The 143,859-nt window shown below is 41.9% G+C and overlaps 7 protein-coding genes across 19 annotated transcripts in view; 4 read left to right on the plus strand and 3 right to left on the minus strand.

Moving 5' to 3' along the window:
• The first annotated feature begins 10,012 nt into the window (after positions 1-10,012).
• On the plus strand, positions 10,013-23,260 carry ankrd55 (ankyrin repeat domain 55). Its single transcript, XM_061263533.1, has 11 exons — positions 10,013-10,390; positions 12,766-12,885; positions 13,760-13,890; positions 14,231-14,340; positions 15,767-15,827; positions 16,387-16,515; positions 18,104-18,288; positions 18,618-18,785; positions 19,164-19,831; positions 22,086-22,187; positions 22,529-23,260. Exons 1-11 carry the CDS (start codon positions 10,351-10,353, stop codon positions 22,813-22,815), a joined length of 2,001 nt encoding a protein of 666 aa, XP_061119517.1. The 5' UTR covers positions 10,013-10,350; the 3' UTR covers positions 22,816-23,260.
• A 1,544-nt stretch (positions 23,261-24,804) lies between these two features.
• On the plus strand, positions 24,805-43,153 carry il6st (interleukin 6 cytokine family signal transduce). Of its 2 annotated transcripts, XM_061263036.1 has the most exons (16): positions 24,806-25,000; positions 30,055-30,135; positions 31,078-31,395; positions 32,019-32,157; positions 32,790-32,953; positions 33,030-33,190; positions 33,859-34,015; positions 34,336-34,418; positions 34,531-34,735; positions 34,829-34,996; positions 35,710-35,811; positions 38,506-38,649; positions 39,027-39,167; positions 40,197-40,293; positions 40,723-40,804; positions 41,083-43,153. In XM_061263036.1, the coding sequence occupies exons 2-16, from the start codon at positions 30,075-30,077 to the stop codon at positions 41,665-41,667; spliced, it is 2,607 nt and encodes an 868-aa protein (XP_061119020.1). In that variant the 5' UTR covers positions 24,806-25,000; positions 30,055-30,074; the 3' UTR covers positions 41,668-43,153. The 2 variants fall into 2 exon arrangements, with proteins under 2 accessions (XP_061119021.1, XP_061119020.1); XM_061263037.1 differs by lacking the exon at positions 31,078-31,395 and having other exon boundaries at positions 24,805-25,000.
• Positions 43,154-47,709: 4,556 nt separating this feature from the next.
• On the minus strand, positions 47,710-64,156 carry LOC133142320 (interleukin-6 receptor subunit beta-like). Of its 2 annotated transcripts, XM_061263472.1 has the most exons (17): positions 64,019-64,156; positions 62,907-62,961; positions 62,388-62,453; positions 59,196-59,504; positions 58,644-58,764; positions 57,958-58,118; positions 56,259-56,404; positions 55,631-55,778; positions 54,852-54,931; positions 54,320-54,527; positions 53,898-54,065; positions 53,006-53,101; positions 52,753-52,905; positions 52,529-52,669; positions 51,703-51,787; positions 50,275-50,356; positions 47,710-49,859 (listed from the first exon to the last, which is right to left on the minus strand). In XM_061263472.1, exons 1-17 carry the CDS (start codon positions 64,019-64,021, stop codon positions 49,434-49,436), a joined length of 2,448 nt encoding a protein of 815 aa, XP_061119456.1. In that variant the 5' UTR covers positions 64,022-64,156; the 3' UTR covers positions 47,710-49,433. The 2 variants fall into 2 exon arrangements, with proteins under 2 accessions (XP_061119456.1, XP_061119458.1); XM_061263474.1 differs by lacking the exons at positions 62,388-62,453; positions 62,907-62,961 and having other exon boundaries at positions 64,019-64,136.
• A 1,023-nt stretch (positions 64,157-65,179) lies between these two features.
• ddx4 (DEAD (Asp-Glu-Ala-Asp) box polypeptide 4) lies at positions 65,180-80,642 on the minus strand. Of its 6 annotated transcripts, none has more exons than XM_061262387.1 (22): positions 79,942-80,127; positions 79,490-79,571; positions 78,198-78,223; positions 77,940-77,976; positions 77,768-77,830; positions 77,362-77,421; positions 76,869-76,913; positions 75,724-75,786; positions 75,515-75,565; positions 75,335-75,352; positions 73,686-73,760; positions 73,107-73,145; positions 71,701-71,843; positions 71,147-71,299; positions 70,286-70,440; positions 70,053-70,182; positions 69,792-69,958; positions 68,884-69,029; positions 68,068-68,167; positions 66,897-67,167; positions 66,140-66,247; positions 65,180-65,939 (listed from the first exon to the last, which is right to left on the minus strand). In XM_061262387.1, exons 1-22 carry the CDS (start codon positions 80,122-80,124, stop codon positions 65,862-65,864), a joined length of 2,193 nt encoding a protein of 730 aa, XP_061118371.1. In that variant the 5' UTR covers positions 80,125-80,127; the 3' UTR covers positions 65,180-65,861. The 6 variants fall into 6 exon arrangements, with proteins under 6 accessions (XP_061118371.1, XP_061118369.1, XP_061118372.1 ...); XM_061262385.1 differs by having other exon boundaries at positions 65,181-65,939; positions 73,686-73,763; XM_061262390.1 differs by lacking the exon at positions 79,942-80,127 and adding an exon at positions 80,627-80,642 and having other exon boundaries at positions 65,183-65,939; positions 73,686-73,763.
• A 775-nt stretch (positions 80,643-81,417) lies between these two features.
• On the plus strand, positions 81,418-100,477 carry slc38a9 (solute carrier family 38 member 9). 2 transcript variants are annotated; one of them, XM_061263705.1, is made up of 16 exons: positions 81,418-81,516; positions 83,355-83,389; positions 84,019-84,160; positions 86,662-86,791; positions 87,182-87,300; positions 87,819-87,882; positions 87,984-88,077; positions 89,527-89,697; positions 89,851-89,910; positions 90,849-91,049; positions 91,299-91,406; positions 91,969-92,075; positions 95,764-95,877; positions 96,161-96,309; positions 96,683-96,772; positions 97,366-100,477. In XM_061263705.1, the coding sequence occupies exons 3-16, from the start codon at positions 84,063-84,065 to the stop codon at positions 97,529-97,531; spliced, it is 1,671 nt and encodes a 556-aa protein (XP_061119689.1). In that variant the 5' UTR covers positions 81,418-81,516; positions 83,355-83,389; positions 84,019-84,062; the 3' UTR covers positions 97,532-100,477. The 2 variants fall into 2 exon arrangements, with proteins under 2 accessions (XP_061119689.1, XP_061119690.1); XM_061263706.1 differs by having other exon boundaries at positions 81,421-81,505.
• A 527-nt stretch (positions 100,478-101,004) lies between these two features.
• Positions 101,005-115,868, minus strand: sh2d4a (SH2 domain containing 4A). Of its 5 annotated transcripts, none has more exons than XM_061263711.1 (9): positions 115,780-115,868; positions 113,606-113,962; positions 112,802-112,961; positions 107,471-107,666; positions 106,523-106,670; positions 104,687-104,885; positions 103,913-104,043; positions 101,871-102,088; positions 101,005-101,544 (listed from the first exon to the last, which is right to left on the minus strand). In XM_061263711.1, the coding sequence occupies exons 2-9, from the start codon at positions 113,778-113,780 to the stop codon at positions 101,452-101,454; spliced, it is 1,320 nt and encodes a 439-aa protein (XP_061119695.1). In that variant the 5' UTR covers positions 113,781-113,962; positions 115,780-115,868; the 3' UTR covers positions 101,005-101,451. The 5 variants fall into 5 exon arrangements, with proteins under 5 accessions (XP_061119695.1, XP_061119692.1, XP_061119693.1 ...); XM_061263708.1 differs by lacking the exon at positions 115,780-115,868 and adding an exon at positions 115,263-115,685 and having other exon boundaries at positions 113,606-113,890; XM_061263709.1 differs by lacking the exon at positions 115,780-115,868 and adding an exon at positions 115,319-115,514.
• Positions 115,869-130,349: 14,481 nt separating this feature from the next.
• Positions 130,350-143,859, plus strand: part of LOC133141573 (uncharacterized) — a 35,303-nt gene continuing 21,793 nt past the window's right edge. Inside the window, exons 1-2 of the mRNA XM_061262139.1 lie at positions 130,350-130,903; positions 137,705-138,735. Coding sequence (XP_061118123.1) covers positions 137,821-138,735 — 915 coding nt within the window. The 5' untranslated portion in view covers positions 130,350-130,903; positions 137,705-137,820. The remainder of the gene's footprint in view (positions 130,904-137,704; positions 138,736-143,859) is intronic.

The raw sequence follows: 143,859 nt of genomic DNA on the forward strand, positions 1-143,859 counted from the left end.
TGGGACGAAGGCCCTTGGCAGACCGCCACTGACTGTTGAAAAAAAAAAGAAATAGCTCCATTTTAGCTCTTTTTAAAAAAAGGCTGGGCCGGCATCCACCCCCACCTCTTCAATGGAATGTGTTAATAATTCACTTCATGGAGATGAAAGGCCCTTTGATAAAAATTGCATAAACACATCTCTGCAGCTCAAAGGTCTCCCTCTCACAATGGAGACTACAGTCTCTCAAATATTAGCGCAGTTGGAGGAAGCAGACAGAAGCTAGGCTCACTTGTGTTTTACGCTGGTCTCTGAAGGGCCTGGGTCACTTCGCTGAGGATCCAAAAAGGTGGGCCCAATCACGAGGCGGATTGTCGGGAGATCTGGAACCAGGCAAACACACATAACCTGGAAGAGTTTTCACATTAAATGACATCCAAAAACATCAGTAATACACAGTAAAATGTTCAGTGTTAAATCAACTCTTACAGACTACAGATGGCCCCTACTGGACTCATATGTACTCTGCTCGAGTTTAATTAACACCCTTTTAAATTTTACTCTGCAGGCTAAAGCATGAAAAATGGCAATACAACAGTAAATCATTGTATTACACAGCAGGAGAAAATGAATAATGTTTTTCACACACAGCACAGTCATGGTTTGAGAATATAACAGACTGTAGAGGCACAATTTGCTAATTATATTTGGACAGAAATTGTAACTCATCAGTTTTACATTCGCCTCTGTCTAAAGGAGCCATTTTAGTAGGCAGAGTACGGCAAAATTCCCATGAGTATGTTATTATGTTTCTAACTCAAAATAAGAGGATAGATTTGATATTGCGTACATACTGTAGTTCAGTAAATTAAATCTGAAATTATCTGTAAACATCACATTTGTAAGCAGGATACAGTTGATGATGCAGTTATTCGGGTACAACAATCATAGTTAATTTTACACTGGTAATACACTACAGTAAGGCCAGTGGAATCCATTTTAGCTTTAACTGTTGAATTCAACCTGAAAACCCGTTACACTGATGAGGTTATCATAGCCAGTGACCTTTAGTTAGACAGGGGCTACTGAAAACTATAACAAAATGATCAGCCCATTTTAGTACAGTGGTACTCTAAAGACATGCCTGTTGGCTAGTTATATATTATGTACATGTGTGGGTGGGGGTTCTGTCTATTCCTAGAGTGAGGCAGATTACAGGATTACTACTCCATTCATGGTTCCAAAGGTAAACGTGGTTTTAAATTATGTTCCAACCTGCACTCCATTCAGAAGTCCCTGTAACTTATTTATTTTCAAATGTACATTTTCTATTTAGACTAACAAAGATTACGCTTGGATAGCTGGTGAAGTTGGATATTTCCTGGGGCAATTCAGGTTAAGAACCTTAAGGTGTGTAATGGCAGCTCCCCAAATGGGAAGTCGACCCACAGACTTTGAATTACAAACCCTATTCCCTATCAATTGTAGTACATTGCCGTCCAATGCATTCTGTTATGAGATTTGTTTAGTATAAAAATCAGGTCCCACCAAGGATGGGAACCCACTTGGACCTGACTCCATGGTGCAGTTGTGCATCCTGAGCCCCAAGTGGCTAATTTGTAGCAAAACTATGGCACAGAACACACAGAGAACAGAACGTTCACACGGGGCACAACTGCTCCCAGAGCCCTTACTGCCACCCCGCACTGCAGTTCATATGCTTTCATGCCGGGTTATGCCCGGATCCCATTTATTCATTACCAGAGAAAGTGTATCAGCAGGGCAGTGGAGAGGTCATTTTGGGAGCACACATTAAAGTTTTAGCAATCCGCAAATCTGGCCGTTTCCAAGAAATGCTTAAAAATTCAGCGCGACATAAAATACCACATTCCGATTCACTGCTGCTGACCTTTCGATCAGTCAATATGCACCTGCAGCTAAGCATGACCCAGAAAAAACCTGTTAATTATTACTTCAGAGCTGTTGTGCCTGACACCCCAGGCCTCATGAAATATTCAATGCAAACATAAATCATTTAGCTTTTATTTCTACTTCTGCAATAAAACATTGTTTCAGTTTCTGTTACCTAGGTATCATTAATCTGTTGGCCAAAAGAAATACCCTCAACCAGACTGCATTTCAGATTATATTGAAATAGATCTTATGTTCAACTTCATTCATATCACAAATGTAACATATACCAAAATCAGAAGGCAGTTATTATAACTATGCAAGACACCATATAAATTGTAAAGAAGCATTTGGAACGCTGTTATCCTCTCTTTTCAGCAGTCTATGAGTGACCCTGCCCTGTCTAGATTGGCAGTAAAAGACCAATGGGAACACTAAAGATGGAAAAATTACTTTGCTAATTATTAATCATTTTTAACACAATTAGATCATTATTACTGTGTTAAAAAATATATATTTTTCATGAAATATTGTTAAAAGTGTCAATTACATGCAAAGTTGCATATGAGACAGAATGTGCACAACACTGAGGAGCTCTTAGTTTCCATATAACTGTAGCTCTGCTGCATGTACACAGGCAGGCGAGAGCCGTGGGGCTCTGTGTTTACACAACGGGAAACACTTTGGTGGATGCAAATGGATTTTAAATCCTACTCTGGCTCCGACTCTAAATTACAAATAGTAAATTATCAACCCTCCGTCCGATTCTCCCAAACCTCCTTTCATCTCCGCCAGTACCATCCCAGCCTTCCCACGTAACTCACTCTCCTCCTGCTCAGGCTGGTCTTTTCACCTTAAACGTGGGATGCACAGCCCTGGGATCGTCTGCAGGCTACACTTCTGCCATTCACGCTGGCCTGTGGGAGCAGCGTCGGGGTCATGCTGACAAGAAACAGGACTCGGTTGGCTCGAGCGCTTTGAGCCGCGCAGCACTTTTATCTCAATATTTGTTTTTGCCACATATTCACACAGCCCCAATGAACTGAACCCCCCAACCACTGCTCCTTTATTATTGCCTGCCTTTCATTTGGAAGAGTGAAAACCGCGCTCGGTGAAAGCTTAGAGTATGGGGGTGAAAGTCTGACGTCATTCGCTGTCGTACTACACAGCTGGACAAAGCAGGTTTTCAATTTATTGAGCGAATAAATTAGAGGTAAACAACGAGTTCAAGTGGTAATATTTCAAATTTTTAAAAATTAAATGGATAACTTGCATATTATTACAAAATATGATGTAGTATTAACCCCTGGAGAATCCAAACATCTAAACACACACTCAAAATAATATTCCCCATAGGGCCTTCCTTTCTGACTCCATAGATCACTAATGTGTTCTAAATAAAATTATTTTGCATGGTAAACATTTTGCGGACAAGTTCTTAGAAGAGGACCATGTTCTGAATTGCAATTTTGAGCTTAGATTTCTATACCAACAATGCAGCTAAAAACACATCGTATTCCACCTCTATTGGAACCAGTCACTGTAAATATAAGCCGCCAAATTTGCAACCATACCTGAAACAGAACACTAAAGAAAAGCATGTCATTCCAGCATTTCTGAGCAAAATAATCGGTCTCTGAAAAACTAGTGAGGGCCAGTAAAAAGTCATCCTTAAACAATAGGCTTACCTAAAAAATGGTGGATATACATATTGTTTATATGTTATATATGTTTGGGATGCCTTGGGCAGATAACATCCTTCAAAACACTTCCGAATTCATTCTGCTGCATATAGCAGCAGTTACATTATCAATGACGACAAGTGAGCCAGCACTTGTAGCAGCCATACATACCCAAAATAGAACACCCCCACCACCATGTTTCACAAATCAGTGGAGGTTGTTTTGGTTCTTTGGCAGCTTACCCCCACACTTTTCTCTTTCCATCACTGTGGTACAAGTTGATCTTTATCTCATCCATCCACAATACCTTTTTCCAGAACTCTACCAGCTCATTTAGGTACTACTACTGGAACCTGGTGATCCTGCTTTTGCTGCTAAAATGTGGATTGCATCTTGCAGTGTAGCATCTGTTCTGTTTGTGAAATCTTCTGCAGACAGTAGTCACTGTCACATCTACAGGTGTTTGGGGGTGTTTCTTCATTTTGACAAGAACTCTTTGCTCATCAACTGTAGATATTGTCCACTGTCTTTGTTTATTCTAGCTGTAGTTTGGCCTATGTCTCTGACTGTTTTTTTCTTATTTCTCAGCCTCATAATGGCTTTCTTGACTGTCATTTGCACAACTCTGGTCCTTGTGTTGATGAATGCCAATGGCAATCAAAACTCTAGAATCAAGACTAGATACTCAAAGCTTTCTTATACCTGCACTGAGCGATTGAATACATTAGGAAATAACTGCCCGGCAGGGGGTGCTATGGCCCAACTCGAAGCAGCGTGTCATAGGGGTTCATAGGGTTCATGGGGTTCATAGGGTATGCTCTTGTAATGTGCGGTTATTTACGTTATTGTCACCTTTAACAACGCGTTTCTGATCATGGAACTGTCTGACGCCAACAATCATTCTACGGTCAGATCACAATTCTTCTCCATTCTGACATTTGGTCTGAAAAAGAGCTAAACCTCTTGACCACATCTGCATGCTTTTATGCATTTAGTTGCTGCCATATGATTGGCTGATTACATATTTGCATTAACACGGCACAGATGGTGCAGTGGGTAGTACTGCCGCCACACAGCAAAGACGTCCTAGATTCGAATCCCCGTCGGCCGGGGCCTCTCTGTGTGGAGTTTGCATGTTCTCCCCGTGTCTGCGTGGGTTTCCTCCGGGTACTCCGGTTTCCTCCCACAGTCCAAAGACATGCAGGTTAGGCCGATTGGAGAGTCTAAATTGCCCATAGATATGAGTGTGTGAGTGAATGGTGTGTGTGCCCTGCGATGGACTGGGGACCTGTCCAGGGTGTATTCCTGCCCTTCGCCCAATGTATGCTGGGATAGGCTCCAGCCCCCCTGCGACCCTGTTCAGGATAAGTAGGTTAGGATAATGGATGGATGGATGGATGGATGGATGGCATTAACAAGCTGGTGTACAGGTCTACCTATTTAAGTGATCACTGAGTGTATTTTTGTCACCAGGTGGGCTATAACCTGCTTGCATGACTTCATAAATCATAAATACATCACGCATGATGATGCCTGAATTGAGATTTGATATTTTAGACGTGAAAAAATATGCATTGTTCAATCTGTTCACGTTAGCAAGGTTATACAAAGTTAATGCACACTCATGTGACACGTGTTGGCCAATCAGAATGCCATATTTGCTCCAGGTGGGCAGATATTTTTCAGTTATATGGTATAAACCTGACTAATCCTAAACTGCCAACTGTCAAATTACTTTTGGTCCCTGAAAATGGGGGGAATATGTATAACAAGGCATGTAATTCCTACATTTATCACCCAACATGGAAGTATACCCTCAAATCACAGTGACAGTGTATATTTTAACCTCATATTCATAATATCTCATTTCAAATTCAATGTGCTGGAGTACAGAGCCAAAAGAACCAGAATTGTAGCACTGTCCAAATATCCAATACTGGCTGCACTGTAGTTAGAATTTAAATAGATACGCATTCATCATGTCAAAGTATATCTCACTAAGTACTTCCACAGAAAACAATGACACATTTCCTGTGAACATAAATTCAGCAATTATTTTCAACTTTATCCCTCTCCGAGGCAGCAAATCCTTATTTTGACTAGTTTGGTGGTCTCCTACTGTTTTCATATGTTCACTCATCCACAGAGAGATATCCTGCCCTGGAACACACAAGTTGTCTGTGAAAAGATTTTCCCATCAGGGAAACAAAAAGACCTGACACATGATAATTATGTTCCCTACACCTACGCTTATTTAAACAAGAGGAACGTTAAAATCACTTTGCATGTAAACACCTTCTTTTAGCTGATCATTATTGTCCTTAGCTGTGTGTAAGAGCTCAGGTTAACTACACTTAAATGAGATTTTGGCTACATTATCTCTTTGCTTTTTGACTTGACTTGACTTTATATTTTTGAAAACTGGCACAGTGGAAAGCAGTGCAGTTGTACATTGTCCAAGGATTTCCTTTGTTTATGGGTGCAGTTGTTCTTGTCTATTTGCCTGAGGCGTGTTTATCTCCCCATAATTACACGCAAACCCTGTCTGTCTAGACATGCTGAATCTCCTTGCTTTGAGTTTGAGAATGTCAATGAGGCGACATAGAGGGAATTCTGCATTGGTCACACAGAGGTAAACTGACGCTCAGATTTCTCCAGTTTCTATATTCCACTACAGAGTATCGAGTCCTGATTATTAACCAGATTGTAAGCCCTAGCCCAAGGTGGCTCTGTAGAAAACGTGCTTTAACTGAATCAAATGCTGAAAGCACATTTCCTTGCAAAAACAGTCAACATATACAGACAGATGCAGAGTACGGATTTCCTCTTTTGAGCTCTTGTGAAACGACCTGATAGACTGTGGAAGACCACTGTAGTGGATGGCCAAAGAATGGCCAAAGAATACTTTAAATTTTTAACCATCAAACAGATAAAGAACACTTTCCAGCATGTAGGCATAGATATGTCAATGACGCCCATTAAGAAAAGACTGAATGATGCAAGCCACTGGTAAACTTCAAGAACAGAATGGCCATCTTACAGTTTGCTAAAAAAAAAAAAGTAGATTTTAATTAGCTCGTTAATTAGATGGTTCTGGAACCAAGTCTTGTGGACAGATGAGTTGAGCTGTACTAAAGTGATGAAAAGAGGAAAGTGTGGGAGAAAGGAACGGCTCATAATCCCCTCTCATCAGTGAAACATGGTGGAGGTAGTGTTATGGCTTGGGCACGTTTGGCTGCCACTGGAACTGGCTCACTTGCTGATGGCAGCAGGATAAATTCTGGTGTGCAGAAACATCTTATCTGTCTGTCCAAATAAATGCCTGAAGACTCATTGGACGGTAATTTGCCTTGCTGCAGAAAAATGACTCTAAGCATACGGCTAAAGCAACCCAAGTTCTTAGCTGGCCAAGTCACCCAACCTGAATCTAATTGTATGCTGTATGCAATTCGCTTACTAAAGACAAGACTGAAGACTGCCTCTGAAACAAACAGGAATTGAAAATCTCAGCAAGGGAAATACTCAACATTTTAAATACTGAATACAAATATTCAATATTCAATTTCAGATTGTCAATTTGTCCAAGCAATTTACAATAAGTCCCCATAAAATGGGGGAACTATGTATAAAATGGCTACAATTCCTACATAGTTCACCCAATATGGATGCAAATAACCACATTTTAAAACTGAGTCTGCACGAAATGTCATTGTTTAATTTCAGTTCCTTTCAGTTCATCCTTGCAGTTTGGTTAAAAGGTATTGTAAGGTTGAATCCCGATTTTGTTTTATATTGTTTGTGTAGGACACAACAAGGGCCTGTATCACAAAGAAGGAGTTACTGAGTTAGCTGGATAACTGCATCCAGAGTAAAACCCAGAACTCTCACTAATATGGAGGATGGATGGAAGTTAAAGAGCTGTCAGAAAACACAGTAATCCTGCTTCATGATAAAAGCCCCGGGAAAAGGATGTAAGATCATTCACTACATTATATGAACAATAAAAACAATCACCGTCATGGTTGTCATATTATACCTAACAAGAACTAAACAGTTGTACAAACAAAAACTTTGAAAAAGAGACTCAAATTATTTTAAAAATAGACATTTTCTGAACTGCACATTTTTACCGTTTTCTATATCTCATTAAAAATATTCAGATTAATTCATTATGAACTTTTGGCTGACAGGCCCACATTAATATGTAAACCATATTCAAGGTTATTTAAAAGTAGAACAGTACTTTCCTTGTGCATGCATGGTCATTTTGGTCATTCCAGTGAGCCGCTAACCTTTTCTTCTTTTCTTTCTTGTTGAATAGCGACATCTGGTGGACAGAATTGGCAACATCGAAAGCCCCCGTGACTGCACCTTTATCATGTGATTTTACAGATAAAATGATCGCAAAATATTGACTTCAAACTTTCCGCCGGCCTGAATCACCTATTTTCCTTCGGTGAGTGGGGTAAGTCGTTACATGTGTAAGTTGTCACACTGTTCATTTCTCCCAAACAAGTACATTTTGAATAGCCATTTTGGGTGACTTTGTGTTGAGGTCAACTTCCTGTTCCCGTTCACCTGTTTTCGCATTCAAAAGTAAAAAGAGAATTGCACTTCACATTTTATGTAATAAAACTTTGTTTGGTACGATATTACTGTATATATATTTGTACTGAGTAGAGGAGAGAATAAAGTGTCTTTTGAGACTTTAGCTGCAGTCCTACGTTAAGCTGATCTTGAGATATTGCCCTAATTAGCTGTAATTAGTATGGGGCAAATTGTCTCAGTGACTTTGAGGCAATAAAAATTGAATCAATGTGAGACTGTATAATCAGCAACTATGTTTCTTGTAATGTTATTGTAAATGTACTGTTATTTTAAATTGATAATTATACATACAGTTTAGAGAAGCAAACATATCCCTGAACTACACAACACAGGCTTTTAACTGAGTCAGACTATCAAACTGATGCTTATACCCAAGGTCAGGCGATTTATTGATTTAAATATGGCGGAATCCTGAATTTAACTGACGAGTTAGATGTCTCAGATATGCAGTAGACTACAACTGCCACATGAGATTGTACTTCATTTCAGAGATTGTGGGAGGGGTGGGGGATGGGGGTGACAGTAAAACTTCACACCTCTTCTTGATTTTAACCTGCCACTTTTTCCATCTGCTTCAGCACTCAACGTCACCCTCACCACATTGTAGGGTGCCAGAGCACTGAAGAGCCCTGAGTTAAAAAAACAATGTTAGGAGGGAAATAATTCTTAGATGTCCAAACATTCACATTGTCAATTGATGTTAATATGTGGGCCAGTTTCACAGACACAGATTCAGTTTAGTCCTAGACTAAATTGAGTTGTGTATAGAGAATCTCCATTCAAAACTGGATGAATTTAGTGTCCGTGAAACTGGCCCAGCACTTCTTAAGAAATTATTATTATTTTCATTATACATTTACATTTACAAGCATTTACAACACACACACACACACACGCACACACACACACACACACACACACACACACACACACACACACACACACACACACACACAAGCATACACACAATGGCCTCCCAAGGAGGTGGATGTGGAAAAGTAACACTTAATTCATTTTCCAATGATAGTTACTCCAATCAATAAAAGTGAGTTGTTTTTTAAATATGATGTTTAACTTCATATTTTCTAAATCAATAATAAGGACTGAACACAGCATAGGAAATATGGAAAAAGGTACAAGGGAGTGTCCTATGCCTCTGTGGTTGTGTTGTTAGCTTGTTTCAAAGCGATCATTCTACAGTGGACCACCAGTGATTATTTTTCGTAATAAAGTGCGGTCCTCCATGGTTCCCATAGCAACAGGCCACACAATAAATATGAATGTAGTGTAAATGTGTCCTGAAAGGGCAGTCTCTTGTTTGTTTTTTCCGTGTTTTTTAAGCAGCCTTGTGACTTCCCTGTACTGTGAATCGTGACATTCCCAACAAATAATCATGGCTCCTTTTTTAATTCTCTGAGGAGACATGAACTTTTTCCGTGAGCAGAAAGAAGCACAACCTGCTTTCACAACCGTCTTCATCTCAGTTCCTCTCTCCCCCTCCCCACATTAACCCTCCAGGTGCTCTTTCCGTGGACAGATGGCGGTGAGCGGTCCGGCTACAGGACCGGGAGTTTTGATTAACAACACCAGCCCCGGCATGAATAGGAACCTTATAACAGACTCCTCCAGAGCCGAGTGGTTAAAGGTGCATATTAATGCGTGACTCGTACCCCACCCCCCCCCCACACCCCCACCCCCATCCCCATCCCTCCACCCCTTCACAATGAAAACAACAGCCAGCAGGCTGTGTTGTGGGGCTGCACATGCTCAGTGGAGTCACGGATTTCCATTCATATATATCACAGGAGCAGAGCAGCCTCTGCCGTCGGGATCTGCAGCCTCCCCCTCACTGAATACACGCTCCGCACGCCGGGCAGCGGGGAGAACCAGGAGAACATCGCCCGGCTCGCAACCGACCTCCACCGGGCGCCCGTCACACCCCTGTGCTTCGGCAGGAGGAGGAATCGGAGAAGATGGATGTTCTGCGTAAGGGTTTTCCCCAGCCTTGATTTATTTTTCCTTTTTTTTAAAGGCGATCCTCTGAATGGAGAGGAAGAGCAAATAAAACGCGAGCGTGTGTGCGGTGGGAGGGGCACACCGGCGGGGGCCAACGGCGCTCTCTCTCCTGGCTACGGCATTCCGTCTATGGCAAAGGATGCGGTAGTCCGCCATGGAGTTCAGCTCGTCCTCGGTGTTCGATCAGCATAAAGGTATGGCGTCGTGCATGTAAAAACCACTATCGAGAGGAGGCGGCGGGGGAGAGAGGGAGGGAGAGACAGGGAGAGCTAGAGCCGGGGAGGGAAAGACAGATAAGGAGCGAGAGAGGGAGGGAGAGGGAGAGAGAGAGAGGGGGGGGAGTGAGAAAGAGGAAGCGAGAGGGAGAGAGCGAGATGGAGTGAGAGAGGGAGAGAGAGAGGGAGCAAGAGGGAGAGAGGGAAAGAGAGAGAGCGAGGGAGACAGAAAGAATAGGATGTCGCCGCTGCTGTTGCCATGGAAATGCTCTGTTCTCAGCCCTGGGCTCCAGAACACACCATTATCATTCTGGCGTCGCAGTGAGAGCCACTGGGCCAGGATGCTGGAGAAATGGGTCTGGATCCAGCACCGCTGTCTTAGCTGTTAACCCTTCCAGAGGACCTGGTGGTGGAGGGGGGGTTAATAAGGGGTGGTTTAAGGGGAACCCCTGAATGGAATACAGAGTACATTCAGTTACATCACACCAGTCCTGGGGTCAATGAGTTCAGTGAGTACATCAGAGCAGAGAATGAACCTCAGAACCACAGTGCATGGTCTGAAGGATGTGCTAGGATTATGAATAAGCCTTGTCAATCATGGCTATTCCCGCAGAATCTCTTTAGACAGTATACCAGAGTCTTAGTGTTTCCTAATCTGTGGGTTCTAAGAGGGGTGGTGGACACATCATATGTGGCTCTCTCTGGCTCAAAACATAAACGGCCTATAAGTGAACTTTTGAGTAGGAGTACATACACGCGTGACTAAAGAGAGAGTCATTACGGACATTTTTATGAGTGTTCACTTAAATATGTCTGTGTGTGTGTGTGTGTGTGTGTGTGTGGGTGTGTGGGTGTGTGTGTGCAGGCACCATAAGTGCCTGATTTCATGTGTTTGTGCGTATGTTTATGCGCAGAGTTGTTGGGTTCCACATAATTAGATGGCTGTTTAGATATGTCAGGGTGATTTCCATTTTGAAAGATGTGGCAGAAATGAATGACAATGGAAGATGCCTGTTTACTGCACGTGATTCGTTTTACAACTGTTTTAAATATCCCCATATTGAGTAGTTTTTTCCCTCCTTTGCCGTAATCTCCAGTTTATCATTATAACTCTCCAACATACAATTTGTTTTGTAATGATTCAGTTATAGAAACTATATGTTGAGCATCAGCCATCAGCCAGGCGCAACTGCTTCACGTATTAGAAGTACAGCACATGATGCAAACAGGCTTTTCTCTCATCTTAAATATTCATTGCAATAGCATGCAGTTCTGTGAGATTAAAGAAAAATCAGCATCACTATTACCTTATTACCTTATTACTAGTACCTTATTTTGAGTAATTTGGTGCCACTGCCAACACAGTGTTTGTCCAATTTGAGGTTTGTCACCCCAAACGTTTCTGGAACAACCCTGCACAGAAGCGCAGGTATCGGACTCCATTGCAGACCTGTGGCTTTTCTTTCAGAGATATGGCACAGCCACCTATTTCCCCCGAGCACAGAGCAGGGGGCGGCCTGTAGCATAATGGTTAAGGTAAATGATTGGGACAGGCAAGGTTGGTGGTTCGAATCCCAGTGTAGCCACAATAAGATCCGAACAGCCGTTGGGCCCTTGAGCAAGGCCCTTAACCCTGCATTGCTCCAGGGGAGGATTGTCTCCTGCTTAGTCTAATCAACTGTACGTCGCTCTGGATAAGAGCGTCTGCCAAATGCCAATAATGTAATAATGTAATGAGTGCAGGAACACCATGCATATCGGCCATGGGCACACAGTCACCCACCAGACCCAACCCATCAACACACTACACCCATCGTGCGCTGCCTGCTGCTGGGCTCCCGGTCACAGTCAACACTGGAGTGAAACAGATCCACACCCAGACCATGGGACTCATCCCTGCACCACAACTACATCGCCTCAGCCAAATGAGCCAATGAATACCCGATTTAATGAGTACCGTTTCCAAGCAGCAAACGGTATGTGTGTGTAGCGCGTGCATATTCATTCCATTTCCCCAATTCTGACTGGGCCACATTTTGAGACTACAATGTACACTTTCCATAGCAAGGTCAAGTAGTGACGGCAAACCTTCAGAGGAGAGCCTGTGTGAGTAATTCAGTATTTGGTAGGTTGGCTTATTTCACAGGGAATTGTTTTCAACATCATCGGCTGGGGTTTTTTTCAGATGTACTTTTGCGATAAGGACATTTGTTTGCAAATTTGCTCTTAATATCAGTAGTTGTCTGAGGATATTCACCAAGCTAGCTAAAAAACGAATTACCGTTCCACACTTTCCAAACGTCACCCTCAGCCAGTAGGCTAATTTACCGACAATGCCTGTTTTTCCATTGAAGATTCTGCAGAGGAAGTTGACCTTAACGTGGTATATCTGGCAGCAGCCAACGGAGATGTCAATACTCTGACAGCAGTCATCCGTGAGGACCCATCCATTCTGGAATGCTGTGATGGCGAAGGTATGCATTGGTTTGAGAAGGGTGTTAAGCATGAACTCATCCATGAACGTATAAATAAAATAAAGAAATAAAATAAAACAGCTGTTTGCACCTTTATTAGGTATTTATTAGACTCATTTTTTTGCTTCTGCTGCCGTAGCCTATCCACTTAAAGGTTTGACACGTTGTGTGATCAGAGATGCTGTTCTGCATACCACTGTTGTAATGTGTGGTTATATGCATTTCTGTCACCTTCCTGTCAGCGTTGACTAGCCCTTCTCCTCTGACGTCTCTCATTAACAATGCTGTTCTGCCCACTGAAATGATGCTCACCGGATGTTTTTTGTTTTTCGCACCATTCTCTGCAAACCCTAGACCAGGGGTCACCAACCTTTTTGAAACTGAGAGCTACTTCATGGGTACTGAGTCATACTAAGGGCTACCAGTTTGTTTTGTCACGCGCACAATACTAACCTTTGAACTAGAGTAGGTCAGAGTTCACCTAAACTTATCTAAACTTCATGTATAATAAACATATTTTTAAGATTGTCATTTTTAAATCTATATAAATGCAAGTGTGATAAAAAAAAAAATAGCAACAGAATAAAATTAAATTTGAGATGCAGCTCACTAGTGAGTTGTGCTATTTTTAGGACAGGCCTGCGGGCGACTCATGTGGTCCTTGGGGGCAACCTGGTGCCCGCGGGCACCATGTTGGTGACCCCTGCCCGTCCGGCACCAACAATCATTCCACAGTCAATGGGTTGGGGGGTGCAGACTGAGGCTAAGGCACTGTGGATGAGTGCCTATCTGCAGTCCTCTGAATGAGAGTAATGTAGCATAAGTATAAACGATTGCATAGCAGCATGGCGTATCATAAGTTGTCTCTCAACAGGGTCCACCCCTCTGATGCATGCAGTGTCAGGCAGACAGGTGGACACCGTGAAGCTGCTGCTGAAGATGGGGGCGTCCATAAACACCCAGGACGCCTGTGGACGCACCTCTCTTTCCCTGGCAACGTACCTGGTACAGAGGCCCAATGCCCCCGTAGCTAGCCTCTGTCACTCCCGTCGCTAAGCAAACCACTCGTTTATTTATTGCGCACATTCATTAACATTTCATTAACAAATGTAGTTATATGTAATATTGTCATTTATAAAAAATATTCTTGTTGCTTTTAATCGTGAATGTACTGGCATTTCCAGGCAAAAATTAAAAATTGTTACTAGCCGTTTAATATATAAAATCCCCCAATGAATTAGCAAGCAAATGCTGTTGTTATTTTGCCTGTAAAAGTATTTCCTCAGAGATTGGCGACAGGGAGTGTTCCCATCACAGCCAAAGTTGAAGTTTGTGTCTTTCAAAGGGCTGGCTTGAAGGCTGTGTGTGTTTACTCCGAAATGGTGCCAAGCAAAACATCCCGGACAAAAATGGGCGTCTGCCACTTCATGCTGCAACTGCTGAGACTGACCTAAGGTATGTGGGGGATAACACTGTTTTATAAATGCTTATAAAAATGTGTGTGTGTGTGTGTGTCTGTCTGTGTGTGTGTATGTGTGTGTGTGTTGTGTGTTATGTGTGTTGTGTGTGTGTGTGTGTGTAAATTCATGTAAATTCAGATAAGAATCCCACATCGGCAGTTAAAAGCATGAGGGCAGTGTGTGCACAGTGTGCAGCCTCTGTTAATGAGTGCTAACAGAGCACACATGGATGTTCAGGAGGAGTGCACTCTGCCAGGGAGGCCGCAGTCCTGGGGAGGAGCTTGGGGGTGGGGTGTCATAGCCGGTCAGCATAGAAACCACAGACCTTTGCCCCTCGCAGTCGAACAGCAGCTGCTGTTTCCTGCCCGGGAATGGCACACCCCTCCTCTCTGAAGAGAGACCTGCTTCTATGTGCTTGCTTGCAGAAGCTTGCTGCTGCTCAGAGCTGATTTGTAGCTCTTGTGTCCTTTTTGTCAAGATACTTCATTAAAGGGCATTGACAAGCCAGGTTCACTTGGAAACAGGGAGGAAGTTCATCGCTAGGCTAGGAGGAGATCTTAGCACTTATTCAGTAGGTAGAGCACAGGTGTCGAGGGCTGCATTTGTCTGCTGGTTTTTGGGTTGTTCTCGACAACCGTGGTTAATTCAAGACATTGATTGGCTACAGAATCCACACACCTTATTCTCAAGGCCATAATTGACTGCTGATTGAAAGGAAACCACTAAAACCTGCAGATACTGCAGCCCACTGGGAATTCAGTTTGACACCCCTGAGGTAGAGTGTTCCATTATGTGTCAAGCTTTCAGTCTACTGAGCAGGGCGGGGTGCCCTGGATGGGGGTGGAAATGTTGGGTGTGCTGGTTTGGGGTTGAGGTTGTTTTACAGATTTAAAAATATCTTGTTATGTAATTTGCAGCAGACCACACATAATCACTCTATCGGTCGGCATACCTGCAAAGTTTTGCGGCTGGATGATCAGGAAAATCGTCTTTGCTAAAGCGCTCATAATGCATCGCTGCTCTTGACTATGCCCTCAGCCGTTCAGTTTCCCCCGCAGGCCCCTCTGAGGGTAATGAAAACAAAGCACATTATTTGGTTTCAGGTTTTTTTTTTCCTGCAAAGCTGAGCCTCTGTATGCGTGTGCGTGCGTGCGTGAGTGTGCGTGCGTGTGTTTGTGCGCGTGTGTGCATGTGTGCAAGTGTGTGTGTGTGCATGCGTGTGCACGCGCATGTGTGTGTGCATGCGTGTGTGTGCATGCTTGTTTGCATGTGTGCACACTTGCGTGCGTGCGTGCGTGCGTGCGTGTGAGTCTACAGGAAGGGGGGCTGCTGCATATTGATGTTGATGTTGTATGTAAGGGTGCCTCGTGGGTCTTCATGAAGCTGTAAATCTTTACCCTGACAGCCTGTGTTGTTCTCAGGCTCATGGCCGTGCTGCTGCAGCAGTCCACACTGTGTGAAATCAACCACCAAGACAATGAGGTGAGATACCTTCAGCACGCTGTGTGAGCCCCCATCTGTCACACTTCCCCGCTACTCTCTCTAAACGTCACAACAACACAGTCCAACAAAACAGACCGTTTGCAAGCTGGGAGGTACGAGCAGATGCGTGTTGTGCCACCGTGCTTTCCCACTTACAGAGGGGGTGACCAGCCTGGCATGAATGTACAGGTTACTCTCTGTCTGTGGATAGGGACAGATAAAAGGAAGGCGACATGAAAGCACTCTTACAGCAGCATAAAAACACGTGAGAGTAAACCATTGCTTTTGAGATAGAACAGGTTTCTGCATTGATCGGTGAAAATGGAAAAGGCCACTCTTCTCTCCATCTAATCCACCGGTTCAGTTAACCTTAAGCTGTTTTAAGTTTCATCTATAGTGCTTCACAGTACATGCCATTTGGAAAGTCATAGTTAACTAGCATGAGCTTTTAGCCTTGCATATTTAGACACAGCAAGTCTGTTATTTTTAAAACCTAGTGGCATTATTATTTATATTATTTATATTTCCTGAATTTGTGGATGTGGTTTTTCATTGGCAGGGCATGACAGCTCTTCATTGGGCATCCTTCCACAACCGGCCCCAGCATGTCCAGGCCCTTCTGCAGAAGGGAGCAGACCCCACTCTGGTGGACAAAGACTTCAAAACCGCCCTTCACTGGGCTGTGCAGGTGAGAAAGGACACAAACCACTCCTTGCAGTGGAGGACACGTGCTCAGATAATGAAGAAGAAAATATGATTGATTATGTTTCTTATAACCCACTCACATTATAATAAATCCCCCCAAGTTTCTGAGACCTCACTGGGGTATAGTGCACCAGTGTAGAGGAGGTGTACCAGATTTAATTAAAAGACTCACACAAGTCATTAGTAAAGGTTCATGTGTAGACTAACAAACTGGTTAGTTCCCCCACGTGCTGACTTTGTCATTTCTATATTCCTCTGAGTCACAGGGCGTTTCTCAATGCCAACAACAGCAAGTCAACACTTGAATTTTTGCAAATTACTTTGTTGCCGAGTTCCCTTGGGAGAGCGCACTTACAACAACACAAGGTCAGATACGATGCATGTTTTTTAATGTGCGGCTACGCTCCCACTGCAAAACAGGCAGCAGTATCCTTTGCTGTCACACTGTGCACTGTTCTATCTAATTATATTGTACGCCTGTGTTACTATGATCTGGGGTATAGATTAATTCCCAATGCACACGATCTGTAGCCAACTTAAAATATTAAAGTGAAGAAATGTATTTCATCCACTGTTCTCTAGCTAGCTAATGTGTTTACAGTGTGCAGCGTGCTAAAAACCTGCATAGTCAAACATGGACCTCCGTCAACTGGCTTCATGTGCCATTGTTAAAAAATAATGCAAGAAACAGTAACGTGTTCAGACTAATATTTCAAATCAAGGCTAGACTAGGCTGTGGTTTCTCCAGATCACTGAACCCTGAGACGGCCAAGGGGAATCTTGCACCTTTCTCAGCAAAGCTCTGCTTCCGTTAAATCGGTTTCACTCTGATGTTCAGTTCAAGTAAAAGGACCACGCTTACAGTTTGAGCACACAGCGGTAAAGAAATGGCCGCTCTCAGTTGCATTCTCTGGAGGATGCCTTCTAAATAAGGGTCTAGTGTTGCTTTTCACACAGGAAGTGTGCGGTTCATCTGCAGGATTTTTTCATACAAAGACTCTTTTTTTTAATATACAGTCAGTTCAGAACAAAAAGAATGCTTGCTTAAATTATTCAGTGCTACAGTGCTACATATGGTAGTATGAGTGTGGCATTTGTCCTGGTCACTATGAACTTGATATATCATTTATGACCTACAGAATGTCCAGAAGTCTGAGATGTGGGTATGGTCAGGTATATCTCCAGTAATTAATAGAAATATGCTTGTAACAGCCCTGTGTGGGTAATATAATACTCTGGGACTATATGGACAGGAAGAAACGGATACGCACTAGACACCACATGTACAGTAGGGGAGGGTGCACAAAACAGAAAATAATTTCAACCCTATGAGCAGAGAAAAAGTATTCTATGGTACAGCACTTTCGTACAGCCCAGCATAATGTACATATTGTATATTTGCCAATATCCTACAGTAAAATAGAGTATTGCAAAGTCAAAAGCCACATGCCACCACCCTTGATGTTCTCTTCACTCTCCAGAGTGGCTGGGAATGATCAAGCCCTGATCTTCTCTTCCCTCTCCAGAGTGGCTGGGAATGATCAAGCCCTGATCTTCTCTTCCCTCTCCAGAGTGGCAGTCCGTTCATGTGCTCGCTCATCCTGGACCACCACCTGGGCTCATCCGTCATCAACTACGACGACGAAAACGGGAAGACCTGTGTGCACATCGCAGCCGCCGCCGGCTACAGTGACATCATCTACGAGCTGGCGCGCGTCCCTGAGACCAACCTGCAGGCCCTCGATGTGGACGAGAGGTGAGCTCACTCCTCTCACCACAGAAACATCCAGACACAGACATAACAGGGGATGACGAAATGCAACGAACAGTAATGGATAATAAACAGAAAACCAGATATGATGATGAAAAATAATAAATAATGAGAAATAAACAAATAAACTAACAGAAAAATACTCAAAACATAACACCAGGAGGGTATATTGCCAATAGTGTCTGTGAAAACAGTGTGGTCACAGACTGAAGCATAGGTCAGGTTAGCAACATTGCTAGTGTATGCTTTCTTTTCTCCGTGTCAATGTTGCACTTTGCTCCGGATGGACGTGCGTTTGGATGGGGGACTCCAAGAACCCCCCTCCATTGGGCCGCTGCTGCGGGGAAGGCTGACTGCGTCCAGGCCCTATTACAGCTGGGCGTGGAGACAGGTCCACGGGACATCAACGAAAACACACCCCTCACATATGCAATGTACTGCGGCCACACTGCCTGCATCAAACTCCTCTCCACCGAGAACAGGTTTGGCAGCGCACTCCACGCTATCCACCTTTATTCAGGAGCTGTGTTCTTTTAACTGCCGAATAAGATATGAAAGTGAAAATCGGTTTTAAAAACAGACTTATGTGGCACAGCTGGGCCTAAACAGGGTCTGGAAGCAAATTAGAATAAAAAAAGGTGGTTTCCGATTCTGCTGCTCTGCTGCAGTACTCATTTGTTAAGGTATATGTTTGTGACCCTGTTCATCTCTCATTTGGAAAAACAACATCGGCAGTCCTTAGCATGCTTGAGTCAGTTTAGTAAGTCTGTCTCACAGTATGACATTTCAGTGAATATATTTGAAAAGGGTGGGTGAAAACAGGGGTGACTGGGATTGTATGTGTTTGTCTGCTGTTTCAGACAGGCAGAATCAGACAGGCAGCTGCACTCCCAGAACAGTGACAACAGTCTCAAAAAAGAAGGCAAATTTAGTGTGCTCAATCAGATCTTCTTCTGCAAGAAGAGGAAGGAGCATCAACGACAGAAAGACAAGGTCCGGGACCGGGACCGCCACATGAGGGAGGAGACGTCTGAGGTGGATGACATCATCACCATGTTCGATTGCATCGTGGAGTCCTCTCCCAAGGACCACACTGAGGACGGTCCAGACACCAGGAAGCGGCCCGGAGAATCTCAGAAACACCATCTTAAGGAGAATCATGCCATGGCAAAGGAATACAAGGGGCTCCCACCCATAAGGACGCAAAGTCTTCCTCCCATCACGCTGGGAAGCTCTTTGTTGGCCAGCTCCCAAAATGCATCGCAAGGCAGCACCCATGGGCAGATGGCCCACCATTTGGCCCACAGATCTCAGAAAAGCAGGAGCGAGCACGACTTGTTTGACAACCGATCCAAGGGGCAGGCCCTGCTTAGCCATTCATGGAGGTCGGAATCCAATCAGGTACTATCACACAAAGCATGGACAAGCCCCAGTTCTGACAAGCTGTTGGATCAGCTGCTTGATGAGAAATCTAACCCCCTGGATCTGCTTTATCCTAACCACATTCCGTACATGCAGAAAACTGAAGGTAAGATCTGTTTCTTCTTTTTTATGGTTAGGATCATATTTGTCACAGAACACACTGTTCATTATTTAGGCAGACATTAGCTCAGGAGATAAGAGTGGTTGTCTGGCAGTCACAGAGTCATTGGTTCAATCCCCTGCGGTGGGTGTGTCAAAGTGACCCAGAGCAAGACACCTAACCCCTAATTGCTCCCAACAAGCTGATTGGTACCTCACATGGCATTTATATAGTGTTTTTGTGTGAATGGGTAAATGAGAGGCATTAATTGTTAAATAAAATAACTGGATAAAAGCAAAATATAAATGCAGTTAATTTACCATGATTTGGCTAAAGATTCTGCGTACATTATTTCTGAGGCAAAAATAGCCTTTACGGTTTGTGTGTCTCCAGTTATCTCACTGAGCTAGCCGCTTGTGGTGTGGGCTAATCAACAGTGTCTGTCATAGCAAGAACTTCTTGGTTAGCTTATCTGATTATTCTACAAGGGTTCAAGTTTCTAACTAGGTGATCATTTAGAATTGTACTTCCCTCTAGGGTTTTCGGTGCATTTGTCCCTGGTTATGATTTGTACTTTAGAGTGTCTGCCAAATGACTGTAAGTAGGTGTTTATTGTTTGTAGATTAAATTCCAAAATCTAATTCTTAATCTAAAGAATGTTCTAATATTTTTTTCACAATCTGATGATGCCAGATGCAGAGGCATTGTCCATCATTTCACGAGTAAACTTGCTGTAAGAACAAATTCTGTGCTCTTCTTTTTTTTTTTTAGCAAATGTTGTGCCGAGTGAACCTGTGACAGCCAGTGAAATTTATTTGTGCATGAAAACTGCCTTTTTTAATAATCATAAACAGATTTTATTAAATATTTTATAGAAATGCCCACTGACAAGTGGCAGGATTACAACTGATTTCACTCACTTCCCGATCCTCCTTATAAACGCTTGTTGTGTAGGCAGAAAGGTTTGTTGAACTTAATGAAATGCTCACAAATAATTTGTACAATTACATTAAGCTTACAAGCTCCCAGTTTTCCTAGGGTTAACCTACATTACAGTTTCCAAACCCTGAAAGTCCTGTCACTTGTGGAAAATTGCATGGCTACATGTTAACATAGCTATCCTACAGCGTTTCAAACCTTTTCTACATTGACTAAATATTCCATTCACAAAATGATATCACAGCTTACCAGCCCTCGCCCATGGGATCCACTGGGTGTGCTGGTATTGATTTCTGAGGTCTCAATTAATTTAATTTTATGGAGCTGCTTGGGGAATGCTAATCTACACTCAGTGAGCACTTATTATGTAGACCTAGAGTTTGCAGAGAAACAAAAAAAACAAACAAAAAGCATCCAGTGAGCAGCAGTTCTCCAGGCAAAAGTGCATTGTTAATGAGAGACGTCAGAGGAGAAGGGCCAGACTGGTTGAAGCTGACAGGAAGGTGACAGTAACACAAATAACCACACATTACAACAGTGGTATGCAGAAGAGCATCTCTGAACACACAACACATCAAACCTCTGAGTGGATAGGCTACAGCAGCAGTCTAAAAAATAAGTCTAATAAATAACTAATAAAGTGCTCACTGAGTGTATATATGCTGTAAATTCCTTGTGAAAGCCTACTATTGTTTATTAAAGTAATGTTCTTGACCCTTTCTAAATACAATATATTAAGAGTTCTGTCATAGAGGATCCAGTCTGCATACTGTGTACATGGTCTTACGCCGATGCAAATTAAACAATTAGATGTGGGATATTTCTGTTATTTCCTTCTATTTAAAAAAAGACATCCAATTACTGTTGTCACTTCATTGTTATAGCACTTTATTTATTTTAATCTAAGGCAAGGTTCAAGACACCATCTCTCAGCTGTCATACCATTACAACATTTTATGGTTTGGAAATACCCAAATATTTCCTCTATGCTGACAGCATGTTAATGTTAATGTTATTCGGAAAAATATGTGCTGATTGTTTTTCCTGTGTGGCTTGTAACATGGAAACTGAATATGGCCTAATACTGAGTACCAGTGAAATATTACATCATTGTAAAATGTAATCCTTCCAAAAGATACATCACAGGGCCTACTTCTCTTTCTTACCTGACAAAAATGCTTTTGTGCTTTCACCCACATATTAAATCTGAACACTTGTGATAGGTTTAATAAACCTATGCTATAAATCCAGTTATTATGCTGATGTTTAGTTGCACCCTGCACCCCCGTTCAGATCTGCATGCCTTGTCTCCTGTTTCCAGCTCCAAATTCCCACCTGCTTCCACTGGACAGATTGAAGATCAGGGAAACTGCCCTCACACGCAACAGCTTGGCCCCCATTCGTGACCACTGCACTCACAGGTGTAAGTCTCCCCCGGTCCTCTCCTGCGGAGAGCTTTGTAAACCCTTTCAGTTCAGAATTCATCCCAACATGTTATTACTGTTTTCTTGTGAATTCCATCCCTTCCTAGTCTCATTGTGCCAGTCCAACACAGGGGACTTTTTTTATTTACATGGTTTCAGGGTTTCCCAGTCTGGTCTGCACATTACTGTACTGCACCTCTTAATTAAACCATTATTGCTGCAATGAGTCACATATGTCAATGCTCTCCTGAGTTTATTTTATTGTCAGTGGTTCAGATAAGCAATATTTGCCAAAGTCCTGTATTTGGCAGCTAAACCCTGTATCTGATCCCGCCTACAGTTTCCTTACCACCTGACCAAGTGTCTCAGGGAGTGAAGAAGTCCAAATCTCTCCCTCTGGGTTCTCTGGGACGGACCCGGCCGGGCCTCCCTCCTCCCCTGACCTCCAGGACCCACAGGATTGCCATGCCCCAGAGCCAGTCCCTCTGTTCATTCTTGCCCATCCAGACCGTTGAGCCCCTGCGGAACGTCCACGTCCTGCCTGCCATCCCGTCCCATAAGAAACGCAGCCTGTCCCCGCCCGAAGCCCAGAGGACCGCTCACAGTGACCTTGACAACCGAACCTGATGTGTCTTTCTGTCTCCCCGTTAAGGGGGACACGGGGTACAATGTGCTGTATGAATGACTGAACCGTTTCCTGTGAGTTATCAATGCAGTGCAGTTTGGTGACTTTAAATTGGCTTGAAGGGCAGGGACACGCAGTATGGCAAATGACCTGTTGCTCAGCCATCATTCCCCCTTGGGGGGCCAATGTGTACCCTTTGTGCAGTTGCTTCTAGACTTTTCCTGGACTTGACAAGGAAACTATTTTTTTTTTTTGATTGCCCTCAATATTAGCAAAACTGAAGAACGACAGCCTATTTTTACACATTTTTACATGGTGATGGATACTCCATGTCTCAAGGCATGTACTGTTTTTGTTTTTGGGTTCTCTTGCACCCCCTGTACTTGAACTTAATTGTTTAGGTTTGTGATGTGGATATTTTGCAAATTTAATAAAGAGTATGAATTATTTTAGATTCATTATTTCTGCACCTTCGCGCATGCATATTGCGCAGTCAAATGGTAGTTTACCAGATTTTTCTCCCCTCATTTGGAGAATGAGTGCCATATATAGGGAGTAGTTATGGTAGGCTCCATAATATTTCAAGACATATATTTTTCTTGATTTGGCTCTGTACTCAACAATTTTAAATTTGAATTCAACATGTGGTTAAAGTGCAGATTCTCAGCTTTTACATTTTCCAAAAAAAAAATCACAATACAAATTACAGCATAATACAGCATCAAATCAGAGTCAAATCAAGAAAAAAGTGTCCCAAACGTTATGGAGCTCACCATATATATATATATATATATATATATATATATATATATATATATATATATATAAATGTTATATAAGTTTAATGTATTCATAAAGATTTGTATTTTTATTTACGTCATGCAAGTAAAATGGATGTGAATCAGTCACAAATTGCAATGTTCAGACGACTTTATTCCTTTGACAGAATGAACTGAACGCCACAAAGGTAAGGTCACATACGACACACACAAAGAAAAAAACCATTAGCGAATGGTATATGATGGTTCTTATTTCTCAATGAGAGATTATATTCAACATGTATGCAAGGTCAGCAATAAAATCGGGGCTGAAAAGATTTGGAGTGAAATTGTGTGAAAAGTTTCCTCTTGTTTATTGAATGAACTACAGGTATGGGCAGGCTACATTTTAATATAACAATTTCGCCTTGTGGCTGTTATCTTTTACTTCACTAGCATAGATCCAGCGCATCCCAAGCAGAGGGATTTCCAAGAAACACTATTCCAGTAATATGACTCATTTCCCCTGTCCGGTCCAACGTGTTTACGAAAGAATGGTGGTTCGCTCAAATTCTCACGACCTGTGATTGTGCATTTTCATTCATTTACGTGAATTAAATTTAAATTTTCATTCGAGGCAACAATTTAATTTTTATTAATTGCATTGGGCACAGTGTACTGATACGTCGTGACCTTAGAATTACAAGATTCTATCTGCATTATGAGTGGTTTTGAGATATTGCGCTTCAAAGATTCCAAAGTGAATGGGCTCCAATCAGATACCTTTTTATTCAGCATTTTTTTCATACTTTTAAACAGTATTTTGTGCAAAACTTAACACATATATCTTCACACATATATATAGTGCCGTTTAAACAACATATGTATGACTAACTCACTTTTGTAAAAAAGAAAATGTCAGTTAAAACCTTGTAATTCTAAAAATTCAACACGTCAATTGAATATATAACATTTTAATATATTAAATATTATATATAATATATTAGTTTCTTAGGCGATAATAATATCCCATTCCGCACATAGGCTACATACAATCAATTTGTTTCACCAGAGTGCAAGATAGTACGCAACGTCTACACGCAAGGAATTCATTAGTATTTCAAGCAAATGGGAGGAGACTAACGGGAATTCTGGTCGAAAATGTGACTCGCGGGTTTACGTCGTGAATGACAGTCGTATCAACGAATCATGAACTTGTAGTGTGCTACACAGCCCTGGACGGCCTATCGTCGGTTGCTCGTTGACATAAATATTTCTTCTTATTATTTTTTCTTTAGAAAGGTTGTTGAGACCGAAGGAGCATATTAATAAGCGTTAAGGTTTTATAATTGAGAAATGCTGGTTTAAACATAGATATTACATACATTTATAAGAAGATATAAGCAGAACGCTCCAATGACTTAAAAGGGTGAGTATTAAGCGCGTATTAATTTAGGCTACAACATTTTAGATTGGTGAGCAGACCAGCTAACCAAAGCTAGCAAAACCACTTCGAAGGCAACGAGCTAAGATATATGTGCCAGTTAACTTGCCAATTATTGCAGATAATTAGCTAATTGTTTATTTAGAATTACTACGTGGTTAATTTATCTTAAGTTTGATTAGCGATGTCAGTCTTACCATGATTTGCCTCGCTAAAGCATACCGTTACCCAAGATAACTAACAATACGTACGTAGCTAACGTTAGCTAACACGGATTGAGTGACTTTGTTTAGCTAGCTAGCTAGCTAGCTACATGAACTAAAGTTAACGTTCGTTTGTAAACGACGTTAATGTTGTAACTTCGACCTAGTTGGATAATGACAACACATTTGGCGAGATGGCTTGTAGGCGTCAGTCAGCTAGCTACTTATTAACCAAAGTAGTTTAGCCATCAACCAAAACGGTTTACTAACATTAGCTAGCTAAAGTTAACGTTAAACAACCTTGCTAGCACTCCTAGCTATAGCTATATACACTCACCGAGCTCTTAATTAGGATTTTATTTTTTACTTTCCTTTATTACGCCTACGTATTCATGCGATTATCTACTCAGCCAATTGTGTAGCAGTAGTGCAATTCATACAATCATGTAGATACGGGTCAGGAGCTTCAGTTAATGTTCACCTCAACCATCAGAATGGGGCTAAAAATGTGATCTAAGTGACTTTGACCATGGAATGGTTGTTGGTGGCAGACAGGATGGTTTCAGTAACTCGGAAACTGCTGCCCCTCCCTCCACTAGTCTCTAGAGTTTGCAAGGAATGTTGGAAAAACATAAAACAAAATCCAGTGAGCAGCAGTTAATGAGACGTCAGAGGAGTTAATGAGTCTGGCCAGGAGGAATGGCCAGACTGGTCACAGCTGACAGAAAGGTGACAGTAACGCAAGTAGCCACCCACCATACAACAGTGGTGTGCAGAAGAGTTTCTCTGAACGTGCAAAAGCATCCTAACTGTAAGTGGATAGGCTACAGTAGTAGAAGTCTAAAAAATAAGTCTAATAATACTTAATAAAGTGCTCACTGAGTGGATATATGCTGTAAATTCCTTGTGAAAACCTACTGTTGTTTATTTAAGTCATGTTCTTGACCCCTTCGGTGAGTGTATATACACACACATAGTCTCCTACAAAAGTATTGCAATAGCAATTCCTTAGTTTTTGGTTCCCTTCAATCTGTTCTTCAGGAGTACGCCTGCAGTTTCTTTCTTTTTCTGGACATTTTAAGTTGTTGTACAAGCCATCCCCAATGATTGTGCAATGGCTCTGATCTAAGCTTCAAAATGGCTTGCTTTTCTCCCAAAGTCTTCATGTTGGTTTCTTTTCTAACACAAATGCAGTCTTCAAAGGCAAAACTTAAGGCAAAAACCAATAGTAGACATTGAGAACTAAAATTGTGTGGTGATGTGTTATAAGTTGTTTTTCTAAAAAATCTATATACAAAATACCAGGAAACAAAAGCTGAAATCCGGATCTATCATCTCATGTACATCCTCAAACTGAATTGTCTTCAGTGTATAGCAAAAACGATACAGTAACAAACAGCTATTACATTACATGTAATTTGGCTGACGCTTTTATCCAAAGGGACTTACAGTTTATTAGAATAAGCAGGAGACAATCCTCCCCTGGAGCAAGGGCCTTGCTCAAGGGCCCAACGGCTGTGCGGATCTTATTGTGGCTACACTGGGGATCGAACCACCGACCTTGCGGGTTTGACAGAGCATGACATTACTATGATACACTGGCAACCTGTGTCTGTGTTCATTTCTGCCTAATAGCTTGCTTGTCTACTTGTAATTGTTATTCTAAAAACTATCCGGCCGTTTCTGGGTGTTGCCCTTTTCTATTTCTGTGCTGTATCTGAAAAGCATGTGTTCAATACACTGAACTCATATGCTCTTTAGTCCAATAGAAAGAGGAGGAGGAAGGCAAGATGAGATGTATGGATTGTTTACTACTGTGGTGAGCTGGGTTTGTGAGAGATTAGCCACTTTGGCTAACCATTAATCAAGTGGTTGCTGTTATTAGCTAAATAAATTCAGTCAGCTGGCTGGCTGTTACAGAGTTCACTGCTGCCTTCCAGGCAGGCTAGAGCAGACTGAACACCAGTGGCTTGCGTTGGTTCATTCAATCACCACTGACATTACCCCGTAACTTTTCTGCATATGGTTTTTGCTATGGGATATGTCAGTCGGGCATTTTAAGCATTCAAACCTATTGATGGCTGCTCTGATGTTCTGCCTTAAAACAAAGTCACCCAAGTTTACTGACTATAAATACAGAAGTGCATGGCATAATTAGTGCGGTGCAATAGGACGATGCTGTACCGCTGATGCATCGCTGCTAAGCCAGTGTACGGACGTAACGCGTCTTAATTTACAGAACAGCTGGTACAGTGTAAGGAAGCAGATATATTAGGCATAAAGTGGGTCAATCCGTGTCAACTCAGATGAAGTGCTCTGCAGCATATCTTTATCTTTTTCAGCTATGATGCCTTTCTAGTATCTGTAGCTGTGGTTTATTCGTGGCTTATTGTATGGTGTCTCTTAAGTGTCTATGGTCTATGGTGTCTTGCTTATTTGTTTTCACACAAAAAAATAAATAAAATCAAGTAGCCCTGTTGGAATAAAAGAAAAATCCTTAGACCAGTAGCCTATCATTATCCATCAGATATTGAAAGCGAAAATTCATTGCCTTAAAGGGACCACATGAATCGTGTCAGCACCACAATTGTCCTACGTCATGTAATATAATCAAATGCATTGGCTGAGTTCACTGTTACATACAAATATAAGCCAAATTGTATAGAAACCTGTATTGGCATAAAAGTAAAATTCAGTCGCCTTATGGTATCTGTACAAAATCTCATTTTTAGATCTATGGTGTTTTCAGAAGCTAGTTAATCACGAGAGGATAACATTCTCAACCACTTAAAAATAGGACGATAAATTTAAAGTCCTTACTTCTCCAAAACTAAAGAACGGACATATTTAATACTTTCATTATGTTTCTTCAGTGCCCAATAAAAACCTAGAAAGTGTGACCAACCACCATGTTACTCCTTTAAATCTTTAATTTGACAATTAGGCTATTATCTGACTAAATGTTTAAGGTTGCATTTTCTGTAGGTTGGTTACATAGTTGCTCTTTCTTTTGGACAGAGTTTAATGCACAAGGGCAGAAATGTATGAATTCATAATTAAGATTCGTTTCTGCATCAGATTGTCCGTCATGGTGCTCTCAAGCAACAGGACTCTCACATTTTATGGCATTATGGTCAACCAGAAAAAAAGATTCTTTGGTATTTAGAAAATATATGAATGAAAATGAAATAGGTTTTTCAAGTAGAACCGAGCAAAGAATGGTCAGACTGGTCAAAACTGACAGAAAAACATGCATGGACAACAGTGGTATGCAGAAGAGCAAGTGCTAACTGAGTGTATAATGGTAGGAAAAGGAGAAGTTCAATTTAGAAGGCGCAACAACTTCAGCTATTGTTATGCAAAATACAAATGTATGTGGTTTTAAAATTGCTTTGCTTAGTTAATCTTGCTGGAACATTTCCTTTACATCTGTTGTGTACAGGGAAGTGGTCTACAACCCACCCTTTACTGTGCTGAACATTTTCTCACCTTGCTGATAATGGGCATATTTATCTACTTGCTGTAGTTAGCATATTGGTGAAATAATGGATCATGGTGCAGGAAAAATACAGTTTAAAAAAAAAAATAAAAAAATGTAATTGGTGGAAAATTTGAAATGATCAGTAACGCTTCAAACATTAGTTTCCTGAAGATAATTTTTTATTTGACGAACTTGGAAGAATACTGCACTACACTACTGAATTGGCACAGAGTCTGCCAAACCCTACTGTCTCCTGTAAACGGGAGATTGAGAGGAAGTTCTAAATCACTGTTCTGACATTTTATTGTAAACAAGTTCTTAAAATAATACGGATATGTTCTTGACTGTTTTGATCACTCTACGGTCTTGTACGTGTTGTCCCCATACTCTCCATTACTGCTTTAGCCAGTGGCTATGGAGAGAATAAAAACAGTTGCAAGAAAATATCATTTTAATGATAAAATATAGTTTAATGTTGATCATACTGTATAAAGGTTTAGAACCATTTGGTTCACCACCCAAGGTTGTCAACTGAACCAAACATGCTGGGTTTATGTTGTTCCTTTTATGTCTAGTTATGTTTTTTTTACATAGGCACAACTTTGTGCTTTTTTATTTGTCGTGTAAAGGTCATACTGACCTTTTCTATTTGGCATCATGAAACACAGAAAACAAGAAATACTAAGATCAGTTGCATCATGCTACTTTCATTTAAATAAAAAATCCAGTGGAAATATTTGCATAGGTGAAGTTGTGGCAAGTATGGCTTTTCGCTGTTGGCCAGTTTGCAAGAAAAAAACCCCACAGTTGAAGGATCCTCCACATTTCCGTCTGTTGTTTGGGAGCATTATGGGGTTTGGTGACCAGTAGTGATGGAGAAAAGGTGTGGCGAAAACAGCGTCTGTTGGCGAGCATTGCTTTGCAAGTGTGCCGTATGCTAATGTGTGGTGTGCTGTTGGGTCCGCTATGAGGAAGCAGGAGGAGAGAGTCAGGGAGAGAACAGCCCCACTTCCCCACAGCATTTCCTTTCCCTGCATGGTGAAAATGTTCTGTTGATGGTATTCCAGAATTTGATTTTTAAAAATATAAAAACGGAAACCTGCAGAACCATTTCTACTACAGTGGCAGCTCATTATACTGAAAGCAGTGCTGCTTCCTTGTGAGAGAGAAAGTCACTGACTGTACCAACAGGAAAAAGTGTTTTTGTGGTGGTAACTTAATAATAATTCCTTTATTTGCATAGCGCCTTTTGTCTAAAACATGCATCCGAAAATGTTTTAAAATTTGAAAATACATTCTCACAGTTGTTAACAGTGTTTTCCAAAATTGATGGACATGCATGCATCTCCCCCCAGACGGTGACAGTGCCAGCAAGATGGACCGTTCACATAGAGCACTGCTGCTCCAGTTCCTGGTGTGCATGGTCTCTCACTGCTGTGAGTATGTTTCAAATGTGGGAAAGGGAAATATATAGTGCCTATACTAGAACTAGTGGAATGCAAACAAAATGGCTTGTTGTATTCCGGCACTTACATTTACATTACATTTTTGTCATTTGGCAGACGCTTTTAATCCAAAGCGATTTACAAGTGCATAGGTTCTACCACAAGTCAAAGCATCACATCCAGAACTAGGAAAATACACATGGAATGCTGTTCTAAACATATAGTCGTCATCATAAGTGCAATTTTTTTTTTTTTTTTTTTTTGTGGGGGGGTTAGACAAGGATAGGGGTATCAGAAAGGGGGGGGGGGGGAATCAGGAGGGAGGACTAAGGTAGAGTTTGAAAAGGTGTGTTTTGAGTCTGCGTCGAAATAGGGGGAGGGATTCTGCTGTGGTAGGCAAGTCATTCCACCACTGAGGAACCAGAACGGAAAACAGGCGTGAACGTGCAGCTCGACCGCCGGTGCACGTAGAGAGGGAACCATAAGGCGACCAGAGCTGGCAGACCGGAGTGGTCTAGCTGGGGAGTAGGGAGTGATCAGGGATTGTATGTAAGGTGGGGCAGTCCCCTTAGCAGCCTTAAATGCCAACACTAGGGCCTTGAATCGGATGCGTGCGGCAATAGGAAGCCAGTGGAGGCCAATGAGAAGCGTATAAAGGTTTAGAACCATTTGGTTCACCACCCAAGGTTGTCAACTGAACCAAACATGCTGGGTTTATGTTGTTCCTTTTATGTCTAGCTATGGTTTTTTACATCGGCACAACTTTGTGCTTTTTTATTATTTACAATGAGAAGCGGGGTGACATGAGCCGACCTGGGCTGACTGGTGATCAGGCGGGCTGCAGCATTCTGAACCTTAAGGCTGTTTTGGAAAAAATAACTTTACTGTACATTAGATCCAAAGCGAAAGGTTGAAAGCTCTTTAATTCGGCAGACCCTATTGAATTCTGCTGCGGGAGAGCGTACCCAGAGTCTCCAGTGTTGGAGTTGGACCGGGAATTCACAGCCACGTGTGTTCTGTCCGAGCTGGGAAAGAGAGAGACCAGAGCCACCGCCGACGACATGTTCTGGGAGTTCAAGAATGTGCGGGTGCCCAAAGAGCGCTACAGCAAAATTAACGACTCGGCCATCAGCATGACCGTCAACGTCACAAAGGAGCTGCAGAGACCGCTCAAGTGCCAAGTTCAGACGCGCTATCCCTCACATAATCCCCCCGTCAAGACAGTGCATGGCCTGTTTTTCACTGTGGGGTGTAAGTATCTCTGTCCTATGTTTCTGCATAACTTTGGGATGACGTTGCTAAATGTAAACAGGGAGAGCTGACGATAGGTGGTGGAGAGCGAAAGGGATTTGGGCTCTGGGGGCAGGGATTAAAACCTACGTCACTGCTCTTTGTGAAAGTTTTGGGGACGTTTTGGATGCCAAAACCAGGAAGAGAACGCTGATGCTTGTGGGCCTTGAAAAGAAAAAAAGTGAACTGTCTCTTACTTTTTTACTTTTTAAAGATGTTTTATGGTCTAATCCCTTTAGTGCTTAATGATACTTTCTATAATGGTTATGAAACATGCTTCCAAATGAATGTTGCTTCCATGTGACTCTCACTAGTAATATAAAGAAAATAATGTTTTAATGACCTCCGCCTTGTCATGCCAGGTTTATAATCATCTTGTAAAGCATTCAGGCATGAATTCTGAATGTTCTTATATCCATATGCTTTTTGATATTTTTGGTTTTGTTGCTGTAAAAGCTATGGATTCTCAAGGGAAGTGACTACTGCCGCTATTTTGCGTGTATTGTCGTCTTCTCTGGTCGTAATGAAATGATTGGCTCTTCGGTATGTTTCATATTATTCTTAAAATATTCATTGTTTTTCAGATCCCCCCGAAAAGCCAGACCATCTGTCATGCACCCTGCCCCAGTCTGGTAGTGGCATTTCCCCCACCATGACCTGTAACTGGGTCCCCGGAGAGAGAGACCCCATTCTGAACACCAATTACACGTTGGTTGTCGATGAGTAAGTTTTCCTTCATAAATGCAGTGCTTCAGAAACTTAACACCAGTTACACGCCTGGCATTCTAGGCTGGAGTGTAGTATAGTTTTGGGGGAACTGGGCTCTCTTCTCTACATTTTGCAGGTTTGCTTTCCAGCTGGGGTGTAACTAGTGTAGCCTTGAGCAAGTACACTAGTAAAATACCCAGCTGTATGAATGCACAGGGTGAACGCAGAATGAGAGCACCCGCATGATGTTCTTTTTTTAATTCTTTTTTTTTTATCATCGTTTGGCAGCATGTATAGCAATTTGAGTATAGGGATATATTCTAGTCAGGGACTGATTTAGACATGTGGAAGGTCTGCCTAGTCAATCACATTAATCAGTCACTTAACACATCAGGTAGAAAGGACCAGCGAACTGTCGGACTGGAGAGTATTTGAGTATCCCAATTTCACACCATATATATGGTGATCAGAAGACTGTCACTGACTTTATTTCTTAATGTTTACTGATGTCTAATAATGACATTAGAACATATACTTAATATTCTTAATATCTTTCTTTAATTTGAAAATAAATAAATAATAACATTTGTTTGTATTTGACCTGACACAATACTTGTCATAATGTCATTTGTTTGTGTTTTCCTCAGAAGTATAAATAAAATAATTCACAGAAGCGCTGCAGGCAAAAAAAGTGGGAGTGTAACCTTCGATACCCTGCCGCTGTTCACTGAGCTCAGTGTGATTGTGGAGGTGGAGAACCAGCTGGGGAAGGTCCAATCAGAAGAGCTGAGGGTGTATCCAGAAAACTTGTGTAAGCTGCGATCAGCCTGGCATGGTTTTAGCATTATCTGTACCCACCCTGCTAATCATGCCTGCCTGTTTTGCAGTGAAACTCAACCCCCCAAAGGATGTGGAGGTGGTCTCTGAGCCTGGGTTCCCCACATCTCTGCTGGTGCGCTGGGAACACCCCATCGATATAGAGCCCTACAGTCTCACCCTGAACTACAGCATCCGCTACTGCGCTGTGGAGTCCCAGGTGTGGTCACAGGTAAGGTGCAGGTTGTGTTTCTCTTCCTCCTTCCAGTAATCACATTCACAGTCTGTGAGCTATGCCGCTGTCCACTGAGTGGCTAAGGGGGGAATTAGTGTCAGTTATGTGTAGGAAAATGTCAGCTTTTAACTAGAAACAATTTGGCTTGTTGAGTATGTACGCCTTGCAATTAAGCTCAGTATGTTTGCAATGTACATTCAGCCCAAAGTGGGCTGGGTGAATACACTTTTTCCAGCACAACAACTGGATTTTGCTGCCCACTTTACAGTATTAACCGTAAGCAGTAAGTGACAGGTTGTCATTCATAGAGTGAAAAGTATGGGGTCATTGCAGATGCTAAAGAGTTCATAGATACGAACGCTGCCCTTCTCACTGAAAATGTCCATCCAGGGTGACATGGAATGTATTATACAACGGATTGGTCCGGTCCTTTGTCAGTTTGCATTCCAGCCGTGCCAAGATTTTAGATTACTGTTACCGAAATTATAATCATTTCGCCGCAAGTACCCAAACGTTAACAAAGTAAAACACAATCAGTGATTTTTAAATATATAATATGTAAAATTGAATGTATAATAATATGAAATGGTTTTTTTAGAAAATGTGTTCCTATTAAATAGTGAAATATTCATGATTGTGTTGAAATGATTGATTTTCTGTTCAAGGTCCCTCCTGATGATTCTGTAAGCAACATAAAGTCTTTTAGACTGCAGTACCTGGAGTGCTACACAGAGTACGTGGTTCAGGTGCGCTGCATGAACAAGAACGGGGGCCACTGGAGCGCGTGGAGCCAGAACGTCACGAAGCGCACGCCTGAAGACAGTACGTCCCACCCCGTCTACCCCACAGCGCCCCACAATGGCTGCTGCGCTATTTAGCAACGAGACGTGCAGTACGGCAAGCCTCCAGTTCAGGGCAAGGCCACTTCCACCGGCCGGAAAAGCACTTCTCCCATTCGTACAATCAAAAGTCAAAAGAGTATGGAACCCATTTGTGGTAAAAACAAATTGCTCTTTTGACATCTGCTTCCTGTTAGTTATGAAAAAGGTGTACCGTCCGAAGCTATAAATCCCTGCGGCCTGCCTGCGGTTCTGTGCGCTTGTGCTTGTTTTCATCATTCTCATCGTTCTGTCATCACGCAGAACCCTCCAGTCAGCCAGACTTATGGAGAGTCATCACATCACCTGAAGGAAACTCCCGGAAGCGTGTTAAGCTGCTATGGAAGGTGGGACTTACGCATCATAGTATGCGCGCCACGTCGGTTTTGTGATATCGAGCATTGCCATCCGTTTATTTTCCTTTAAACATACCTTGTGTATTCTTGTTTGTGCCCACAGGATCCTGTGCATTCCAATGGCATAATACTGGGGTACAACCTCACCATACGGAATGTGGACGCAATCAAAATCTTGGAACTCGGTTCCGGCATTGTAGAGTATGTACTTGATAACGTGGAAGGTCGCTGGGTCATTCATCTGAGGGCGCGTAATTCCTTAGGATTGTCCCCGCCTACCTTTCTTGTAATCCCTCATGCGTCCCCAGGTAAGCTGTCTTCATCTTTCTTTTTGTGGCTTCTCTGCTTGTGGTTTGCTAGCGTTCAGCGTGTATTGATACGCAATGTGGCGGGTGTTTCAGAGCCTTCCCCAGTGACGACAGTGACGTGGCGGTCCCAGAACCGCAGCCTTTACGTGAATTGGGAGTGCATGGGCCAGAGCCCCACAGAGTTTGTGCTGGAGTGGGTCCACAACGGGACCATCGGCTGGCAGAGAGAGCCAGGGAACAGCAGTAGCGCTGTAATCAAAGGTGAGAATTTTAGCTTTACCCAGTCTGCATTGCGGCAGAATACTTTTAACCTCTGCAGACGGGCTCACACATTAGACCTTAGGTGATTGTGTAAAACATGTGACTGCATAGTAGGCCGTTTTGGCCAGTAGTAAGACATTGGCCAGCATAGTAGGCCAGTTTGCGCATAGAGTAAAAGTGTTGTGGTCATATAGCCTGTAGCGTAGTGGTTAAGTGAAATGACCGGGACACGCAAGGTCAGTGGTTCTAATCCCGGTGTAGCCACAATAAGATCCGCACAGCCGTTGGGCTGCTGGGCCCTTGAGCAAGGCCCTTAACCCTGCATTGCTCCAGGGGAGGATTGTCTCCTGCTTAGTCTAATCAACTGTACGTCGCTCTGGATAAGAGCCTCTGCCAAAATGCCATTAATGTAAATAAATAGCGGTCACATGCATGTATGTGGTTTTGGGCAGCAGAGAGGTTCCATGTTGCTCCATTCTCGACTTTCCCTCCGTTTCTCTGCCTTGACACACGTGTCTGCACTGGATTGAGCGACGTGCCCCCCCCCCCCCCCCCCCCCCCACCACGACTGCCCTTCTCCTGCTGCTTGTTTTTGTCTGGTTATTCAATGGTTCGTTTCTTCGATTCATTGGGAGCAGAAAGTGCTGCTTCTGCACAGGCTGACTCACGGCAGCGCCCTGCCGTTGGTGTGACCTTCGCTCTTTTCACTGCAGGTGCCCTTGAGAAGTACAAGCGTTACAACGTATCCGTGTACCCGGTGTACAACTGGAAGCCAGGGACGCCTCTATCCACGGCCGCATACGTCGAACAAGGAGGTACATTTGCAGAAGGCTTCTTTGTGTCTTTGAAGCTGGGCCTTTCAGTAATTACAGAAATACAATTTCCCACCGTCAAACTTTATTTAAATGTGGACGAGTACTTGCATCTGCTTTAAACTTAAATTAGTTTAGCCTATGAGTACATGTAGCTTCCCTTGCAGCCTTGTACAAACACAAGCACGTTCAACTATTGAACTTGCAGTTAGTTACTTACTGCAGGGGGGTTTTCAACCATTTACCCCATCCAGGGGATTCCCACCTAAGCTTAAAGGCATCCAGGGGACTCCCATCATAAGTTAAAAAGGGTTATATTTTGTTTGTTTTCTTTCCTTTTGTTTCCGATATGTTTTCTATTTTTAAATGTTTCGAACAAATCTACAGTGCAGTCCATATGTCTGTTACTGTTCTTTTGGCTCTGTAGTCCAGCACATTGGACTTGAAAGGAAACAATAAATCTGAGGGTAAAGTGCAGACTGTCCCCTTTAATTTGAGGGTATTTAACTTGCATCCAGGCATTGCCTGATGTAAATACCCTCAAATTTTAACCTCGCTGTTAGGGTGCACCGAGGGGGTGGAGGACAAGAAGGACGAGGGACTGCGGTGATGAGGTGCTGAAGGTGTATTTTATTTACAGGTGCAATGGTTGCGGTGCAGAAATATTTAGTGACGACGAAACAACCAAAAAAAACCCTGAGAATAATAATAACTAAGAAGAAAAACTATACAACACAAACAAAAGAAAATGCAAATGAAAATGCAGTGTACTTGTCTGAAAAGTCTCTGAATGTCTGAAAAGTAGCCCCTCCCACCTGGCACCTTCCATAAACCCCAATTAAAAAATCTATTGGGTCATTCTACGAAAACGTGTCATTTTATGTCCCTGACACAAAAACTACCTTAAATGAACCAGTCTTCATTTAAAAAAATGTATACATTGAAATATAACAATACTTAAGTAGTTAAGATATGATTATAAACACATCAGTTTGTTTTCATGATTTTTTCCTAAAAACTAAGATACAGTGACTGGGCAGATTGCACATGAGTGTATTCATCCATGTAAAAAAAAACATTCCTCATTATTTTAATTTATAAACACTCTTAATGTAAACAGAGATGATGTATCTTTCATAATATACCAGATTTATTATAAGTATAACTTCAAATAATTTTAAATACAATTTGATGTGTGTAACAGGATTGACAACACACTCGTGCATTTTGATTATTTAAGAAAATAAATAAGTAAGAGCCTGACATGGCACCACATATTTTTCTGACAGGTAAGGGTCTACTTAATCCAAATAAGTCCTTAAACACAACAAAAACAATACTTTGAAAATCAGATTTTCAGAATGTAAAATGGCACGTTTTTATAGAATGACCCAATTAACAAAATAAAACAAAATGATCAAACAGAACAAACATGGCCATGACAATAATAATAAACAACTAAACACACAAGAACAACAAAGGCGGTACTAAACGGAAATTAAAACTATCATGCTTGTACTGTTCAAATTCCCCGCCTTACACCAATCAAACAGGTGGTAGCTTCTGCTAACCCCCCTCCAGAAATACCACCTGGTTCCCTCCACTTCCTGTTTGGTAGTGGCACCCAGGATCGAATGGACCCAAGTAAACTTTCTTTCGTAATATTTCGTATCAAGTTTTAAACGGTAAAACCCCAGTAAACATTTTTAAATGCACTCGCTGTTGGTTGTTTATTTCATTACCGTTACCGATGCCGGCAAAAATGTGTGTGTGTGTGTAAGTGTTGTGTTGCGGTGTGTGTGTTGTGTGTCTGTAATAGTGTAAGTCTCGTCGCGACGCTAGTCCGTGACATTTCCCCCTCCTCCTGACACCACTTCAGGCGTCCCTTAGAGGAACTCTGCAGTACAGTTCTGGGCCCCTGCTCTGTACAGGACCTCAAAGTCAAACGGCTGCATTGCAAGGAACAACCTGGTTATCCTGGCATTTGTGTCCCTCATACGCCCCAGCCACAACAACACCCGATGGTCCGTTTCTAAAACAAACTTCTACCTAACAGGTAGTATCGTAAAGAGTCCCAGCGCCCACTTAATAGCCAGGCACTCCTTCTCCACAGTCGAGTATTTTGACTCCGGTGGAAGGAGCTTCTGATGTACGCAATGGGCTTTAGCTGTCCTGGCTCCCCTTGCTACAGCATGGCCCCAAAACCATGCTCTGATGCGTCAGTCTGCACTGTAAAAGTCTTTTCAAAGTCCAGACTCTTGAGAAAGAATTGGCTCTTGACAAAGAGTCCTTCAAGACCTCAAAAGCCAACCCATAGTCCTTTGTCCTTGTCACCCTGTTGGGCCTGTCCTTCTTTGTAAGGGAAGTGAGGGTGGCTGCTCGGGCTGAAAAGTTGGGGATAAGGGTGCACTTGTCAGGGCGAATGGTGAGCCCTGTCGTCTTGATCCTGGTCTGTCGATCCTGGTCTGTCCTCCCTGGTCTGTCCATGAAGAGCTGCTCTGGCAGGCAACGCAGGAGCTGTTGAGGTTGCTGGATGACAGAGCCAAAAGAACAGAAAGTGTACCAACTGTGTAAATCCATACAGACTACACTGTGTATATATAGTGATTGAATATCAGTTTGGCCAGAGACTCCCTACAGTACCAGGACGTGCGACTGTGGAATATGAGATGAATGGTGTTTGTGTTCTTTCTGAAGCTCCTACAGAAAAGCCGGAGGTGACGCTGAGTAACATCGGGAAGACGGACGTGAAGCTGGAGTGGACGGCACCTCCTGAGGACAAGCTGCGTGGCTTTGTCACCAAGTACACCGTAATATACAGGACGGGCAATGTGGAGAAATGTAAGCACACTTCTTTCTTCTTTCTCTGTAAGGTTGTTTTTGTATCGCTTCTTTTTGCTTCACTAGGAACGGAAATCCCCTATGCAGTTGAACAGTGTGGAACTATTTGTAATGTGTGTGCATTGTGTTTTTTTTATTTTTTATTTCAATTGGTTGTTGTTGCTCAAAAAAGCTAAAACAATTCATTTGAAGAGCACACAACGACGAGCATTTAATTTATGCTATGAAGTTGCAAGTAGCCAATGGAGCTGGAGAACAGCATGTACCCTTTTAAAAAGGGTTTAAAACAGAAGTCAATCCCATGAGCCGTTAAATCCCATCAGACCTTTGGTTGTCATGACAAGGAATTGTTTTCCCCCCATTATTCTACCTTTCAGCGATAGTTCTTCCTCCTTCTGCGCTGTCCTACAACCTGAAAGAACTCTACAGCAGTAGTAGTTATAAGGTGTCGGTGACGGTGTCCACAGTGGCTGGGTCCTTAAATAGTGTTGAGTCCACCTTCAGTACTCTTAAGTACGGTAAGTATTCATTCTCATGTCCTAGCTATAAATGGCTCACAATGCCATTGGTTTGCACAATTGTGGAATTGCGAGGCTAGACAAATTGCACCAATAAATTCTGTATTTCCATAACCCTACTGTGTTTGGCCAACACGTGGGGTTATATGGTCATTGATTTAACCGATTGTTGACTGTGAAATTAATATCATTATACATTTCTAAGTGTATACATTTGCATTATAAATTATATCATTATATCTATATTGAGTTTTTTCATACTGAGCACTGGCCAAACTCATGTACCCACTGCCAGTGTGAACCGCAGCGCTTGGGCAAGAAAAGTAAAACTGCTTGTCCACTTGCCCGATCACTTGCCACGTTAGCTGATACTTTGTTTTAACTTGCCCAGGTGCAACAGGAGCAATAGCTTAGGAGTAACTTGCAGTTACAGGAATGTTGATCAATATGCATTAAATGTCTATTAAATAATTTGCATTAATATAGTTACTGACATGCACGTTAGGCTGATTGGAGAGTCTAAATTGCCTGTAGGTATGACTGTGTGAGTGAATGGTGTGTGTGCCCTGCGATAGACTGGCGACCTGTCCAGGGTGTATTCCTGCCTTTCGCCCAATGTATGCTGGGATAGGCTCCAGCCCCCCTGCGACCCTGATCAGGATAAGCGGGTTCAGATAATGGATGGATGGATGGATAGTTACTGAACATAAAATATTTATAAAATTAAATTTTTTGTATTGGTCATAAACTCAAAAAAGCAACTAAAGAAGCAGCATACCTCAACATTTCTGCTTTATATTTGTATCATAGAACTGTCAGTATGCTATTACATCTGGTGCATCAATTTAGTTGCATCATATAGTTAAATTTTGTTACAGCCCCTACAAAAGTGTTTGTCTAGCCTTGGTGTATGGCCTGTTCTGCAAAAAAGAAAAATGAAAATGGGTGCAAAACCTTTGACCTGTTACATTGCAAATCAGGGTCATGATTCATTGCCTTTAAATAAATTTGTCCTTTTGTCAAATTTAGCGTCGGGGGAAATTGAGCTGATCGTGGTGCTCACTTGCCTGGGTTTCCTGTTCTTCACTGTGCTGACGCTGCTACTCGGTCTTAACAACAAGGAAATGTGAGTGGAATGAAAGCTTATCCCTTCTTACAGTGGATTATTTCCAGTAAGATGCGAGTTGCCTTTTTTAGAAGGTTCAGGAATGTTCATGAATCTTAATAAAAAAGCATTTATTCTTAACGGTCCATATACTGCAGTATATTTTCGAAAAACGTAACCAGATTCGGTCATTTACGTTCATTTATATGGGAGGAAATGACATCGCCTGTCCGTGGCAGTTTGAGCCATCACTGGTTTCACCGGAAGCCAGCATCGCCAACAGGGCCACTTCCATGCCGTGCACTAACCTTCTAGAAAAACCTGGAATGGCGCAAACTTAGATGCTGTGAGTGCAAAGGCCCAGCAGGTGGCAGCAAATGCTAAGTGAGGGTAGCTTCTTTTCAAAGGATATGAGCTAAATGTGTGACTTAACTGTGCCGTCACATCCAGGATCAAGAAGCACATCTGGCCCCAGGTTCCAGACCCTTCCAACAGCACCATCGCGAACTGGTCCCCCGACTTTCCATCGAGGGTAAGTGCGCAGCGTAGGCCAGCAGGATGCTGGGACACGGAGGCTGCCAGTCCATAACAAAACTGTAATGGCTTCTGCTTCCTGCTTCTGAACTGAACAGCAAATGTTCACGATCACTTTAATTGAATTTCAAGTCCGGGACATCGTTTTCGAATAAGCTCAGATTGAATTGCCCCCTCCCCCAAGTCACTTAAAACCTCTGTTTAAAAAATGTCAGTGTTTTTTCAGTGGAATTGGAGCAAGCCTTTAATGGTTAAATGCGCCTTGTTTCCCCGTAGCCCGAAACCCCGAAGGAGGGCAGCCTGACGGATGTGAGCGTGGTGGAGGTGGACCTGTTTGAGAAGAAGTCTCTGGGCGAGGAGGACAAGACGTCTCTGCCCCTGAAGAAGGACAAGTACCTGTCTGAGGAGCACAGCAGTGGCATCGGCGGCTCGTCCTGCATGTCGTCGCCCAGGCAGAGCGTGTCGGACAGCGACGAGGGCGACTCCGGCCAGACCACAGCCAGCACGGTGCAGTACTCCTCCGTGGTGGCCAGCGGCTACAAGGGCCAGACCCCCGGGCAGCCCCCGCCCGTCTTCGCCCGCTCCGAGTCCACCCAGCCGCTGCTGGGCAGCGAGGAGCACCTGGACGAGCCCAGCCAGGCCCCGAGGTGTCCCAGGAACCCGTACTTCAGGAGGGCGCGGGTGGCGGACGAGGCCGGGGAGGCCCCGCTGAGCCTGCGGCAGATGGACATCCCGGAGCACGGTTCCCTGGGCTTCTGTCCCGCGGAGGAGGGGTCCCAGCAGACCACGCCCGCCGCGGAGGGGCCCGCAGGCCCCGCCCCCTCCTACATGCCCCAGCGGAACGGATACCGGCCGCAGTGAGGGCCGTCTCCAGTTCTTTTCAACCTTCGTTGTCAGTGATCGCACAGTGCCTATGTTTTAGGGTTTTATTATCGTCGCCCATTGACATGCCAATTTCAAGGGGAATTAATCATTTCAATTTTCTGAACTGTATATTTTCAGGAGGAACTCAATTTTATGACAAAATACGAAAAAAAAAAAAAAAGTGTATATATATATATATATATATATATATATATATATATATATATATATATATATATATATGCGTGCGGTTAAAGAATATCCACAAACTGTCCACAAATATGCAGATTTGCAAATCCCTATAATCAGATCAAGGAATGTAGACCTATAGGTCAGAAATGTTCTTATTACCAAGTATGTAGTATTTAATGAATAGATGTCCATGTAACGTTCTAATGTGTTTCAACCTGAATGAAATGTGTGTATGGCCATTGTGATGATAAATATATAAAAGCAAACATTCTTTGATGTTTTTACATTCAGTTACACTCATAAAAGTGTAACTGAAACTATGGCTCTTTAAGGGTGATATTGCTCTCAACAAAAGCTATATACAGTTTTGTTTGTACAGTATTTGAATTGGCAAAGAGCTACCTGCATCTTGCAATCTATAAAATAGACAAGGCTTCAAGCAACGGTGAAAGATACAGCGTTGTGATGAAGTGAAGCTGACCTGGGCTTTCCGGGCAGTGTGCTGAGGGGGAAAGGTTCAGGAGCAGTGGTTGTAATGTGTAATTAATGTCATTAATTTCCTCATGTCCATGACTCATATCACATGGGATGCAATAAGCTTGCAGCTTTTTTGGACTGACAGTGATGTAATTTTCTGGAATCCCTAGCTGCAGTTGCTTTTGTCCGTGTTACACAGCCTCCCGTGCAACTGTGGTGGTCGTGAAAGAGTGAAAATGAACTGTTAAGTACAATTAGGATTTACTCCTCTTTCTCTTGCTGCTTGCTGGCCAGCATTTTAACCTCCACACCTCTGCGATAACAATAAGATGCTGCATTTTCAAGGAATGATGCAAGTTACTGATATGCTAAAATGACTTTTCTCAGTCTTTCTGTAAGCTCACTGATAAACAACCTAAGAATTGTATTTTTAGGTTTTTATTTTATCTTCCAGTAAACACTAATGTTTTGGACTAAACACAAACTGTTGCATGTTGCCAATACTTTTCACTGCATGCCTTATGTTACATAAACATTTAAATATGTGAACTATTCGTTGTAAATATGTGTGTTTTTACAAGCGTCTTTAACTGTGCACAAATCTGTCCACACTATTAAAATGCAAGGCTGATACACACCAGCCTGAGACTCTTGCTTTGGATCAGTAGGCTGTGGCAGTTTTAACTGATCGTGTCATGCATCTGAAAATGTGTCCAATCTTCTGTGTGAGAACCTATACAGCTACAGTATGGAATAGGCATGTCCCTTTGAGCCCATCAATGTACATGCAAATAGAATCTTTGTGTGTGAATTAGCAGATTTGTATTTTTTTTTCTTTTTTCTGTGTGTGTGCGTGTGTGCGTGTGTGCGTGTGTGCGTGTGTGCGTGTGTGCGTGTGTGCGTGCGTGCGTGCGTGCAAACGGCTTAACTAGCATTAGCTAACTGGCTGTTTTACGATGGTTGCAGGATAAGACTCAAGATGCATGACACTAATTTAAAAACATTAACCCCTTAATTATCACCCCTTTTCTTGACACAAACTTGAAAATGACATACCCAAAATAAAATGGTTACTATTAGTGAACCCTTTTGACTTCAGGCTTAATCCTGATCTCTTCTCAAATGTAATTTTTTTTCTATTTTTGAATGGATACAAATTGTTGTGGCTGGTGCACTTAGAAAGACAATGGAGCCACTGCCCACTAGACAAATATCCTTTCAAATTTGATGACAATATCACCAAAATGAGTATTCTCCATTGTTTCCAAATTTTCCAAAAAATGACATTTGGAGACTCCAAAAGGACACCAGTAAATTATATTATGGGTCATATGAGGTGTAAAATACTTAATTTTGCTTACTAAACTATAACATTTCTTATCTTGGAAATAAGTGTTTGCACTTATCTCAACCTTCCTCTTCTTGTGCTCTCCAGCAGCAGGTTGAGAAGATCATACAAAAGTACAATAACATCTTGTATCCTAATGTATTCAAGTCCATTTATTGAATGCTATTTATTATTAAAACGCAGGCTGGCTCCTTATATGGATACTGAATAATAATCAAATATTTGGGAAATGTAGAAATATTCACTCAGACGAGAGATTCCAAGGAAGTCCTCCAAATGAAGTCCTCCATTTCAAAATCCTGTTGAAAAAGCTGTTTTATGCAATCACTTCCTTATTGCAGGCCCTGGTGTAAAATTCAGCTATGGCCAGCTTCAAATACCACCTACCAGCTGATTGAAAACATAGCTTGAGCTGTTTTTTTGTTTTTTTCCAGCAGGGAGTACAATAAAGCTTTGAGCATCTAGTCTTTATTCTAGGCTTTTGATTGCCTTTGGAATCTGTTTTTACCAATTGTCAAATGTAGGACTAGAATGTATGTGACAATGAAACACAGGGAAGCAATTATCAGGCTGAAAAATAAACAGTTTGGAACATCATTAAGAGCACTGGGGTATGTTTGGGGTCATTGCCAAGAGGCATTTCATTGAACTTGAGCCGATAAGATGCTTCTGTACACTGTATCATTAAGTGGGTGGTCTATGTTTAAAATGGATGTAATTCCTACATGATCACCCCATATGGATGTAAATACCCTCAAATTAAAGGTGTCTGCATGTTAACCTCATTAATTTTTTGATCCAATGTGCTAAGAGTACAGAGCCAAAGTACAAGCCCAATTCCATAATGCAATGATTTGCAAATCTCATGAACCCATATTTAATTCAGAATAGATCATAGAAAGCATATCAAATATTTAAATTGAGAAAATACCATTTTAAGGAAAAAATAAAGTAATTTTGTATTTGATGGCAGCAACACATCTTAAAAAAGTTGGGACAGGGGCAATAAAAGGCTGGAAAAGTATGTAGTACTAAAAAGAAAGGACCATTTTGCAATTAGGTTAATTGGCCAGTAACATTGGGTATAAAAAGAGCATCTTAGAGAGGCAGAGTCTCTCAGAAGTAAAGATGGGCAGAGGATCACCAATCTGTGAAAGACTGCGTCTAGTAATTGTGGAAAAATTTCAGAATAATATTCCTCAACGTAAAATTGCGAAGACTTTGAAAATCTCATCATCTACAGTACATAATATAATCAAAAGATTAAGAGAATCGGGAGAAATCTCTGCGTGCAAGGGACAAGGCCGAAAACCAATACTGGATGCCCGTGATCTTCGGGCCCTCAGACGGCACTGCATTAAAAACAGGCATGACTGGGTGTCTCGGTGGCGCAGCCTGCAGAGCACTGACCGCATGCTCATTGTGAGCCGCGACGTCAACGGTTCGAATCTGACCGTCTGACAATTTGTCGCATGTCTTTCCCTCTCTCTCGCCCCCATTCTTCCTGTCTCTATATGATGTCCAATAAAGCTGAAAAAGGCCTAAAAAATATCTTCAAAAAAAACAGGCATGACTGTGTAACAGAAATCACTGCATGGGCTCAGGATCACTTCCGGAAATTATTGTCTGTGAACACAGTTTGCCGTGCCATCCACAAATCTAAGTTAAAGCTCTATCATACATATGCGAACACGATCCAGAAACGCCGTCGTCTTCTCTGGGCCAAAGCTCATTTAAAATGGACTGAGGCAAAGTGGAAAACTGTTCTGTGGTCAGACGAATCAAAATTTGAAATTGTTTTTGGAAACCAATGGACGCCGCGTCCTCCGGACTAAAGATGAGAGGGATCATCCGGCTTGTTATCAGCGCTCAGTACAAAAGCCTGCATCTCTGATGGTATGGGGGTGCATTAGTGCACATGCACATCTGGAAAGGCACCATCAATTCTGAAAGGTATATAGAGGTTTTAGAGCAACACATGCTCCCATCTAGACAACGTCTTTTTCAGGTAAGGCCTTGCATATTCCAGCAAGACATGCAACAGCATGGCTTCGGAGAGTCCGGATGCTGAACTGGCCTGCCTGCAGTCCAGACCTTTCACCAATTGAAAACATTTGGCGCATCATGAAACAAAAAATAAGACAAAGAAGACCCAGGACTGTTGAGCAGCTAAAATCCTATATCAGACAAGAATGGAACAACATTCCTCTCCCAAAACTCCAGCAACTGGTCTCCTCAGTTCCCAGACGTTTATGGACTGTTGTTAAAAGAAGAGGGGATGCTACACAGTGGTAAACATGGCCCTGTCACAACTTTTTTGAGACATGTTGCGGCCATCAAATTCAAAATTACCAAATTTTTTCCTTAAAATGGTACAATTTCTCAGTTTAAATATTTGATATGTTTTCTATGTTCTATTCTGAATAAAATATGGGTTTATGAGATTTGCAAATCATTGCATTGTTTTTATTTACATTTTACAAAGTGTCCCAACTGTTTTGGAATTGGGCTTGTAACAAAAATTGTGCCACTGTCCAAATACTTATGGACTGCATTGTATTTCTGTCATAACGAGGCCTTAGAGGGTAAATAATCCCTCAAAACATTAAAAGCATGAGAAAGATTCTTGGATTGCCATTGCTGTTAAAATGAGAAATCAGCATACCCAGGGGTATGTGGAGTCCCTGCTCTATCCTAACTGGACCAGGGACTGTAAACCTCTGCAGTTGACAAGGTATTTGTTCCATCGCAGGCAGAGACACTACTAGCTCTTTTAGCCTTTTTTAATGTCCATGGCAGGTTAAACCAACTGACCCTAACGCCCCTGTTGATGCAAAGAGGTGATGAGGATTTAGCTCCTGATAACCGCTTATTGGTCACCTTAGGGTTATTGCTTTTAAAAGTCAAATAAAATGTAAGAGAATGAGGGTAGTTTTGATTTAGATTTGTATTCCAAAAGTGTGTCTGAGGTGCTGGCATACCAGTTATAAGAAGATCAGTTAGCTTTTGCTGCGCTACCTGGCGTCTGTAGAAAAGAATGATGGTTTTGATGTGCATCACTGATTTTGTGCTGTTGCTTTCAACATCCTCTTCAAAGTTTTGGTCTAATTTCAATTATTCAATTCAATATTTATGTTATTTGCTGTTCACACATTTCTGTTTTAAGAGCTTAGAACATGAAAGAGCCTTTTTTATGTGAGCCATTCATACCTTTCATGATTCACATCTTTGAATAAGATGAAGACAATTATTGTGGGATGACCTACATTTGCTTCATTTCATCTAAAGGTAACCTAACTTCTGTTATTTCCTATGTTGAATAGGATTATTCTGGAGAGACAGAAAAATAAAAAAGGAAAAGTGGTATTGCCTTAAACATTAAAACAACTGGGTGGTCAAAGAAGATGTTGCCGCCATCTCCTGGTGGACTATAACATGGACTAAATGCTGATCCTACAAACTGCCATAAACAAATTTATTGGAGAATTGCCAAGATCCTACAAACAGCCTGAAGACTTTGTGTTTGGCCTCAGTATTGTCAACATCTTCCACGGTCACTTGGAATATTCCCTAACAGAGGAAAAGGTATTTTACAAAAAAAAAGTGCTTAACAGTTCTAGGCGAGTAAGTTGTGACTCTGTTCATGGGTTTGTGTTTGGAGAGTTGCTGGTAATGGCACAGGGGTATTTTCAGCTTAATACATGCCAGGTACACTAGTGGGCGAGCAGACAACTGGTCTTACGCAAGTTTTGGGGTGGCTACCAAAGGTAAATTGGGCAGGCCCAGGGGGTTAAATAGAATGTCACACTTAGAACATTGCAAAGAAAAACCAAGGCAGTTTTACACCTTTCAAGGTCAACTCGGGGGCGTGGAGGTCATTGCTGCTCATATGGGTGTGCCCCATCCACAGTACCTGCTAGTTCTGCTTCTAATGGTAGATTAATGTATTCATCTTGATGAATTTGCATCAGGTCAAAACTTGACTTCCAACAAGCAGGGAATTCAGGCAAATGAGATGTACAATCATTTTACATTAAAATTTATTTTGGTGGTCACAATCATTATGAACAAGGTTATAAAGAGATCAAAACAGTAAAGAACATACCCTGGAGGTCCTATTTTGTGAATAAACATAGTTCCATAACTGTGATTTATAACTTGTTCCCCTTATGTCTGTTTATACAGCTGGATATTTCTACAGCAGCAATTCAGCTTTTATTTACTTTGTTTAAAGCAGCAATAGTACTGGCAGTACAGCTGCCTCTCAGTTGCGAGCCCAACTGGTACAACTGGCTACATACTGAGAGCAGGTCATTCCGAGTATAAACATGCGGCGGCTCATGAAGGGGTTTCATGACACCAGTACACACTAGCATTTATGGAAGGGGATGCAAATCTGAGTTTCGTTTCTGCTTTTTCTCCCATGCACACACAATGTTCCAATTCATTTCTGGAAAGGACATTGCACAATGTAACCACAAAATTGGTGAGACATTCAGTGCTGAAGTATACACATGGCTTTGTCATGCACTAAAAAGACTGGTCTGCTTTAATGAGTGTATACACTCACTGAGCATTTTTACTTTATTACACCTACTTATTCATGCAATTATCTAATCAGCCAATGGTGTGACAGCAGTGCAATACATACAATCACGTAGATATGGGTCAGGAGCTTCAGTTAATGTTCACATTAACCATCAGAATGGGGGGAGAATGATCTAAGTGACTCTGACCATGGAATGAAAGTGGGTAGGCTACAGCAGTACATGCGACCCTCTCATTCTGGCACCCATAAAGCCTCACTTATCACTTGTCAAAGTACCAGTGTATATTATATATTTTTACTGGATGTTGCGTATAAAATAAAATCATGCCTCAGTAGGTTCAAGATAGATATATTTTCGTTATTTCTAATAATGAGGTGAAAAGGTCTCATTTTGTACACCATGCCATTTTTTACACCATGTTTTTAGTTGGTTTCAGGGAGACTACCATTATAATCTTCAAAACCTTCAGTTGAGAATTCAGTTGAGAATCAAACTATTATAGAATTATTTGCTTTTATTTGATTTGCAAAGAAATGATTAAACTTCTTTGCTTTCTAATGTGTCTCAATATTATGCATCACCAAGCTAACATACAAGTCTTTAATGTAGTAATACACTCTGGGCTCTGTGATCAAAACCAGAATGTGCCAGCCCTGAGAGACCACGGCAGGCATAGCATTGTGCAGGAGAGAGGGCATCCGGGTCGAACACGATTAGGTATAGCGCTGTGCAGGAGAGAGGGCATCAGGGTGGAACACGATTAGGTATAGCGCTGTGCAGGAGAAAGGGCATCAGGGTGGAACACGATTAGGTCTAGCGCTGTGCAGGAGAGAGGGCATCAGGGTGGAACACGATTAGGTATAGCGCTGTGCAGGAGAAAGGGCATCAGGGTGGAACACGATTAGGTATAGCGCTGTGCAGGAGAGAGGGCGTCAGGGTGGAACACGATCGGGTATACTTAACTTTCAGAATCTAAACGCTCCACTCCATTTTCAATAGTTGAGAATAGGATTTACCTGTACTGTATCAACAATCATTCAGTTGACATCAATTGTGCACCTGCTCCACCAAACTGCCTCGTCTAAACAACCCGAATAACAGACAGACTGCTCTGAAACGGAAGCAATCCCAGCCCTGTGAAACATTAGGGTGCACTGACGACTCTTTAGAGAAATATGGCCACGACTTAGACGGCCTTATAAATGTGCATATGGCACGGGGTTAAGCAGCCCTTCCTGGAGCCCTTCTACAGAGACATAAGCCGGCATCGTGGCAGAGAATCCCTGAGGGTTTGGCGTAGACCTGCATGCCTTCTCGCCACACGGATAGACCCTCTGCTTCACAGATGGGATGCAGTTCTCCAGGTAGGGACTGACAGGCTCCTTCTTTCCCCCATCCCATTCTCCAGGAGCTGGGCATTCCCATAAGTAGGGTGGGGACCTGATGGGCTCCTGTGGGCATTTCATTGCGCAGGGGCCCAGGTCAGAGGCGGGGTCTGGTTGCTGGTCAGGAGATACTGGCAGAGCAGTCTCTGTGCTGGTGGGGCTGGGACTGGCACAACCATCACGCATGGAGACCCTCGGCTTCTCAGAGTAGCTCTCCTCGCAAGGCAACAGGAGGGGCTGGAAATGGAAAGGTGATTGCATACAGGGTTTACTTTAGGCAAACTACCCATTTTCAAAGATGACATTCCTTAGGCGTAAGCCCTGGTAAGAGTAAAATTTAAGTAATAATATTACTTCAAAGACAAATGTCTGCGTTTAATCACAATTTGTCCATTTTTACAGTAACACCCTAAGACCTTGGGAAGAGGAGGATGCGGGGTAGCGGTTGCAGGATAATGGCTGGGGCTAACAAATTGTCCATCATGTTGGAAATAATCAATAATTCTCTCACCACAGCAAAATGCATCAATTGGTTGAAATTCCAGTATGTGACAGAACTGACATTCATTCTGGCAGCCATAAAGCCTCCCTGGCCCATCACTGTTTTATGGAAAGCTTTTGACAAACATCAAGCAGACAGTCAGACATATACCATAGGAGAGTACGAAGACGGCCATGATACGGCGTCACTGTCCCTAGGGTTTGGCACAGACTTGAGGATATGCTTCTTCTGTCTGAGGTGGAAGTAATACAAACAGAAACACAGATGAGGAAGTCTGTTCTCGTCATTCAATGAAGGAGCAACAAGACAGATTAACCAGCAGTTTTTAACAACCCACCTTTTCAGACTACGCTTAAAAGTTTCCATGAAATCCAGAAATGCTCCCTTTTGAGGTCTGGAGGCAAGAATCTTGATGATGCCACTTTTGAATATTACTTTGCCTATAAGCTATAGATCTAGTGCCATTCGCCTACCACGTTAAATACACTTACGCAAGTCGAGAATTTTTTCCTCTTCATGGAAATGAAGAAAAAAGGCTGCATACAATAAATGACACAGATAATCTACTTATGTACACACAGATGGGAAAACTACATACAACTTTTATTTCAATACATATACTCTCATGTTTCAATGTTTTTATTAAAGTAATATCATTTTTGTAAAATGAAATCAAACAAAGTGAAATTCATCTCAGTATAAAGGAACTCTATTGAGTAATTAAAGTTCCTGTTTCACTCGAGTATGAAAATGAGGTAACAACCATGCAAAATCCTTTCTGCATGGAAAAAGCTAAAGAACTGTTAACTGACGAGACAGGTACAAACTCAAAAATGCATAAATGGTTCAACTTGCCACATAGCACTGTAAGGGCAATAATGAAAAAAATATAAAACGTATGGAATGGCTTCAAACTTGCCAGGAAGAGGACGCAAGCACACACTGTCCCTACAGACGGTGAGGAAGCCCATAAGGAACCAAAGGATCACAGTTCAAGAATTGCAAAGATTGGTTCCATCTTGGAGTCACCAACTCTCAAATATTAAGGATGTAGCTCCCCCCCCCCCCTTAAGCAATCTGAAAGTAATAAAACTGAATTATTTTGGAGCTAGTTCCATACTGTAGAGTCATAGTTTTAGTTTAACAATCTCCATACAAGTGCCATAGGGCACTCTCAACCTTACACTGTTTCAACCAATCAAAATTAGTGCTATATTCATTTTTTTCAGCCCCTATTAAAACCATACAAAATTCTCTTAAATAAAGCCAAAACCCCGTGGGATTTGGGCGGAGCCACGTCATATTGGGCTCGGAATTTCAAAATAGGGAACACGTTGAAGAAAGCGGGGATATGACTGCAGTGGTTTTTTTACTTGCATTGCCAAAGGATCTATATTGGAATTATAATGCAACAGAATGCTATTGCTACAGCAAATGATATTACTGAAGATCACTTAGTAAAAGCCCGGGAGCCAAAATATGTTTAAGTGCAGAGAAGACACTCAAGCTGCATTCTCAGTGATACGGTATTGGGTGGACTATTCAATAAAATGACCAGGAAACAGCATGAAGACTTACATTATGAAACAACAGAGCACAATCATTGGGAGTAGGACTACGGCAAGTCCACCGAAGATCCAAAGCATGATGATGAAGTGGGAACCTGTATATATAGACAGATAGATCGATAGATACACTCACTGAGCACTTTATTAGGTAGATCTGTACACCAGCTTGTTAATGCAAATATTTCATCAGCCAATCATGTGGCAGCAACTAAATACATAAAAGCATGCAGCCATGGTCAAGCGGTTCAGCTGTTTTTCAGAGCAAATTTCAGAATGGGGAAGAAATGTGATCTAAGTGACTTTGACCATGGAATGATGCCAGACGAGGTGGATTGAGTATATCTGAGGGATTTTCAACAGTGTCTAGAGTTTGCAGAGAATGGTGCTAAAAACATAAAACATCCAGTGAGCAGCAGTTCCGCGGGCAGAATCGCCTTGTTAATGAGAGAGGTCAGAGGAGAAGGGCCAGACTGGTCAAAGCTGACAGGAATGTGACAGTAAAACAAACAGTGTGGTGTGCAGAAGAGCATCTCTGAAATACACGTGTCAAATCTCTAAATGGACAGGCTACAGCAGCAGAAGACTTAAGTCTAAAAAATAGGTCTAATAAATACCTAATAAAGGGCTCAATGAGTGTAGATATATAGATAGGTAAATAGAATTTACATAGCATGTTGAAACCAGAAAACATTTCTCTTTCCAGCCTATTGATATCCCCCATTACTCCCTGCCAAACACTGCAGCATTTCACTGCGCAGCCGAGCTGTGCAGCCACTGCTCGAAAGGAGCTCAGTCAAATCAGACTGGCCACAACAGCAAACTTTACCCTCTCTTACCATAGCTAGGCGTCGTGAAGACGCTGTCACTGCTGTTGGTTCCCCCGGCGATGGAGCTGGCCATGACGTGCACCGTGTAAGTGGTGCCGGACCGCAGGCGGCCCAGACGCACTCGCTGCTGCGTGCCGGGCACCGTGACGCCTGAGGAAGAGAACACGCCGGGTCATTGGGCACGCGGCGCGGCGCGGGGCCGGCTGAGCGGCGCAGAGCGGGACCACACTCACTCTCCTCGGGGCCGGGGCCGGGGCCGGGCCTGTAGAACACCGTGTAGTTGACGGTGAAGCCGCAGCACGCGTTGGGGGGCACAGCCGCCCACCTGACAAGGGCCCCCTCGGTCCCAACGTCCGTCACGTTCACCCACGGAACGGCCCCCGGTGCTGGAACAGCAACACACGAGAGACAAGACAAGTAAGCCGAACGAGAACATTGTTCTGCTCCATGACAGAGGTCAAGGCAAGTACACAGCGTGATTCACACCCCCTTCCTTCGCGTATGCCTTCAGGATGGTTTCCGGGCCGGAACTTTTGCTGTATAGTGGAGTCACTGTAATTTTGTACAGTTTTAGTGGCTGACCTACAGGAATGCAAGAGAAAAAAAAGAATGCATCAATTTCAGGTCAATTTCATCATTTATGCTCAGGGTTAAATCTTCCCATTTTATTTTATTTTATTTTATTATTTACCAGAAATACCCCTCATACAATTATGACAAATCGGCACAAATGGCAATTCAGTGCAGAAATACAAGACGTCGCAGCTGAAGGCACATCTCAACATCTCCAGTCCAGACCTCACAAAGCAGAAGCCAGCACTGCTGGATGTGTCCCAAACAGAATGTGTTACATGGCATCATTTCAAAAGCAGTTAGACTGGATGTACTAGTTATTTAGTTTTGTTTCATTAGTTTTTTTGTTGTTTTGTTTTTTGGGCAGGGGGCATCCATAATTTTGTTGCATTTTAATACTTTATCTACAAATTGCTCAAAGGATCCCCCCACGCTTTTAAGAGTAGCATACCACAATACAACAGCAATATATATTTTTTATGTTAATGGATTTAATCCATTTGCTTAATGGAGAGCAACTGTATGAGAGACTATTGAACCACTATTGTATTGAACCTCATTAAAATTATTATTCAGTTTTACTCACAAACAAAAAGGTTCTCCATCAGTAGTCCTCTTTACTTACCCCCTGTCTGAGTAAAGCAGGGCAAAATTGTAAGTAGGGTAGACTATCCACTCCCATTTAAAAACGAACACAAAATAGTGTGTTTCAGAATCCCTTATTAAATCAAAGTAATCACTACATGGAATCACACTGTATTTACAAATGAAATGACCATTAATACAATACATAGGTAAGGTATACCACTAAAAGCAATGTTTGTGGTTTTAGTTTCCTGCCAACTGTAATCATCATCATCATCAGTAGACCAGTCCACCATGTAAGATGTGTGTGATTGAGAGGGTGCCCTCCAGCTGACATTGATTTGACCATTGTGGGAGGACACATGGGCTGCCTCCACTGGCAGAAAACCTGGAATTAGGATAAAGAACCAATTAATACAGAAATTGGGACAACAGAACCAGAAAAATATATCTCTTGTCTTTCCCCCACAGTTTCTTTATCACCATTCCTTGATAATTTTATTATCAAACAATATAAAGCCATTAGGACAACACACTCATATAATCACGTGTACTGTTTTTAAACCACATTCATACCGTAAGCAGAAACCATAGGGGTTTTCAGCAGTCACTTAAGGCAGAATCAACATAAGAGCACGGTACCTTCTCCATCCAGAGCCGGTATGGTGGTGGTATCTTCTGATAAAATGTTTTCACGTCGGTAAGTGACAATCTTGACAGTGTATGCCTCCTTGTCAACAGTTATGGACGCTTTTGTGCGAGTTGTGTTAAATAGTACAGTCGTACGGTTGTTTTCGGCCTTGAGAGTAACTCTGTAGCCATCAATGGCATCGCAAGATGTTGGAACCCCCTGGAGCAAGAGAAAGACGCAATCCTCATCTTCTCTCTCCATTTACTTTCAAGGATAAGTGGGATCTTTAATGACCACAGAATCCAGGACTTCAGGACAACATCACACTCTGAAGGCAGCATCACCAGCTGTGCAGTCTCCCACTTGCGGCTGGACCAGTATGGGTCTGTCTTCCTAGCAGAAAGGAACATCCCCAGAGCTGCAACACAGCCTGCAGTAATCTAGGTCCCCCAGAAGGTCTCCCATCCCAGTGTAATCCCACACATGTTTAGCCTTAGTCAACAGGCAAGATAAAGTTTTGGGGTGGTATGGCTACAGTCTTACCTTCCACATCAGCTGGACTGTTCTGTTCCCACTCTCATCAGACTGGATTTTTCTCCAAAGAAGTAAATCCATGCTGTGTACTGTTAACAGATGTGACGAGAAAAATATTGGTTAACATAAATAGCAATCCCCAAATTATATACACCAACATTATGTACTTTTTTACCGAATTACCCAGACTTAGACATTCACTGGCTCAATTTCCACGTTACCAAAACATCTTAGCTAAGTATAAAGACTTGAAGCCTATCGGAGTCAGTAGCCTACCTCCTTCAAAGTGAAGAAATACACCTTACAGCAACTCCAAAGTGCCCTTATCTACCCAATGTATCATGTATTTGAAATACCTGTGCGGGAAAAATTTTCAATGAGACACTGTTTTAGGAGAAGTTAGACGGTTAGAACCATTGAACACACAGTGATCTGCACAGCTTCTGAAGGTCTTCATCATTAGCCAACTTCTCAGAGAATAATGTCTCTTGCTTTTACAATTTTTTTCACAATACCTTGTATAAATAAGACAGCTTCTGAGTTGCTGTAAGGTGTGCGAAATAGGTTTCAAGTCTTCATGCTAAGCTATCGGAGTCAGTAGCCTAACATTTTTTGCTAAATTTTATATTTTCCTACTGTATTATCATTAATTTCAGTTTCAATCATTTCAGACAAAGTTACATTTAAGGACATGATTTAAGGTATTTTCTAACTTCCCCATTTCTCACCCTACACACAGCTTTCCAAGTGTGGTGTGGGACCCAGCTGTACAGACTACCTGCCCTTACCATCCAGAGGGGATATAACTGTGGTGTCAGGGCTCCAGTCGCTCCAGACATGTATGTGTTCTGCCTGCACAGCACAGCGCACAGATATGGTGTAGCGGGTGCATGGTGTCTCCAGATTAATGCGGAGCCTAGTGGAATTTGTCACACGCTATATATAAAAAAAAAAAACACAAAAAAAACACACAAATTACATTTCAGCACTTAGCATATGCTCTTCTTCACAGCAATTTACACAGATCACATTTTCACATCCACTTAGTGATATAGCTGGATATTTTACTTGAAGCAATTAGTAGGCTTGTTAATACGGTTTATACAGTTTATTTTAGCTAGACTCAATTCATTCAAGGCCGGTTTCCCAGACATGACTTAAGCAGAGTCCTCGACAAAAACACAAATTCAGTTAAGCAGTTTTCAGTCTAGGGCGAGGCTTAATCCATGTCACAGAAACCAGCCCATAATGCCAACATGTTCAAACCATGGAAATAATAGTTCAAGCTCAAAACAATTTATTTGGCCATTTCAACTATTTCTACTGCAATAATAAAAAAATAAAAACATTACTAAACATTACTAAGAGTAATTACTAAGCTGTGGGAAATTGCTTCTTGTAGACTGTAAGGTTTACCTTATGGCTTGGGCCTCCTTGCTGATAGGAGTACTGCACTTCATAGACCAAAGCACGGTTAAAGCCAATCTTTGGTCCTTCCCAAGTCAATTCCACAGTGTTAAAAGGACGCTCTGCCTTAACCTTTTGAGGTGGGCTGAGTTTCACTGGAGCCAGAATGAGAGTATCATCACTGCATCAGATTACCAACATAATTAACATGGAAAGAGACTGTAGAAGCTGGTGTAAAACAAACTGTGTGCACATGCCTATCTGTAAGAAAACCTATAGTCCCCTCCAAAAGTATTGAAACAATAAGGTAAATTCCTTTGTTTTTGCTCTACACTGAAGACAATCAAGTTCAAACAATGTACATGAGATGACAGATCTGAATTTCAGCTTTTATTTCATGGTAATGTAATTATATCTAGATTTGTAAAACAACTTGGAACTTTTTGCCTGTGAAGACTGCATTTGTCTTAGAAAAGATAAACGAACATGAAGACTAGAGAGCAGTTATTTGGAGAAAAGCATGCCATTTTGAAGCTAAGAAAAAAGGGGAAACCATTGGGGATAGCTTGTACAACAGCTGGGAATGTCCTAAAAAAAGAAATAAACCGCTGGCGTACTGAGAAACAGACATCGAACAGGTCGACCAGGGAAAACAACACCAGTTGATGACAAACATTCAAACATTTAAAACCCCAAAACATCAATCAATTTGCAAAGAAGTACAGAAATCAGTTCTGTTTTATGGACTGATGAGACCAAGATGAACCTCTAAAAGTGATGGAAAGGCCAAAGTGTGGAGAAAGAAGGGATCTACTCATGATTCAAACATACAAGCTCATCTGTGAAGCATGGTGGAGGTGTCATGGCTTGGGCGTGCATGTCTACTTCCAGAATGGGCTAGCTCATTTTTATTGATGATGTAACTCCTGATGGTAGCAGCAGGATGAATGCAAAGTCTACAAAAACATTCTGTCTGCCAACTTACGGAGAAATACGTCCAAACTAATGGGAAGGAACACCATCATGCTGCAAGACAATGACCCAAAACACACTGCCAACACAACAAAGGAATTCAGTAGGGAGAAAAAGTAGAAGGCTTTAGACTGGCCAAGTCAATCACCAGACCTTAACTCAATTGAGCATGCATTTCACCTCCTGAAGCAGAGAATGAAGGGGGGGAAGAAAATGGAAAGAGGCTGCAGTAAAAGCCTGGAGAAGCCTCACAAAAGAAGAATGCAACAATTTGGTGATGTCAATGGGTTGCAGGCTTAATGCAGTTATTGCAAGCAAAGGACATGCTACCAAATATTAAGTGTTATTTAATACAATTTACTTAAATACTCCTTTGCTCACCTAAAAATTGGTTGGTCTGATACCAAAGGTGCGATATTCCAAGTAGTTTAACACATCTAGGTGTAAATACCAAGAAATAAATGCAGAAATTTTGAACTCTTGTCTCGTGTTTCATCTCAACGCCAAATGTATTTCAAAAACAAATTGACCTCGCTGTTCTGATACATTTGGAGGGGACTGTATAGCAACACTCATTCACACATGCAAACAATTCATTACTTCAAATGTTTTCCAAAAAAAGCAGTCAGATGAAGGAGACTATTTTACGTTCCTGAATTCAGTTATGTGTAGGCATAGCACGTATGCAAGTCTTTAACTGGCAGTGAAGCATGCAGTTCATTTTCAGAGGACCTGCCTGTTGAATAAATGTCCTTCAAATCCAAAACATCTGAATTAGCTTCGCCCTGAGAACTCCGGGCAGTCACCCATACTTCAGAGGAGAACAATAAATCTGGAAATGAGCAAGGGCTGCTTCTTGATGTACAGCTATCATTTTCTGTGGCATTAAACCAATGTCTGGAAATAGACAATGTTGAGATTAGTGGAACAAAGCCTCAAGAATTCCCAGCGGTTATGGTACAAGCACATCACCAAAAGAGGGTAAAATGATCATGAAATGGGTCATGTCCCAGCAGACTGCCACATGTTCCTGAAGCACAAGCTGCTGGCCGCATTCCATTTTATCTATAATAACTGTTATGGGAGCCAATAATTTTGACCCCGGTGGTTTTCTGAAAAAAAGTTATTGCTAAATAAAAATCAAGTTTTCCCATATATTTGAACATAAAATATAGATCATTATCCATGTTGTTTTTTTATATGCAGCTTTTTTCCCCCAAAATTTTTTATTAAGGGTGTCAATAATTCTGGAGCCCACTGTATATGAAAGTACTGACAGAAGTCTAAGGGTGATCAGGCTCTTGCAGAACAACCCAAAACTTTGTTGGAAGCTCCATGGAATTAAAACCACAAAGCTGGGGGCAAGTAGGCCAACAAAGCAAAGATACTGGCTTATCGTTGCATAATAACCATAATACTTACACCCTCCTTGTAACAGTGTAGGTGGTGTCCGACAAAGTGTCTTCGCCACTATGCCAATAGCATGTGAAACCTTCAGTTATAACTGTTACACAGGATACATTTGTTGGTTTCTCTGGTGGAACTGTTGGGAAACAGAAATATATTTTAGACAGAGGCAGACTACTCTTATGCTGAGGCCATTTATTCAAGATCATTTCATAAACCTGACAATGTTCAGCACCCCAGTAACTTGTAAAAACATTTTTTTTTTTTTTTTTTTTTTTTTAAAGCTGTATTTTTCATGATGTTACCTCAGTTAGCTAGAGTTCACCTAGTTCCAACTAATATTTACAATAGTTTAACAAGACTGGGTAAGGCAAGTCATCAATGTCATCTTTTTTACCTTTACTTTTCCTCTTACTCAAGGGTATAATAGCAACACCCCAGCGCATAACCTTATAGCCCAACTCTACAACCATCTACGGCCACTACACTGCCACCGACACTTCACAATAACAGCCTAACCAGGAGATAGACATGACTGCTTTGCATGGCCATGTAGCCAATATTCACCATGCAATTTTATGTTAGTTCCTCCCAGAATGGTGTTCTTTCCTTCCACATAGATGTGGCACGTCACCGTTCCAGTTCGGACGGTGAAATTCTGAACGTCCACAGCAGGGATGGTTGAATTGACCATGGTGTATAGGGTTTCATTAATCTTCTCATCATTCAGCATCCAGAATACCTTCTCAGGACTATACGAGCCAAAGTTACCACAGAGGCTGTTGTCTGGGGCTCTGAACATGACTCGGATGTTATCACCCTTGGAAACGACTGGATCTTTCGGGTAAACCTCACACTTTTCATTTTCATTCTGATCTGTTAATGAAACAATGAGCATTAGCATAACGTTCGAGGGTGCCAGCAGTGCAGATCATGCAGTAATTCTTATTACAGATAAGCTTATGCGAATAATAGGTCCTTGTGCTCAGAGATGTACAGTGCCGTGAAAAAGTATCCCCCCACCATTCCTCTATTATTGCAGATTTTTCAGATCTTTAGACAAAATGTAATATTAGACAAAGGGAACCAGAGTAAACGAAACATGTGACCATTTCATTGATTTAATGTAAAAAGTTATCAAACATCCATGTCACCCCTGTGAAAAATACTATTTAATATTGGTTTCACCACCCTTGGCAGCAATAATTGCAACACTTGCTATAATATATTGATATGTCTTTTACATCACTGTGGGGGAATTTTAACCCACTCTTTTGTTTTAATAGACAAATTTGTTTTTTTTATTTTCAGGTTCTGCCACAGTATCTCTATTCAGGTCAGGACCACTCCAAAATTATTTTCAGTCAATTAGATGAGGACTTGCTTCTGTGTTTTGGATTATTGCCTTGTTGCATAACCAAAATATGCTTCAGCTCAAGGACAGATCACCAGACATTCTCCTCAAGAATTTTCTGGTATGGAATTCATGGTTCCCACAATAATGTTAAATTGTACAGATCCTGAGGCAGCAAAGCATCCACACACTTTTCCACTTTTGACTCATCTGTTCATAGAACATTATCCCAAAAGGCTTGGAGAATTCTTTAGTAATTGTGACAGGAGTATTGATGTTTCCCTTGCTAAGCAGTAGTTTCCACCATGCTACTCTCTCACAAATCCTTACTGTTGCATCACAAGAGCTGGCATACTCTGATATAGCTGAACAAAGTTTCCTTTGATCATGGGAAACCAAACCTATGAATTTGTCTGAATTAAAGCAGTTCTGCAAACAGTGCGCTAAAATACCTCCGCAGCGATGTGAAGGACTAATATCAAATAGGATGCATTCAATTGCAGTTATTGCTGCTAAAGGTGGCCCCCTTCAAAGGGGCAATTACTTTTTCATAGGGGTGATTAGAGCGTTTCCCTTCCCCAGACCAGGTTCCCTTTTTCTAATAGTGCATTTTGTCTAAAGATCTGGGGCCTCATTTATAAATGTTGCGTATGCACAAAAGAATGCGTACGCCACTTTCTAAGCAAACTTTGGCATTTATAAAAAACGAACTTGACGGGAAAATGTGCGGTCTTCCACGGAAACTCTGACCCATGCGTACGCACATTAACTGGAGAAATGAGAAACTGCGACTCCGATGGCAATGGGATGAAATGCGAGAAATTATGTGAAATTGATACCACTGTGTAAAATAAATCAAAATATTACCTCTCACGTATCATATATGAAGAGTTAATTTGCAAAAACGGATAAAAGCCTCTCTTACAACGAATAAACAAACAGTTGTTTGATTGATGCTCCCTGGAGTGCCCAAAAAATATGATTTAGGATAAATATAAACGGAGATGTTGTTGTAAAATAATCCCTCAAATATGTAGACAAATTGTTAAACAATACTTCATGTTATTAAATGTATTCTCATAAATAATATGGTGAACAAATTACGGAATAATACCAGTACTTCAGTAAAACGCTGCACTGATGCCGTTTACAATGCGTCAGTCGGGCAGATACGAGTGCATAGTTTCATATACTGTTATCATATTCATATATTATGTTTTATAATGTGTTTATTGTTATGGATTTTTGTTCGTTTTATCTCTTAATTTTGTAACCGTGTTTTCAATGGTGCTAGACAAATAACGTGTATTATTATCATTATTATTATTATTATTATCATCGTCATCATCACAATCGTTGTGCAGAACTGTTCGTCATTTACAATCAATCAGGATAATTCCCACACCTGTAGCTTTTCAGAGGCAATCAAATGGCTGAAATCCTTTTTCTTGGCCTTCTTTTCAGCGTTTGCCATTGTCGTCTTTGTGAAATGCATATTCATTAGGGGCGTTTCACTGCCTATTTATAGGCAACTGTGGGCGGGACATGAAGCTGGCAAAGGTGCGCCACATTTAGAGTTGATTGTGATTTATAAAGGAAAACTGGCGTGGGACGTGCGTATGCACTGTTTTATAAATCAGAATATTTTTGTGCGTACGCACATCCTGGGTTTCATGCGTACGCAACCTTTTGACGTGAATCCTACGCAGTTTTATAAATGAGGCCCCTGGAACGGCGTGGCAATCAGGAAGGGAGAAAATACTTTGTTAGATCTCTAAATGCTGTGTGTTTCAGCATTCATTTTACAGTGTGTGTTTGTACCTTATCATATTTATATAATACAACTTAATATGATAGCAAGAAACTGCAACTCAACATAACCACAGGAGGGCATTTGGTCCAGGTTCACAGCCGAACCATGGACCGCACAAACAACTTCACAGTATACGCCTAAGGCAAGTTTCTTTATGACCTTATTCCCTTTATGTACTGTATCAACCAATCAGGTTAAAACCAACATCCTATTCGTGTGTAAAGCCAATTATGCTGAGGGCTATAATGAATAATGAAACAGAAAACTGAAGAATAATTCGGTTAGGACCAATCTTTCCATCATCCCACCGGGTAATCCGGAAATTTTTGAAATGGCTGCTACTTGACTTCTTTTCTTTTGGAAATATTTTTCTGAATGGGATCACCAACTCTCTACACACAAGGAGCACCCTTTTATTTGGTTTGTCCAAGATATCCTGCTCATCTGCTGGCTGACTCTGCTCCTTTTGAGCCTCTAAAACACATTTGCCTTCCACAAACCCTAAGAGATCTTCTCAAAAACACGCCCGTTCTAATAGCAGGTTTTTTTAAATGACAGAAATGTCTATATTTTAAACAAAGCTTTAACTTACCTCTGCATACCACAACAGCAATGAAAAGCAGCAGGAAGGTTGATGAAAACATTCTGCCTTTAGCACCTTAAAAATAATTTATGTGACATGAAATTGCACATATTCATTGATATTTGTCAATAGGCTACAGTAGCTACATCATCCTAACTTTAACTTTTGCATTTCTCTAATCGGGCAACCAACCATTTCACAATCAACAAAAATAATAATCTGCTTCAAAGTTGTGGTTAAAGTACATGACTGGGACCCACAAGGTCGGTGGTTCGATCCCCGGTGTAGCCACAATAAGATCCACACAGCCCTGCATTGCTCCAGGGGAGGATTGCTTAGTCTAATCAACTGTACGTCGCTCTGGACAAGTGTCTGCCAAATGCCATTAATGTAATGCAAGTCTTCCTTACCGACTTCATTTTCTGATAGTTTTAAATAATAATTAGCCTACTAGACAGATGACATCAGCAACAACTGAGACTAAACGATTACCCTACTTGTCCAAATGAAATATGGATATAAACCTACAATTAGCAGTAGAACCTCGAGTTGCTCCACTGATTCCAAGATCTGGGGGAAAGATCTAGGTGGGGGGGAAAGAAGAAGTATTTCTGAGGAACCAGCATTCGAAAGAACCGTCCAAATCAATGTTAACAAAATGAAGACCAAAGTTCACAAAATGTAATAGTCTACGTACACCACAGTCATAAAGTGGACTATTAATTGCTTACCTATTGTCGTAAGGAATTAAAATATAATAATAATTTAGATTAAATTAATCGGAGCATAAAGCCGCTAACAATTTCAGAAAACCCCCGAATTCCAGAAGTCACAAAAGCTCCCAAAGCAATTCTTCCAAAAGTAAATTTCTAATTTGGGTCCCAATACGCCTACACTTTAAGATCCAATGGCCAACAGAGACTTTGAGAGGGGATCAATTGCATTCTAATAAATCAAACATGAACAAGCAGAAACATGGCATACAACTATGGTTTATTGAATCACATGACTGGAATACTTTATCTGTGGGCTAAGAACATGTAATAACGTGAAAGAAATACCAAAGCACAGATAGAGATGGTGAAAATGTGCTATTTTTAAACCTAGTCGTCGCAGTAGCTATCCAGCATTGTAGCGTAATAGAAAAATAAATACAAACCAATAGCACCCTTTAAAGAAACACCCTGTTCAGTCACGTATGCCTATTGCAAAGCTTAACATAGGCAAGAAAGTACTCATTGTTCTACAGATCCAGTCATGTCATAATTCATGCAAATATGAAATGCAACATTGACGTAAAAACATTAAAACAGTTTATTTATTTATTGGGGGGTGGGGGTGGTGTAATGGGAACGTGTCGCCATCTAGTCTACGTTAAGCTACCAAAACAAGCAAACACGATTTTACAAAGTGCATGAGAAATATACCGTAGGCGTCTCATTGTAAAGTACAACAGCAACATCGCATTGTTATTTTTTCGTGTGAACGTAGGGAGTATTGACTATAGCATGTATTAAAAGGTAACCAGATATCTTGTTAACATACGATCACTGCGCGAAGTTCTGAAAGAACTTCCATATAGGCTTAAACCCCTGCACTGTCCAGACTGGTGAAATAAAACCGAAATACAGGCTACTTACCATATCCAAGTGGAAAAGCGAAGCCTTTCATAGTACAGTATCAAAGGCAAAGCCATCAAGAGACTTGAAACAGCGGATTAACATAAGGCATTTGCTACGAAGGCGTCAGCATTCAACCAATAGCGCACTTTGAGAAGCCAGGAAGTGTTGAAATCGTACATGTCCGAACGAGGCTATACTCGACATACACATTTAAAATTAAACGTATGGTGCAGCTTAATCACATGCTCATCCAATATGCAATTATTTCAGGAATTATTGATATTTGACTGATGGGAAACGGCATGCGTTGGGTAACAGCCCTTATTTCATGAGGTAGGCTGCGTGTTACCAAAAGAGAAGTTAAACAATTTTGGATATTAGATACTAAGCATCTAAATACTTCTGCAAGAACTTTAAGATACTTAGATTTACAAATGTCCATTTAGCCAGAAATAAAGGGATCATAATCTGTGAACAGTGTTTAACCCATTTGCTAGCATCCATAGAGGAAGTTTTTAATTGGTTGGGTACACTTGCCAAGGTAGCTGCTCACACAGCAGTTGAAATGTTCAAATCAGCTAATGTATAGTATGAGGCTACAGCGCGATTACCCATTAAATAATATCGCTATGAATGCCAGATCGTTCTTGTTGATATCGGTGCAGATAAATGTATTACACTTGCATTGTATAGTAAGGAAAACGATACAGATTTGCGCATACCATCCAATATATCTATAGAATTCCTATGGGACTTTTCTTTTATCTGAATAAATGTACATTTTATGTAACCAATGTATTTCATGGAATGACATTATGAATACATTCAAATGTATTTCTGTATGAATTAAATATATAAACCACAAAAGTTCAGGTTCTAAACTACACTGCATTTAAATTGTAGCTGACAAAAATGAGTATACGTAGTAGTTAGATGAACTACTCGAATTACAGTTGAAAGGCATTTTAACAAGATCAGAATGTCACAACAGTATACATTCAGAATCCAAAGAAATTCTATGGAACTATGGGACGTGGAGTTCTAATGTAGGTCTAATGAGCAAAAGCATCCTGATACTTTTGAGCACTACTGTACTGACAAGTTTCGACCAAGTGAATGCACAATGAGCGACAAAAACCCCAAAACGACTTATAAATGTAGCAACTAGTTTATTTGCTAGTTCAGTTCAGCACATTTCTCAAAAGTATGCCAAACATCCTCATTTCCCAAGTTTTCAACTTAGGCATTTACAAAATATTTTGCTTAAGCAACATAACCTGCAAACATAAGGTCAATTCTGAATGCTGTAAGTGAACAGAACTTTTCATCTAGAAGGCAGCGCTGCCTTTTTGTAGCAAATCAAACGTATCCTGGGTTTTATAAACGGTAAAGGGCCAATTCAGCACCCAACTACTTAAAAGCCTACCATTGTGCCAAATCTTAACCACGCATTTAACCACACACTGAAAAGAATATTCTTGACTTAATATCCAAACAGGAGGAGTACACCAGTGATTGCTTATGTGATTCAAAGGGAGTGAAAGAAAACCACAAGAGCCCGATACTTGATTAATACCCATTACATTGATTTGTGAAACTAGTTTCCAGTTTGGCAAAATCCTTCACATGAATTGGTGACACTGTAGAACACAGGTCAAGGCAAAAGTAACTACCATACAACAGTTGTAAGAAAAATATCAGTTACTGAAATGCAAATTTTGCTCACTTCATCCAAACATAAAAAAAAATTAAAACAGAAAACAGGTATCCAACCCAAGGACCCAATTTCAAAAACTCAAAAAATATATTGAGCAAGGTTAAAAAAAGGAAAAAGAAAAGAAAAAGAAAGGGAAAAGATAATTTATTCCCAATCATCTTCATCTACTGCCTGACTGTGGACAGCTGCCTGCCTCCCATTCTCCCTCTGGAAGGCTCCACCCTGAAAGAGACAATGGTGCCAGTTACAATACTTGGCAGGGTTGGCTGTCATGACGTCAAGGAATATCAGCAGAAAGGGAAACTAAACCATTATTTCATAACCATGAAGGCCCTTTTAAAAATGGGAAAGCTCATGAATGCTGTGCTGATGTTCAGCAATGTCGAGTTCTTTCAGAGAGGAATTTAAACTGAAGTGCATACTTTGCGAGTGTCTGTTGAGGCGAACACCTTCCCACGAGGATTGAACCCCGTGGTGCCATGAGCGCCACCAGCGATTTCCTCCAGCCATGGGGGTACTTCCTGCTGAGCCTTAAAAAAACAACAAATTCATTTAAAAAGCCATTTGCTGATGTTCGGAGTGCCAAAAAAAGTCTGTGTGTGTATATTATATAAATATAAATAATATACACACACACACACACACACTCAGTGATTATATTAATATTATTATTTTTACAGCTGTAGCCTATCCACTTAAGTGATGATGCGTTGTGTGTTCAGAGATGCTCTTCTGCATACAACTGATGTAATGTGTGGTTGTGTGTTACTGTCACCTTCGACCATTCTCCTCTAACGTCTCATTAAACAAGGCGTTTCCGTTTGCAGAACTGCTGCTCACTGGATTATTATTATTTATTTTTTGCACCATCCTTTGCTAACTCTAGAGACTAATGTGCATGAAAATCGCAGAAGATCAGCAGTTTCAGCAGTCAGCCAGCAACAACCATTCCACAGTCAAAGTCACTTAGATAATTCTTTGCCCATTCCGAAGGTTGATGTTAACATTAACTGAAGCTCCTGACCCGTATCTACATGATTGTATGCATTGCACTGCTGCCACACAATTGGCTGAGTAGATAATCGCATGAGTTAGTAGGTGTAATATAGTACAAATGTTCCTAATTGTTTGGCGAGTATATATATATATAAATAAAAAGTGCAAAGCTTGTCCTTTTACCCCTGCGAGGACTTTGACCAGAGAGCGGGCCAGTGGGGTGTCGGCCTCGGGGTCGAAGAAGGACATTGCTTTCCCCGTGTTCCCACATCGTCCCGTTCTCCCAATGCGATGCACGTATTCGTCGATGCTGGAGGGGAGGTCAAAGTTCACCACGTGCTGGACGTGCTCAATGTCCAGGCCTCTGGCGGCAACCGAGGTGGCCACCAGGACAGGGCATTTCCCGGTGCGGAAGTCTGCCAGAGCCTGCTCCCTTTCCCGCTGTTCTCGGTCACTGTGGAACCAGTATGCATGCACAAGTCCTCTAATGAATTTCCTCAGCTCAGTTTAAACATTTGATAAGGGTGTTCACAGCAATATAAACAAGCAAAGGAACATTAACATATTTCAAATACTTCAGATAAGGCTTCCTATGATTTTTTCTTCTTTTATCCAATATATAGTTTGGATGATTTTCTACACTCAGTGAGCACTTAGGTCATTATTAGGCTTTATTAGGTAAGAGTTGTTGGTCTTCTGCTGCTGTAACCTAACCACTTTGAGGTTTGACGCGTTATGTGTTCAGAGATGCTCTTCTGCATTGCACTGTTGTAATGCATGTAAAGGTCACCTTCCTGTTAACTTCAACCAGTCTGAAGCATGTCCTCATTAACAATGCATTATTGCCTGCAGAACTGCTGCTCACTGGATGTTTTTTTTGGTTTTTCCACTCTATTCTCTGCAAACTCTAGAGACTGTTGTACGTGAAAATCCCAGATCAGTAGTTTGATATACTCAAACCACCCTGTCTGGCACTAACAATCATTCCATGGTCAAAGTCACTTAGATCACATTTGTTCTGACATTTGGTCTGAGAAACAGCTGAACCTAGACCACATCTGAATGCTTTTAAGCATTCAGTTGCAGCCAAATGATTGACTGATTAAATATTTGCATTAATAAGCTGGTGTACAGGTCTACCTCAAAGTGCTCAGTGTTAATTATAGCAAGAAACATTGCTCCCGGCTGCCTTGTTATAAAATGAACATTTTAGGCATCTCTAACTAACTGCTCAAACCTTTTAAAAAAATAAAATCACCATAGATAAAATGCTCCACTTTCCACAAACTCCCAAGAAGGAAGCCAAGACAGTTAGTCAGGGGGGGAACTTCCTAAATGACAAGGAAGCACTCACCCATGGATACTTGTGGTGGGTACGTTCTCCTGGCACAAGAAAGTTGCAATAAAATCTGCTTTCCTTTTGGTTTCCACAAAGACCATTGTGCGTTCTGAGCCTGCAGCAAAACAAAGGGGAGGGGGAACTCAGAGCATTAAGACTCAGATTCAAACAGTCTGAATGCATTGACAAAACTACCATAGGCATTTAATTACCTTTCATAATAACCATTTGCTTAAGCAACATATGTAAATAATACATCCCTCATACCAGTGTAGCTGTGGTGTGTAGGTGAAGAACACAATGCATGGAACTTTTTACTGTAAGGAAGGATGGTTTTTCAAGAACACACTTAGAAAAAGATTATTTTGCAAAAACAGAAAAACAATTTTGAAAAGACAATGATCTTCCATCACTGAGCGGAAAACTCAAGGCACTTTAACGACCTTGGAGTTTCTACTTCACCATGAGCCCTGCGTGCAGATGGCGTTTCACCAGACTTGCTCCATCACAAACAGCTCCGCCTCACTTCGACCGTGAGGCAAGACAATGGCTCAGATTGCGGTCAGTGGGCAACCGTTCACATGAAATGAGCAGTACCGAAAGGTCTCGGTAACCATTCTGATGCCTTACACCAATGTTTTACCAATCAACTCGGTAGCTGTTCTCAAACCACATTACAGCAGTCATTTCTGGCACCTCACCACCAGTGATAATGCAGTCACCCACACGCCAGCGACATCAGTACAGAGGATCAAGGAATAAAGGCCTGAAGAGCGAAACATTGAGCAAACTGCTCAAGGGCGCGGCATGGGTACCACGGTGCGCACACACCCGTTGTTCTCAGGAACTCCATCAGCAAGTCCCTCTTGGAGAACTGGGTCACTTCAGTCACATTCTGCTCCACATCGCTGCAGGCTCCGCCCACTTGCCCCACAGCCAGGAACAGGTAGTCCGTCTTGAGGAAGTCTGCAGCCATCCTGCGACATCATGGACCAGACGGCAGTGAAGTGGGTCATTACGTGCCCCTACCCACACAGATTTAGATAAAATGTTTGATTTCATGTTTGTGCATTCACTGGCTCAATTTCCAGGTTAGCATGTGTTAACTTTGCTTACTCCTATAGCGTTTATGCTGTCTACCACCTTCAAAGTGAAGAAATACACCTTACAGCAACTCCAAAGCAGTCTTTTTTTACACAATGTATCGTGCATCTGAAATAGATGTGCAGGAAAAAATTTAAACAAAATGTTGCTTTCAGAGAAGTTAAGACTGTTGGAACTATAACCACTAAACACGCATGCATCCTCTTCCACCTTCCCCTGGTTGAGTGCAGTGATTCACACGCCTTCTGAAGGTACAACTTCTCCAAAAACAACTTCTTAAAATACACGATACCTTGTGTAAACAAGACAGCTTCCGAGTTGCTGCAAGGTGTATTCCATCACTTCAAAGCAGTTAGGCTACTGACTCCGATAGCTTAGCATAAAGACTCGAAGCCTAACAGGTTTCGGAAATTGAGCCAATGAATGCACAAAAATGAAATCGAACATCTCGTCTAAGAAATCTAGTAAGTCGGGGAAAAAGTAAATTTCCCAAAATGTTGGCGTTTTCCTTAAAAATTGTAATAAAAAATAGAAACATACTACACAAATGGTGAATCAATTCCGCAAAAACACACACACACACACACACACACACACACGAGAGTAAATATTTAAATGTGGGCACTGGAGCGTACCTCTGGATGTCTTCGGGGTAGGTGGCGCTGAACATCAGGGTCATGCGCTCCTCTTTGGGGGGCATGCCGGGGGAACCCACCAGCCTACGCATGTCTGGCTCAAAGCCCATGTCCAGCATGCGGTCCGCCTCGTCCAGCACCAGGTACCGCAGCTTGCTCAGACCCACCTGGGCCAGGTGCAGCCGCGCACATTTCCAGTGTGAGAAACAAATCAAAATAAAGCACTCCAGACAAGTTCAGACTCAGACTTAAACGCATCACCTTTCCTCGTCCAATAATATCCAACAGCCTCCCAGGAGTCCCACACAGCACGTTGCAGCCCTTCAGAACCTCCCGGATTGTGTAGCCAGTGCTTATGCCTCCGTACACGACCACAGTGCGTACGCACGTCCTGCAGGAGAAGCGCCGTTAAAACGCCAACAGTTCTCTCTACAAAAGGGCTGTACCGCCATGCCCCTTAAACGGTTGCAATGTATGGTCGAGTGGTCACAAACCCAAAGGAAAACTTCCGGGCCTCCAGGTAGATCTGGTTGATGAGCTCCCTGGTGGGAGCCACGATGATGGCCTCGGGCTCCTGGACCTCGCTGAAGCGGCTGGCTGCCACTCCACCGGCCATCAGCTGCTGCAGGATGGGAAGGAGAAAGGCTGCCTGCAGGAGGGAGGGGGCAGGCTTTATTATTCTTCAGTGCTGTGTTTCCAAAAACAGGTTTATAGATGATCATGTGTCATCAGTTTCATCTACAAGGCCCAAGTCCTTATCTCCTGTACTCCTACCAGTTGAAACTTATTCCACTATTTCTTTAGGCGCACTTGTCCCTGGTTATGGGTGTACACTTTGTTGTACGTCGCTCTGGATAAGACCATATCATGACGCCAAGGGCCACAATGACACCGCTCATTACAGCATAGCACAGCATTCTGGGAACAGCTCAACGAGCGCAAGAATATCAAGCAGACAAAAGTACTTATTTACAAGAAATCCCAGGCCTGTGCCTAATCTGGTGATAGATTAGCATTGAGCACCAAACACATGGCTACATTCACCCTGCATACCTTAAATAAGAAAAAGAAGCCAACGTGTCATTTCATGTTTAACATCTTTTCCCCAAGTCTTCCATCTTCCAGAATGAACGGGAAGTGTTAACTGGGCCATTCATCTTACAGTGGACACTTCTATTCGTCCAAATCCATGTTATCAGCCGCAATCTCACTCTGGCAGCCTAAATGGCACTCAAGCATCAGAAACATCCGAAACCACCAGCCACTTAAGCTTTCAGCAGTACTTGAAGGCAATGTAATTGTGTCGTCATTCACCCTGGAAGAACATTGGGCGAGGCCGGGGCGGGGGATCTCACCGTTTTCCCAGAACCCGTCTGCGCGCACGCCATCAGGTCACGCCCTGCAGCGATGATGGGGATGCCATGTTTCTGCACAGGCGTGGGCTTCACATAGCCCGACTTGTTTACGTTCCGGCTCAAGGTTTCACAGAGTCCTGCTTCTTCAAATGTCTGAGAGAGAGAGAGAGAGAGAGAGAGAGAGAGAGAGAGAGAGAGAGAGAGAGAGAGAGAGAGAGAGAGAGAGAGAGAGAGAGAGAGAGACAGAGACAGAGACAGAGACAGAGAGAGAGACAGAGACAGAGAGAGAGAGAGAGAGAGAGAGAGAGAGAGAGAGAGAGAGAGAGAGAGAGAGAGAGAGAGACAGAGACAGAGACAGAGAGAGAGAGAGAGAGAGAGAGAGAGAGAGAGAGAGACAGAGACAGAGACAGAGAGAGAGAGAGAGAGAGAGAGAGAGAGAGAGAGAGAGAGAGAGAGAGAGAGACAGAGAGAGACAGAGAGAGAGAGAGACAGAGAGAGATAGATAGATCATCAGCGTCCCCAGCTTCCCGCAGAGCAATGGCAGTGGCACTCACCATTATGGCCTTTGGAGGGTTGTCGCCGCTCACATCCACCAGGATGTTGTCGTAGTTATTGAAGTTGATCCCAGATGCGTAGTGAGCAAATATGGAGTGCTCCTCCTCTGGGGGAGGGGGAGGCACGTAGACCACCTTGGGACCTGATGGAGATGAAGGCTGCGTTAGCCACAAGGAGGCGACCGTCATCTGCAGCTACAGCGACGGCACAGCACTGCAACCGCCAATCGAACTCGAAAAACGCCCAGTCTACAAAACCACGCCTTACAATACAGAGTTCCATCTTTCATCACAAGCATTTTATACTTAACTGCCCCTCCTGAACACCATCACCACAGCTGTTGAATGTTACATTTTAAATGTACTCACTAGGGATGTGAACAGTTAAACATTTAAACTGTTGACTAAAACTGAGTTGGAAACATTTACAAAAAATTGCTAACTGATAACCAATGCTTTATTTGTTTGTTTTTTTTAAGATGAAATGGTAATGCAGGTTCACCACCAGGTGTATAATTGCGGGTTGTATTCTAAACTAGCCATCGACAAGCTACAATAGTTCTAGCAAACGTTGTTCTTAACCCCCTGAAATGGCCAAACATTACCACAGGGAAAATTCAAACTAGCGGCAAACTGAATGTAGCTTTTCACTATGCAGTATCCACATAAAAAAAGCAATATATTATTTGACAAATGTTACAAGCAATATTAAGCTCCTAAATAGGCAAGCCGAGTCACAAAAGCTATAATTATGTGTAAGCACTGTTCGTAAATACCCTGCTTTCAGCGAATGGACCACGTTAATCTCACCACCACGATTGCCATGCGGCATATAAAATCAAAAGCATTGGCAAAGTTTCAGTCAGATAAAAATAGACCTGTATTGGCATAATTTAAATCAGACGAGCCAAGTACGGTAAAATAGAACACCAGGTCTATCAGGCAAACATTGCGCAGAATTTTTAGTGCACAACCCTGTCAACAATTCTTAATAGCAGATTTACACATTTCATGCCAATCAAGTTGGTCAGGCAGAAGCCATAGGGAAGAGGCATGAAAACATTATAGAATGATAACCGACGCGTTTCAAAACATGACGCGCGATCGACTAGCCTGCCTGAGAATACTGTAACCAGGAGTTTAACTACAGGTTACACTGCACAATGTCAAGGTAAATCTTTAATTTGCCAATTAGGCCATTATCTGACTTACAATGTTGACACTGAAATGGAACGATTAAGTTTGAAAATGCAATTCAAAAAAATAAAATAAAATATTGAAACAAATTTAAGTAAGATGCGGCTCCATTGGTCGTAAGCAGTATCGGTTACACGGTTAACCGTTTAAAAAAATGGGACGATAAACATTTGCGAAAACTGATGATTTGCTACATCCCTAGTACTTACCTGCATTTTCTCCACCGCCTCTGCCTTCCTGGGCTGAGTCTACACAATGAAAATCACAGCTGAAATGGTTTCTACAAGCAAATCTTTTACAGTCAGTGGAGGCAACAGGTTCTGCACATTTCAAGGACAATTTAAGGTTCTTGCAATTGCTTCATTGCTATAATGGATTTTACCTCATGAATGAAACCTATAAATAAATAAATAAAACACTCAAAAGTAATATGTACGCATACAAGAGAAAACATTTTTGTCCATTGGTCTCACCACTTGGCACAACAATGAATTTTCCACATGGAAAATAAACCCTTTCCAAGCGTTTCCCCAAGGAACTGTGAGAATGCCAGTACAGTCGCACAATAACTTGTCCGAACAAATAAACATTTCCCACAGATGACCATGGCATGCCGAAAAGAACAAGAACACATTCATTAAATACTGAAGGCATTTCACATCTGCTTCATAAGACTTTGACTTAGGCTAGTGCAATGAGCAAGCAGGCGCCACCAGGTGGATGCGTGCTGAATTTCACCACCCTGGTGCTGCACATGGGCTCACTATGGCTCACTCTCAGAGGGTTACCTTGACGGGAACCACCGCGGCTCCCTCCTCTCCCACCCTGGCCACCTCTTCCTCCAGAGTCACTTCTGAATCCTCCTGCTGAAAAACATCCATCCAACTAATAAACACGTCTAACAAAGTGCACACCCTCAAACCAAACGCCTCCAGCATTAACATCCATCCATCCATTATCTTAACCCGCTTATCCTGAACAGGGTCGCAGGGGGGCTGGAGCCTATCCCAGCATACATTGGGCGAAAGGCAGGAATACACCCTGGACAGGTCGCCAGTCCATTGCAGGGCACACACACCATTCACTCACACACTCATACCTACGGGCAATTTAGACTCTCCAATCAGCCTAACCTGCATGTCTTTGGACTGTGGGAGGAAACCGGAGTACCCGGAGGAAACCCACGCAGACACAGGGAGAACGTGCAAACTCCACACAGAGAGGACCCGGCCGACCGGGATTCGAACCCAGGACCTCCTTGCTGTGAGGCGGCAGTGCTACCCACTGCACCATCCGTGCCGCCCCCAGCGTTAACAGGCAATGTTAAATCCTGGTTAAGCTGCATTCTGAACAGCAGGAACAGCTTCACAAGTTAAAAGCAGCATTTGTATTGATTGTGCTGCAGGGATTGTTTGCCGGCACCCATATGACCCTGGATCCTCCTTAAATCAAAGTTACAAGGTAAGCAGGCATGTGATGGTTAGTACATGACAAGATTACCAAGTAAGCTGGATAACTGCAAGGAGCAACACCCACCCCCCCCAAATCTGGAAGACGGACTGAAGTAAAGAGCTCTTTCCAGGTTTCTCGGCAGTTAGCCAGCTAAGTCATTAATCCTGCTTTGTGAAGCATTCCCATGTGCTGCAGTTCAAAGATTCCCACGCCAATTCCGCAAGAATAGAGGCATTAACTCCAGCAGCCTGATCAAAGCAATGTTTGTTTACGTGCCATAAGTTTGCCAGGGGTTTACAAAAATGAAAGGTGGATAATTACAGGAAAAACTATTTTCAGAGCCAAAATGGCATTTTCTGTTTAATAGCTTGACTCATAGCCTACCCTACAATTCCCCAGGATCTCACAAATATCAGTATCTCGCACTGCAAGTAGTCGACTAACAATACTCTTCATAACTCACTTTTCAGACCTGTGAAGCTACAAGCTAATCCAGGAACACTCACAGCTGGAGGCAGACTATTTTCAGATGTGCAAGGTTTAATCACATGCTGCTACCATTTGTTTTGCCTTTTTTATTATTACAATCAATACTAAATAATCCAATGCAAATCACTGGTTTGTGACCAACTTGAGCCAGATTATTTCAATGATGCTGCATTCACATGGACAACAGTAGACAGCAGAACAGCACTTTTGGGATGCAATGGGGGGGGAAAAGGACAGAAATGCATAGGAAAAAATAGATAGGAAAAGGAGGATTGTGTTTGTGCAGCCATGTTGGGGGAAAATGCTAATGCAATTTTGGGCTTGTTGCATTAGATACAGTAAAAAGTGAAATGGTTTTTCACTTTGAATTTTTTATTTGCCGTCCAACTCATATTTTACCGTAGTGCTCTCGTCCACTACGACATCCTGTTTGCCACCTACCGTGATCCTTGTGAATGCAGCACAATGCTGCATAGAAGAAATGCACATCAAATACCTTCATCGTCATCAAATCCTGCAGAAGAGAACAAAAACCAGCAAAATTAAATTCACATTACTAACTGCATTTGATAAATATTTGCTAACCTGTTGAGATGTTTTAAGTGTTGGATCTTTACGCATAGATGAGTGTCCAAGATGCATACAATGAAAGACCATTTTAAAAAAATAGGAATACCTGAATAGGAGCTCCCAAATCCTCCTCCACCTCGTCTGGCCCCAGATCCCCCTGTGGGAGATCATGAATGAGGAAAAAGTGCACCACTCCCACACTGTTAATTAAATTTACATGACAGTTTCCCGTGGCCAATTTCTTGGCCTACAAAGGCCAGTACATTATAGGCTTTTTGAGGGATGCCAAAAGAAATTCAGGCGGTGGAAACTTGCCTCGGCCCCTTCCTCTTCCACCAAATCTTGGGGCATCCACACCACTCCAAGAGTTTCCCCCAGCTGGGAAAGCAATGAAACAAAGAGCAACGTTATGAAGGAGTCGCACAGAAATTAAACAAGACAAACTGTGTTAGCCATAATTAAGAGTTTCATCGGTGAAAACGAGACTGGGTTGCAAATCTTCATTCAAAGCACGTCATTTCAATGCATCAAGTAATCAAAAACAGGTGTTCAACTCCACAAAACAGGCAATGTATTTAATAAATTCAAAAAGGAGGCTGGAATGTACAGCCTGTGGCTATAAAGGAAAGAAGTCAATACACCATACAATAACTTGCATACACTACGGTTCAATCATTTATTTTTTTGTCTAACCGTAGACCAGTGAGCCAGGACTGTGTCAAAGGGAACAGCATAAAAACCCTGGCAACTGAAGTACAACACAAATTCAGACACCAAAACTATTTGAGCAGAGCAGCTTCTCCAAAATACACAATTCAAAAGGTCCACTGCTGTTTGATACCGTTTTTGATTAAATACTTCTTTTTTTTTTTTTATTATGTTGTGCACACTCCAATTCCATTTGTCAAAATTACATTCTCTGAAGTATGGAAACATACAGTAAAAGGAAAACAGGAAGAGCGCACATACTTTTTCATGGCACTTTAACAGCCAGTAAACTGGGACAACTCCACAGATGATATCTCCAGTCCAAGCGTCTCAACATTGTTTTTAAATACAGAAAGTGTATGCAAAACCTGCCAGGGCTACAGGGAATAGCAGTATCACCAACGTCCAAAACACCATGACTAGTACCATTAAGAATAACCGGGTCCTATGAGCCTCCAGCTCAAACAAAAGCTACCATTAGATATTCTGTGGTTGGCCCTGAAAGTGTGAAATCTCTTATCTGCACATTCCTGGAGCTTGTAGTGTACACCGCAGAAACCCAATCAATTTTTAAAAATCATAATAAAATAAATTACCCACCACCATCATGGGTGCTCATTTCCCGCAGTGTGGGAGGAAACAAATGAACACTCTGCTCATCACAACAAACAACCAGCTCACATGGCGCACAAACTATGAAGACATTTTGATGCTACAAGACAACGGCAGATTGAAAGAGCAGAAATAAGAACCTGAAGTGCCGTTCCTGAATCCTCCCCCTCCCCTGGACCCACCGCCTGTCACACAGAGCACAATGCTAGTGAAACTGGAGTACGGTCAGGGTGTTCAAAAGACAACCGCACTACTCAAAATAGAGGTTTGTTTTTTTTGTGATGAATCATTTTGAAGTTCGAATTGTCAAAGCATGGTTATTTGGACAATTAAAGAGTGTGAAACACTTTTACTTCAGGAGCAGTATTTTAGAAAAATATTGTGGCTGCCAAAAATGCACCCGCAGGATTTGCAGACAGAATTGCATCTATTGGTAGTCAACAAGTTTGACAATTAGTAGGCAAACCTGTTGACTTGTTCTGGACAAACTGACAACCTTGCATGTAAAAAATGTATTTTATGAAAGAAAGCAGTGAATCAAGCAATTTGTTTCTGGAGATTGTGGGGCAGGCTACAAAAAGCCCATGGGAAAGGCCTTTTTAACTTTAAAAAAAAGTTATAAAATTAACTCACCTCTCCCGCTCCCTCCAAAATCACCTCCTCTCCCATTCCAGGAACCATTTTCAGCATTGCCTTAACACAATGGCATTTAGATTAAAACCTGACACCAAAAACATGTTCAGAATGATAGCAGATTGCTAGGTCTGCATTATATTTAGATTGCTGCATGTGCAGTTTTTTTTTTTAACAGTAAGTCGATTAGACCTTTCAGAACGCTCAGGACATACACTTTGAGCTTCAAAGCTAGGCTTATTTCTTATCCAATTGCATTTCGGGCACACAACACCCTGGTGACCTGAAAAGCTACATACGTGAAACACACTCTGCCACATTTGTGTTGAGAAGCTGAAGAGGATACCATGAGCAATGACACCCATTTTCCCTGCAAGAAAAGCCACTGGCAAGCCATGGTTCCTACCATCTTGATTCCTGAAGCCTTTGCTTTGAAAGCCACCACCATTCCATGAGCTCACTCCATTTGCTAAGGGAAAGGAAAAGGCTCTTTCAGACATTCGGCTCACTACATCGTAAACAGTCAAAGCTGCGTTACTGGGCAATATCATAATACTACAGTTAATTGATGAACTTACCGTTATTTGCTTGGTAACTGCCAGTAGCCCCAGTGCCCTGAAAATAAATCTGATTTGGGTAACGGCTATTTAAAAACACCATTTATAAGCAGAAAACAGATGTCTGGTTTATTTCATATTAACCTTTTTTTACTATATAAATAGCAACTGCATGTTGCATACTACGTGGTAGTAGTTTTTCTCTAGTAATTTTGCCACTAGCTAGCGTACAGCATGCTATATGGCAAGTCATCTTATCGACCTCCATGTTTAACTTACCTCTTCTTCCCAATCACCCATGGTTTCTGTGGGCGTGGAGACGAGAGCCAACATTATTCAACTTTAAAAGACAAGTAACTGCAATCCATGGTAACTTTGCTGTGCAAGATGGCAAATGAACAGAAATACCAGTCAGCTAGCTACCCATATTTCCTGATAAAATCCATTCCACCAAGTGCATTTTAATTGGAATCAAACGCATTGGAACATCCATCGTCGGCCATGGCCAAGCACATGGTACGCGTCGTCGAACATATTCTTAACTAACGTGCTCATCAAGCGAGAAATCTTGTGCCGTTACCTAAGCAGGTTAACCACACGCACTAACGTACAACGTTAACTCGCAAGCTATACAAGGTAGCCAAGTTGTACATTTACAACGCATTTTTCCATCACTTTTGCATTATAGACTTAATATTGTCTAAGCTAATGTTACCAATGAAAACTCAGGAGCTGTCAATTAAAAATACATGCTCCAGCGTGGCTAACATCTGGAGCTTAACCGGTATGCTTTCTTTGCTCGACTGTGGTTAAGTTAACTTATGGTTAAGTTATGGTTAAGTTAGCCAAGCCAAAATAGTCAATTTACATAATTAAAACGGATTATGCTCGTGTTCGGCAGCTTCGTAACGAGCCTCTAGGTAACTGACCGCTACTGTGAAGCTGTTAGCCATTTAGTTATGAAACGAATTACTAGCTTAGCTAACTGCTAAATGCTTTAAGTGATCCATGCCTCGCAACTGGCCATCGCCTTTTTACACAATACCACGCATATTTAGATCTGTTTTTCAATGTAGCAATCAGCTAGGACGTTGTTATAACGTCATCCATAGTACGTTAGTAGCTAAGTTACAGTTAAACAGTAGCTAGCTGCTTAGTAATTATTCTTTGGGGAAAGGCAAAGCTAAGCTGCATTGATAAAAGCCACCTGCTGTCTGGTATCTGATGCACAAGCAGGCCAAGTGAGCGCTAAGCTGAATTCACATAACCAGCACTAGCTTGGTCAAACAAAACTGCTGTTAGCTGGTGATAAAATGTAAAATCAAAATATACGTTTACATTTTCACATTCTGAAGATTTGGCTAGTTAGCCAAGTTGTGTAGCCCATATCAAAATCGACATCGTTATTCTTAGCTAGCTGGCTAATAAGTTATGTCGTAGCCGCTGAGTCAAGTCCAAGCAAGAAACGTTAACTTGTTGAAATGCAAATGTATTGCGTTTGTTTTAAAGAAAATAGAACGGTTATGATACTTCATAGGAATTGCATCAAATCTTAAGGATGACTAAATTACCTCCGAAAAATCCGAGGAGGCTTGACCGCGTGGTGTGTTTCGAGTTGTTAGCGACCAGAGTAGCTGGCCTCCAAATTGCGGACTGAAAGCGGGAGGAAAGAAACGAGCAAAATTGGAGGCAATGGCGGGAAGGTTTTTTTTTTTTTTTTACTTGTCCCTTTCTGCCAACTGAGCAACTATGCTTCACTGGAAACACAATTACGTTGAAAACGATTGGCTGGAAAATATCCCCGTTTTAAATGTGAAATTAGCTGAACACACGTAGCCAGCCTACTATTTTGACCAGGAATGGAATCGGATCATAAGAAGAAATTTGCACAGTAGCTACATAGTGGTTTCTACGGTCTGCAATTCAGCCTAACCCAATTCAACCCTAACCCTTCTCTTCTTAGCCATCACTAAAATGTAAAAAACATACTCTGAAGACATCAATTAGTTTGTTAACACTATACCAGTTCAGTGCAATTGCGTCCTGTGGTTATTTCGCAAGTTGCTGCAGCAATAGAAATTCTAAGAATTTCTAGGCTGGGTGTGTGGGTTCTCAAACTAGAGAGCCCAGATAGCAAGCGTCTCCGGGCCAGATATACAAAGTCAGTCGGAACCGGCGCAAATCCGGTTGCTTGCCACCTGGGCATGGTCTGATGCCTTCATGCATCACAGGTCATACACTGTGTTTCAACCCTTATAATTGGCATGTAATTGTATATTTCATTGTGCTTTTATTATAGTGTTCACTTTGTAAAAGTTTCTTCTCCATTCGAACAAATCTTTTTTTTTTTTTTAAATATATTCGAGCTTTAATGTATTTTGGAGAAAAATACTGCCAAGAGACAACCAACAATTTTGTCTGACACGGTAAAATATTCAGAATTCATTGTTCCACTTCTTCAAATCATTGATGAAGACAAGTTAATTCCACTGGCAGCCACACAGGCCCAAGCCATCACGCCTCTTCCACTATGTTTCACAGATATATTATATATTAAATAAATATTGAAATAGTTAAACCTTTTCACAAAGTAATGATGGTCAAGTATCAATTTGTGTATGTTTTTGTACCACAATAAATAAAGTTAAACATCTAATGAAGAAAACTTTAAAATTCTTTAAAAGTGTTTAGGACAAATCCAAGCATACACATGGGCTGGGGTTGGCGACCCTAGTCCTGGAGAGCCACATGGTGTGTTGGTTTTTGTTTTCACCTTAAAATCAGCAACCGATTTGGACCCAAGCAACCAGGTGAGGTGAGAACCGTGTAATCAACTGCTTGCATTGATCAATTAAGTGCATATATCAGTTCCCAGTACCACGGTTGGTAACCAATATAGGCTAATAATAATAAGTGCATAGCCCATATAGGGTGAAACACATATGTGTATCTTACTCCATATATTGTTCCTTGCGGATTGTTTTTATTTTGCATATGGTCACGCGGACTGACATTTATAGAATATTTGTGAATAATTCGGATCTTGGTATGTCAGAAGTCACGCTGAGCAACCTAATCAGTACAAGCAAAGTATTTTACTTGTATTGTGAGTAAATTGGACGGCATTTGATTTGCAAAGCGTCGCCTTCAGAAGTAAATTACGAAAGGTTTTCACTCGTCGAAAAATCAGATGCTTTCTCAGCCTTGAAATAGTATAATGGTAATTACAGACAGCAATCTGCGCAGCGCCTGCTCTGCATGAATGCCCGTGAACGTAGAGCTGCAGTCACACGTGTAAATTCAATGCAGGTGCACGTATTCCCTCCTTTTAATTTTTCTGTCTACTGTGTCATGCGATATACGTTATTGAAGATCAGCATATCTATAACCAGACCAGGCACAAGGTATTTCTGTATGTACTGTGGGTACTGTAGTTCTTTTCATCCACAAGTTCACTGCAGTTACCATTCAGTCACTTCAGGTCCCATAATACACAGCGGCTAGGGAAGCGTGTGTGGTCACGCGTGTGATCATTGTTTCCATTTTCAAAACATAGCTTGATGTTGTACGCTTCCTGGCCCGTGACTGTAATTATCTGGTAGGTGATTTAAACTACTTCATGCAGGACTGTTTATCTATTCAAAACAAGTAAATGGAATGCGATTTAAGACACCATAGCAACATCTCGGATCGAAAAAAATATCTATTTTACTCTTCTGCTTTGCTAATCCATCATAGTCACCGGTATCGTACTATCAGGTTCCTAGACCTATGTAGCTAGCTCGTTAGCTCAGCACGGGTAGTGGTAGCTGCCGAACACTAAAAAAATTGGGGAGAGATTAATCTGGAAAACTAATTTAATTGGTCAGTAACACAAACCTACAATAAAGATACATTTCCTAACGTGCCCCTTCTAATATTTTGCCTTCCAGATGGCTGTCAAACTGCTAATTTAGCTAGCCAAATATTCGTCCGCACGGTTAAGGTAACTTATGTGAACCATTCCCTAAGTAAATTGGTGAATATTACGCAGGCGACCTGTGTTTGCCACATCAGAATTCCTAATTTGGCCATACATATTGCAGGTAACATCTGAAGATCTGATCGTTGGCTAATCAGGCTACCCAAATTAACTATTTGTTGAGATTAAACCGTTAAAACGTTTGCGGAGCATCAGCAAGTCAAGTATATATGTGTATTTATGTAATGGACTAACGGAAGCGTAGCTGGAAACATAACTTGCGTGGCTAACGTTAGGTCTGACACTCCACTCTTGAGAAGTCATATTTCATAGTACTGGACAACTGTATGAATTTATTTTACCAATGCCCTTTCCTCACGTAGTGCCTGTTTTTCTAATTGTTCAAAAGTTCATGAAGCGGTCATTGATACCTGTTTTTGTGGTTCTTGACATTTAATTTACCATAGCTACATCTTTTTTCTTTTCTTTTTTTTACTTAAAAACATGAACTCTTGGGTTAGACATGTACAAATGCTTTATTACACCCATGGAACAAAATTATTACACAGTACTGAAACGGAGTCGTGATCACTTGATCATAACATGTCTGGCCATACATGGAGAACAGTCACACTCCGTAAATTAATGTATTTGAATATGCCAATGCCACGGTTTGATTCTCCCACTCAGGGAACTTCGGGAGGTGCTGTGAATTCTAGCAGTCATTTCTTGGAAGTGGCGAGTAGGTTCCACACGTTTCCTTACTGTTGTTTCCAAGAGCCTGTCCACACTGTCCTTAGATTAATTTTTTTAACACGACACTTAATCTTGAGTTGAATTTGTGCAGTAGCAGCAAGAGAAAATTAATAGATTACTATGATAAGTATTATCAAGAATGACCTTATATTTTGTCATTAGGTATTTTGTCTTGTGTTCTGTAGGAAATGAAGTACTCAAAATTGTGATAGACTATCATTGATCACATTGTTCATTTTGCAGTGGACTGGCCCCTTGCAGGTTTTTACAGATAATGATACTATGCGGTCAGCAGCTTTAACATTTGTTGTCACTGCTTTTCAGATTACTGTAGTTCCCGGGTGGCCAGTGGTGTACTGAGAGAGTTTGAGGGTAACATTCTGTTAGGTTTCTTCATGAGAAATGTGCCACCGCAGCACATCTTTATCGTGGTTTTTGGCCCCAGTCACCATGGCCTTTAAAAGCTGAAGCTCTTCACTATTCCAGTGGCACTATTGAAATGGCATGTCCACTGTTAGCCAAATTGTTTGACCATATTACCTCAAAAACAAGCTTGGTGCGAATATAAGCATTTTAATCCGCTTTCTTGGTTTGTGTCAAAAACTTCCTTTGAGTCTTTTTACCTTGATTCTGAGAGAGATGTGTGGAATAGTCTCAAAGTATGTGAATGGAGAAGTATGCTCAGTAGAGGTAACCTTTTCTGTTCCCCTTTTTTTTAGAGCTTGAAGTTTTGAGTGGATACCATACTCTAAAGGTAGTTATCTTTTTTGTCTGCTTTTTGTCATTATGTTTAGTAAATCACCATTTAATATTAATCAAGTTATCATTGTGCACGTAATGGTTTCTGTCATCTGTCATCATGTTTTTTTCCCCACAATAAAAGAGCCTGGAGGTGGAATGGAAAGAGGTTTTAAGTTATTTTTGTCTCAATTTTATTTTTTCGCAACCTACAAGAGAAGGATTCTCTGATCCCCACGTGGACAAAGTGTACTGGCTGTTCCCTAAGGGATGTAACACAGTGAGCAGTGACTGGCTCATCAGTCTTTAGAAAAGGATCTTGCCACTGTTGTTTTGTTCTCTGCCAAGGTCAGGTCACTGTTAGAACACTGGTGTGAGCTGACCTTTGACCCTCTCCTCAATAAGTCAGCTGATTGATGGACAATCTCTCAGATGGAAACCTTTTATCTATGTGTTGCCTTGGAAAGACAGTGGTGTTTTATGTCTTGAGGCAGTCTAATGATGACTTCAGCACATGGCATGCAGTTCCTTGGGGCAGGGTGTTTAACAGTTTGAATGTTTTGATTAACACACATTCATCTCTCTCTCTCAGATAGCCCTTTTAGTGGTGGTAATTTTTGAGTGAATGTCTTTTTGTGCACACAGGTAATGGTTTGTAAATAAAGTGCTGACCCTGACAACCAGGAATCATGGAGGATGAATGGAAACCGCTCTTGGCCTCAGAACGGGCTGGAGAGGCCTACACTGATCGTGGTGTCATGGACTCTCTGGACCCAAAGTCAAAAAGGTAACGTGCAATTTTATCAGATTGGTGGTCTATTCAAATGGTAAATGGCAGGCATTTATATAGCACCTTTATCCAAAGCGCTGTACAATTGATGCTTCTCCATTCACCCATTCATACACACACTCACACACCAACGGCGATTGGCTGCCATGCAAGGCCCCGACCAGCTCATCAGGAGCATTTGGGGTTTAGGTGTCTTGCTCACGGACACTTCGACACAGCCTGGGCAGGGGATCGAACCGGCAACCCTCCGACTGCCAGACGACTGCTCTTACTGCCTGAGCCATGTCGCCCCTATTCACTATTCTATGCATTCAGAAATGCATTACCTGGTTTGTTAGATCACATTGAAGATTAGTCATGACATTTAAAGAAATATACAAACTTAAGTATGTTTCACCATAATTTAAGGTGATATTAGTGTGTGTTGAAATAACCAGAAACATGCAGGGTTATGGGCCTTGCTCAAGGACCCAACGGCTGTGCGGATCTTCTAGTGGCTACACTGGGGATCGAACCACCGACCTTGCGTGTCCCAGTCATGTACCTTAACCACTACACTACAGGCTGCCCTTTACAGTCATATAATTAGTGTACAGAATATTCAGATGCCTGTGAATTGTTGAAGTATCTAAACGATGTTTTATTTTACCTGTGTAAGCAAAATTCTTAACAAGGCAAATAAAGTTCTGTTCATTTTGTGGCAATAAAAGTTAATCTCCAACAATTCTTGTGAGCAGTATTGAACCTTGATGTTTTATGTGTGGTTGAAATGGACCCACCAGTGAAATTAAGTGAGTTTTTTGTGCTCACCAATGATGCTTGTGAAAAGACTGTAGAGACCACTTGATCTAGAACTGCTTGAGTGGTAGCAGTGCATTTTACACTGAAATGTCAGATTTATTATGGTAAAAACATTAAAATGACAGTGCAACGTGACAAGGCTGGCTCATTACTGTCATAAACTGAACAAAGTTCTTTACCCAACACCTATGAACCTTGATGATTTAAAGGCACCTATTAAAATTCAGCCATTGTAACAAAGTGCAGTCCATACAGTTTTAAACCACGGTTGAGGTTGTAGAGAAAATGAATGTTTCATAGAAATAAATGTGTTTCAGCCATCTTACTCGAGTGCTCAGATCTAAGGTGGAAATGCTGAATATGAATGACTTTGTTGGCTGCATAAGTGCCACTCCAACACTTTTGGGCAGCACAGTGGTTAGTTAGAGTGTGTTCTTCCCGTGTTTGTGCGGGTTTCCTCTGAACGCTCCTGCTCACTTCCAAAGGAGATGTCCGTCTCAAATGTGACTACCCTCATTAAGTAAAGGAGAAATAAAATGATTAAAAACATAGGAAGCGCCTATCCACAGCGTTATGCACACAGGCTGTTTACCAGTGAAGTTTTGGACCCATTCTTCTCGCTAATGCTAACGCCATTGGTCTTCAGACGGAAAATAATTATCAGCTGTTGTAGAGGGTCACAGCCTTTGAAGTCCCTGGAGTTCACCACCAACATTGTTAGAAGCTTCATCACTAACAAGTTGCTATGAATTAATCCCCTTTGGCATTTCACAAATACTAAGTAGAAGGCAATATTATTGGAAGAAGCACATAGGGTCTACTTTTCCCTCAACAATTACTCTGCCAGCCATGGCCTCTGTTTTTTCTAACAGGAAATCGGAGGGGTATTTTTAGCTTGGAGCCTAGTGGCAGTGATTGGACCGGGCAGGGGAAGTGCACTCAAGGGGCCCAGGCACGTGTGCACAGTGGTTGTGTAACGAATCCTGACAGTTCCAATGCCATCTGTTGCTGGGCGTCTTTTGTGGTTTTTCGTAAATGCAGCAGGTGGTTTTCTGTACTTTTTGTTTTTGGATGGTTTTTGGGTGGTTTTTTGATGGAAGTGTGTCAATTTGACATTTACATTTCAGGCCCACTGCAGTAGAATCCAGTGTCAGATAATGATGTTGACGGCAAGCGTTACTTGCCCCTGTCAAAGTTCATTCATCCCACCATTTTGGGATAACTTGGGGGTCAAAGCCCTTTAAGATGGACCTGCTTCCTAGCAGTTGCTGAAGTCCAAGTTGTGCCCCACTACCTTTACTGAGGTCACTCGAGAGACCCCTCCCCCATATGAGTTGGACATTTAGCTTTGTTTAATTATCTGGCTGCTTTCTTTGTTTTTGTGCTTTTGAAATGGGTTGATAACCCCTGACCAGCCACATTTCTGTCTGTGCACACTCACAGACCCACAGAGGTGGAAAGTCCAGGGGTCAGACAGTATAAGTTCTGCCATGTGTTGCTTCCACCAGTGAACTCAGCCAGCTGTTTTTACTAATTAGTTCTACATCCTAACTGAGTTATTGTGCTAACTGGGAAATCCAGGTGATTAGAGCAAAACACTGGGCGGGACTTTTGCTTTCTGAAGCAGGATTTCCCCCCTCCGCGGACCGGCTGGTTTGGCCGTGCGTAGCTTCACAGGCCTCTCTCCTGTCCCGCAGGCCGTTCCACGTGGAGCCGCGGAACATCGTGGAGGACGACGTGCCGGAGAGGGTGTCTGCCGAGGCCTCGGTGATGAGCAGCAGAGTGCACTACTACAGCCGCCTCACCGGCTCCACCGACAGACTGCTGGTGCGCTGCAGCTCGCCGTGGCTAAAGCCTTTCACTGGCCTACTGGGAGCAATAGTGTATCGTCACTGTCCGAAACCTTTAGAAGAGCGCGGATCTAACTGTGAATTATATGCCTTTGATGCACCTTACACAATTTGCATCACTTAGCAATTCGGTGGCTGCTGACTGGTAATTCCCCCAGAGGTCCCTGACGTATACAAAAGTATCCACCAGCACTGTCATTAATCTTCTGCTTGTTGTTATCAGTGAACTCTCTTTCTCTTGTTAGTAAGCTGATATGACAGTTGTCATGTCCCAGTAATATTACCGTTTGTGGTCGTGGCTCAGTGTCGTGATGGTGACCAACCGTTCCGGAAGCCTTCACTGATCGAGTCTGCATATCTTTGCCAGGTTCCTCCAGATCACGTCATCCCTGCTCCAGAGGAGATCTACGTTTACAGCCCACTGGGAACTGCGTTCAAAGTGCAGGGAGGTGAAAGGCCAACCAAAAACCCCAGCATTGTCACCATGTAGGTACCCTTCTCCCCCACCTGCATGCGCAGAGAAGGAACCCATACCTTATCTCATTTGCCATTGTTATTTCCAACTATGTTGCCATTTAGTTTTTGCATTCATCCTCAGCTGAATGTTACGCTGACTATTGACATTTTGTTGTAGAGATTTGTATTTTTTAAGTTTTGATTTGGGTTCATTTGAATGAGTAACTTGAATGAGTTAGCCTGTGATATTGTAATGTATAAACTTACCCATTTGGTTGAGGTGGATTTTCCCTCAAAGTTTGAATTGTCAGATACATTTTATTTGTTTATTATGCATTAGAAACTTGGAACAATAATGTGATTGGCTACACCGTCCCTTCATACCCTAACCTCTTGGATTCCTCTGGGTTGTCACTCCAAATGAGAATTGAGTTCCCAGTTGACCTGATAATATTAAGGAAAAGCATTAGAAGCATCATGATGGTTTTGATACCCCTTATGTCTGAGGAATTGATGAATTAAACATTAATCTGAATTTTTCTGTCCAGTTTTGCAATATGGAACACAATGATGGGCACAGCTATACTGAGCATGCCTTGGAGCATAAAGCAGGTAAAGTGCATAAACCTGATGTGTCTATAATGTCATATACTGTTCAGAGTAACGCAGGAGCGTGGCAGCTTCATTCCACAGTAATCTCTTGTGTCTTTCAGGCAGGGTTCACCTTAGGCATAATCATCCTGATCTCTATGGGCTTATTGACACTGTACTGCTGTTACAGAGTACTGAAGTCTCCCAAGTCGATACGTAAGAAAACAAATGTCTTTCCCGCTCATTTCACAATGTATATATTTTTTTGTTGTTGTTTTTAAGTTCTCATGTCATTGGATTTTCAGCCAGGTGCAGGTCAAAATGTAGTTCAGTTTCAACAGTAGGGGAGTATATTTATATCCAGACAATCACATTAAAATGCATGTTTAAGAAAGGTAGAATTTTGTTTAATAAGCTCATGTGGAAAATGTTACTGTCTTTTGCGGTGGTGAGGGATTATCTATTATTTGAATGAGTTATGACAGTGAAAAGGTGAATGCTCCTCCCCCTGTTTTGGGATAGCTTGGGGTCAAAGTCCTTTAAGGTGGGCCTGCTTTCTAACTGTGTTGCTGAAGTCCAAGTCGTACCCCACTGCCTTTGCTGAGGCCAGCTGAGAGATCACTCACCCATTGTGAGTTGATATTGCCCATATAGCTTACAGTAGTGCCGGGCTGCACGTGTCTAGGTGGTCACATCTGGGTGAGACTGTTGGCCTCTGGGCTGGGCCAAGTCATGCTCTTTATGTCTGTTGTCTCTGCCTGTTTGGATCCGTAGGGGTGGGTATTAAGGGAGATAACAGACTAAACAAAATCAATAGATTTAAATCTAATCATTTCTTCAAACATTTCTGAGAGGAAGTCCTAAAGACCATTTAAACATTTGATAAAGTTGGCCAAGTTGTTAAGTGGCAACGCAAACGATTATAAAATGAATCAAGCCTCTTCTCGGAATTCCGCATCCAAATGAAAGGTTTATTGAAAATATACCAAACATTCTTCATAGTTTCTTTCTTACCACAAATTGTGGTTTGAACTGTATTGCCTCAATATAAAGTGAAGTCTTTACGGGCCTTGGTTGAATTTTAAGGATGAGCATGAACGGAAGGCTCACCAGAACATCATTCATCCTTAAAGGGAGATTTCACTTTGGTATATCAGAAGTCATTTTGTGGAGCTTGCCCACACTGCCTATGGAAGATAATGGATGGCCACAATAAAATATCTACTTGTTTGATTGGTGGGTGAGCTTTGTCATCTTAGGGGTATAGGCAGGGTTGGGAATGGAGGTGGAGACGTATTTTGATTGTAAACACAGAAGGGAAGGAAAGGAAAGAAATCCTGCATAGTCTGCCTTTAAAGTTAAATCTACTCAACCTTGCTCTGAAACCTGTTCTCAGATTCTTAACCTAAGCAAGGAAGTAGCAGCTATCTAATGAAGCAAAATGAATCATTTTAACAAGCGGATTGAACATTCTAATGCTGATGTGTCACTACTGGTGAAAGTAATGGAGTTCTAGAACACTGACTTGACTAAATTAACAATAAGTGAATAAATAATCCAAATACGTACTCTTCAAAAGGTTAAAGACCTGGATCAGACATTCTGACCCTTGTGCTTTTCTGAGGCCTGCCATTGGTGCCATCTTCTGCTCCGTTTGTTCCCCAGCTTACGAAGATACCTCCGACTGGGAGTTCCCTGACGTGTGTAAATACTACCTCGGGCCCTTCGGCCAGTGGTCAAGCCTGCTGTTCTCAACGGTGTCCCTTATTGGTGCCATGGTGGTCTACTGGGTCCTCATGTCCAACTTCCTGTTCAACACGGGCAAATTCATATACAGTACGTTATGATCCATTACAGAGGCAAACGTTTGGGTGATGCTCATTTCATTTTTCTCTTAACTGCACATAAAATAAAATGTACGACTTGTGCCTTATCTGTTGGCAGCATTGCTATGTTGTAGAATCTTAATGATAATTTGCTTCTCTCCAGACTATGTTCACAATGTCAACATGTCAGATTCGGAGTACGGGACCAATGGAACCGAACGAGGTGAGCGTGTGTTAACAAAGCTTAAAGATTACACTGAATAACGCAAACACCACATTTTATTTGGTGATAAATGTGCACAGGAGTTACCTGAGAGTGCCTCAAGTGAAATTGATGACATGCACATGATGATATTTGGTTACCTGGCATGTCCATTTAATCTGTATGATAAGGTTCTACAGTACACTGTAGTTTAATGCAGTGTCATACTGACCTAGTTTAATTCCGGATGAAATCTGACTAGGTCACAGTGGCTCAAAACAGCTTGTGATCTTGTGGTCATTCATATGAAAGAGAAAGAAAATTGTGCTGAGTATTTAGCGGCCCCAAGATAACTTTTCGGACAGTAGGACTGACTGATCTTTTATATGATTTGAAGTGTAAACCCCTGGCAATGTTTTCAACAGTGACCCAGCAACACTCTTTACTGTCACAGTAACTTTATCTAAATGTTGAAAGCAACAGGTGGCGGTAATGTGACCAGCAGATGTAGGTACTGTGATAGGCTGGTGGAGGACATGCAGGTGTAAGTCGTGTGACTGCACAGGCAGGTAGAGGCCATTTGATTGGCAGGTGGAAGTCATGTGACGGGCTGTGAGCGTGTATGGACAGGCAGGTGGAGGCTGTTTGATTGACAGGTGTAAGTCATGTGACGGGCTGTGTGGGTGTATGGACAGGCAGGTGGAGGCCGTTTGATTGGCAGGTGTAAGTCATGTGACGGGCTGTGTGGAGTCATTGTGCAGTGATGGGACATTCGGGCAGATGAGCGTGAGCCCTAACAGGCTGTTTTGCCTTTGAAATGGAGAGTGGCAAGCGCAGGCGTAATGAGGTCACTCGGAGAGGGAGGTACGACGCTGGGGGGGCGGAGCAACTGTGAAGGCACTAGCCATTCACAGAGCAGCACGTCAGACCGCTGACCCCGGCCTGTCCTCTTCCTGCAGTGCTCTGCCCGTTCCCCAGCCAAGACACGGGGAAGAACTGCAGCATGAGCCTGTTCTACCTGGGCGACAACAGCACGGGGACGCCCCTGTTCGACTACTGGTGGAGCAAGACCAACACCGTGCCCTTCTACCTCATCATCCTGCTGCTGCCGCTCCTCAACTTCCGCTCCGCCGCCTTCTTCGCCCGCTTCACCTTCCTGGGTACGCCGCTATCCCAGCATCCTCTGCGTGTGCTTACTGCTTGCCTCCAGTAAGGAGCTGAGGACAGGCATTTTGTTTTGGTGATAATTAGGATTATCACGCTTATTATTACACACAAATTATTTAACCAAAAAAAAAGACAAGTGACAACTTTTCACTTCAATCAGATAAAAAAGTATGACTTTCATATAACTTTTTTTATGATGGAGGAGCGTCTCCTAAAGTTTCTCAGCTCACCCCCTTCTTTAGGGACGATATCGGTGATCTACCTGATCTTCCTGGTCACGCTGAAGGCTATCCGTCTGGGCTTCCACCTGGAGTTCCACTGGTTCGAGCCCTCCAAATTCTTCGTCCCAGGTACCCCTGTCAGCCGCTGAGTCAAGAGTCGCCTCAGCATTCTCAGTTCTGCATCTGAGGAGTCCTCAGTCACGCTCACTGTCACACGCACATCCCCCCCGTCTAGCCTGTCAGGACTGCTTTTGCTTGCTTAGGATTGTATGTATTATGGATAATGTGAAACTGAATATAATGTTCTAATTCTTGTTAAGAGATTATTCAAGTGCAATGACCCTACCCAGTGAAAATGTGTAATTTCCCCAACTGATGTTTGTACTGAGATAAGGTGAATACAATGGCAGGGAGGAACATGAAACATTCACGATCACTGATAATATCACTGTGATTAATAATCATAATCACTCATAATAACATTGAGGCTGTCATTGTAATGAGAATAACAATTATATGAATGTTGGTAGAAATCAGAAAACTACAGTCAGTATGATCAGTGATGTTGGTCCTCTCACAGCCAGCTGATGGTAAGACACAGAACGACTTGGAGAGTAGATTTAAGGGTGGTCTTGTTTCGGTATATGCCACCCTGCGCCGTTTTAATGCTTGTTTTAAATCTGCATGCCAGAGTTCCGGGTGCTGTTCCCCCAGCTGACCGGAGTCCTCACTCTGGCGTTCTTCATCCACAACTGCATCATCACACTCATGAAGAACAACAAACACCAGGGGAACAATGTGAGTATAGCCAAATACAGCTGTGCCATCACTGAGACAGAGTAACAGAACAATGTGAGTATAGCCTAATACAGCTGTGCCGTCACTGAGACAGAGTAACAGAACAATGTGAGTATAGCCTAATACAGCTGTGCCGTCACTGAGACAGAGTAACAGAACAATGTGAGTATAGCCTAATACAGCTGTGCCGTCACTGAGACAGAGTAACAGAACAATGTATGACTACACTGGAAGAGTTTGGATTTCATGCAATGCAAGAATTTTGTTACTCATTCCTGAGATATTCCTTCCTGGAATTATCTATAGTTTGATAAATGTTTTTGCCTCATGAAGTTAAAATGACAGTTCTGGAATTTAGCAAGTGGCATTGGTGGTCCTTGCCTGGGGAGTCTAACTGTAGAGACTTACAGTGGGAGCAATAATTACAGTCAGGCCCATAAATATTGGGACATCGACACAATTCTCATTACACCACCACAATGGATTTGAAATGAAACGAACAAGATGTACTTTAACTGCAGACTTTCAGCTTTAATTTGAGGGTATGTACATCCAAATCAGGTGAACGGTGTAGGAATTACAACAGTTTGTATATGTGCCTCCCACTTTTTAAGGGACCAAAAGTAATGGACAAACTAACAATCATAAATCAAACTTTCACTTTTTAATACTTGGCTGCAAATCCTTTGCAGTCAATTACAGCCTGAAGTCTGGAACGCATAGACATCACCAGACGCTGGGTTTCATCCCTGGTGATGCTCTGCCAGGCCCCTACTGCAACTGTCTTCAGTTCCTGCTTGTTCTTGGGGCATGCATGTTCAATCGGATTCAGGTCAGGTGATTGACTTGGCCATTGCATAACATTCCACTTCTTTGTCTTAAAAAACTCTTTGGTTGCTTTCGCAGTATGCTTCGGGTCATTGTCCATCTGCACTGTGAAGTGCCGTCCAATGAGTTCTGAAGCATTTGGCTGAATATGAGCAGATAATATTACCCGAAACACTTCAGAATTCATCCTGCTGCTTTTGTCAGCAGTTACATCATCAGTAAATACAAGGGAACCAGTTCCATTGGCAGCCATACATGCCCACGCCATGACACTACCACCACCATGCTTCACTGATGAGGTGGTATGTTTTGGATCATGAGCAGTTCCTTTCCTTCTCCATTCTCGTCTCTTCCCATCATTCTGGTACAAGTTGATCTTTGTCTCATCTGTCCATAGGATGTTGTTCCAGAACTGTAAAGGCTTTTTTAGATGTTGTTTGGCAAACTCTAATCTGGTCTTCCTCACCAATGGTTGCCAAAGGCAAATAGCACACTTGAAATGAACTCTAGACCTTTTATCTGCTCCTTGTAAATGAGATAATGAGGGAATAACACACACCTGGCCATGGAACAGCTGAGCAGCCAATTGTCCCATTACTTTTGGTCCCTTAAAAAGTGGGAGGCACATATAGAAACTGTTGTAATTCCTACACTGTTCACCTGATTTGGATGTAAATACCCTCAAATTAAAGCTGAAAGTCTGCAGTTAAAGCATATCTTGTTCGTTTCATTTCCACAAATCCATTGTGGTGGTGTATAGAGCCAAAAAGATGAGAATTGTGTCGATGTCCCAATATTTATGGACCTGACTGTATTTGATCCCTTGCTGATTTTGTAGGTTTGCCCACTTACAAAGAATAGAACTGTGTAGAATTTTAATCATAGGTACATTTTAACATTGAGAGACAGAATATCACAAAATAATCCACAATAACAACATCATATAAATTTTATAAATTTATTATCGTATTTTCGCATGAAATAAGTATTTGATCCCCTACCAATCAGCAATAATTCTGGCTCCCACAGACCAGTTAGTTTTCCATTAAGAAGCACTCCTAATCTCAACTCATTACCCAAAACACCTGTGTCAACATCGTTATGTAGCTGTATAAAAGACACTGTCCACACAATCAATCAGATTCCAACGTTTCCACAATGGCCAAGACAAAGGAGCTGTCTAAGGACATCAGGGACAAAATTGTAGACCTGCACAAGGCTGGGATGGGCTACAAGAAAATAAGCAAGCAGCTTGGTGAGAAGTTAACAACTGTTGGAGCAATTATTAGAAAATGGAAGAAACACAAAGTCACCGCCAATCTCCCTCGGTCTGGGGCTCCACGCAAGATCTCGCCTCGTGGGATATCAATGATCATGAGAAAGGTCAGGGATCAGCCCAGTTCTACACAGGAGGAGCTTGTTAATGACCTGAAGGCAGTTGGGACCACAGTCACGAAGAGAACCATCAGTAACACACACACCGTGAAGGATTAAAATCCTGCTGCATGTGCAAGGTTCCTCTGCTGAAGAAGGCACATGTACAGGCCTGTCTGAAGTTTGCCAAAGAACACCTGGATGATCCAGAGGAGGCTTGGGAGAAGGTGAGGTGGTCAGATGAGACCAAAATAGAGCTATTTGGCATCAACTTGACTCGCCGTGTTTGGAGGGAGAGAAATGCTGAGTACAACCCAAAGAACACCATCCCCACTGTGAAGCATGGAGGTGGAAACCTTATGCTTTGGGGGTGTTTCTCAGCTAAGGGGACAGGACGACTTCAACGTATCGAGGGGAGGATGAATGGGGCCATGTGCCAGGAAATTTTGGGTGACAACCTCCTTCCCTCAGTGAGAGCACTGAAAATGGGTTGTGGATGGTCTTCCAACATGACAATGACCCAAAACATACGGCCAAGGCAACAAAGGAGTGGATCAAAAAGAAGCATATTAAGGTCCTGGAGTGGCCTAGCCAGTCTCCGGACCTAAATCCCATCGAAAATCTGTGGAGGGAGCTGAAGCTTCAAGTTGCCAAGCGACAGCCTCGGAACCTTAAGGATTTGGAGAGGATCTGCAAAGAGGAGTGGACCAAAATCCCTCCCAAGATCTGTGCAAACCTGGTGAAAAACTACAACAAACGTCTAACCACTGTGCTTGCCAACAGTTTTCTCCACCAAGTATTAAGTCCTATTGTTCTATGGATCAAATACTTATTTCATGTGAAAATATGATATTAAATTTATTAAATTTATATGATGTTGTTATTGTGGATTATTTTATGATATTCTGTTTCTCAATGTTAAAATGTACCTATGATTAAAATACTACACAGTTCCATTCTTTGTAAGTGGGCAAACCTACAAAATCAGCAAGGGATCAAATAATTATTACTGTAAGTAATTAAATAATTAAATAAATAAGTGCTGAAGAAAAGGAAAATGTGCTGATGTTGGTGAAGCTATGAATAGTTTTTAAAGATAGTGTGATTTCTTCTGCTGACGCAGTTTCCCGTATCCCACCGTAGAGTGTGCAGTGCGCGTGACCCCTGAAGTTTCATCTCTTCCTCTGTAACAGTCTCAGCCAGTCTCTGCCAATCACAGCACAGCACTGTACACATTTACTGACAGCTCTGCTGATTCCAACAATGGAGCAGTGCGATACAGAATGATTTGTGTTGAAGGTTTAGTACACGGTGTTGTCACATACAGCGTGCAGTAGTTGTTTTTTTTTTTCTTTTTTTTTTTTTTCCCCTCCCCATTTCACTCATCAGCAGGAAGATCCTCATTATTATTCTGCCAGTCAAGTGAAATGTTCAGGAAAAGGTTTCGAGGGAAGAGATGAAAAACAGAATATAAATGTGATTTCAGGTGCGGGACCTGTCCGTGGCATATCTGCTGGTGGGCCTGACCTATCTGTATGTTGGAGTCCTGATCTTCGCTTCGTTCCCATCCCCTCCGCTGTCTAAGGACTGCATCGAGCCGGTAACGTGTAGTTTCACATGCAGTAATACGTGTAGCAGCTTGTCCTCATTCCCCAGTAAACTCAGCCAGAACCAGAAACGCCCATTGCCTTGGAGCCCTGCGTGTTGTTTGCTTTTGTGTGATGAACCAATTACGCGTTTAACACGCGGCAGCTGACGTGCTGTTGCCAGGAATGGGGTGAGCTCAGTCAACACAGGGGAGTCCTGGTGTGGTTTCCTGGAAGAGAGAGGGCGGTTTCTCTGTCTGTTTGCACGTGACTCCATGGTCTCCTCTCGGCCCACAGAACTTCCTGGACAACTTTCCTAGCAGTGACATCCTGGTGTTTGTGGCTCGGGCCTTCTTGCTGTTCCAGATGACCACGGTCTACCCGCTGCTTGGCTATCTAGTCCGGGTGCAGATGATGGGACAGATCTTTGGCAACCATTACCCTGGGTATGGACCCAGGCTATAGTACTGGAGGGTTTGTATAGGGCACACATTACCCTGGGTATGGACCCAGGCTATAGTACTGGAGGGTTTGTATAGGGCACACATTACCCTGGGTATGGACCCAGGCTATAGTACTGGAGGGTTTGTATAGGGCACACATTACCCTGGGTATGGACCCAGGCTATAGTACTGGAGGGTTTGTATAGGGCACACATTACCCTGGGTATGGACCCAGGCTATAGTACTGGTTTGTACAGCACAAAACACTTGTGGTTATTAGATAGTGAAAATCATAGTACTGACATCTGCATTTAGACACTACCACACAGTGGTTGGTTGGGGAATTGTACTCATGCCAGTGCCTGTCCCCTCCCAGGTTCTTCCATGTATTCACCCTGAACGTGGTCATCGTGGGTGCAGGAGTCCTCATGGCCAAGTTTTACGCCAACATTGGCTCCATTATCAGGTAAGACCTTCTGGAGGATGCTCTTTAATCCTCCAGAAAAATGTATTATTTCCAACATTTCTATTATTTCAATTTTTTTTTTTTCCAGCCAGCTAAAATTTTTTTTTTTTTTTTTAGTTATTAATTTATTGCAATTATATCGTTTTTTTTCTTCTGACTGGCTGCCAACTCAAACCACTCTACAGTTATGTGGGTGAAATTCAGCTCAAGCACCGCCGATGCGTAGCACCCAGCGGATAATAACGAGAACAGAGCTGTTGTTTTCCAGTCGTCTGGTCCTTATTCTGGCATTGTAGCTGTTAATATTTGTTAAGGTACAGGGCGGCCTGTAGCATAGTGGTTAAGGTACAGGATTGGGATGGGACCTGCAGTGGTTCGATCCCCAGTGTAGCCACAATAAGATCCGCACAGCCGTTGGGCCCTTGTGCAAGGCCCTTAACCCTGCATTGCTCCAGGGGAGGATTGTCTGCTGCTTAGTCTAATCAACTGTACGTCGCTCTGGATAAGAGCGTCTGCCAAAATGCCATTAATGTAGTATAGCCGCTGTGGTGGTGTTGCTCAGAGCGGCTGACGCCATGTGTTTGTGTGCGCAGGTACTCGGGGGCGTTGTGCGGCCTGGCCCTGGTGTTCGTCTTTCCCTCCGTCGTACACATGATATCCCTCCGCCGCCTCGGGGAGCTGCGCTGGCCCTCCGCCCTCTTCCACAGCTTCCTCATCTTCCTGGGAGTGGCCAATCTGGTCGGGCAGTTCTTCGTGTAGCCCCGCCTTCTCGCGGCCTCAGCTGCCAGAACTGACCAATCAAGCTGCTCCTTCACTAACTCCAACTCCCCCCCCCCCCACTCGCTCTCTGGGGCATTCTGTGAAGAAGATGGCGGTTTCCGACAGATTCAATAATAATCTTTTGAATAGGGACATTCTGAAAAATATCAGGTGTCTTTTTTTTTATTTTTTATGTACATTCATACGGACCGTTACAACTCATACAAATAGAGCTCTATTTTATGTTTTGAGAAATATTGTTCAATTGATTTAATCAGCTGAAAACTGTGTCAAAATTTGAATCCTCATGAATCAAAAAATGTGTTTTTGATATTTTGAGGCCTCCGTAAGACAGACTTTTCTGCCGCGTGGGTGACTACGTCAGGCTGGCCGAATGGAGGAAGACTGCTCAGACACCCTGATGCTCACAGTGCTCTGAGCACTTACCCTGTGGCTGCTTGCAGCAGAAAGGAGGGTGTATGTTGTATGTCATAGATGCTCAACTTAAGGTCTTAAAAGTACAAGTTCAACATCAAGAATGGGTGTTTTTAAACTGTCGGGAGCCTGAAACCAAACCCGTGGATTTGGTGCTGAATCAGAACTATGAAGGAATGGATACGGATTCATGGATCCTATCAAGGCCTCATGGATTGTTGAAGATATTAAAAGCCATCTACTCCTGTTAAACGCGCATGCGTGTGCTACAGCGATTCCTTATTAGTCCATGGTCATGGAAACGTAGTTGTCTCCAGCTGGAGGTAGCTGGTGATCAGTGTGACTGGCTCCCTTTCTCTATCCTCACACACTTACTTAGCTGGGAGTGCCATTTTAGGCCCCTGGGAATAATTTAGTATTTTTACTCAAACTAACAACTCTATTGGAGCTTGGTCAGCTGGGCCAGTGGTTCCTAAACTTGGTCCTGGGGGCCCCCTGGTTATGCTGGTTTTTGGTCCAACCACAATTGCAATTGCAGAACCTTAACAAGCTATTTTTTTCTTATTTGCCTTCCATGTTCAGAGGGATTATGTACCCTCTTGAGACACATTTTCTCAGACAGGCTATGCATTCCACAGAGAATAAAACTCCCATGTTTTTATTGTGCTATATTGCAAACAATTACATAACAAGGTCACATTTATTGATCAAATGTTAAACTGAGGTTAATCAGTGGCTCCTAATTAGGTTGCTGAACACGTGTTTAATTTCTTTCATGAATTTATCATCACAATGCAGGTTTGACTCATTATCATTTGCTTTGTTTTTAATTTTTTTTATCATCTTCCACGTGGTTTGTTTTAGTGGCTAGGTGTTGAGAATTTCACCAATTAGGAGCCTATTGATTTACCTCAGTCTTTAATTTGATCAGGGCGGCCTGTTGTTTAGTGGTTAAGGTAAATGACTGGGACAGGCAAGGTTTGTGGTTCAAGTCCTGGCCACAATACGATCTGAACAGCCGTTGGGCCCTTGAGCAAGGCCCTTAACCCTGCATTGCTCTAGGGGAGGATTGTCTTCTGCTTAGTCTTACCAAATGTACGTCGCTCTGGATAAGAGCATTTGCCAAATGCCAATAATGTAATGTAATGTAATGATCAGTTAAATATAACTTGCCTTTTTGATATAATTACTTGCAATATAGCACAATAAACACAATATGAACATGGGAATTGTATTATTCATGGCCATGTCTGACATAATGTGGTTTAAGAGGGTAAATAACCCCTTAAAACATCAATAGCACATAATTAAGAAAAATGAGCAGCTTGTTAAAGTTCTGGGATTGCAATTGTGGTTGGAACAAAAACCAGCATACACAGGGCTCCCCAGGACCAAGTTTGGGAACTACTGAGCTGGGGTACTAGGTTAAACCAAGCCCTCTTTTTCAGTCTGATAACTGTAGTGACTAGCCCAGTGGTGCCTGACCATGCCATTGAGTGCCGAGAGTATGTAGGGTTCCATCCCAGCCAGTCACTTCAGCTGCTGACTTCACTCAGGACCTCACCCTTCAACCAGAAGAGGGAACTAATTGGTGAAATCAGCAGGTAAAGTGATTGGTTGGAATGAACTTACATCTCTCAGCCCTCCATGGCTCTGATTGAGTACCGTTGGGCTGGCCAGTGCATGACTGCTTAATTCTTCTCTTTTCCATGGGGGATGTAAATTTGGCCAGCTCGTTCAGTGCCCCCTTTATTCAATGAAAACCTACAGCAAGTAGCCTACTGGACCCTGCATGTAGCTCCTCCCACTTCCTCTCCCAACCGTCTTATTGGAAGAGCCCATGTTGCCTGGCACCTTGTTGCATCATTGCTCAGACCGGTACATGAAGGGAAAAGTGGCTGTGCCGTGTGTATGTATATGTATATGTATATGTGTATGTGTATGTATGTATGTATATATATATATATATATATATATCATCATTATCTTTCAGCGGCAAGTGCAATTGAAACGGATGTAAAGCCATGTCGATTTTGAGAGGGGATAATTAGCCATGCATTTTAAAGCATGGGTGAAACTTCTATGGGTAAGGGAGACTACAATGAGTCTTCGGTGCTACCTTTGCCTTCACTATACAGTGATTTTGTTCTCAATCATACCAGAAGTGCAATAGAGGAGATGGTGCACCTTATTACAAATGATTGGATGAAAGGGATTTTTTGATTGCCTGAAAATGTTTACGTTACCATACTGACATTAGCCTGTACTGTAATATTTTTATAATTGGATTACTTTAATTTCTACCCAAGTTCTCCAGAATTTGTCAAGCTATTTGGCGGTTTGACTGTTCTTGCTTAACTGCAAAAATGTCCAGGAATATTTGTAATGTGTTGGCAGCCCACAGTAGCCAGTGCTGCTGATCAGTTCAAATACTGTACATGTTTTTGCTCTGCAAGCAGTGTATTTTACCTTGGTATGTTTGCTTTTAGAATACATAATCTTAAAAATCTACCTTTGTGTTTGTCTTTTCAGAAACTTGACCTAGAAGGCATTTACCCTCATAGTTATTTCATTCATTGCTTAATTAATAATCATACTGTATATAACACAGCCATTGCCAGTTTATTTCCCATTGCGACATTAAGTCTAGTCATGTCACACGTGCTTTAACGATGCCGAGCAGAACTCAGTCTAGGAAGTGCGTTTGCTGTGCGTCATCAGCAGGTGGTGGCTGTGACCACAGGGAACAGTCTCTCCTCATGGTCACATAATCCATGAAATGCAATTACCAGAAGGGGAAGTAGCTGCCATCGGGTGCAAATTATTCAGCCACTGGGATCAATCTCTCAACTGTTAATCAAAGGAAATGGTCTCTTCGACAGGATAATTATATACATTATAAATGTGTTTTCTATTTTTTTTTTTTTTAAAGATTCTGTTACTATGAGCAGCAGTTTGATTTTCATAAAAGGTTCCTGGTTACATGCAAAAGACCAGACTCAACACTGACAGCAATATAATTCACTGTACACAAAATATCATGTATCTTTTAGGCATTTAATCAGTGCCACATATTCTGGGCAATATAAAGCAAAGTAAACTCCTTACATTATTGGTAGAACATCATAGCCTGTCTCCATTCCCACAACTGATTCTAAGCAACCGCATTCATTTAAGTTATTAGTCAAGTGCACATGCAGGTGAACAAAGAACCAAGCACTTCACCTTTTGTTACATCAAACCCTATTAACCTTAACCAAATATGATAAGGATTCAGTGGTCATGGTAATATAAATACTGCAGTTCATGTCAAAAAAAGTTGGCCATAGGACACATGCTGTACTGAAAGGCCCCAGGTGGATGTTTTGTAGATTAGGCCTTCTAGATAATTCATTTTCCTGATGTTGAGGAATTCCAATTAATGGCACACAGCCCCGTATTGGGAGCCTTTTGTCTGGAGTTTCCTGGATGCCAGTGACTCCAGCTCAGGTAAAAAGATCAGCGTAATCCGCCTGACCCTGCTTCTGCCCACAAGGCTTCGACAGCTGCTCTCCTCCTGACATGGTGATGGGCTCCCCCTAGTGACGAGCAGTGGAAAAAGAATGGATGAATTAAGGATTGTGGTAGAAAGTTTTGAGGCTTTATGAGGCTTGCATTGTGTCACTATTCTGATAGTAGAGATTAACTGAATGAGTTCACAACTACTATGTGAATGCTCATATCATACTTCACCAGGTCTACAATACTATCATGGTACACCACTAGGTCCATGAAATTATTTACCGTCATGTTACTACACGGTACTACACCCATCTATCGTATTACTCTAGCTCATGGTACTCAAACAAGTGTACAATATTGCTATTCATTGTGGTACTATACAAGGTGTGAAATACTTCCGTACCTCATAGTACTCCACCAAGTCTACCAGAGCAGGAAACTTGATCTGGTCGCCAAGCAACGTGCAGCAGTTCTCTGTGGCGTCTATGAGGAAATGCTTGACTTCCTCTTGGCATCGATAGGAGAGAACATATCCCTTAATTCTCTCGCTGACCCGGACGAGGAAGTACCCAGGGGCACACGGGCTCAGCAGCGCCTCGGCGTCCTGCCGTGCGATTATTCCTGAAGGAAACGCACATCGTCAGCACTGTCCAAAGCCCAAATCCTCAGTCTCTCCAACCAAAGAGAGGGTAACATTCACTCTCAAGTCTGGGTAGCCTTACTGTAGGAACACTATTCTATATACAGCATAAAAAGCTCAAGTGTGTTTTTAATCTAGAGACGCACTGGACATTCATTTTCACACTCAAACACTCTCTTACCTTTATCCTTTTTGGATGCAAATGACAAAATACATTGATGTATTAGACAAATTGGCTAGTACACACAGATTTCTGGAAGCATAAGTTACAGCTGGAGCACTTACCTTCACATTAATAGGTGGTTTATGCATTAATGTACACATGCAGACATGCAAATTTGCTTTATGACAAGGTATGGCCAGTCATGTTTACTTATTTCTTTTTTTCATCTCATAGTTTGGTCCTGAAAGCCCAAGAGGTATACAAGCACTTTTATCAAGTGATCAACACACTGCAGAAACTTGATTGTCAAAATGAGTAACACATTCCAGAGTGTTCCATCCAATCAGAGAAGGGCCAGTGTTAGCACAAGTGTCTGTTCTAGCCCAGTGCCAAAAAACCTGCTTCAACTAATTCATGTTCAAGAGCATGAGAACATTACTGAAACATTTTATAAAACATTTTTTAAATTGCACAGCACTGCCAGTATGGCCTTTTTACTGCAGAGAAAACTTGTGGCCATATCAGATTGTGAAATTAATTCTCGAGGACAAATTTAAGAGGTACATCAATGTGGTTTCATTCCTGTATTTTGAGATAAGACTTGTATCACCTTTTAATACAAACAAAATAAGTCGTATCAAATCCAGTGTTCAGAAGTGGTAACCACATTTCTATTAAACTTATGAATGCAAATGTGAATACAACCTAGGTGTGTATAAGGAGTCTGCCGGAAGGGCAGCAGTGTAATTCATATGAATAGAAGTGCTCCCTCCCCTTTCATAATTCAGAACTGAACCCCACTTGGCCTGGCCTCCATATTTCATCCTGGCATTTTGGGGATTCCCCCTTGAATCATGGAAAGCATACAATTTGGAATCAAACCCAGCCCAGGATAAGATGACAGAGGGTTAAAAGATTAACAGAATACACTCACCGAGCACCTTATTAGGAAATGTTTCACTTCATTACACCTACGTATTCATGCGATTGCCTAATCCGGCAATTGTGTGGCAGCAGTGCAATGCATACAATCATGTATATGCAGGTCAGGAGCTTCAGTTAATGTTCACATCAACCATCAGAATGCGGAACAAATTTGATCTAAGTGACTTAGAATGATTGTTGGTGGCAGACAGGGTGGTTTGAGTATCTCAGAAACTGCTAATTTCCTGGGATTTTCATACACACTAGTCTCTAGAGTTTGCCAGGAATGATGCAAAAAAACCAAAGAAATCCAGTGAGCAGCAGTTTCTGCAGACAGAAACGCCTTGTTAATGAGACTAGTCAGAGGAGAATGGCCAGACTGGTCAAAGCTGACAGGACAGGTGACAGTAACGCAAATAACCACACATTACAACAGTGGTATGCAGAAGAGTATCTCTGAACGCATCATAACTCTAAGTGGATAGAAGTGTGAAAAATAAGTCTAATAAATACCTAATATAGTGCTCGGTGAGTGTATATCCTAAACTGTTAACTTTAGTAGGAAGGTTTGCAAATAGACTTGGCTGAGAGGTTTTAATAGCACCTAGTAACCCCCAACTCCCCATGTATCTGTAGCTCATGACCGTAAGAGGTTGCTGTAATAGTGGTACTGTGAAACAGTCACTCACAGTCACTCATGGTTATTTGAACAACTCACCGTGGAACCAGGGTGCAATCCTGCTCTGGTCCTTCAAGAACCCAGCGCGCTGGGGCAGCTGTTCCTCCTTGAACCATCGCACAATCTGCTCCCGACTGGAGGTGGACTGAGTCCTGCGCACCCCGGGCTTCCTGTCAATCACACGGGGGCGGAGCATCCGGTGAGCAAACGCACCAACACCGCAGTCATACATGCAAGCACCCTGGCTTCACGTACAGTCATCTGCTCTGCCCAGCAAAGCCCCAGGATTAAACTGTGAAAACAGCCATACAGCAGGAGCAGCCGGCCGTGATGTGAAGTTAGGAGATGTGGCTGTGCTTATATGTCAGAGGCCAGAGGAGAGAGAAATCAAAGCTGCACTGGCATGCAGTACATCTGAGCACCAGCCCAGAAACAGGCTGCAACTCTTTGTGACAGTGGCTCTGGAAATGAACTTCCTGAATTGACTGAAGGGAAATTGAATTGACACCTGCACTACTTCTCTTTCTTCGTTTTATAGTTTTACCAACACCTTTTATTGCCAGATTTTACTCCCATATTTGAAATGGCCAACCATAGCTGACCAGGCACATGATACACTGGAGTTCCTACTGAATGATGATGTACCTTATCACTGAAGACCTCCCTCCATGGCCCAAACACACTATAAACATTACGCACACTCGCTCCGGACTCTACCTGAATCAAGCCCATGGGCTCACCTTATCTGAAAATCAGGAGCTGAAGAATGTGTGAATGAACGTGGGTGTGTAAATCCCTGGAGGAGTCACTCACCGGCTCAGAGGGTCAGCTGAAACAGCTACGGTCCTCTGTTTGGGTTTTGGCGGGAGGGCTGGTTTGGGGCCTCCGTAGGTCTTGGTCATAGCTGCCACGCGGCCCTGCTCCAGCGCCCTCACAGACCGCCTCCTGTGGTCTTCCCGCGTCTGCTTGGCCAAAGAGCGTCTGCGCAGGTCTGCCGCTTTGGACTTGCGCACTGATAAAGCATGCACGCACACACACGCACACACACACACACACACACACACGCACACACACACACACACACACTCAGTTACAAGTTATGGCAATCACATGCCTGTAATAAAACAAGATGGTCCCTCAATATAAAGTTGTTGATCTAATCCATGACCATGACACCCCTTTATTAAAATACTGCACTATACACAGCACCTTATGGAAGAGGAAATGCCAGTTACAAGTTTCACAGGCCAAATGATAACAAGGGAGTGCCATACTGAGAATCAGTATGAATTACTTCCTTCCCTGACAAGTTATGGACACTTACAAACCACCTCACAAATAAATAAATAGTTTTATTTACACAGCTTTTTTCTTACAACAGCACATTAAGAACATGTGTCTCAATGCAGCAGCCCGTTCTGAGGGCCAATGTGGGCAATGTACCAAAAACTGAATTCCACAGCTTGAGCAGTAAAATGGCCTCTTTGAAGTCATAGAACATTGAACTATCAAATGCACCTATTTGCACATAACTGCACTATTTGCATGCAGCAGCTCAGTGGAACAGGGACCGCCCCTCAGAAAGAAGAAGTGAGAGAGCAGGGTAACTCAGTCCTCAAGGCCAACGACACAGGCTACAGCAAAGGCTGCTGGAACGTCCGTTTCAAAATCATGACCCATGTGACGGTGTGATCATCCAATCAGCGGGCCAGACCTTTCTGGATGAGAGTGAACTGTACCTCAAAAGGCTAAAATGCTGTTCACTGTGAGAAAAATAAATATTTTTTTATTTAGGAAATATACCAATTTACCATTGGAGTATTATCATTAACAAAAACTAATTTGAACGGATATTTTTTCAGAGAATGACCCCAGATGCCCTTTCAAACAAATGTTGCTGCACACTGGTGTGCACAGGCAGGCAATGAAGAAAGCGCTTTTGAAGGTCTCTGAATGTTACAGTGTGTAGATAAGCTACAGCTGAAAGGCAGTTATAATCTCTGTACAAGACCGCAGTTAAAGATTAACCAGCCATTCGATCCCAAATTCTATCAGGTAGCACAGAAAGCTGGATCAAAAAAAAAGTATGGACTAAAAGGCATGAGTTATTGTACAGAATCAATGAGGAGCATGGCTTATACACTCCAGCTCCAATAGTTCTGAACACATTCTGAACACAGTCCTGCATTTCAGACACTGGTCGCTCGATTTACACAACTGATCAGATTCATTTCTAAAAAGTCTGCCGTTAACTGTCTGTACACGGTTTTGTACTTGCTTCCTGTTTTGTGAGTCGTATCAATGCACTGCTGGATTTTAACATTTCCTGGCACACTAAATCTTGATATGGGTAATAACATTTCCTGCTTAATGAAAAATCGAATGGGTTTCTCAAGTTAGTGTAAATTATTACACCTACAGTGGGAAGTTCCTTCATTTCAGATCAGCGTGACCTCAGAGAGATCGATGAAAAACTCACGCCCATCAGGACTTGGATCGGATGGGGACTCTGAGCAGCTGATGCCAGCGGCTCTTGAGCCAGGCTGTGTAAGGTGGCTGTAATGGCCGGTATCTGAATCCCCTCACGGGGTGAGGAGAAACGGGAGGAAGAGAGCTATGGAGGTGACGCTGTCCAGACAGAACACTTACAGCTCTCCTGCCACTCCGGGTCCTCCCTCTCCTGGCCCAGCACACAGTGCTGCACCTCCTTCAGGTCCATGTAGATCTGCTGAGCCCTCTCCTCCTCCAGCCTCCGCACCTCCTCCTCCGCCTTACGCCGTTCCTCCTCCTCTCTCCTCTGGGGAATGGAGGGAGACAAAGGGAGAGGGAGATCCTCCAAGGTTCATCAAAAGAAATGATGACAACTGGCAATTCCACATTGTGAACAAAGCTAAAAAGTCTTAAAGTAAATAATACCAAATAAGCAAAACTAAGTAAAACTTTAAAAAAAAGTAAACTTTATAATAATTCTGTACAATGTGTATCAACTGGTTTGACGTGGAGTCCAAGCTAAACCAGCAATGTCACTACGCCAAATCAAATTACGACAGCCATTCATCCAAATTAGTAGTATTAAAATCTAGTTGTACAGTGAATATTCATTATACAGGAACAAGTTCCCACAGTTTGCATAGAAAGTAGGCCTGACACATTTGAAGCAAAACCTTGTTTCTCTGAGTTTCTAGTGAAACATTAGTAATAAATCAACTTTTAACCTTTTTCTAGTGAGGAACACCTACAGTACTACTGCTGTGAAGGTCACTTGCCTCTTTAATACACACATCATTAACTTGTACTGCAGGCAGAGGGTTTTTAAAACACTGACCAATTTGGAAGATGACGAAGGGACTGAGAATGTGGTTGCCTTGTACTTTGTTCCTTGTCTAAGGGTACAGGCATATTACAAAACCTTATGTTTACTAGTGTTTCCTCATGTTTACTAGTTCTTCATATTTACTTGTATGTGTCACTGAGCATCTTGAGAACTGTTACATCCCCATAACACAAACATTTGTTTTGAAGACAGTGTAAATTCCCAAAGCCTTCTGAGCAGCCCGCTGATTGGTCCAGACTGTGTGTGGGTGGAGCTCAGTGTACCTTCAGCTCCTCCTCCCTCCGGCTCTGCTCCTCGGCAGCTGCCTGTCTGGCCTGGGCCTGCCTGACCTCCTCCTCCTCCTTCTCCTTCTTCTCCTCCTCCTCATCTTTCCCCTGCTCCTCCTCCTGCTTACACTTCAGCTCCCCATCCAGGTGGATATTAGAGAGCCTCTTCACAAGCTCCTCCTCTTTCTTCGCCCTGCACACACGCGCACACGCACATGCACACAGACACAGGTGTGTGATCATCATCTCCACATAAAGGAATAATTGGTTGTGACTCACTGCATTTCGGGATGTTGTAATCTCTTTTTTCAGACAAGCCTATAAGAATTATGTCCTTCTTGCACATATATACATGCTAGGAATCATTGTTCAAATAGAACAATTACCCCATGCTACCCTAAACTAGTAGCCATAAGTCCTTGTTTATGGATCTGGATAAAACAAACATGTTTCCTTCAGTCAGTTGTAAAAACCTGTTCTCAAGAGAACCAGAAATGGCCGGTTATGCCTAAGACAAAATAATGAGCCATCACGTAATCACAGACAAGGTTCTTGTCTCTTCTCTGACTAATATGCTATTCACAGATACCACACCTTAGCATGACTGTATGAGCAGCAAAGGCACTAAATGTTAAGGAAAATAAGCAGAATCTCTATAATATAATATATGATGTAAATCCCACTAGATCCACATAGAGGCAGGATCCTTGCTCTTCCAGATGTGGTTATGGTTTTGCACCGTTTCCTTGGATACAAAGTCTTGGGTGATTTAGAATAAGCTTTACGTAAACAGCTCCCTCCCTGTTTGGGTTACACTAGTTCACAGAGCCCACAGAAAAAAAAGTTTTTTTGGTTGGTGTTGCAGCTACTCAAGCTAATAATGGATTTCTCATAGAAAATGATTCAAGGCCCATAAACGATTAGTCTTTCTGATGCATTATGCATACGTTTAACTGTTTATACACACACACACACAAATGCACACTCAGACACACAGTACTGAGCAAAAGTGAGAGACCACCCTTTCATTTATTATTCAATGAATACTTCCATTTGTCTTCAATTTCCAGTCAAATCAGCCATTCAGTGCAATCTTTTTTCCATTGTCAGACACTAATGTAGGAAACGTATTAAGAGAAAATTACAGAAAAGCTGCCTCCACTACCACATAATATAATATGAAATCTATCAGTATCCCCCCCCACACACACAAATTTTAAGTCAGCCATCCTTCCAGTCAACAAACAAGTTACAGCTGTGTCCTTCCAATAAAAGTTGTTCCCAAAAATGTCAACGACGTTCTGTTAGAACGCTTTTCCTTCAAAAGTGCCTCAAACATTTAACTACCATCACCTGCATCTGAAAGAGATTTTTGACAAGATTAGATATTAGATAATCCAATTGAATAAGGAAGGTGAAAGTCCAAGGAAAATGCAGTTTCCAAAACTGGAGTTCAAAAGATTATGGCACGATACAGAGAAAATGGGACTCTGGTAGACCACTATCACAATCATAAAGACAGTACTTAAAGATTTTATCTTTCAGAGATAGGGGGGAAAGAAAGAAAAGAAAATCAAGTTCGACTTTTGCTTTGGAAAAAAATTCACAAGTGTTTCTGTTAATCCCTCCACAGTGAGAAGACAACTCAATGCTACGGAACTTGCTTTCAGTTTGTCGAAGAAATTGGCAGAGATATTTTTCCATGCTTCTTGTAAACACCTACAAAGTTCAGCCTTAGAGTTGGTTGCATTTTCTACTTCTGACAATCCCAGTAATCCCAAACACGTTCAATAATGTTGAGGTCTGGGGAGGCCAGCCCACTGTTCTGAGAACACCAGTGTGCTTGGGGTCATTGTCTTGCTGTAGAATGAATTTGCTCCCAGTGAAACATCCAAAGGGTATTGTATGATATGTTAAGATGTGTTTGTGTTTATCAGCACTCATGAAACCTTCCACCTATACTGTATAATATTCAGACCTATTAGAAAACCAGTAATTGTGGATTTAAACATATAATCTATTATCTTAAAAAATATATATTAAAAATTTAAATAAAATAGCCTTTTTAAACAAAGCGTTAAAGAAACAATGTCAACAGGATTGGGTTTAGGGCCCGGGGCAAGGCTATGTCAGGCATTCTGCAGAAGGTAGCACTCCTTGGAGGAAGTCATCATGATCACAGAATGTTGTGAAAAAGTATATGGGCGACAGGGAGCACCTGGCACAGATAACACAAGTAACAGCCGAAGGAAATATTTAACCAGAGCACTTCCTGTCAGTGAGAAGAACGTGCTGTGGCCTCGGGGAACGACTGGAGGTCTGAGACGGTGAGAAGGAAACCTACCGCACCGGTTGGAAATTTCCCTCAGCTAACACAATACGTGTGGAGTCTATTAATAGCTAGGGGACTATTTATTGCACATTCCTTTATTCGTTTAGCGGATGTTAGCCTTAGCTAAGCATTTACTCAAGGTTAGCCCACCTGGGTCCAAAGTCCAGAGCCCTCAGTACCATAACCCCATGGCTCCGTCCCTGTTCCGCAAAGGCAGCCATTACTCCATAAAGACCCCAAAACAATGAACAACAAGGACAAATCTAAACTTATATTGAAGGGTAATCTATGAATGGGTTAATTACATGGAGTAATTGATTATCACTTCATGATATATACATATTCAAACGCACTCTTCAGTACTGCACAATTAAAATGCTGTTTGCATGTCCATAAAGACTTTTTTGTACCATCATCTTGTACAGTAGAGAGTAGGGTTACGAATTGTATTTTGAACTACTAATTTTGCTTCAGGAGTAACCACTATCTCCCACACAAAACACTTCCTTTTCTATACATTGCTGCAGGAGAGCTAGTGTGGTCAAAGGAGGGGCGGATCCTGCAGTGAAGAACACAATGGCTGCCACTGGGAGGGGATTGCTTCACTTCACTAGATATTATTACATGCAAAATTGAGCAATCTGCCCTTAATGCGTCATGGCTGTAAAAGGGCATGCATGCCACTCTAAATGTTGGCCAGATTACCAGGAAACATTATACAGTCACTGAGAACTTTATTAGGTAGACCTGTACACCAGCTTGTTAATGCAAATATCTCATTAGACAATCATGTGGCAGCAGCTAAAGAAATGTGAACTAAGTGACTTTGACCTTGGAATGATTGTTGGTGCCAGATGGTGTGGTTTTAATATCTCAGAAACTGCTGATTTCCTAGGATTTTCAGGCACAACAGTCTCTATAGTTTGCAGAGAATGGTGCAAAAAACAATAAACATCCAGTGAGCAGCAGTTCTGCGGGCAAAAATGCCTTGTTAATGAGACAAAAATGAGACACAAATGCCTTGTTAATGAGACACGTCAGAGCAGGTCAAGCTGACAGGAAGGTGACAGTAAAGCAAATAACCACGCATTACAACAGTGGTATGCTCTGAACACATAACGCATCAAACCTCTTAAGTTGATAGGCTACAGCAGCAGAAGACCAATAAGTCTAAAAGAAAAGTCTAATAAATACCTAATAAAGTGCTCACTGAGTGAATATCACATAATTGTCACTGGATTAGCCCCTGTGCCATATATCATAACCATTCCATTTGAAGTGTACACAAAAACAAACATTGATAGTGTATTTATTTTATGCTGTAATGGGACTGTTTTTAAAATATTCAGACAAGCTATTAAACCATACATCTTATTTTTATGTTTTTATGTGGGACACACACATTCCCAAAAAGTTTGGAAAACATCCCAAGAGTTCTCTGGGTGTAGCCTGAAATGTATGCTTTGCCTCAAGTTAAACCTAACAAACAAAAAAGGGGCACAGATGTTCTCATCTGTGATCAAAATCTCTCGGTCGAGCACGAATGGAGCTGTACAAAGGCTGCAGGCCTTTGTAAGGAATCTAGCAGCCATGCCCTGTGACGTGTGGTCAAACCATGCACGTCACAGCACGTCACAAATGCATTTTAAACACTCCTCTGTAAGCCACTTAGATAGGACTTTGAATGCAAATTATCAGGAAAAACCAGCATTTCGACTGCTGCTACGTTGCGCCCTCTATAATTTTGTGTTACATATTGTGTAAGAATTTCTGATACTTTCAGAACATTATTAATGCTCTGAGGCCAAACTGAACAGATGCTGGAAATCTCCAGAAGAATAACGTCTGCACCATTTGGTTCAGCAACCACATACATGCCTTATCATTACAGTGCACATTGTAATTCTGCTGTATTTATGCACATTATCGCAAGTCTTTTCTCCTTGCAAAGCCTTAGCATTTAACATACATGCAGATTATGGGAGAGCACTGTAGTGTGTAATATGTACAAAATTGCAGCTAGCTGGATCTGAGCAGATTGACAGTAATGGGCATGAGAAACACGCGTTTTGAGGTTGGAAGCTCCAGATCTAACAGATACTTCAAACGATCTTCCACATAGACTAACAAGTATATATAGTGAATACATACTGCAAGTGCATGCCAATCATTTCTTATGATCTTGGACAACCCTTCAATGTTGCATGCACAGCACAAGGGTATGCACTGCACATCCGTATTAAATACGTAAGTACTGTAAGTGATATGTGCCTGGAAGATCATAGCAGCCTGAAAATATTTAAAATAATGAAATAGTTATAGTTCATAATTTTCTTATTGCTCATAATCATACAGACCAATTCAGTCACATGGTGGTAACAAACACCGGGGAATTAACCAGCCACGCAATGCAATATAATACTTTTGCGCTTCAGGGCAAATATGAATTATAAGAAAGAACTTCTATTTCTTGTGTTACTTCTGGTGATGTTCTGTATAACATCCTTGTTCCTACCCAATTGTTCGCTTCCTTGGTAAATGAACTTAATTTACCACCAAAAGTAGCTCAGTTAAGGAAAAAATAACTTCCATATTAATAGTGCACCCTGACCACATATTTATAATATGTCCTAAAAACAAATGTAATATGCCGACGTATCAACTAAATGAAATAATATTGTCATATACAGTGCATTAGCTTATATTGTAATTTGATTATAATATAATATACTATAATATTAACCAATAGCATATGTAAATCACACAAAACTGCAATTATGTAAAATGCTCCAAGAATTAAATGAAAGAATGATAATCTGTTTGTTTTGGACATCCAGCAATGAGCATTGTACCTCAATGTACTTTGAAATACAACAATATATAGCCTAGGGTCTCATATCAGAACATAACAATGTATTCCTAGTAGAGGGAGTGCTGTAAGTATCTACTGAACCATAATTCAAACCATAAGTGTTTGATGATGTCATAGCCTGTACCTGAGCTCTTCAGCCTCCTTCTGGGCCTGTAGCATGGCCCTCTCAGCCATGATGTCATCACAGATCTGTTCGTAGGGCTGGTCCGTGCTGTGCTCCCCCATCACCCAGACCCACACGTCGCTGTCCGACCCCAGCAGCCAGGAGATGCGCTTCCCTGTATCTGTGAGACACCAAAACACCCTCTGAAACCAGCACCAGGGCCATTCAAACTAGGGGTTTTCCAGAACCAACCGGCCACTCCCGTCACCGTGAAATCGAGAGGCTTCACAAAGCCTAAGTCACCCTAAGTGCATTGCTGCCAGCCATCACTAACTCCATTCACTCCACAGCAGAATCGACCATCACCCCACAGAGGACCCAACTGAACCCCTCCCTCCCTGGGCATGGCACTGGCGTAGTCCGCAATGGACACCAGACCATGGGGTGTACAGTACTGCACATAAATAAGTGCTTTAGCCCACTGAAGCATTTCGCATTTCCATAAATAGCCTATAAACGTGAACCTTTTTGTGAACCATGCACTGTATCACTGACACACGGGCACACAACTAGCACCATTTGCCCCAAAAGCAAATTCAACAATGCTAATTCCTGCTGTTTTCCCCAGCAGGTCAGAGCCAGTAACACACACACAGCAGAGAAGAGATCAAATTATTTCACTCTTATAGTTCTCCTCTGCTCTCCGTTGCATAAGGCTGGAAGCATGCCTTGCACATGTGATGCTGAATATAAAATCAATCCCAGCTGCACTCCAGGCCAGCGGCAGGGGGCTCGGAGGCCCAGGGAGACCCGGTGGCGCAGTACCTGTCCCGGGCCTCGGTGTCACGGCCGTCTCCTTCTCCAGCCGAGCCTCCCGCTCCTTCCACCTGCGCACCTGCTCCTCCCTCATCTTGAAGAAGAGGATCTGCTTCTGGTCCTCGTTGAGCTCGGCCAGGAGCTCGGGTTCGATGAACATGTCCGTGAGGATCTGCTGCAGCATGGCGCTCCCCGGGAATCACACAGCGTCGAAATGAAGCGGAGTCCTGGCGGGGCAGTCTGGGGTCTGCACTACCAACTGAGTCACGTGATCACGGACGAGGGGACAACTGCCTTACAGTGACAACAACACACGTCAATTACAATCCCTGTGAAGGCTGACCCATCGCAGGGCCTACACACCACCTGAAAACCAGAAAAAAAAGACCGGTTTCAAACATGAAACCTCGAAATCTGCTCACACCCTACCATACTGAATGGTTCTGAATGCTGTTTTAAACCAGACTATTTTTTCATGAAACATGTAATATGATACAAGAGTGTTCATTGTGTTTATGCACTCAGTGGTTTGGATGCTATGTGCTACTGTTACTCCATCTGTAATCTGGAAAAATGATCAGTGCCTAACTTATGTCATAATGTAGCTGAAAGGAAGTGTAAAAGTGCAGAAGAAGAAAAAGGAAGTCAGTTTAGCAACGAAAACTGAGCATCACTGTAGTCTGTTTTTTTAGGGCTTTGTATTACAGTAAGTTTTAGTTTTAAAAGATGTAATGTGTAAAACTGTAACATTTAAAATTGTAAATCAGCTAACTGCTTCATGGGACGGCAGTTAAACAATTAGTTACTGTTATTCTACATGACTTTGACAGAGTTTTGAAAAATGAAGCATCCATTCCATGAAATCGATTTTACCATAACAATGCATAACAACATAGCCTTTTTACAGTGTAACATGCACTGTAAAGCTGACTATCCTACCTTTCTGGGAAACATCTTAATCCTGCCCAATGTCATCAGTTCAGAAATTTACCCTGAGCCACTATATACAGTAACTGGCCAGTAGTGATATAGGTCTCCATCAAATGAATCAAATCACAATCCTATTCACTGGAACTGGATGGTCTGTGGTCTATGTACATGCTATCAATTGAACAGTGGGTGTTTTTACACAACTGAACAAAATGACCAAAAATAGCTCAATTTTTTTTTTCACGAAACAATTTGCTGTTACAAAAGAATAATAGCAAGCACTGTAGCCCAATGAGCAATATATTACAGTGCAGTGAATGGGCGTGGGCACAGTAGCCAGCAGCAATTAAAACACCACAAAGACAACATTTTGTTCTATAACACAGATCAGATTGTAGTTTAAATGAGCCGAAATGGTCAATAAATAGCTACTCTAACATCTGCAGCATACACCGAAACATTCCACAAAATAAAACTACTGCCTACCCGTTTTGGTGCAAGTAACCGGCGAAGTAACCCGAACGGAGTAAGAGCAAGGGTAGCCTACGTAAAACTTCGAATCGACTCAACTTTTCACTAGTTAGCTAAGTTACGATCTAAACAACATAGTTGTATTGTTGTTGATCTCAGCAGCCGATATTGAACTCTGTTAGAACGGACACTGTATGCGAATGTTCATGATTACAAAAATGTATAATCGATGTCGCTTATATAGCATATTTCGCAATGTATTTACCTTGCTATGGGCTCAATTTTCCCGTCAATACAAATTGAAGGTAAGTTAGGTCAGACCTGTATGAGTCACGGTTTCTGTAGTCTTATCTTGCTGTCGCTCCTTTACTGCACGTGGTCTTCCAATGTAGTTATCCAGTATTGATCATGTAACCGACGTTTTTCAAAGTAACTAAGATACTTTTGCGCAATGTACTAGCAACCAGACGCTACCGGAGGCAAGATTTTGACACTCCCTCCCACACCAATCCCACCCTCCACAGCTGGAGGTTTCATCGCGTTCAACACTCGCTGTATACTCGTTTCTGGCATAAGAAATGCCAGTTCTGTGAATTGTGATTGTCTCCTTGTACGTGGTCAAGCATGTTCTACAGTTTACAAACAAATATCTGTCGGACTTGCTAATTGATACCGATATGAAAATTCCTACCACAGTAAACTAAAATCAGTGTTTGGATTTACAAGGAGCCTATTGTAAACAGGAAGTTTGCATGTACTGATTCAGATGGGAAACCGTTTACCGTTGGGACCCAAGCTGTCATGTTAGGAAACAACGCCATTCACATATTGGGACAGTCTGCTGGCGCAACATTTAGTGTAAGGGATAAAGGATGAGTCGGAAAGTCAAACCGACCAATCATAGATCTTTAAATGGTTATCGTTCTGTTCTCCCTTTAGTATCGGCATTTTCTAAATGAACGCATATGACTTCTGGCTGCAGGAGGGCGGGCCTTGATGTCAAGCCCAACCCAGACATCCAAGCGTCATAGCCTCTCGTTGAAAGTCGGAATTATTTTTACCCAATTGTAGGCGTCGATGGGTTGGGTTGGATCATAGACATACGTATGTATGTATGTCTATGGGGTTGGATGTGAAACCTCACCCTTCAAAAAACCAACATAACACCAAGTTCGCATCCTGCCTGCAGTCAGTCACCAATAATAATTCAGAATTTGATAGCATGATCACGATTATTAGCAATATTAACAATACACTTTGAGTTAATCGTTCTCTTTTACGATTAGTTTTATGCGTACTCATTTATAACATACTCGTTTGTTATCAATGCGATGCATGTTTGATATCGTTCTATACAAATTTATATAAATTGTATTACGCGCAAATGCGTGAAACATTATGCCATCAAAGGCAAACCGTACTGGTGTCCGTAAACTAGCGCGCGATAAGCTAATTAAACCAAGAAGTAGCGTAGGCAGTACTGATTGTGACAAGCATGTTTTGTCTCTTTATGAACACAAGATGGCGCTTTTATCACAGGTTATTCGAGGGCTTTTATCGTTTCAGTAGGGACAAATTCTGTACTATTTTATAATCTAATCGCTGTACAATCATATATACTTTTGCAGAGTAGTTTAATAGATTCTATCATTATTTAATGTATTTTTCCAATCCAAAAATATAACCTGTAATGTTTACAGTTTACATTACTTAATTACCTCATTTAATCCACATTATAAGGCGCATATTATAGAAATAAACACATTCTTAAGTTATTCAGCAACGGTGCATTCATTATAGATTACTTTCCAAATAGTGTAATGCTCACGGCCTGCTCGGATTGTACTGTGGCATTTCAGGGTTATTTTATGAGCTCTGACAGGCTCTATATATAGTTCCATCTTTTTGGCATGAATCAGTGCTCAGTACATTACCACTACTCTAAACAATTAGTCATAAATTAACTCTGCTTGCTCCATGGGTTACTGTTGGCAGGAGCCAAGGAGATGTCTGTAAAAATGACAGCTTTGGGCTGTAGTCGATCTTCTAATGAATGGTTTACTGAGCAACAACCAGAAGAAGTCAATAGAAAGGAATTGGGGGTGGAGAATTTATAGTTTGTCATTCATATCGTGCACGGAAGATCTTGAATTTCTGTCGGAACAGAAATGGGATGCACTGATATTGATAAGGAGACACTGCAATGAAAATTTAATATGATTTCAGGTCTGCATATTTTCTGCATAGGCATCAGAAAATGCTGTGTTTACCGCAATCATTTTTTTTAAATATACTTGAAACAATAAGTTGCCTGGTCTTGGGTACAAGCATCAATTTGATAGTCAGGTTCAGCTAAAAGTGTTTTATTACATGAATAAATACTGCTATTTTTTTTACTTTTGAAGGTGAAAAATAAGAAAACTGTCCTCATCTCAGATTAGTGTGATTTTGACTACATGTAAACAGGAAGTTGAAAACTTGTGAAACATGTATAAATTTCCCCATCTGACAACTTACCCCGCTCTCCCCTATATTTTGCAATACAGTTTACCGTTGCAGTGGAGTACTTATATTTTATTACATTGTTTCTTTTGGGAATTTCCCCGATGATACTCAGATTCAGTCCATTTAAAATGTTATTTAAACTACTTAAATTAGTTTTCTTTTGATCTGCTTGAATGTAAGGTATATCAAAAGCCACATACTGTATCTTTGGACTACCATTGTCCAAAACAGGAGTGTGTGAATTCTGTGCCTAAATTGGTCATAAAATGAACCTGTGTCTCTCTGAGGTTGTTACATTTTGATCTGATGTGGGGAAAGGTTGTTTGTTTATTTGTTGAGACATGCCAATAGAGAAATGTGTAAGTGAGAATGCAATCATGCAATCAATGTTTTTTAAATTGTGAAAATATGCTGTGGGCCATTTTTTTGTTTGTTTCTGCATTGAAAAGTTACTGGTCTTACAGATACTTTTGGACTCAAGCTCAGGGTCACATTGTCAAACCACACTCCACATTGCACTACATCATGCTCCTCCAAAAAAAAAAAAAAAAAAACCTGTAGGAAGTGGCAATTTGTACTATTGTTTCCTGTCTACTATTGGCCTGTCACATAGGATACTTTCACAAAGGAAAATTCTACCAGGCCAATGTGAGAAATTATCTCTTGATCTGTGTATTGTTAATGATTGTTTAAAGATGTTTTTATAATAATTAGCCTATGTTACAAGTCCTAGATCTCACATTCCAACCTTGTGTTTCTTTTTAAATGAAGCACATGGCACAGATCTGATTCCAGAGGGGAATTTATAGGAATGTGTCTTGCATTAAAGTTTGAGGGCTAAAACATGAAAGATCCCTTTTTAACTTCCCCATTTATTCTGCAGGCCCTCAGTGTATGTTTCTTTATAAAGTACCTCAAAATGGCTGCACCTGGAATATTAAGTGATTATTTTAAATTATGGGTTCAGAATATATCAAACAGAGGTTCGGTAAACCAAATAAAACAATGAATATCTCCCAGTGTACAATTTGAGACGGTGTTCCTTTAATGTGTTGAGCCTGTAAGATTTTTAATGGTTTTCATTTTAAAATAGTCCTTGGTGTGTACCGTTCAGAACTGTGGGATTTGTATGAATATAGCAGCAGGTTACAAAACCACAGTCTACCCTCAGTATGATTGTAATCACACTCCATTCTTTAGGATGTGACTTATCTGTACTGTATACAGAGACAGATGAATATGCTCTACAGTATGTAGAGAGAGAGAGAGAGGAGGGAAGGGAGGAGGGAGAGAGAGCAGGTAAAGGAAGGAAATCAGGGAGGTAGAGAGAAAGAAAGGGAGAGAGATACCGTACAAAGAGAGAGAGAGGAGGGAAGGAGCGGGGGAGAGCGAGCATGCAAGGGAAGGAAATCAGGGAGGTAGAGAGAAAAAGGGAGAGAGATACTGTACAAAGAGAGAGAAAGAAAGAGGGAGATGGGGAGCGAGGACGTAGAGAGGTCGTGTGTGAAAGACAGAACATGTGTGGGCGAGGTAAACATAAAGATAAAAGCAATGCGGGCCTGTCTGAGAGAGGGTACAGGTTTAGGTTATTTAACACTAACCTAAAATCTAAACACAATCATACAATTCATAGTTAGGCCTGTCACAGTGGAATAGGTATCATGAGGGAAAATCCAAGATTGACCAACTTTGTGTTTTGGATTATCTGCACCTTATCTGTTATTAGAAAAGGCCCCAGCCCCTGCTCCCAGGCTCTAAAAGATATAAAACAGATAGATCTATACATGGATTAACAATAATATGACTATTAGATATGAATATTAAAAATAATATTCACAAAGCCTTAAAATTCACTTAATACGATATTTATCAGCTGCAGAATTCAAAGTGGACTGCTAGACTGCTGGTAAATACACAGGGAGCAAAACAGAGCTGACATTGTTAAACCACCAGTCTCTTAACACATAACACATGCCTCTTTCTGGTAGGACACAGTATCAAATTGCTGCACAATTTGCTTTTGATTTGCAGTTTGGTCTGCTAAGCCGACCTTTACATTTGTGAAGGACTTGCGGTGCATCTGCTCATAGAGTAGGAATTTTGTGCCTCCTTAGGCGTCCATTTTCTTTTATTTTCCAAAAAGTACTGGGCACCAATTCAAAGGCATTAACATATTCCTTCTTCTCCGTCTTTAAAAGGAACTTTATCATTTTTTCTGTGTTTATGCGACCACTGATCTTATCTTCTCAGCGCCTATTTCAGAGTCGGTATCACAGTGTAATTAGAAGTAACCCCCATCACTTTGAGTTTCAACGCCCCTTTGATGTGAGCTACTTAGGAGCGTTGTGCGAACGTTGCATTGACGTTGATGAGACGTTCCATCCACAGTGCTCCAGAGAGGGGCGATTTAGTTTCGAGATGGATGGGGCAGATGTATTTGGCCGCAAGGGAGAGTGGAGGCCCATTACTGCAAATGACTCTCTCTGTGGAGAGCTGCGGGAGACAGTGGAGACGTGCCCGAACACAGAGACCGAACCATTAAAGAGCACGGGGGGGGGGGGGGGGGGGATCTTTCAGCACCCACCCATCCAGCCTGCCTTGCGTGTCCCTATTCTTTAAATATTGGAGCTCAATTGTGTGCACATTATGTGTCATAACAGACCAAACTACACAACAACAAAAAACAGGATACAAAAACAACATTTTAGCGAATGGTAATATCATCTTTTGCCATAATTTTGACTGTAATTGTAAGTGTATACTAAAACTCCAGGCTGGTCGCATCCTGTTTTGACATTAATTCCTTTTTCAGAAATGGAGGTTATTACTGTTTCTGTACTTGCTGCACTTGATGAATGTGATGCCGTGTAATATTCCATATCCGGATATAATTTGAAAAGGAGATACCAGATGTTTGTGAATCAAATCATCTATTTGGAAAAAGGAGTGGGCAGGGGGTAAATTGAAAATGGTCGTATTATATCAGATTTTTTGTCAAATTCTCATGTGGAGCTCACTGACCCTGGGAGAATGCAGATAACTTTCATGCCTGTGTATCATAAAATTACTGTGGTTTGTATAATCAGTGAAATAGGTGAAATTACTCAAAAATGATCTCTGTTTCCTTCCTTTTTTCCCCTCTGGGAAAATTCATCAACACAATTATTTGGAGACAAAGAGAAACTGAGAACAACCTGTTGTCTTACATGAAATTGAATCAATACCGATTTGGATGAAGTAGATTTTAATAAGGAAATTAAGCCAGGGTCTGTGGAACAGGTGCATGATAGGACATCACAGGCTGTGATGCAATATGTAGCCTGGCATGGGACTGCAGTGCATTCTGGGAATCATTAATGGCTCTGTTCCAAGGGTGTGCCATCTGTGTCACCTCAGAGTGAAGTACTGCTTGTGTATTGCCAGTGAGGGATGGGTATTCTTACCTGCTACAGATAGGAACTTATTGTAATGCGGTGGTGGGTGCTATATATGAAAACAAATGCATGTATTAAAATAATAATACTTTTTTTTTTTTATGGAACCCCCTAGGACTCTCCCAGGACCCTCCTCTGAATGGAAGAGAATTAGATCACCTGTGTTGGCAACAGTGATGTCACCGCAACCAGTATCCGCCAGGAAATAATTGCTGACAGGAAATGAGCCCAGGAGATGGGTGGGACTCCTGGTCAGAACCTTGGGTTCAGATTCCTCTCATCCTTGTTGAGGCATTTCACCCAAGGAAATAAAAAGAAAAGCATTTGCAAATAATTAGAAATTCCATCAATATGGCTCCTAGTGTGGCTATCATTTTAAAAAGACACAATTATAAGATTTCAATTGCTTACCAATCCTCTGTTGGTGGTGCTGTAACATTTAGCATGGAGTCTGTTAACAGTCATTGAAGTTGATATGATGCTATTTAATTTCTGGTAGCCTTTTATTGAGCAGACATTCTGATGCTTGGACAGTAGCACAAATGACTTATGTTGAAATTATAACAGATTTGTAAAAAGGTTTTTCATGATTTGAACGTGTTTTTAAGATTTGATCTACTGTTTGCAGTAACTGAATGCCTTTGCATGTTCACATATAGGTTTATTCCACTTTGAAATTCAATTGAAATTCTAATTGTAATTGAATCAAGAGGGACACCCTAAATTATAAGAAACATATAAAATGAGTTTGTGTAATCAGTTGCTACCATGTTAAAATCCACAAGGCTTTGTGTCTTTACAAAGTTTTTCACAGCATAGTGCCTTCAGATGGAGCTCCTAGACCCCCGACAGCTCTGGATGTAGCAGCAGGAGCACCAGTAGCACCAGCGTTTTTCAAGAGATGTTTAGGCCATGAAGAGCTTGTCCTGCATCCATCCACAGAGTATACAAAGTAAATAGGAGAGGCTATACTGGACATAGCAATTAATAGAAAATGGGCACTTCAGTAGTTATGCTGAATGGTTCAAAAAGCTCAAAAAGGAATATTTTGAAACTTGTGAAATGTGCAGAAGAACATGCTTGTGTGAAAGGCAAAACATTTAAATAACATGCCATGGTGTGAGACCTGATGTGTTAGAACAGCATTTCCTTCCAAAACCTTAATCAGTAGGGGACCCATCGGACTTTTAAATCGTGCCTGACCAAGGAATTATTTTGTTTGTTTTTGTTTTGTATGTAAATAAAACAGCTTTGTATAAAATGGGAGCCATTTGGTCTGATTCACACCATAACCACTGAATAGTACTGTAGATAAGCAGTAAGAGGTGTGTGTGGCCCACTTCATTTGATTCTGGGCCACCCCTGAGCTGCATTTGGGAAGTAATAGAATGAATTTTTACAGTGCCTTTCATCTCAGGATGCCAAAGTGAAGGCGGAGGAAATTCACCTCGCTGCCTGCCAATGTGCAACTCCCACCTGGTGATGCATGGACAGGATTTGCAGCTGAATGCTCACTATGCAGGCGTTCATAAAACAGAAAAGGCTGAGAACCACTGACCTGAAGAACAGAACTGGCACAGCATCTCCATGAAATCCTGCTGCTTTAACTGCTAATTGCAAGCTACAGGTGCACAGCCAATTCTTTTACAATCTGCCAGCTTCTGAAGTAATATGAATCAGATGTTTCACAAAACTTCCCAAAGGAAAAGCATAACTTCCAAACTGGAACTTCCCTGTTGCCTCTATGTACTGAATTACATTTAATATTTCTCTGAAAAACAGAGTTGCAATATCTAGTTCTCCAATAAAAGGCTTTGTGAATTTGTGAGATAATTTTTGCAATGTCAAGCACAAGCACTGCATTTTCATTGTTTGGACTGGTCCTCAAAGACGGCATTATGGCTTGGTGCTGCGTCTTGGTTGATCTTGGTCATCTTTATGCCGAGTTCAAGTGTCAGGGGAGAGGGTCAGAGCAACTGGCAGGAGCAAAGTTGTTTCAGGCCCTTATTGCTGAGAAGAACCCCCTCCCCCTTCTGCTCCACAGATTCGTCCTCCTTGTAGATGCTATGAATGGAGCTTCTGTTTCCACCTCTCATTGGTCATGGGGTCCACTGACTCCACGAGTCCTCTGAGTTCTGTCAAGATATGCGCCTGCTTTCTGAGGATTTTCACAATTCTCTTTCACCTGCCATGAGTCCTGCAGCCAGATACGAGTGTGCACACATATTATACTGATGTGGTTTACATCATTCCGTCTTCAAACGTTGACTTGTTGAAGGGCTGGAAAAAGTGTCAGTTATACTGTACCTGTGTTTTACATATTCCCTGCCTCATGAAGTCATCCTACTGTAGCTAAAAATGCCATCCTGTCATAATGATGTTTTTCCCCATGTTCTCCAACAGGTTTGTGTGTGTAAACGGTGGATTGCTGTCGGGAGGTAATCTTCGTACCACACCACTACAGTGACTATTTCTGTGGTGCAGATGCACCAACCTATAACTAAAATTAAACAGGTACACTAAAATGTCTAATTTCATGGCATGACACATTGTTGTCAGATGACATTTTGCCATGGTTACAGCTCAATCATGCTATTACACACAACAAAAAGCTTTCTGGCCTCCGAGGACGACTGTCAATATGGTCTTTGTTTACTAAGCACATAGCAGTCAAATTAGAAACATTGCCTTCAAAATGAGGTTATTCCTATGGAATGTGGTGTGTAATAATGGTTTTCTCCTTCAGGAAGTTGTTGGAAATGACTTTTACATAGAGATGATTCTCATGTGACCCAGTGGCAGAAGTGAAACCTCTGTTGAATGGAGAAGTTTAGTAGTTACAATGATACATTCGTAATGATTCTTGACTAGTCTTTTCAATTTCTGTTACCTCTGAGATTTCCCCAGCTAGTCTTTTAGATAGGAGGTCTAAGAACATTCCACTTTCATAATGGCTGGTTTATCACTTTAGCAGTTTATCATTGTTCTGTGCTGAAATCTGAAAATATGAATTATCTCCATCTGGGTTTTTTGTTTTTTTTTACATAAGGATATTCTTGCCTTAAAGGCCACCTATGGAGAAATGCCACCTTCTGCTACTATTTGGAGAATACACATGGGGCCTACAATTATGACTGGGCTATTAAAAATAGGTGGAGAAAAAGGAAATGTGAATAAAGTGAAAAACACCCCCCTCTGTATTACAGTTCCACGATGTGGGGAGCATATTTGGCATAAAGCACTTAATATTATCTCTTCCTGAGCTGCTTTGCCAGTTGGGGTGAAATATAATCCAGTTGGTGACACTTTTACGGGGCCCTGTATGAAATGGAATGGAAAAATGTGCTTAACTTTGCAAAAATATATGCAGATGAATCTCATTTAGAGGCACATAGCTACAGAGCAAAGAGAATACATGACACTTATAGCACTGGGGCACACTAATCACAATGCTGACTTTCATTGTGTGATGACATTTCAACACTTACCCAACCGTGATTGACCTGGATTATTGAACTGTCCGTCAATTATGAAAGGACAGTGAAGGTTTGAAGGTTTCTTGCACGATCGACACATACATAAATCGAAATCTTGAAATCCTTCACCAAAATGTAATTGTTTGCAGGACTCCTCTCACTGCTCTTTCCTCACTGGTGTTTATGGAACCATTCCTCTGGGACGAGGCCAGAAGAAGGAGAAATGCTTAACAAAAATGGCGTATACTTTCTCTCCCCCCCCCCCCCCCAACCTATATTTCACTGCTGTGGCATTGTACAGTGATTGTGTGGAAGTCAAGCTCAGGTCTGTGGCAGCACTGCTTGCAAATACACTCTGTGTCAAGTCCGTTTCAGCCGAGTGGGTTTTCACAAAGGCCGAATACACTCTGGAGTTACCCTGCATTGTGCAGCGGGGCGCATGTGTGCTGTCCTAACATCTGAAGCTCAGGTGACAAAACCCTAAAAACCAGAGAGGCATTTGGGAAGGAAACATATCCACCATTTTAAATGTAATTATTTTCAATTCCCCCCCAAACATACACACGCTCACATTGTGAGTTATTATGTACTTCTCTCAGTGTTGGGTGTGAGTGTATATGCGGAGCTCCTGTACTCATGCAGGGCTCTATCATAAAGGCAGAGGTCTGGAGTCCCTGCTCTTTCTGTGGTCATTACTGCCTTCATGTCCGGCACAGGAACAGCATGAGGACATCTCCTGCTGAGGGTATGGCAGGGGTCTAAACACACTCCTGTACCGCACACCACACACGCGGGGAACAAAGACCCTTTCAGCCCCTCTCTCGCTGTTTTGACTGGAACCCCCCTCAAACGGCCTGTGCTGCAATTAGGCCGACCTCTGGCAGAGGGTGAACATCTGGGCCCCCCCGTCCGCAACTCCCCCCTTGCCTGTCAGGTTCGGCTGAAATGATTGTTTTAATGCAATTCCAGTATATCACATTCCATAAATCACCGTACTCAACTCATTAACCTCCCCTGACAGCCCACCTTCTTCACACCGCTGAAACCACCCGCTCGCTCGGGCTCCCCTGATCCAGTTACCCCTGAGAAACAGCCTCCGTGGGCCCGGGTTCCTCCCCGGCCTGTGGTTTTCTGTCCTCGTGGTCGTGCAGCGTTCAGAGCCTCTGTGGGTTTGATCTGTCATGGACACAAGTTTTAATTAATTTCTCCAGTGCTGTGTGTTTCACGCTTCAGGCCGCATCAACGTAATTGTTTCTTTGTTTAGCAGACACCCAAATCCACGGTGACTTGTAGCTGCTATCGTTGTGGAGAAAGTTATTAGGGGAAGCTCTTTAGGTCACCTGTTGTTCGGGCATCCAGTGATGAGCAGAAGATTGCACATTCTGTCAGGAGAGTGTCAGTGAAAGGCACAGTTCCACATCTGCTTTACTTTCTGTCATCCCCCAGAACACTGCATGCTCTCTCTCTCCAACAAAGTGCACTCTCTCTCACTCTACTGCACACCACTGTACTCGCCCCCTCTCCTAGCACATTGCATCTATTATATAATTGTGTATAATATCACAATTTGTCACACCATGACTCCCATTTGATTGTCTTTAACTTTTAAAGGATAAAAGAGTGCTCATTACATTCAGCATTCTTACAAAATGGCTGATTAATCATACCATGTATGTGATGATCTGTCTCTTGACAGTCATATTTTAAGACTTTTTCCTAAGTTGAGTTGACCCAAAATGTAGTTTTTATTGCCATTATTATATTATTATTATTAACTGTTGCAGCATTTCAGATATGATCCATAGTATGTTTCTATAGCTTCACCTGGATCCCCCATTCTCTATGTATTTCCCAGACCAGTTTAGAGGAGAGGAAACCAGTATGTAGGTCCCCTCCCAGAGCAGCAGTGTGTTATGCGTTAGGTTTATGTGACACATGGTGACCCATTTCTTTATTTTTAGGAACAGTGTGTCTAATTAGCTTTGACCTCGCAAGAGTAGAACATTCTTTTTGAAAGATCTTGTCCTGGTTTTCAAAACCTCTAAAGGTTTTGAATCCATCAGTCTTCCAAGAACCCAATTTCTACACAGCATTCAGGAGACAACCTTTGAAAACAACCGAATTCACCAGGTTTTGAAGTGTCAAAACATTTTGAAACATGCCAATCAATATTACACCTATAAAAACTTATTTTGTTTATACAGATGATATTTCTTTATATTACAGTGTGTGGCACTGGTTAATAACTCTTCTCATGAGCTTGACATCCAATCAACAGTATCATATCCAGTATAGCATCTTAAAAAGATGAGAGTATAAATAAAGGCTAGATAAAGGACAAATAAACCACACAGTTGTTGTTGTTAAATCATAGATGGTGAAAACAGTTTGTAGCTCAGTTTACCTATTATCACTACCAGCAATCCAACATTCAAAGTGCATATGGCTTAGATATAACATAACTCAGCGACTGACATACAGTAGAATAACCAGTACAAACACAGTGTGATCAGCTTCCTTTATTGATGTATTCTATAGCCCAAAGCCTGGGGAAGAAGAATAAGACCTGTTGTGTACTGAACTTTCCATATAACCATGAAATACACCCCTCCCCCCACACAGCCAGAAAACACAGAATAACTTGCCACGGTACGTATGTCATAAAAGCATAGATCCTTGGCATATGTAGGGCCAGGCTTGACAAGGCGCTTCATATTCTAGACCAGGGATCTCAAATTCAGATCCTGGAGGGCCACTGTGTCAGCTGGTTTCAGATGTGCTCCTGCACTTAAGTGTTAAATTTAAGTCAATGCCAAGGCCTAAATCGGCTTCTGATTGAAAAGAAATCACAGAAATCAGCAGACACAGCAGCCATCCAGGATTTGAGCTGGAGATCCCCCAGCTATTCTTGTCTTTAAATATTCTTATGTTGTCATTACTGCAGAACCATAGTCAAACTCTCCTTTAATCCTTCCAAGTGTGGTATATTTTAACCATAATAGGCCTCTAATAGGCTGTTACAGTGTTAAAGCCCCTTAGTATTGTGTTTTGTGCATTCAAACAGACCTGTTTACATCTTCACATCCTTAACACAGTGGTTTGTTCAGCTCTTTTGCCACTGCACGTCACTGCTGTCCAGAAGACAATAAAATATACACTCAGTGAGCACTTTTTGGGGTATTTAATATACTTTTTTAGATGCATTAAATCTTCTAGTGCTGTAGCCTATCCACTTTGAGGTTCAGAGCTGCTCTTCTGCATACCACTGTTGTAATGTGTGGTTATTTGCGTGACTGTCGCCTTCCTGTCAGCTTCAACCAGTCTAGCCATTCAATAACAACACAAACTGCCACTCACTCAAAGTTTTTTGTCTTTCACACCATTCTCTGCAAACTCTAGAGAGTGTTGTGCATGAAAATCCCAGGAGATCAGCAGTTTGCAAAAAAAACTGAAATATTCAAACCAAGCCTGTCTGGAATCAACAATCATGCCACAGTCTACATTTTCTCCCCATTCTGATGGTTGAACTTTAACTGAAGCTCCTGACCTGTATCTGCATGACTCTATGCATTGTACAGCTGCCACACGATTGGCTGATTAGATAATCACATGAATAAGTAGGTGTACAGGTGTTCTTAATAAAGTGCTGAGTGAGTGTCATTTGACAATAGCATGGTGTAGAGATACAAATACAATGAGGCAGAAAGTCACAGAGATGCTCCTGACAAAAAAACTTGAGGCAGAAGACCGGTCAGTAGATGACAAGAGTGGTCTTCTTCACAACAACTCTTTTGAACTGTCCTGTTTTTGCTAGGCATATGTGGGCCTCCACTGGTTCACATTCAATGATTACAACTGGACTCAGGCGAGGAGCCAAGAGGAAGATAAAGAAAGTTTGTGGAGTCACTTTCTCCACACACTCACTGAATGGGAAGGGAAAGGCTGGGAATGCTTTCTGAGCAGAGCCTCCTCTTAATGCTGCAAGAGCCAACTCTCCTCAAGCATGCACTTTATTCATGCGCTTTGTACAGCTGTTTCAGACTGATGCACCAATAAGTAATCGATTGTGGACTAAATTTCAGCATGTTCTCGCTCTACTGTATCCAACTGTATGCATAGTATACATTATGGTGTGTTTTCTGTAGCTAGTAATCAAATATTGGGCACCTTAAATGACCCTTGAATGTATTCACTCATTAAACATTGTAACATTAAAGATATTAAGATAAGATACTAAACTGGTTTTGATAATGTGTAGAATCACTTTAAGTAGCAGTATTTACCGCATCGTGTGTGAACCCCAGTATATGAGGCTGAGGAGACTAGGCAGTGGGGGAAATGGTTCTGTATACAGGAGGCTGAGCCAGGCAGGCAGTGTAATGGTTAATAAACTCAGTCTGAGCTGCCAGTATGGATGAATAGTTTCTAGGGAAACAAACCCAGGAAAGAGATCCTTTCTCATTTCTCCAACTGGGGCTGTAAGTGGAAACTTTCATTAAAGATATACACAAAGAACACAAAATCTGGAACTGTTTTTATTTTACAAAAAAGAAAAAACATGAAAATAAAATGTAAATAATCCATTGCACCGACACGCTTAAATGAAATTTGAAATGAGGCAAATTTGCAGAATTGTCTTAATTGTAAAAGATGTCATGTGAACCATAAAGATATCAGAGGAAATGACCAGGCATTATCTCTCTTAAATGGTACAGTACTGTCTCACTATATACTGTACAACATTAGGAGCATAAACTTTGTGCAAGTAAGATAGTTTCCTATCTTTGTTATGCTCCCCCTCCCCCTTCTCCTCAATATGAAATGTACAATCATGCTCTTGCTGCGATGCTCATTTAACTGCCATTGTTGATTGAAGAAAGCTCAGACAAACAGGTGCCTCCTCGGAAGCTTGTTACACCACAGTGCAGTGCCTACGCTGTGCTCACACTCACACAGACATGGGTTGGAGGAAGTGGTCATTTTCACTTTCATTGCAAAACACCCTGCTATTACATGGTTAATTGTCTTTGAGCTCTATTTTAAACAATTTTATGCCAATAGACATTATACATTTCAAGGTAGCATATTCTGAATAGTACTGTTCCTCAGACTGTTTTTCAGATGAGACCTTCAAATCATCTGAGCACCAGATTGGTCATGAGTAGGTTGGACAATTTTTCAGAACAGCAACCTGATTAACATCTGTCTGAGATCTGATCGCACATGCACAAAATGTAGGCTACCTAATATCTGTTTGCACATGTACAAAATGTAGGCTACCTAATGTCTGTTTGCACATGTATCAAATGTAGGTGATATGTCCAAGGCGGGAAACTTAGATGCCCGCACTTTGCTCTCTTTGCTCTGGGCGAGTTATGTTTTTGAATATGCAGCAACAAAATTATGTTTTTTTCATCACTAAAGATAGTCATTACATCTCTTGGGAATGACAATTTTTAAATATTCAGCAGAACTGTATTTTTATCACAGGCCATTAAAATGTAACTATTAAGTTGCAAGTTATGAATGTTCCTTTCTTTATGAAATGTGGAATAACAATGCTAAGTGATTTACATTTGATTATGATACTGCATAAAGATATGTCGAGAGTAGGTCACGTCAGCACACCATGTGTGTTCATGCATCAAGTAATGTAATGTGATGATATTTCCAAGGGCAATCTGCTGGAACCAAATGCCATCATCTGAATTATATGGTTCATTGCTGCAGTGGAACTCAAGCAAACACAGGCTATTTTTCCAGGGCATAAAAAGAGTCAAACGTTGATATCTCCTGAAAATGAAAATACAATACAAATAAACATTAAAGGGAAGCTCATTATTTCCCAACATCATGCAGTTGGCTAAACTTTCAGTTTGCACCCATGACATTTAACAGTTGCAAGCAATACAAACACGTTGTCTTTAGAAAAAGAGAACAAGGCCAACAGAGGAAGAGAGAGCGATCATTTGACTGGCTTTTGCCTGCCACTGTGGTCACTGAATAGGAGGCTTGGGGTGTTTAAGTACCAGTCAAGGTATCTCTTCCTGTTAACCAACGGGGCTGCAATGCTAAGTGAGGACTCTGAGACCCCAAGTTCAGAGCAAGCCAGAAAACTGTTGGCTCCAGCCACATGTGGAACGAATGAATGAGGAAATGGCAAAGGACCGGGAGCCGTTAATGAACAACGGCGGGGACCCCTGCGCGCGCCTGCTACTTTCCAAGCACGGAGAGGAACCCCATCAACATCCCCGGCTGAGGAGCGTTCGGAATTAATTTATCTCGCTCACACGTGCAAATGAACCACCGCTTGGATGCGTTTTCCTGAGTTTGCAGATTTATACAGCATCTCTCGTTGCGAGGAGCTGTTCGGAAAGGACAAGATAGCGCTTCGAGAGCGCATTTTGTTAGCCTAGGTAAACTCAGACGATATACATCGACAAATAGAACAACTGCGGATTTGTACATTTTTGAAACATTTTTGTAACATGGTAAGTACCTTAATTCATTGACCTACACAGGGAACAGATGTATTGTCAAACAATAACTTTTTGTTAGCAGACCACCGCGCCCGTATTTGGAGAGTTACCATATATGTATGCCTCTGCATTGTCGGCTGCCTGAGGTTTCTCCAATCCGAGCGCACCAACCCTCCTCATTCGAGGTTCGCTCTGGAGGTGTAAATTGAAACAGTACAGTTGGCCGATAGGGCATGTAAACCCTGCATTTATGGGGGCAGTGGAACGTTTTACAAGCTTTCCAAGAGGTGACCTTATATATACAGTATATATATGACATACCAGTTAAAGGAATTTCTTTAACGAATACGTCAAACGATTTAGAGTTTGGATGATTGCATGCATCATTGCACAAGCTACAGGTTAAGTGTAGACGAAGGTGATTCATTTTATATGTATATCTGCAAGGAAAATTTCCCTGAGCAAAATTATTAAGCAGCTTAATAATTAAACCATACCGTTTGATGATGATTATAATATGTAAATATGAAATCATTATTTAAACATGTTGTGACACAAATGCTTTATAAGTCTTAAACATGGTTGAGCTTTTAAAAACCTCACTTGTACTTCTGTACTATGTTTTGTAAGCTTTCTTGCGCATGAACTAATGATGAAAAGACACATAGCTGGTCAAGAAACAGTTGATATATATATTGCTGATCTCCTGCATGCACACTAGTCTCTAGAGTTTGCAAAGAATGGTCCAAAAAACAAACCAAAAAATCCAGTGAGCAACAGTTCTGCAGACAGAAACGCCTTGTTAATGAGAGAGGTCAGCGGAGAATGACCAGACTGGTCAAAGCTGACAGGAAGGTAACAGTAACGCAAATGACCACACAACAGTGGTATGCAGAAAAGCATCTCTGAACACACAACACATCATAACTCTCAGTGGATAGGCTACAGCAGCAGAAGTCTAAAAAATAAGCCTAATAAATACCTAATAAAGTGCTTGCTGAATATATATATATATATATATATATATATATATATATATATATATATATATATATATATATATATATATATATATATGTGTGTGTGTGTGTGTATATGAGATATATAAAAAGGGCTGTGATTCCTACACACATAACTGAATGTGGATATAAATAGGCTACTATGCTCAAATTAAAGCTGACAGCCTGCACTTTAAACTAACATTCATTGTTTTATTTCAAATCCAGTGTGCTGGAATATAGAGCCAAAAAAACTATAAACAAACATCATTCCACACAAACTTGCGTATGTATGTACTGTATATGGCTGGAACATGAGCTGGAACACAAAATCTTTCTTGTTTGTTCTTTTCTATAACTCCCTCTGTAATTCCCATATTTTTTTTATACGCAGCAGCATATGCATGAACACAGGCGCGAAGCAATATCCACAGTAGCTAAATGTTTTTTTTTTATCTGTGTTTGAATCTGAGGCGGCATGGTCTAATGTGCAGCCCAGCGTGGGCACCTCTCCGCACAGTGGCGCAGGCTAATAAAACACCCATCAACTTCTGACTGCAGGAACCTCTCAGACTTCCTGCATAAAGGCTCCAATAAAGAGCGCGTTGTTTGGGACAGAAACTCCCCACTGTTGGGTCGAGGCCATGGGCTGGAGGCTGGATTGTGTAAACGCACCCCACTCTCTCCCTTTTATCCTTCGTGTAACTATTTGGCATGGCAGACCATGAATGGCACCATCACGTCTCCCCGAGCATCGGAAGTGCTTCTGTTGACCTTGTCACTTTTGCATACTTGGTACTGATATTTTATTTGACTGTGAATACCGTGATGCATAATATTAGCAGCTTTATTAGGTTTTCTGTGGAAATCTCAAAAGTAATTTGTACATATGCGCATGTCCTGGCTAATTTAGCACGGAAGCTTTTCCTGTGTTTTCACGTCTCTTGTCAAAGAATAGAAGAACTCGGCCTCTGAGTGACCTTGTTTGCATTGTTCTTATCTGTTTTTGGAATTAATGCTTTCAGTTATAACATAGCTCCCTCCCCTTCCCCCTCAACTCGTCAAAGTCTATTATTCAGCTAGCTCTCTTTTGCAGTGAAAAAGAGCCACCTTGGTTACGTACAGGGTGGCCTCTCTTTATTGCTGTAACAGCTGCTTTCTTAGCCTATTCTTGGTTGTTCAACCCACATCATTGGCTCAATAAGACAATGCTTTCATTGCTAGTTAAACCATCAGCATAGCTGTGTTCTTCCATGATGAATGAGGTAGAGGTGACTGAAACGGCTCAAAAACAAAAAGGAACATAATATGGTAACATAATGACATAATTTCCTGCTGTGTTTGGCTTCAGTAAACAGGCGCAGATTAAAGTGACAGAGGGATTCACATGGGCCTTGTAAAAAAATCGAACTAATCAAACTGTTTACGGGCACAGTTGCCTAAAAAAAAATTAGTCTTTACTTTTGGTTTATGGTTTTGGTAATACGGGGCTGCTGTGGCCAGCAATGGATGGAAGAAGTCTGAAAGAACAGAAGCACTTCTAACATGTGAAATAGTTTTGTTGGATGTGGTTGTAAAAATAGGTTGTAATGCATGCTCAGCAAGATAGTGCGGTCTTCCAGTTTTTTTCAGTAGTTTTGAGCTTTCCAGTGCAGACATACTGAGCGCCATTTCGAGGAAAGACTATCTGTTAAGTAGGCATTACTTTTGAAACCTAGAGAAATGTCACCACACTGGTCTGTCCAAATACAACTACTCTTAAGATGGATGACTGGAATCCTTGAACGCTATGAATACACTTGACTGGCAAAGAATGTCAAAAACAGTCTATTCCTGTCAACTCTGTAATCAGATTGTTGTTTTTTGAGATGCACTAAGACACAGTCTCTTAACAAACTCCCTGGCCACAAGGGCCAAGGTCGTCCACAGAGCAACCAGAGTTCCTTGCTCCCAGATTAGCGGGAGAAGAGATGTCTCTCTTTGTCTTTTCGGTACTTTACAGAGTCTGACCGCTGTGTTAGACGGAACCCCCTCAGACTGGTATTAAGCACGTCCCCGAAGCCTCGGCTCCAGAGTAATAATGGTGCTGGAGATCGAGCTGGCCGCCATCCACGGCACTCTGGTTCCGCTCTGGCGAGCAAACGAAAGGCCTCTGTGGACTAGCGTTAGAGAGCCCCACCCCTCACCTCAGCACGGGCACAGGTTCATACAGAAAGTGCCAGTGCAGCCGTCAGATTTCTCCTATTTCAGCACGTGAGCGTGCTCAGCTCCAGCTGAGCTGCTGTGGCCAGAGTGAGGGTGGGTGTCACTGGAAAAGGTTTGAATACAGGCATTTGGTACAGGTCTTGCATGTTTTTTCAGCCCAGTTGTGGGCAAGGTGAATTGGTGATTCAGACATTCCCCAGCCAACTGCTAGCCCCTTCAACCCCCCCCCCCCCCCACCCACACGCACATAGACACGTTTGGGATTCAAACTTGTGGTATGGATTTTCACAGACTTACCCAGGAAAGGAAAATGGGGGAAGGAGCCATATTCTCTCTTACATGAAATACCTCTTCTTTCTGGAAATTATGAAGAAGAATATTTTGTAATAATGTCACAAGGTTTCATGTAATTTATGGTTCCCTTTTCCTGCAGTCAGTTTGTCTAACCTTACATTTGGATGATGTAACATCTGACCAAACATGCTTTCTGCACTGCAAGTATCACGAAAACATGTGGCTTACAGGGAACAGTTTGTGGGTTTCTTGTTGTCATTGGATTAAGACAGTGAGCTGACTAATTTGATAATTTCTGTTTAATTGTGATCCTCAAAAACACAATTCCATTCTATTCCATGTTCTAACACATTGAGTGGAAGGAAATGAAACATGGATGGGACTGCAGAGGACAGCAGTTGCACAGTTTTATACATACAGACACACAAGAAAAAAAAACTATAGATCAACATTGGCCACAAAAAAACACCAGCTACGGTCCTGTTTTGAAGGGACCAAACAATTACACAAGAGAGCTACGCACAATGGATAGATTGCATTCATGATTCAAATGAAACATCTTTCTGTGTAAGCAGTCCCCTTGAAAAACTGGAGAAGTCATATTATGTGCGTCAAGAACTGCACAGTGTGGCGATATCTTCCCCACCATTCATGGGGAAATACCCACTACAAAAAAGCTTAGACAGATACATGTTAAATAGAGATACCTCTATTTATTCTCCAGATATGCAGGTTTGCAGATATGGAGAAGGGAATGTTGAGTTAAGTAGTTGCCATTAACAGATTGGCATTTATATAGCACCTTTATCAAAAGCTGTACAATTGATGCTTCTCATTTACCAATTCACTTTCACACACAAACAATGATTGATGGCCATGGAAGCAGCTTGTCAAGAGCAATGGCGTTTAGGTGCTAGGTTGCTCAAGGACACTTTGAGGGCGGGACTGAACTGGTAACCCTCTGACTGACAGACGACTGCTCTTACCGTCTGAGCAAACCAAGATCGCACTGTCACCTCACACCAAAAAAGTCCCAGGTTGGATGGATTGGCGAGTTGTCCAGGGTGCATTCCTGCCTCTTGCACAATGCATGCTGGTGTGTGGGATGGGATGAGAGTGCAGAAATCAGTATAAGATTGAACAACCACAGAATGAATACCAAACACTGGCTCAGAAGAAGCACAGCATGAACAGTAAATAACCAATGCATCCAAATATCCAGAAATGTTACAGAGAAACAAATGATATATTATAAGCACAAGACTCTCCAAAAGAAACCACATCTCTTTCAATCAGCACAGAAATTCCTTGAGGCTGTTAGAGATTTTGACTCGAAGCAAGTCTGCGGACTTGACTTGACAAAACTCCCACTGGACTCAAATCCAGAATTTGACATGAGCTGTTCTTCCAGAGTCATCCACTGCAAATGATTTGCACAAGAAAACAACACTGCAATGGCACCAGGGGAATTGTGGAGCAGAGGCGAGAGTCTTTCCCAATATTTTGCAGAAAGCAAAAAGAAAAGCCTGTTCCATCCAACTCTATCAATGCAGAAAGATGCATCCCGTCATATGTACAAGATTATGCATCGTCAGAAATTGACCCCTAATGAAACTACATCAATATTATTAATAACCTTCTATTCATACTTTTTGTGCAGGTGATATAACTACACTGTTTATGTGTGTAGGCAGCTTCCCAGAAAGAAATGACAAAGCAAAATACATGGCTCAACAAAAACGCACTGCATGCAGCATGTGATAGTGTGGAAACATTGCTGTCATTTTCCTTTGTCAACTTGCTTACCGATGTGGATGACCGGGGAACTATCTAAAGCGCAATCTAAGATTGTGCTGAGGATGACTGAAAAGCAGGTTTTTCCGACTACTTTGGAAAAACTGGTGACCCTGTGTATACTGGTTCAGACGATTTGATACTTTAGATGGGACCTTTAGATGTACTTATTTATTCAGGAGAAGACATTATCTCTCGTGTTCCTACAGTAATCCATGCTCCACAACATGTCCCCTTAATATCGTCACTGCTGTGTGTTGGGGGAAATGGGAGTGTAATTTTCAATCAAGCTTGACCTCCCAAAACCATCACAGTGTCAATGTTTCAATGTCTAAAAGCAAGCTGGGGAACGGCTGAAGCGCTGGTGGGTGGCTGGGGGGAGAGCCCTGGTCTCAGCGCATGCACAGGCCAGAACCCTTATGCTGCAGGGTTAGTGACAGAGCGCTTGGCTTAAGATGCAGAGACCCACAGCTGTGTGAATCGGGGAGAGAAGGGGAGGAGAGTGGAGCTGGAGAGGTGGGGGTGTCAATGTTGTCTTCTTTTCCCAAAGAAATGAATCTCAGAGTAACAGCAGCAAAGTCAGTAAAGCCATCAATTTTCCAAGAGTCCATTCGCCATCCATCACTGCATGTAGTCCTCACATCAATCTGTCGACGTTCACCCACCACCGAATCCATTTGTCAATCCGCCTTCCCTCCACCCTCTCTCTTTTATCTGTCAGTTCATCCAGTCCTCCACCTCAGCATTTACTTAATCCATTCATCCAACCCTTGTGACATTAATTCATCCATACACTAGTCCATTTAGTCATCTGCCTGATTCTGTTAATTATTAAATCATTGAATTAACCGTTCAGTCATACCACAACTCATTGACCGATATTCATCCATATGTCAGTTCCTCCAATTATCTTTTCAGTCATCTCAATGAAAGTTCCAACATTGGATTACAGCAAGTAATGTAAATTGCTGTAAATCTAATCACTGCTCCTAAAGAAAATTTAATTGCGTTTCCATCCTAACAACTTGCTAACAAATGACAAGCAAATTTATCAGGATGGATTTACGAATGAGCATGTCTGTGGGCAACCCCGTAGTCTCACTTTGGGCAGTCGTACCATGATCATTGTAGATGAGCAACCAAATGGCAACCAGCCTATTTTCCTGTAAAAGTAAATGTATTCCCATTAGCACAACTTCTGATTACAGTGGAGTGAAATGGCACTGATTTGAAGTCATATTAGTACAGTATAAAAATAATCTGTTATTTAGCTGACGCTTTTATCCAAAGCAACTTGCAGTTGATTAGACTAAGCAGGGAACAATCCTCCCTGGTTAAGGGCTTTGCTCAAGGGCCCAACAGCTGCGTAGATCATACCGTGAACCACCAGGATCATACCGTGAACGTATCAGGACCTAGTCATGTAACTTAGCCACTACGCTACAGACTGCCTGTGATGTTGATGCTGATGTATGATGTTGTCCCTGTGGGACTCTGATATATCTTCCCTCTGACTCGGCAGCTGGATGTGGACAGCATTGGTGATGGACTCAGGACCTTCTCCCCTCTGTGTGCTTCGCTAGCCACCACCCGTCCTCGCCCTGCGGCGCTCCGAGAGATTACCCTCCCGTAGAGGAAATGGCCGATCATCATCAGGTCAAGACTTCCTTCCTCTTTATCCAACTGCAGGCACCCTCCAAGGCCTGTGGGCCACCACACCCTGCCAACACTGCCTGCTCAGGCACTGCAGAGGAAGAACTCTCTCCCAGACCTGCAAGCGATGGTGAGTCTCTCCACCACGGCAGCCCCACAGTGAGCTTGCCTTTAAACGCACCCGGATCGTATACGGACGCCGTCAGCGACAGGAGCAGAGAGGGTACCCCGGAGTCTTCCGTTTGCCCCTCTGATACTTCCACTGGGGACGCTACGCAGGTTGCAGGAGACCCCCGGAATCAGGAGAGCTTGTGTTTGAGCGCAGAGAGATCGGACGTTGTCTGTGAAGACGCAGGGAACCCCGACCTCGAAACTCCGGTTTGGATTCTGCGACAAGACACCCCAGAATCCATGAGTGCGGAGATCGGGCCCCTGGTGGCTGGGATGGGGGTCACGACCCCAGCGGCCCCGTCCTCACCCGGTGCCCAGGGTAGAGTGAGCTTCCTTCACCCCGCTGGAGGATCCGGAGCTTCCCACAAGACTCCCGACTGCGGGGTGGAGAAGGATGCCGTGGGCGGGTCCTCGCAGTGTGTTTACCCGGCCCCTGCCCTCAGTGTGGCATGCCCTCCTGCCCCTGGGGCAGATACCGCACACTGGGGCGAGGAGAGCAGCAAGCAGAGCAAAACCTTTCTCTCGGCCGTCATAGAGCGATCTGCAAAGATACCGGGAGAGCCTTACAGAAAGAACGTGGACAGGAGCTCCAGCATGTCATCCCCTGGCCCTGAGACCTCAGCTGCAGCCAAACCTGCTCCTGAGCTTTCTCCCATGGCTTCAGCAGAGCCTTGGCCCCCCGCCACGGATGGTCCCCCACCCCACCGGCCCCCTACGGCAGCTCAGAAGGTCAGTCTGTGCTTCAGCTGCTCTGGTTGTTGGTGGTAGCTTGCTTTGAGAAACACATTTCTTTTTTCTTGGTTGGTGAAGTGATGCAATTGTTGCCTGGTTGGTTAGTCTATTTTCTTCTGCTACCTCAAAAGAATGTTTTATTCATAAACAATTTTTTTTTAATTCTCCTGAACCTTAACAGTTGCTGGAAATGATGTTTTATTAAGACATAAGATAATACTGGTATGGTTAGAACATTCAGAATTTAGCAGCTTTGTTGAATTTACATACAATTTATATACAACAAAGCAGTTAGTCCAGTATGTCTAAAGTAGCTAACACAACAACAAATGTACTTCTTAAGGACAGAGGAGAATGCAGGATATAGAATTCAGTAAATGGCATTGTTTAAAATTCCCATTTTGCAGTTAGATCCATTTAAGAGGAATGGAGATTTGGCTTACTTGTGTGTGTGTGTAGATAAACAACTAGCTGTGTCAGAAGTGGCCACACAGGGTGGGTGAGGCCTGTTTAGCCCCCACCCTGATGGAGTGATTGCTGATCGGAGTTATCTGGAGCTCGAATCCCTCATTCCTCCAGCTAAATGGACCAAAGAGTGTTTCATCCACAGCGTCTGTTCCAGCGTGGGGCCCTCTGACCAATCGGAAGTCTCCCCTTTCCTTCCTGGATTCCGTTTTCAACCAGTCAACCAGTGCAGTGCACCGATTTCGATCAGTCACATTCATCTCAGTGTATAACATAGAAAAATCAATACAGAGCTAATAGCAACTGCAACACCTGTGCAGTTCTACCCAAGAGGAACAAAGTTAGCTCATCCTTAGTCTGGACTGTAGTGTGTAGTAAGGAACTTTACATTTCAAAGCAGCTCTTATATTCATCTCGGTGAATTAGCTTAAATAAATAGACCATAGTAGTTTACCAATTGAGTCATATTTCCATTCTTTAGAACTCATTATATCCCCCATATATGTCTGAGAAATCATTAAAAGTCCATTATTTCATCCGTAGGTAGACATTCAGCTTGGTCAAATATTAAAAAGTAAAACAATTAAAAATGAATGGAACTGGAAATGTCCTTCTTGAATTCAAGTGGCTATAATTCCAACAGAACATGACACTTACTGAAACATCAAAAGATCACAGACCGCTTACTCTGATCTGAACATCATGTTCTATTTTAAAAATGTGTTCTGAGAGGAGCACTCTGCCTGCTGCATTTGTTCCAGTTCTCTTCTGAATTGAGTTGATTTAAAGCTGCTACTGCAAGGCAATAAATACTCACTGCAGAAGTTCACTTTCTTAAAACACTGGCATTTCCCTTTTGATTTCTGTCATTTGTGTTCGCTTGATCTCACAGGCTTGTTTACATGGTCAAATTAAATAAATAAACGATTGAGACTGAATTTCACTGATTCACATAAGTGACTGGATATTGTATACCAAAAGCATGTTTTAATGGAAATTTATGGTGACTGTTGCTGAGACATTTTACCAACACAGTCAATGTTTTCTGTATGCCAATGGCAAACCCAGGTAATTGCACATTAGCATGTTTGAGATTAGCAGTGTGGAATGCACGGCAAAGGACTGTGGGTTTGTGAAATTCTACGTTGGATGTAATGATTTTAATGTTGATCAAAGTGTGTCTGAGTTACTTCAGTATCTTCTGTGTAACGTAAATATGGCAAAAATAATGGTATCTGCATTTACAGAACAATCATAATAAGACAGGCAATTTGTATTTCATCAGAGGAGTACAGTATCATTGCAGTATTTATAATGATATTGTAAGAACTATAAATAGAACAATGTTTTTCTATCTCTTTCACTGAAAGCAGGCCTTGCATTAAGCTCAACATAACATATTTGTAATATATATTTATAAATATGATATATGATGATAATTAATTAGTCTATTTCACTGGTTATGAAATGATTCTCATTTTGGAGGGTGGGGGGGGGGGTTGTCTCAAACTGGAATTGGATCACCCCCTAGTGTCAGACTTTCAAAATCACTGTTGGAAAACTGCAAAACTATGTTTCAAATAGTGTAAAGCACTCAAACCCAGAAAAGACAGAACAGTACTCAAAAATATCTTTGTAAAATAATAATTTTTACCATCAATCATTCTTGTATTGAGTTTTCTGTATCATTAATTGTGCACTCCTTTACCAAACTGGGGGGTATATGAGCATACCACATTGCTGTGAACACAAGAACTTGTGTGGGGGAAATTAGCTTTTTTAAAAAAATCTTTCTTCACTCTTGGTCAGGGGCCAATTAGACACTCGTGTTTTATATCGTGTTGGATTAAATATTCTGTAACATTTCCATATCAATCCTAGAGAATACAACACCAGCATTTATCTCCTTAATTCAAGTGTGCTTTGTTTGAAGACCAGAGATGAATCATCATGAAAGCTTGTTATCTTAATGTAGTGTCCGTTGTTTCCCATGTTTCCCATAGTTTCAGCATTTCAGGCTTAATTTTCAGACATTCAGCCCTGTCTTTCCAGGAGTGCCCTGTCATGGGAGTTTATACGCTTGTCCTGCGGATCAAGTGGTCATATAAAATACTGCATGTTGCCACTCGAGTCTGGATGAAGTCCTTATTCAGCACTTTATGAATAAGGTTTATGCATCGCCTACTGAATTTACATTTACTTTGGCCATACCCCAAAATCTCCACCTTCTTGTCCAATAACCCCTCAGGTTTTTCCCTTTGCTAGCAAACACTTGCAGCCTTCTCTCATGTCTATCTAAGAGTTCTTCTTGAGAAAATCACTCAAGTAATTATGTGCAGTTTGGCTGAGCTGTGCATGTGGTTGAGTCGGTAACTCAACCAAATGTCTTTACATCTATGTGCATCGCTTGTACTGTTTACAGTGTTTACAGTAGTTTACAGTAATTCCCCTCATATGTTCCTTTGTGTACAGTACAGTCCATACATATTAGAGCAGTGTCTAATATTTTGTTGTTGTTTTTGTCCCAACAACCACTTTTGGGGCTGTAATTGATATTGTTCTGGCAATATGGATGTAAAAACCCTCAAACTACAGCTTGAAGGTCTGCACTTTAACCACATAGTGATTGTTCTATTTCAACTGTTTGCTGGAGTACAGAGTGAAAACAACATGAAATGTGTCACTGTCCAAATACTTATGGACTGCACTCTATTTCTTTAATTGCCACCAGAGAGAAGACCAAGTGCATGCTGTCAGTTACCGCTGGTTTATAAAAACCTGTAAAACTGTAACATTGCTGTGCTATTTTTGCAGACATTATAAAGGACCTTTTGAATGTCCTTTTATTACGCCTCAGTTTTAAACCTTCAGTAACCTTTCAGTGTGTCAGGGTTGGGTTATTGGTTTGTGGATTTATAAAGGAAAAAACCTGCAATTTCCACTGTCTAATTTCAAATTCACTAGATCACAAGAAAAAAATGGGCAGAGAAACGTATTCATGAAAATGAATTCAAAATTTCATGATTGTACGTTTTTCCAAAGACATGCAGCACATAACATTGCTTTGTCAGAAAATGATGGGGGTAGTTTCTGTCTTGGAGTAATCTAACACTGTAATTTGTAGTAAATATCTAATTAGGGTCTACATGTGTTGGTGTAAAAATAAAGCAGTTTAAGGGGGATCAGTATAATAACAGTGTTTAGTCTGAATATACCCTGGAGTGTGGTGCTGGCATGTGCTCCAGAGTGGTGAGAGATCCTGCACTAAATCACTATTCTGTGACTGCCGTTAAGCCAAAGGTTCCAGCAGGTAGTGCAGGAACACTGCAGTACTATATACTGCTTAGGGCTTCTACAAGAGAAACAAACAGTGCTTATGCTTTACAGTTTCACAGCATGGTGTTACAGATGTGATATAGGTAAAGGACCTTGCTGAAGGACGGAATAGGAGTGACCCACTGAGCAATTTGAGTCCACAGCTCCAGCTGCACCTTCCAGGGCACTGGTCTTCCCACAGCTCCACAGCTATGTCCCTTTGGCTTTTTTTTTTTTTTTTAATGTAAAAATACAACAGGGCATATTATTTCACCTGTAATATTTCTGTGAAGCCAATTTATTGGAGTACACATTTATTGGATTGTAAAATTAATATATAATAATATAACATATTGATTCTTTGAGTAATAATTGAAAATAGTTTAAATTGAAACACACGTAGTTGTGTAAACAAACTAGACCAAGGAATGTCAAAATATAAAAATATCAATATTACACATGGTCTCAGTCATATGGCTGCAATTAAGCTCTTGGAAAAAAAAATGGGCCTAAAGGTCTACACAATTTCCTTTTTACTTATTTAGATCTGCATGACATATACTGTACAATATATTGCAGGACACTGTGGGCATAAGAGTTCTGTCCACTATCATACAGATCTTTGATAGAACATGTGTTAACTGAATCATGCAGGTAAGCACAAATACATTTGAGGAACAATAATCAAAACAGAATCAAATTTCTCATGAAGTGGGGAAAAGGAAACTGTCTTTCCCTCATGAATTCCACAATTACATTAATCATGTAGCAACCTCAATTGTTTCAAGATGATGGTCTTTTGAACATTTTGCTCTCAGGCCAAAAATTTGGGCTTCATAAAAACAGTGGCAGTCAGAAAAATGTGAACATTCAGCAGAACTCCTGCCAGGATGTATAACAAACTACTTTTTATATTGCTATGTTATTTCACTAATTTCTTCAGGCATTCAACTCAGTAGAAATGTGTATATCCTTATAAAGACAAATTACGTTTATAACAGATCCCCAGTGTGTTCAGTCTTGTATCCAGAACCGGCACAGTTTCACAAGACTATGTCCTGGCCCTTTGCTGTAGCTACAGCTGTAAAATAGACATTCATTTTCGGCTCACACAGCAAAATAACAATCAAGGCTGAGGTGCAAAAGAAGAGGTCTGGAGTAGGGTCAGATTAAAGATTTATCCCTGCCTAATGATTAGATACTATTGTACAGTAAGTATTGGTTACCGTTGCTGCGTCAAGTGTCCATGTCAGGAATAGATTATGTAAACAACATTTTATTTGGGTGTAGTGCATTAAATAAACCCCATCACCATAGCGTGAAATAATTAGGCTAGGCTAT

This window comes from Conger conger, chromosome 12 (assembly GCF_963514075.1).
Source record: "Conger conger chromosome 12, fConCon1.1, whole genome shotgun sequence".
NCBI classification, from domain to species: domain Eukaryota; kingdom Metazoa; phylum Chordata; class Actinopteri; order Anguilliformes; family Congridae; genus Conger; species Conger conger.

Bases quoted from the DNA above. Each gene is read 5' to 3' on its own strand.
- ankrd55 (XM_061263533.1), top strand. From the start codon at position 10,351: ATGGAGTTCAGCTCGTCCTCGGTGTTCGATCAGCATAAAG. The intron at 13,891-14,230 runs GTACAGAGGCCC...TGTCTTTCAAAG, and splicing joins TTTCCCTGGCAACGTACCTG to GGCTGGCTTGAAGGCTGTGT. The intron at 18,289-18,617 runs GTGAGCTCACTC...GGGGACTCCAAG, and splicing joins GCCCTCGATGTGGACGAGAG to AACCCCCCTCCATTGGGCCG.
- il6st (XM_061263036.1), top strand. From the start codon at position 30,075: ATGGACCGTTCACATAGAGCACTGCTGCTCCAGTTCCTGGTGTGCATG. The intron at 38,650-39,026 runs GTAAGCACACTT...TCTACCTTTCAG, and splicing joins GACGGGCAATGTGGAGAAAT to CGATAGTTCTTCCTCCTTCT. The intron at 40,805-41,082 runs GTAAGTGCGCAG...GTTTCCCCGTAG, and splicing joins CCCCCGACTTTCCATCGAGG to CCCGAAACCCCGAAGGAGGG.
- LOC133142320 (XM_061263472.1), bottom strand. The intron at 58,765-59,195 runs GTGAATATTGGC...GTTTCCCAACAG, and splicing joins AACTAACATAAAATTGCATG to TTCCACCAGAGAAACCAACA. The intron at 50,357-51,702 runs GTAAGTCTTCAT...CTTCCACCTCAG, and splicing joins GTGCTCTGTTGTTTCATAAT to ACAGAAGAAGCATATCCTCA.
- ddx4 (XM_061262385.1), bottom strand. From the start codon at position 80,124: ATGCCCAGGTGGCAAGCAACCGGATTTGCGCCGGTTCCGACTGACTTT. The intron at 78,224-79,489 runs GTAATTTAGTCA...CCACGCCCACAG, and splicing joins CCTCCTCGGATTTTTCGGAG to AAACCATGGGTGATTGGGAA. The intron at 69,959-70,052 runs GTGATGCGTTTA...CACCTGGCCCAG, and splicing joins ATATTATTGGACGAGGAAAG to GTGGGTCTGAGCAAGCTGCG.
- slc38a9 (XM_061263705.1), top strand. From the start codon at position 84,063: ATGGAGGATGAATGGAAACCGCTCTTGGCCTCAGAACGGGCTGGAGAG. The intron at 89,698-89,850 runs GTACGTTATGAT...GCTTCTCTCCAG, and splicing joins CACGGGCAAATTCATATACA to ACTATGTTCACAATGTCAAC. The intron at 95,878-96,160 runs GTAACGTGTAGT...CTCGGCCCACAG, and splicing joins CTAAGGACTGCATCGAGCCG to AACTTCCTGGACAACTTTCC.
- sh2d4a (XM_061263711.1), bottom strand. From the start codon at position 113,780: ATGCTGCAGCAGATCCTCACGGACATGTTCATCGAACCCGAGCTCCTG. The intron at 104,886-106,522 runs GTAAGTGTTCTG...ATGCTTTATCAG, and splicing joins CCCGGAGTGGCAGGAGAGCT to TGCGCAAGTCCAAAGCGGCA. The intron at 102,089-103,912 runs GTGAGTTGTTCA...CGTTTCCTTCAG, and splicing joins GATTGCACCCTGGTTCCACG to GAATAATCGCACGGCAGGAC.